Source organism: Bradysia coprophila, chromosome III (assembly GCF_014529535.1).
Source record: "Bradysia coprophila strain Holo2 chromosome III, BU_Bcop_v1, whole genome shotgun sequence".
NCBI lineage: Eukaryota > Metazoa > Arthropoda > Insecta > Diptera > Sciaridae > Bradysia > Bradysia coprophila.
Genome location: NC_050736.1, coordinates 2,417,785 through 2,535,314, shown reverse-complemented (window position 1 = coordinate 2,535,314; position 117,530 = coordinate 2,417,785). Strand labels below are relative to the sequence as shown.

Below are 117,530 nucleotides of genomic sequence, written 5' to 3'. Positions count from 1 at the left end.
ATTAGACGAAATGCAGAGATCATATAAATAATGGTTTTAGCGGAAAAACAAGTCTGAGTCAAATGATATATTGTCTGAGAAGTATTTATGGATTATTTTATATGGTATCCGAGTATAACACAAAATTTTGCGGAAATGTTAAATTATTCTCTCTCATTTCAAACTGTTTTGTTTCGTTTTATTGGTCTAGTAGTTGGGCGTTTCGTAAGGAAAACACAAAATGCTATGAAAACTAATTCTATTTTTGAATAATAAATTTTCTGCTGAATTGAAATTGGATGATAAATTGTTGGAAAAGTTTAGCGAGGATATCACTGTATAATGTATGGTCCTAGAAGCGATTTTAAATGGTATACGAATGAAATTTTGTTTCAAATAACGGTACAGTACATACTCAAACTTCTACCTCTACCCGAATCTCTCACAACTACGTGGAATTTGCAGTTTTTTCGTCCGGAACAAACAAAAATTGTCAGGTCCTTTGCTGAGCTTTGATATTTTATTTAATCTGAAATCAGCAGATTAGTTTTGTGGCGACGCGATATAACAGTATACAAAAACACAACGACATTACGTGATTATTTGCGTTGAAAAAAATTTATTAAATAAATAAATTTCCTTGCTAATAAGCCTTCGACACAAAGCTCCATATTAAAAGCATTTTAATGTTTTTTGCATAACAAAATTTATTTTTATCCCCATATTCACATTTCAGTCTGATCCATTCCATATCCTCTTCTCTCGAACAAAAATTTTATTTAATATAAAATAAACCAATTTTATGTTAGCTTTTACATTTTCATAAATTGGTTTACTGAAAAGCTTTTACCCTAAATATTCTCCTCAAAGAGTTTTTGTAATTTATTTGCGTGAAAAAAAAGAAATGGAAAACGATTTTCATTTTTTTTTCTGTTGTGTAACGAAGCCTTCTCATTTACACAAAAAGATAAATTTTGTTCGTTCCATTTTTGTTGTTGTTGTTTTCGCCATTATAATGAACTTCTGTACTTCCGGAAAAAAAAGAACATGATAGTAATCCTTGGAATACCTTAGTTATTCTCTTGAAACAAAAAAGAACCGTATAAATGTGATATGAATGAGGGTATTATCCATTATGATAAATATAAGTGAACATAAATCTTGTTTGCGTTTTTTGGTAAGTATAAATTGCGAAATATTGTTTTGTTGATGACTTAAGATATGACCTGCGATCCTGAGCAACAAGGGAAAGTTGTGCTTCAGTGTACATTCTGATTTGAGTTCTAAAGTCAAAGAATTTTTAGTCATTTTCTATCAAGATCATAGTCTTAAAGTCATACAGTTAGAGGCAGTGAAATCTCGGCATGAATCAGCTTCAGCTTATCCATGAAATCAATCAAAACTGTTTATTCATTTTTATACAGTTTTACCACTACTTCGCATATGCGTGTAGCAGCTTGTACTTGCTTTGATTGTATGTGTGGATCTGGGTCAGCGAAAAATCAGCTGAAGCAAATTCATGCTGAAATTGCACTTCCTCTGACTGTAGGGTCGCAGTTTAAAAATATTTTTATTTCTCTGGAAAAAAAAAACATTTCGGCTCCACTTTTATCCGCTCAGACACGACAAGAATGATCGTGATTTTTACTCGGTCATTGCTCAGCAGGTTTAATTTTTAGACTTTGTACTCGCCCAGTAATAGTTTCTGGTTGTAGATTCATCAAAATTGTGATATGAGCGACTTCAAAAATAAGTGATTTGAATTTAAGAGTTTTGACGAGGTTCGCATTTATAAGGTTCAGAAATAAAAAAAAAAATAACATTATGACCCGGGCGGTCGTAACAACTGCTCATAGGTTTGAAAAAACACGAAATTAAACTGGTTCGAATATTTGAAACATTTTATCGGCTAACGACGGACGTTTTTCTCAACATTTACCTTTCCTTTTCCTAACGACCACAAGCTGTATATGGAATAAGCTGAACTGAAAAACTCAACGATTCTTAGAACATTATAAATCTAAATTACAACATCAATTCCCACAAATCTTTATAAAATTTAAGTGAATGTTCGCATAAAAAACGGAAAATAATCTAAACGCTTTTTTCCTGCAAAAGGTTCATTTTTAATTCAACGTGCAATAAAGGCAGTTACAGGCTAGTTAAAAATTCACATTATTTTCTGAAACTCAAAAATCAACAGAACATAAAATGGTAAATTGTGCAAATAGAGTATACATCTATCTGTAAACCGTTTAATTAATCTTACATCAACATAAACCGCGTATCTGATGAAGGAAAATCCATTTTTAATGGAAAATGTTTGAATATCCGCATATAATATTTCTTTCACAGGCTCCCCTCGGTATTTTTTTGTAATAAACTCTACCTCACGTACAAAGGTAATTATTGTTATTTGATGTTGTCCTTGGAGAATAAAACGCATATTAAAATATGCTTTATAGTAATGTTGATCATTTTCTTCTGGGTAATATTTTCACAAAGGTAAAATTAACTATAACAGTCAATGGGGAAACAGAGAATCTGTAGTATTTTCATTAAATATTTTTTTCTACTAGAATTGTACGTTTGCAGTAAAAATAAGTAATTGACGAGCCGACACATTTTTTTAAAGTAAATAGCTAAACGAAGTTCCTCATATTGTACGCATCTGCAGATGAAGGTTATATTTTCTCGTTTTACTGTCTCATTAAGAAGCAAGGGCCCTATCAATAGAACAAACTGACATATTAAAACGAAAAATCATAGATTTAAATATGTGTGTGACAGCCCCGTGTGCACACAGTAAAAAGGGACTCTGTCAAAAAAGTAAAGGGACTCATAACGTCAAAAGCAAAGCAAAGTTGACGTTTTCGAGTTAGTGTTGCGATATAATTTTTCAATAATTTCGGGTCCTAATTCCTCTAGGTAGTCTACCTCTATGTTAAGAAGAGCGTTATTCTACTTTACCATGGTTAAATTAGAGTGATTTCGATACAAAACGCTTTGAAAAATCTGTGTGACGAGAGGTTAAACTAATGATGAGGTAAATTTATCACGGTATTATCAAAAAATCTGTTGTTTAAAGAATTTTCTATTTAACAGGGCCTATTTTTAGAAATTAAATTCTTAATCGAGTCAGAGGCAGTGAAATTTCAGCATGAATTTGCTTCTGCTGTTTTTCAGCTGATCCAAACATACAATCAAATTTGTTTATAGTTATTTATACGCTTGAAGCTGCTACACGCACGCTCGTGGTAGTGGTAATTTCATGCAGAAATTTCACTGCATCTGACTGTATTCCTAAAAAATTTCTTCGGACGTTCATAGGGTCGCGAAATTTTACAGAATCTGAGGAAAGCCAGTCTAAGGTTCTAATAGTAAATTATGTACTTTTTGGAAACTGATTTGTTTTAGTTTTTAGGCCGAACCGAAGTTTGGGCAAGAGACTTTCAAATTATGTTTTCATTATACGCTAAAGCGTTAATGACGCTATAGGACAATGATGTTTATAAACTAAGGAGTTTATCCTAATCTATTGTTTTTAGTACATTCTGACGATGGCATTGTAGCAGCCAAGTTATGATGAAGGATACGTCAGGTATCTTATGAACTCTATAACCTGTCATCTGTTATCGTTATCGACGACAAAAATAATGACAAGCTCTGGGTAATATAGTCTTAAAATTCATGTTAAAAAAAATTGAAGTACAAGATTTGAAATCAACAGATGAAGAATACTTTGATAAATGGGAATACGGGTATATTATAACAGGGTCGGATTAAGATTTCAAGCGCCTTGGTCTAAATCTGATTCAGCGCTCTTTAAAACTATTTTTTATTTGCTTTAACAGAAAGGTAAAGTTGAAGCCATAAATTTCCACAACACTAATTTTATCATAACAATTTTGACTACTTTTGTAAAGGTTCAATGTACGAGCATTTATGCGGCCCTAGAAATTTTCCGTAGTGATTATGACCTAATCTTATTTTTGTTATTAATGATTTCTCGTCAGCATCGAATCGAATATTATATAATAACTCTTTACATGCTACTTGCGTCGAAAACCGTACTTTTCATGTTTCAAGCACTTCTTTGGACGCCCTTAGCATGTAAAATCCATTAAATAACTCGGGATAAAAAGAGAAAAGTCTCGTTTTAGTGTGTTTATTGACCTCGGCTTCGCCTCGGATCAACAAAATTCACACGAAAACTTTACTTTTCATCTGTTTATCCCTAGTCATGTAATGGTTATTTTTACACTTTTAAAATGTAAATGTAGATTGCGCCGCCATTTTTGGTGTTGAAACTTATCGTGAAACTAAAAATTTTGTATTTTCAACTCAATTTTCCTTCCACCATCCCTGCCCGATAATAATACTGGCCATATGCTTGCCATCTGTAAGAGGTTAATGAAAGAAGTGATTCGACTGAAGAGACTGATTCCTTTTATTTGCTACAGTGGAGGTGTGCTGAGGCCGTAACCTATGATGCAGACTTTGATTGCACAGAAGAGAAAGCTAAATGATTCACGTTATAATTATTGATGTTTATTGCTTGGATGTTGTAATTGGAGTGGCTCGATACAATTCGAATATTCATATCTCAACCTCAAGTTGAAATCATTCATATAAGTTGCAGCCATTTCATCAAACGGAAATATTTCGTAATATCTTTATGCATTATGATCAGTGGGCTTAACATAAATTTTGACCAATGGATACGGTGTTTCGTTCATTGTTGCTACAACAACATAAGTTCCGATGTGGACTGTTATTCCCTTGCTGGTTTGATACTAAAAGAAATAAAATTTAGATTGATGTACAGAACATTGTCTTATCGATAATATTGGAGTGTTAAAGTGTATGTGCATTACCCACTATTACTCTACCCCTACCGTTGTACCTTAAGTAGAGTAGAGTGAGCCATCTGTCATTTTAACTAAATAGCCTCAATACGAACAATACACACACTACGGATAATAGTGGCCGAGTCAAAATGACCCAAAATTATATCGGCTGAATTTGAAGTTTTTGGACAAAATGATGTATAGACTTGTTCATTATCAAAAATAAGGGGCACCTTCCATATATCACTTTTCGATTGGACCACGGGAACCACCCGGAACCACTTGCCAAAATCAAGCGAAATTTCGACTCTGCCGCTATTATCCGTAGAGTGTGTGTTGTTCGTATTGAGGCTATTTATTATTAGTGATTTACCATTGCTTTTTGTCTTGTTCGCCGGCCCGTGTAATCTGGGCTATTCCGCATTTTGTCTAATAAAAGAGAATCCACGGCTTCATCTTCAAGAACTGCAAGTGCTAATACGTTTCTACGACCATCTTCAGTGACCTCGACAGTCACTGCAAATCTGCCACCGGTCGATTTAATTTTGTATCCAAATGCAAGTTGATATACACTTTTGATATAAAAATGATATAAAAACAAAATTGGTAATAGCCAACCCATTTTCTGTAAACGATCCTTTACTTACATTTCAAATCCGGCAGCTTCGCGTGTCATTGGCTTTATAATTGGTGGCAAGAGATATCTATGAGAATTACAAGTAATGCCACATAGTTCCAGCTCCGATTCTAATCCATTTACTAATCAGAGTCTGAACATTAGATTGGAGATATTCAGAAATGTTAGGCATTTCAACTTACATATTTCAACCGCAAAGCTGTAAAAACCACGAAGTGAAGTGCGTATTTTTTCAACTGTTTTCCATTTTAATGTTTCACCAGCTTTGTAATCCTCAATCTTGGTTTTTATGTCGGTTTTCACATTTCCATCGCCGTTCATAAATTCAAATGTTACATACAATGTAAAGTCACCAAAGACTTCAAGCGAATATTTTAAAGCTTCCACTTGCTTTTCCGATAATGCGAAATGAACTCCATTAGAAATTTGTTGTGGTAGTGTTCGTATATTTGAAACTGGAATCACTGCTCCGTATATAAGAGTTGTGGGTTTCTGCCGAAAGAAAAGCATTTGAATTGCAGATCGATTTTGACTCGTTTCTACGAAAATGACATCATTTCCCAGAAAGATGAGTCACTCACGCGACCGGGATAAAGTTTTCAGGCTTCATTTTGGATTATTTTATTTTGGTTTACCTTCCGATAATTTTCATCTGGTGATACGGTGACTTTTACCATATATTTGTTGATATCACAAGCTTCAGAGTCTAAACTAATATAGGTGCAAGCAAAGTAAATGGCCGGTCCATTTTTGAATATGAGGCAATGGAAGTAATCGTTATCAAAGAATGTTAGATTTGAACAGTAAACTTCCAAGTCTAAAATAGTCACACAAAAAAAAGAATTGAGCTCCATCTGCAAAGCATGTAAGCATACAAACATGTGTTAGTTTACACTTTACACACATTTAAGACGGACTTAAGCCGAGAATATGATTTAATTCAAAAAATCCATTTCTATTAACCTTTGACTTCACCAAACCGTTGTTCGGAACTCTTCAGGTCGAGCGACCGTCGAACGAACTTTGTTTTCCAACAACTTTGAAAAAGGCCGTTTGATGTGCCATGAATATCTTGTAAATGTAGAACATAAGTTACACTGCTAAGTTTACCACGTTTCTCGTCATGGTCTTGTTGGCACAAGTGACACACAATAGGTCTGTATGTTCGAATAAAATCATAACCATTATTAAACATGTTAGGTTTCGTCTTATTTCAATTTGAAACCTTCTGACCTAAAACGACAACCTGCATTTTCATGTTTCTTTATATCGTCATATAACGCGGTTTCGTTGCATCCTAATTCACTGTTAGGACATTTAAATTTCACAACACCGACAAGAGTTTCTAATCCGTAGTTTCTTGCATTGGTGAACACTCCACGACAAAGGCCACAATGTGTTAACTTGAAACGACATTCTTTACAAATGCTATGTCCACTTGAACATTGGTGAATCGGCGGTGTCATAATTTCCTCACAAATTGGACAAGAGAGTACTCCTGAAATTTCGTCCATAGACAACCCATCCTTTGAAGCCAATTCCATTGAAAATTATTGTTGTTGAAAAGTTTCCGGAAAGGTGATACTGCTGAACTCACAGTTTTTTACTCCATAATGATAGTAGGAACGTTGTGAGTAATGGTTCATATCATACACACATGATAAGAAATTAAAATTTCCTAGGTGGTGATAAGACCAGGTCCAGTCTCGAACTCGCTGCAGATAGTATTCTGGTAAGGAACTCCAAAAAGCGTCAGTTAGTAAAAATTTTAACATTTTTTGTGTTATTTATAAGCAAAGTATAATCACCCTTTTGGAATCAAGAATTAGCAGAAAGATATTTCGATGTCAGTTCGGGCCTGAACTTATCATTTGAAATTCCAAAATTTTTCGATAAGAATTATCTTTCGTGTTTGATAATGTGAAACCATTGCATGTTAACTTTACATCAATACTACTCCTCCTAATTCGGATCAGATCGTAAATTAACAAAAAAAAAATCATTTAGGCTGGATAAAGACAGAAGTATAAAAACAGCCATTGTATTAACGAGCTAATTTTGAAATCTGTGGATTCAAGGGATGAAGGTTTGCTCTAATTGAAAATTGCTGTTGATCATGTTGAAGACACACTATCAGAGAATAAATGATTGTCGATCTGATCAATCAAAAATGTGATATGAGTTTTCATTTTTGACATCATGCGATCAATTATAAAATTCTGATGATTGCTATGGGTCAATTAATACTTTCTATTTCTATTGAAAGAATACTTTTTATAAAAACGGTCAAATCAACATTTTTCCCAACGTTTTTCACAACACAGGCGAGAAAGTAGTTGGAAGCTTTTGCTGTAAAAAACGTTATGTTTAACTTGAGCAAAAAGTTAGAAAATACCAACTTTCCTTCCCTCGTTGACCAAATAACTATTTTACTACCAAAGGCTTCCCAAGTTTCAGCGGACGCTTTTAACACCTGGGTCAAAAACGTACCTTTATGTTACTAGTAACATAATATACTATTTTATCTGTCTAGAACGATAATCTCGAGCTTATCCCTCTAGGGAGTTTTTGTTTATCTCGATATATCTGTTCTCGACAGATAAAATATGATATGCACCTATTGCCAGACTGTTATTTTGACGTGTAGGCATCATGGCCCACGCCTTCGGCTAGGGCAATAATGTCCTACACGTCAAAATACCAATCTTGGCAACAGATGCATAATATATATTATTGAAAGTGGTCGTTATTGCGTTCGTACGTTTTTCAAAAAGTATTCTGGTGAAACGATATCATCGAAGATTAAATACGAAACACACAAAAATGGAGGCTTCAATTTTAGGTATAAGCATCCATGCCTCGTAAAGAAAAGTCAATTTATTATCTTTGAATGAATGCAAATCATGAAATTATACGAAATTGTACGCAGACAAAATCTACATTAGTATTTAATGTCGAGTCGAATCGTCGAATGCTTATCGCCAAAAAGAGGTGTATTAATAATTAATAATGTATTCTCTACCGCAACATCTTTCATCTCATTTACTTGCAAAATTGTTTCATTTCCATCCACTTTTCTTTTCAATAAAGTTTTTCCCCAAGCATACAAAATTACTTATTTAAAAATGATTTGCCTCCGGGAAAACATAAATTACTTTGAGGTTATTATGATAAAAACGAAGTTTTTTTTTCTTCTTTCCTTCAACAAAAGATGAAAGAATGCTTTTCGCAAAGAGAAAGTGACTCAATAAACGCTTGTTTTTCACGCTTTGGCTTCAATTTTTTTATCTTTCATCTTTTTCACACAAAATATTATTTTTATATGAAACATAAATATTATTATACTTTGAATATAAAATACGAAAATATTGAAATAAATCTCCTTTTTTCCTTGAGCTTGTGTAGACTACAACAGGGAAGAGTTTGTATGAATTGAGAATAAAAGCATTGAAGTTAATAAAATTGAAGTCGCATAAACATAAGTGAATTATGGCTAATTTTGGCAATACATTGAGAATGAATACAGTTTTGATATTTTTATTGAATAGCTGAATAGGATTTAGAATATAGGACATAAAATAGAGTGCTTGGTGCAGGTAAGTAATCTAAATCTCCTTTAAAAAAGAAAATTGTATTGCCTCAATCGACTGCACATGCACAATCCTTAAATTGACGCAAACCCATTGACAAAATTCTATTTCGAATCCCGAAATGTAAAGTACCTGCGATTATTGCAAGACTGACAAAGTGGATATTACTTCCTCAAAAAGTGAAGTCATAACACAGTGCTGTGTATTTACAAAAAAAGAAAACGGAAGGATATATTTCTGTATTTATTATCAGTATCAAGCACATACATAGGGACGAATGTTATATTTTTGTTTAAGTTGAAAATATTGACACAACCTATATTTTGAAACGGATACGAAAACTTTTCTTGAAATACATAATACGGCGTTTTTTGTTGACGATATAGAAATGTATGGGGAAGTAAATATTGAAAATATGAATCTCAATCTTTATTTGAACAGTTGAGTAAATGAAGTTTGAAATGATTTCTTTTTTAGCAACAATGTAATCGTGATTGCAAATTCGTTTTCCATATATATACACGAAAGTATGTAGAGGACTGATTGGGATAAAGTAAAAAATAGAAATGCGCACAGAAAATGTTGTATCAATTTTATAAATATTAGCAACTTATATGTGTTTGCATAAATTGTTTATTCAGACATGTACGCTGATCGACGATTCAAAATCGCTCTTGCAACATCTACCTACATACATACTTCACCGCACCGAAAATCTTTTTTAAAATATTTTCTAACACATTTGGTATGTGAGGATTTTTTAGGCTTTTACGACTCCTGAACTTTCTTCTTCAACTCTTTGATTAGGAGGACGAAGAGAGTGAAAAGCTTGTAGGGAGTAAAGACCATTTTCGTAAGTTAGCATTTTACCAGAATACTTTTTCAAAAGTGTACGACCGCAATAACAACTATAGACTATGTTCGCTTTCAATAAAAAAATACATTTTTCGCAATACATGCAGCAAAATAGTAATTTTCTTCCTGTAGTACCAAAACCGTCACATTCACTCACCAAATTTAGTACCGAAAGAGCAACATTCTCCCCTACTATTTTCTCTCAATTTTCATTCCCGCTTATGTCATTTTCTATCCTATCTTTATTCTTTCCCAAATGTGTCAAGTTGTTGTATGTACGCGAATGTAATGTTTTTAGTGTTTTGTGACAATGCATTCATAAGGATTGCTTTCAGCATTCATACGGACTGCTTTCGGCATTCATTCGGATGTCTTTCGGCATTCCTACAGATTGCTTATTTTTCGACATTTGTGAGAATACATGCACACGGAACGGACTTCTTTAGGCATTCATACGGATTACTTTCGGCATTAATATGGAATGCTTTTGCACCGGTATGTTGTTCAGTTTTGTTGTTATGTTTTGTTCGGAATGTGACTTTGGTACTCCAGGAAGAAAAATAGTATACAAACCACGGATCAAAAAGGTGTGTTTTAGACCACCTGGGTCTAAAACACACCTTTTTGATCCTTGGTATGTAACATACTATTTCTTCCCTCCGATGAAACTTCGCAAGCCTTTTGTTGTAAAATAGTTATTCGTTAATCAAGGGGATAAAACAGGAAACTTTGCGGCCAGTGAAAAGCAGGGCTGCGCTGAAGGTGGAATTTCCTATTTTTCCCCGAGGTGAACACAGCATTTTTCATGCTAACGTTTTTCCGCATTTTTGTCCACTTTGAAGAAAATAAATTAAATAGCGTGTTTTGGTAGTCAGCCATTTTAGGTAAGAAAATAATCATTTTCTCACCCAATATGGCTGGACACGCCATTTTATGGGAGGAAATGATTATTTTTTTAAAATTACATTTGAGGTTATTTTTTAATCCTAAAAATGGAGAAAAGGGTATTGGCCTTACTTGTGTCCTCGGGGAAAATTTGGTGAAACTTGTTGGCTTGAGAAAAGTCACCTTTTAAAATGCCATTAAAACCCTCACTACACTAAACAATTAGAATCACCATCACTAGTCCGTGTAAGTTTCATTTGTCTACGTTCTTGTAAATACTAGACGCAACTTGAAGCGAACCTTAAAACCTTCGGTTATTTTTTGCAAAGTCACTAGCTCGAATCACAATAGTATAATTTACACAAATTTACTGCTCGGAATATATTACGGTAATTAACGTCGCATTTTGCAAGGTGAATGAAATTCAAATATATTCGGGTGTAACTGATATTCATTCTGAATGCATTTTATTGTAAATTTGTGCATTTAATAAGCTCAAACAAACAAATAGAGTTGGCTTTAATTCCTCTATTCAACGATTCTGTTGTTTAAATAAACTAAAGTCTATTTAAATATAATTTAAAAGCTTTTAAATATGCAAAATGCAGCGCATACGGAGCATGGCAAAATCAACAAATATATGAAATAAACTTTGGCAGACTTTTTTTTCCCTTCCTAAATGCTTTGGATAAAGTTTGCGTTGCTTGCTGCTGCCAAATTACCCAAACTCGAAAGTTGGATACAACCATCAGCGACAACAACAAACAACCTTCAAAAAGATTTTTCTTTTCGTGCCATTAAATACGAATTTATTTTTAATACGTTGGATTATTAGCATAAAAATTCACTTCTCATGGATAATGTGCAATCGTTGGAAATTATGAGCACAACATTGCTCCGGAGTGCAATAATAAAATAATTTGTTTTTATAATAATAAAGAAAGCGTAAAAACAAGGGAAAACTATGCATAGAAGATATAGAATGTGTACAGAATTTAATAGAACTGACTCCTGTAACTATTTCGCATCGTCATATTACACTTTTGTCGTCTCTTGATAATGGGACATAAAAGAAAGGAATGGACTGAAACTAGTATGATGTAGGGTGGGTAGATTTTTCCATCTTCAAAATCAACATCCAGCGGCATGTGTAGCTGGAAGAAACTAAGCTTGTGGCATCATTACTTTTACTTTCCCGTACACTTTTGAGCATCCCGCTTGTATTGGAAAATCTGATTTTTTATATGGAAAATGGATTTTTCATACAAACTTGAGTCATCCGTGGGATACTCAAAAGTGTCGAGCTACATACGTTACTGGATGTTGATTTTAAAGTTGGTAAAATCGACCTACCCTAATGATCAGAGGAAATAAATTAAAGAAACTTATACGAGTTTTCTCGCAATATCCAACTGTTTTTGTAAAAAAATACTTATCTCCATCGACGTCAACCGATACATCGAACACAGATAAATAAATCTCCATCAGGCCTTTTTTTAATGAAATTTTGTCTGTTTCGGTTTGCGTAACACATTGTCAATTCTTTGTGTGCACAATATTTAATTCAAATTTAATATAAAATCGATAATATCATCAGGCGAGCATTTTAATTGGTATTAATTAAAAATGAAATTTATTTCAATTAAAATGGACAGAATTCGTACAAATTGATTATTTTTAATTGACAAAGTATGACTAAACGGGTGGCAATATCAATCACAATTTATTTGTCATCGTAATTTCGTTTTCATTACTTCTGCAATATAAATGTGTATACGCTGCCAACAATGTTTTTTTATTATATGATTCGACCCCACAATCGACGCAACAGACCCAATGCACCAACACAATTTAATTTTATCGTTTAATTAGATAATAAAAAGTCTTTATATCTCCCGGTTAGTAAATAAAGTTTATTTAATTTTGAAGAAACAGGATCGGAAAGAATATAACAGATGTATACGTAACGTATAATATGGGACTCAATAATTCCTCAAATGGTTGTCAGAATCCGTAAATTTTTCAATTATTAACTAACATTTCATTTATAGCCATATTAACTTTGAAAGGATTTGACTAAAAAGTGAAAATAATTTTAAAATGTTCAATTATGCACACAGGCCCGATAATGTTTATATGCCGGATGACTAAAAATATAAAATGTAAAAAGCAATGAATTTGTTGAATAATACGTGTTAGTGGATTATGGTTTGATCTATCAGACTGGAATTACACTATTAGAAACGGTTTTTAGTGTCTAAGATTTTTATTGCCGAAAACCAAAAGCCTTGTAAGATACAGAACATGTTGACTGGGAAAGCTTCTCTAATTATTTTTTTTCAAAATCGTCCATGCTTTTTTAACTAAAAATTTGATAACTTCTCCCAACAGGCATCACCAAACTCGGGCCGGTTTCATTTGCCAGTGCTAAATGAGCACTATAATTATAGGCATACGCTCCAATTTGTTACCTACTCATTCTGAGCCAAATGTTAAAATTGACACATGTCAATATTTCGTTTTTCAATATACGTTTTTCTCTGTACCCTGAACAACACCAAACTCGAGTGAGGGCTCATTCGGCAGCACTAAACGAACACTAAATTATATGCCTAATTCTAAAACAGCACTAAATCGAGCGGGTGGCAAAAGGGTAAGGGATGTACCGCATATTCTTACAGTTATACATCTGTTAGCTACATGGATGACAACCATAACTGAGGATCTATGGCCTTTGTTCTTTTATTTTACAAAATATATGTTACCGACAAACGAAGTAAAAGATTTTGAACCGAACATAAGGCGATACTTCAAACAAATGAAGTAGCAGATTTTATTCTGGAAAGTACATGTTTAAAATTGAAATACATCGTTAGCTGTATATTCTACATCATTCCATCTCCAACCCTCTATATAGTTATCGATCATTCGGTCGTAGAGTTTATTTTTATGTTAGCTCAGTAAATATTACTGTAGCCACATCCGAACATTGTTAATCACTATAAATGCACGAGTCATATATACCAATTTATTTTATAACTCTAACACTTTGAAGAAGATAAATGAAAGACGAACTGCAATTCTCTACTTCATTAATATTAACATCGGAGTCACTATCTCCTTAAAAGCATTTCGTCTTATGACGAAAAACTATATACAAGTATAATATAAGTTAAACATTTTAATCTTATGAGTACGTACTCATCTTAAATTCCAATCCTCTTCAATTAGTTTATTTTGTGTAAGCACTTTTTATGCATAGATCTGTTGTATATCTCGTTTTATTTTCAAAATGAATAAACGCATTTTTCTTTTAGTTTAAGTGATGTTTAAAGAGGATGATTAAACATTTGGGTTGCCGTTTTTCCTTTTAATCAATTATTAATTCGAGAGAAAAAATAAATAAAAATAAAATGTTTTCGGTATGTATAGTATAGTCTGCAACAGAGTCTACAGAAATCTGTATATATGTTCGCAGTCATGGTAGACATTCATTTATATGCGTAAAATGGTTTGAATCAGGGTTGAATACATTTGCATTTTATATGAAATGGGAAGTATACACTGCCTGGTTGATGGTTGGGAAAAAAAGACAATTCATTAGAAATTCTAATCGGGAAAATTCGAAAAAAAATCGAGGTAACTAAAGAATTTAAATTGTTAAAATGGAAGAAAATTTGTTCGCTTTTTCTGTAAAACAGTTAGCTATTAACTCTATTATACGTATGATTATGCTGTTGCATTGGTTTTGATTTGATTAGTTGTCTTGTTCACTCTGGATGACATTTTTCTTGAAACATGGTAAGATCATTTCAACCATTTAATTTGCAATTTTGTAAATGCTCCAAAATACCTATTTTTGAAATTTTCGTTTTGGTTCTGAACGAATGCGCAATAACCAAAGCGAAATTATTTTTTTTAATACAGGCTATTCACAAGGGACGCGTACTTGTATAATGACGAATTTCTCGCCCTTCCCCGCGCGATTCTTAAATTGACTATTTCTAAAATGTATAAAACGTACACATTTCCCATACAACCCCTTCCCTAAACACATACGTAATTTGTGAATAGCCCCATATTCAGCGTCTAGTACGAAAGACTACCATGAAAAGACATTCATTTAACCTGAAACAATGTTCCGACGGTGCGATCGTGTTTATTTTCATGTTTTTATGTTTTAATTTACCGACGGTATTTTAATTTCTTAAATCCTATTCGTTGAACGTATAATTTAATAAGCTTCCGCACTAATTATTCCATGTGAATATTACCAAATGACAGATGTTTTGAATTAAAAAAAATGTTTCACAGAGAGGGGAAGCAAAATGTATACACCGTCATCGACATATTCAAAATCCGATTTATAGGGAAATAAATCGAACGTTTCTTTTGAAGTGCATAGATGAGGAATACGCTTTTGAATAGACTTAGGAAAGAATTACTTGTAGCATAAAGAAAAGCCTCCAATAAGCAGAAGATGCACAGCGAGAAGACGAGAGCTTTTGTTTAACATTCTACTTACAGAAAATTAATATCGACAAAAAGTAAACAAAAGTTTTCGCTTGGAAATTTAAACTTTTTCATAATTTTAATGATCTCAAATCTTAATCAAATTAAAAAAGTTTAAAAGTTGGATTGACAGAAATTCGCATAAAGAATTAACTTCCTTTTTCTCAACCGTACATCTATTCCACACTGTCCCCCCTCTTTTGTTTCTAATTGCCGAACGGTTCATTCCCGCAGGTACTATATATATCAAATGCAAAATTCATTCATTTTCGCATCCAAGAAGTTTCGTTGTCCTCTTTTTCATTTTTTTTTTTCGTAAAAGAGTCCTTTTTTCATCTCATCCAAAATGTATCTCATTAAGGTCAGAAAGCTGCGGAACTTTCGCAATTAAAATTTTCACAAGTTAAGCATATTCAGCTGAGCGTAAAAGCATTATTATATCAAAACAATAACTCCTTCAGGCGAATAATTTTATTGTATGTATATTTGTGTGTCTGTATGCTGATGCCTTATCCGATTTCATGGCGACATTTTACACATTTTGTGATAAAACGTGTACATGAAATAAACATCATAGGGATTTTAAGTTTCGGAAAATTTGAAAATGTGTATTTTATGTAAAAGACGAACGACGGTAATTGTTTCTGGGTGTAAGAGTGTTAAATTGTGTACAAAATCTACAATTAAGCAAGACAATGAAGTCTGAAATGTTTTAATTATAACCAACAGCTTCACAACGCTTTTTTCTATGAAACATACAGTGTTATGGAGTTAAATCAATTAAAATCTAGGCTATTGAATTACAAATTTCCATCTCATTTTCTATACCAATGATAAGTTTGAATATAAAGGTTATACTCCTACACGGATTATAGATCTGTGTGCATGTTAATCCAATGGAAGAGAAAATTTTCCGATAGCAAAAGGCCTGAGGGTGCGTTTCTTATTTAATTTTTTAAGAAGTTCAACGTTTGAGAAATTTTTAATTGAATGAAAATCAGTTTTTATACAATTTTTATATTCGAGTCTTATCTTATTACATTTAAAAGAGTGCAGTCAAAAGAAAAAAAGGAATCAGAAAAAATCGATTTCACGTTGTTCTACCACTTTAACCTTTGATGAAAGCAACGGTATTCATAAATTAAACTAAAAAAATCTATAAAACTCACTGCAGGACTCACAGTCGTTCTCATTAAAATAATATTCTAGGTAATTTGTAATCATTAAGTTGCGCTCGCAGCTGCTTCTTCTTTAATGGCATTACACAATCAACTATCAGCCATAACGTAAATTAGATCGCCGATTAATGTCAGTTAACATGCTTCACAACCCTTTGTGTTACAGAATGGAACTACTTAATTTTTTTACTAATTAGGCAAAGACAAGAACCTTAACGGTTTCTGAGGTCAATCAATCTATTCGCAATAATATTAAAGAGTCATATCTCAAAAGCGGGACCTTAATGAGCTTTTCTGAATTTCTTTGTACCATATCCATTGGGTATTACCCAGACTAATCTGAATATGAACTTATTTTAGTGATTAAACTCAACTGTTCAGTGTCCGCACATGCTGTTCGTACCTAAAATTGAGTATGAATAGTCCTATTGTGATGATTGATCACATTTTATATTGGAAGAGACTATTGCCAATAGGTCCCCTTATTATACTGTGTCCATCGATATAATATACTGTAGATAATGAGACACGAAGAACGAAATTTCGGAAATATAGCACACATACAAGTGCAAAAAATACGAATCACAACACAAAACGAAGAGAAAAAGGAAATTGAGAAATGCAGAGTTTCAATTATTTTCAAATATTTTTATGACATTATTTCGCGCGCTTTCTCAAAACGTTACACATACAAAAATTACGTTACACATACGTCCATGTGATCTTTCCGCATAAAGTTGCTTTGACATTACTTATCTACCATATGTTATATCGATGACTGTGTCTAATGGCACCGGGTGTCAATAGTCTCTTTATAATACTACAGTATTATACCACAGTATTATAAAGACACTATTGGCATCGCAAGAAATATAGAAATTGTGAAACAGGTACCAAAATGAGAAATAAACACTTAGAATAGAGCTATTAATAAATCTCCTTTCGAAACCTCCGAAACGTTTTTCGAAATCTCCGAAATTTTACCTTAAAACGTCGAAATTTTCGAATTTCGGAGATTTGAGAGGCTTAAAAAAAAACCGATGGTTTGGGGTGAATCCATCCTATTAATATTAGCCTTGCTAAAGAATCACTAGATATTGATGGATTTTGGATTAATCTAGCTTTGCTAAAGAATAACTAGAAATAGACGGATTTCAAAAATTCGTCTATTTTGGATTAATCTTAGTATTGCAGCGCTAAAGAATCACAATGAATAGGTCGAAAAGGACGATCTTAGACGAGAGAAAGGACGAAAGGATTAACTTTTTTCAACGATCATCGAAAGCTGACGACGATCCGTTTGTGTCGTACAAATCAGAGCCTAAAGTAAGGATTTTCGACTGGGGTGCACTTTTCGCTAAAAGGCTCATTTTCTAAACGGAAAAGGCGCATACATTTAACGGAAATGGAGTATATGTTTAAAAAAAGAATATTTTCCCATACACTGAGGTTTCGGTTCTGAAATAGAAAAGTCACATTTCTTTCAGAGTGTATGCCTTCCATTTACCATAGCACCACGACTTTAATGCCCTGTAAACGTCGGTCGAGCGACTCAAATTCCTGTTTGCCTCACAGTCATAAAACACTGACAATAACACTAAGAAAAGTGAAGCTAGAGACCGGGACTAACATAAGGAATCTTGTGGAGGTTGGAAATCAAAAAATATCATTTATTTAAGATCAGAAAAGAAAGAACTGCGAGGGGAGCGAGCGAAAATTTTGCACCACTATTAAATTTCGGTAATGAAAATAATGAAGAATAATAGATGGTGGTATGGTATCGTATGGATCATGGTGTTATAAAGCTAATGGAAACAACAATTTTACGAAATGAAGTGTCAGTCGGATACTCAGAATTTCGTGTATTTACTACTGTAAGAATGTATAGTAGGTTTTCAAAAATCTACGACAAATGTAGAATATATTTAAACTTATTTCTACACGGTAACATGAATAAATCTAAACTGATCTTCTATTACCGAGCTCCTGAAGTAGAAGTGCAAGAATTATCTAGCAGAATTATTTTCCTGTAGATCTCTACTTTCCAAAAAAATTTACAGGATAAGTTCGTGAATGGATCCATTATTTTCAAAAGAACTTGTATCTCGTTGACACCATAACTCGAGTAATTTTCAACCGAAGAAATTTTTGTTTCAACTCGCATTGAGAGTTTTAGTTTTAGAGAGATATATCCACTACCGTCAGATATTGCAAGTTTCGAGTGTGAAAATGTAAGGGTGAGCGCAGTTTTGATATAAAAGCGAGGTAGAAACCCCAATCATTAATTTTCCGTGTTATCTACAATCGGTGTTATCTAAAATGAAAGCAAAATAAAATGATCGAGTCTGGTTTTTGACAATTGAAATTCAATTGTCAAAAACCAGACTCGATCATTTTATTTTGCTTTTACCTTAATATGCATTGTCTGTGGTCTTTTTCATTTGAATCGTAGTTTGTATTTTTCTCACACTTTGCACTGAATATTTCTGATTGTCAATTGTCCAGGTAGTGCAACAATTTAAAAGCAATTGATTTGAAATAAGCAATCGCTATTCAAAGAGGAAATGCGGCATGCATTCTAGGAACATTAGGGAGAAGTAGAGTAGATGATTTTTATTTATTGTAATATTTATTTGTTGATGAAAAGATCGTTTTTTTACTGACTGCGCCTTTGTGAGCAGTCTTTTTTTTCGCTTGTTTAAATAAATAAATTTTTTATCATAATGGTTTTCATTTTTTTCTGGTCTCACAAATATTTCTTTTGAATTATTTTTCTAAATATTTTTTTGACAGAAAATAAGAGGCGTCCTCCGCCGGAGGACAGGAAAAGGCGTTGGAGCACCTCAGAGGGCGTCTGGTGCACTTTTCCCCCAACGATGTATGTTATTTTAGGCTCTGGTACAAATAATTTATTGTCAGTGTTACTTCACAATCCCTTCTGCGTGGGCTGCAAACTTCACACGAGCTTCGTACACTGTTTTTATTGTTACGGATTTGCATATTTAATCTGAAAAAAGAAACTCCTGAATGCTAATTTTACAATGAGACAAAAGTTATTTTTAACGTTGCATTTTAACAGGAAGACAATGTAAAATCCTTTATATTAGTAATATATTTTCCACTATGTTCAGCGGATGAAGACAGACATTGCATGTTTTCCTTTTGCTTGGATGAAACTATGAAACAAATTGCTATTATATGTAGAATTTCGCATGCAAAAAAAAGTAATTTTAGCTAATTAGATTTTATATTTAAAAAAAGTGATGAAGAAAAATAAGCCACTTTGCATTATCATACCGGCGAAGATTAAAATTATTTGAGAATTTGGTTCCTGAGTTACGACTTCATGCTTTTGAAAATAAAATTTTTAACATTTACATTGTGACAGTTGTGACATTATCCGACGCGAGTATAAATAGTCACAAGTTTTCACCATTCCTGACGACTTGCGTACAGTCCGACTAACGACAACATTTAGGTTCAGAATGTGAAAATTCAGGTCAGGTCAAAATTAATTTGTGTTTCAGGTCAACGCGACCCAACTTGTTGTAAGCTTTAGTTCTAAATAAAACGACGTTAGTTTTATGTCGCATCATTTAATTTTGTCGTCGTTTTCAATAACAAATGATATAGCCCCTTAAATGGCTAAATGAAAAGAAAAATGTAACAAAATTGCAAATAAAATGGAAAACAGCATAAAAAGGTGTTTGTGCAACTCGTTTAAATTCAATTACTTCATCTTGTTACGCAATTCTTATCTGTTGTATATATACACAGCTCCAAGTATTCTATCGATTGAAATCGCTCAAGTTTCTACACGTTACTCAAAGAACAAATTCAAACAGACGTAATGTTGTCAATTTCCAGCATTTTTCCCGTCGCATAATTGATGAAAAGTGGAAAACTTTAAAACTTTGTTTAATTTAAATTATGTTACCATTGGCAACCATTTGCTACTGTATACGAGTATACGAGGTCTCCCCCAACAGAACATTGTCGATAGAAAAATATTCGCTTTCGATTTTCGACTCTTAAATTGATTTTCATTTACGTTTATCCAGTTAATTTTAATGGATTACACAGTGAAATTTCATCATCAAATAAATAAATATTTGATTTTAATCATCTGCAGAATGTTGAATTGTGGAAGATCATACACACAAACTGACAACAATTTTCTGTGTAAAATATATCCGATTTGCCGACAAACACAGAACTAATTATAAAAACCATTCTGCTAAACACTTTGCATACAACACAATGCTTATTGTTGCGATATATACACACTTGGTTATTTGTGGCATGAGGATCCGTTTTTGGATATTGAAATGTTCAAAAACTTTTGACGAACATTTCAGCTAAGAAATACATCTTCTATGCAAATACAAATTTAGTTTTAAAACGTCATTTATATCCATTTGCTTACATATGTTGATGGAAAATTTAAAATTCAAATTTACACTCCTCCAATATTATTATTATATATATAATACAAAGATGGAAAATCGGAAAATATTTTGTATACACATACGTTTGTATACACATAAGGTGAGTGTGTATGATTTATATGGGAAAATTCTTGTAAGGCAAATATTACACTTTAGTTTATATCACAAAAGTTAAGTGTCAGAAACAGATGCTGTGGATCAGTTGGTGTAAAAAAGAATTTATGTTTTATTGGAATAAATTTTGCACAAATTTAGATGTTTATGTTGAATAATATATATAACATCGACAACGACATACACCACAATGTACATGCACAGCAATTGTTATTGTATGGTTTATTACTGATTGACAGGCAATATAAATTTTCATATAATTAACATGACTGAAATGGAAATTGTCGGAATGTAAATAGAAAGTCCCTCGCAAGTTTATCTCTATACATACAGCTATACACACACAGCTCACGAAATATCTATGCAGAAGCACAGAAGATGTGGATAATACAAAATTTTGCCTGCAGGTCACCCCTTGTCTAAACAGAGTGTCTTGTTTATTTGTGAATTTTTATTTTTTGTACATATCTCTCGATTAAAATTTAAGTATTCACTGGAGCAAAGATTATAATACCAAAACAAAATACAGTTTAAGATGAATAACTCCGGATGTTAAAGTCTGCCAAAGGGAAACTATATTGCAAGTTTCGTTGCAAATGGTAACAGGAACCGGATGTTAGCTAGCAAACTTGTTGTTTATAAATAGTAAATCAATTTTAAAACATACTTTCATGGGCATAGCGGTTGGATAGGTTAATGTTGGTATTTTTCATCCTTAATTTTCGAATTTAAACATTGTTCAAGAACCGTTCCCGAAAGTTCGGAAAGTCAATTAAAGTTTTCATATTCTATCATCGTCATTTAAAATTAACTATAGTCTCTTCGATGTTGTGACGGCAGGAGGGAGAGCTCAAGAAATATGAATTTGATAAAAAAAGAAAATTGAAAGTTTTGAAACGATGCAACAGTATACCTGGAGGGCGATCGTTTTGATGTCCATCTCGAAAAATAGGAGCTTATACACGTTGACCCCCTTGCTGCCAGAGCAGCAACAACATCAGTAAAACGGATCAACGCGTTCTTTTCATTTTCAGAGCTAAGGACATTTCTCTATCATCGCAACTAGCTTTTGCCCTTTTCGTTGAATAATGTTGCTGTATGTTGTACAATATCTTATTCAACGTTCATGCTAGTTAAAAAAAATTAAATTCATTAAATCACTAGGGAGCAGCAAGACAGAATTTGCCACGCTTCAGAAATAAGAATTAAGTTTAAAAAGCATATGTGAATTTTCGAGCGAATTTTTTCCATTCAATTCCGTTTTTTTTTTGTAATCGTCGCTGCTGAATATGTATCCCTTGATGTCATTCAAACATTTCCAGATTCCAATGTTGACATGACAAAAAGAATCGAATTTAAAAACAGAATTTTTTTTTCTGCCATTGCTTGACATTCATGTATACATTGAAAAGCCAAACTCAATTTTATTGCAATATCCTTGGCAAACCTTCGGGAATATACATAGCTAATTTACCACCCTTTGATTTTGGCTGTACAGACTTTGACGCACTTCCGTCGTATGGTAAAGTCTGTACGTAGTATAGTAGTTATGTCGCAGTACTCTCCCTTATCAAAAATACCTCATACCCATTTTCCAGTGCCATTTGTGTACATGTATCTTGAAAACATAAAAGCAAAATAGCTTCTATCTATATCCATAGGGTGGCGAAGCTTTTGTATGTATTTAAACATGGGGCTTTTATCGGATATATTAGTGCGTTCATATTCATAATAGACATGGTATTGCTTTGCATTAACATCGTCTGTTAACTGAGCAACAAATTTACAATATTTTTATGTATGTAGTCAGTCACTTATCTTTTCCTCCGGTCCTTATTGGTAAATTGCGAATCAACAACCTAATATTTTCATTTATTGGGGAGACGAGTATCGAAGGATGAATTAATTTTGAAATGCTTCATTGCGTTTTATTCACCGAGGTTTATATATTTCAATACACACGAAAAATGTGTAAAAATAAATTTCGAACTTCTCTTTCTACTCCATTCACATTCAAGAATGTATACTAATTCTTTTTGAAATGTATTTTCTACAGAAATCGGAAACGCTGCCATTTAGTGAGTTATGTGAAAAGGGATGAAATTAGTTTTTGAATATTTTTTTTTACTTTTTAATTAGATATTCGAAATCAATTGAATTTGACACGGACCCTTCTGTCCTGTATATAAAAGGAAAGAACGGCTAATGTATGCTAAATGAATTTGGGTTACTTTTTTCATCAATTGTTTTATGCAAAAGTTTCAATAATGTAAATTTTACATCAGCTCAGAGTTTACTTTCGTATTTTAGTTTCAGAATTGCACAAAGCAATAGTGCGCTGAAATAAAGCCTAATCAATAAATGATGACGAAAAAATGAAAATTTCTTTTTCTTCCACCAAATAAATCACTTTTAGTTTGAAGTAAGAAACTCACTTCCGAGAAAAGCGAACATTTTGTGCTGATTTTTGTAAATGGCTCTTAAAACTAACATACTTGCAAAGTTAATTTGACAAGCGTATCGTCATAAAATCAATGAATCTGCTACTTCTTTTGTTAAAACTTTTACCTAGAATTTGGTGCAAAATCTTGTACTTCATTCGTTCTAACATTCAACTGTTTGCAGCTACTTTTAGTTTGGCTACAGCCCTAAGTATGAAACTTATAGCCATTTGTGTCTAATGTGGAACACTCGCGATTGTTTTGTAGAAGTCGAAGGCCAAACACATTTTTTTAAGTTTTCGCTTTGAGAAATTGTGTAACGAATTAGGCGGAGAGCGATGGGCATGAAGATAACCTTCAAAATATCTTCAGTTTAACTTGACTAAAAAATTTGCAACCAATTATTGCAAAAGTAATTTTTACCTAACTTTAACGTTATTTTTAATTTTAATGAAGCCTCCGAGTTTTCTCAATAATTCATCTAGTTATACTACGACAGGCTTAAGTTTTCTAGAGCAAATATGCTAAGCCGAAACCGCCTCTGTCCCGGAAATTGCGCGCCTGACAATTTTCCGCTATTTTATTGCTATCCAAAATCGCGAAGTAAAACATAATGAAGTAAAAGATTTGCAATGAATCTCTTGAAGATATTATACCAAATAACTAATAGATAAGATAGTAAAACTGCTGAGAATGAGTGTCGTCTGTGAATAGTTGTATTATTTTCATATCTTAAAAACCATAAAAGCTCCGTGATTTTTAATCAAAAAAAAACTATGACTAAAATCGTCACGTGATCACTGTTCCGTTAAACCATTGGCAATAAACAAAAAAAACGTTTTCATGTTTCAGAAGCTAGGACCTAAAATTAACATGAAACTACCATCGTAAATATGTCCTGAAACAAAACGAGAACAATCGAAACATTTGTTACTTTCACTTCCGTTGCCGCATCGAAATTTCAATCGCCCCATAAAATGCCTTTCGCTCCGATCTAATCACACCATCCACATTTACAATTAAATCTACACACAAATCGAAATTATCAGTCTTCAAATGCAATTACAGATAACCAATATTCATACAATCAGGAATCTGAATCTGAACAGACAATAATGGCAAAATCAATTAATCTGAGAAGGTGGTATAATCCAATATTCCACCAGCAATCGTATAACGAAGTTCATAATGATAGTACATACTAGCCGGCAACTATGTGATCCACCACTCAATGCATACATAAAATAAAACCAACAAAGCAAAATACATTTTCGATTTTACCACCGTATACCAATATTCATTTTGAACTGTATTCCATTTAAATAAATTAAATAATTATAGAGCAAAGACCCATATTTCCGTTTTAGCTGCTTGCTGCCTCTGCAGTCGTAGTATCCATCTGAACGCTGAACTGAACGCCAATTCGTTTCGGAATTAAACCTAAATATTTTATTATTTGCTATATATTCCAACGATCTTTACAGTATGGTACTGGACTGTTAGTGTGTGTGTGGCAGGATAATAATTAATTGCTTTCCTGTAAATTTATTTCTTCTCACCAAATGGAGTGAGTTTTAAAGAAAGGTTTTCAATGAACCGAGCTACCATTAAAGTCGAATCGAACAAATTGCTACCAATTAAAGGCCCGTACAAAATAAATTCCAAAAGATATGTTTGTTCGATTTAAAATACCGATAAAATATGTACCATCACTCCAGTTCGACATAGTCAACGTATATAAATAGTCCTTCCTTATTTATTATGCATGTAAGTAACATATTTATAACATAGATAGACATACGATATCCCATACATTGGGTGTAACAAAATTGATCATTTCATTCGGAGAATTATGTATTTTTCTTATAAAGCAAATAAAATTTGATAGTCGGAACCCTTGGCGCCGCCAAATGAGTTTTTCCACTTATTCGACAAGTACATTCAATTTTTATTCGTCATATCACTTTTATATACTCGAACTTTGCATTTAACAAAATCATGTATATGATGTTGTTTGTGTACACATTGGCTGTATGCGTATACGTACCCAGTATATTACCGCCATTTGTACATGCAGCGTAGAAGATTATAGGGTTATAAAACAAATTAGGTTGATTGTAGTTGAAAATTAGGAACACTGTTTAACTGTTGTTTTCCAATTATGTCGAATCGATTAGTGGCCATAACGCGGGCTAGATATTCCGGTCATCCGTTTATGCATAGCCATAAGACATAAAATTATTTTACTTGCGTTAATGGGGAAATTATGAAATTGTCTTTTAGGCTATTGTCTTTTCAGCTGATTAATTATTGAAAATGTTCACGTTTTCCTTGGTATGAGGTTAATTAGTCTGATAATAACTGAAAATTTGATTTAACTCTTTTTATCGTTACCGTGACGCACTTATTATTATGAGTTCAGATGGATTAGTTTTACTTATTAATGTTGACAGACATTTGAATTTATGATTCGTAATCATCCTACAACAGAATTACAACTTTAATGGTTGCATGGAACCACGATAGTAAATGGTTTTGGGACAGTGAGGGAAAACCAGAAAACTTTTTTATGAAAATTTGAGAAAACATTTTACAACTGCACTGGTGTAAACATAAAAAAAAGTAATTTTGAAATGGTTGACTATGATTTTCTTGTGTTTCACAAAAAATTTGCCTACCACAAAACAGATGGCCCACGTTTCTGAGCAATTTTGCGACAGATGGCGTTTGTATCGATCGGCTGCTAGAAATTTCGTGCCGCGCCATTCACAATAATTGACAAAATGACACATGTCACTTTGTGCGGCGCGAGATTCCTCAACACCAAACAATGGGTCTGCATTGAATAATATTGTGAAACGAAAAAAAAAATGCAGTGCCCCATGTGGGACTCGAACCCACAATCCTCGCCTTAGGAGGGCGATGCTTTATCCATTAGGCCACTGGGGCTGTCACTTGTGGTTCGCTAAATTCGTATAAGTGCAATAACAGGAAGCAGCGACTTTACAAGCATATAACATTTCATTTGTCTTATAATTTGGCAGAGCAGTTATTTACATGCGACGGGGACGAAAATGAGTTCGACGCTAATGACAGCTTCTTTTGAAATGATTGACTATGATTTACTTGTGCTTCACAAAATATTTTGCCTATCACAAAACAGATGGCCCAGGTTTCTAAGCAATTCTGCCTTTTTAAAGAAAGCGAGAGATGGCGTTGTATCGAACTTTCGTGCCACCGCACATCGGATTCGGTTTATATGGCATTACTATACCTCCGCCCATGTATCTACCTTGTTCATATCATCGTGTCAGTTGCTAACATCAACTGCCGAATAGCAGTCTTCCACCAGCAAATAGTATTTCCTACGGATGTTGTGCTTCAAGTCTGCAGTAACATTTTCACCAAACTGATAATGGTAGACAAACTAGTATAGCTGCAAATTTTACGAGCAACATTTTTCATTTATTAATCACCTTGATCGGCCTCATCAGATCGTAGATATGAATTCTTGATGTGGCTGCCCTCTACGTAATGCCCAATTTCGAATCAAGCCAGCGACAGATTATTTGTTTATAGTTATTTATCTACCAAGGTCGCCTCGGGTCGACAATCGACATCTAGTGCGAAAAAATACCTTCATACCTACCGTGGTAGATACAACGTTTTTCGCAATTTCGGGCCATAATCACCTTTCCAATGCAAAACATGTCCTACATTTTGTTCCAAAATTCTTGTGTATACAGAAATTCATTTGAACGATCAAGAAGCCTGCATTATAATACACATTGCAATGTGATGTAAAGAGACGCGTAGAATGAAATCGAGTAGTCAATGCTTAGTATATACGCTTCAACAATACGTTCGGTATAATTGTGTGACTCTATAGCCGAATGGCTATAGTCGCTGCTTTGTGTTCAAAAACCTTTTGGTGTCGGGGGTTCAATTTCTGGTTAATGCAAGATTTTTATTTATAAAAATTTGGCCTTCGTTGAAGGTAATAGGTTCTTTAGCGTGCGAAAAAAAGTTGATATCGCACTGCGTGCGAAAAAAAGGTAATATCGCACTGTGTCCAGGAATACAGTGAAATAATTACCTTCAAAACGACATTAAATGGATGCATGGAAAGGTGATGATTATGGACCGGAATTGCGAATTTTTTTTTTTTTTTTTTACAGTCGAGGAAATTTAGTTTTCGGGTTTTCCAAAGGTATTAATCTTATTTAACCCACACTTTATCCCACAACAATGGAATCCACAAATTTAAATTTAGTTAACTCAGCGGTCGCAATGACGGCGCTGCAGTCACGATTTCAAAATGTGATATAGGGTGGATAAACTAAATTTTGGTTTTGGTTACATTTTCTCTTGGTTTTTAATTATTACATCAGGCTTCTAAATTAAGAGTAAATTTATGCAATATAAACCGTTTGAGTTTGAAAAAAGATGTTTTGTATCAGTGAACGATATAGGAAAGCGTTCAGTACGTCTCAACATACAGAAGAACGTAAAATATAATTGTACATTTAGCCACCCTACGTCCGTCATCGCTTCTATTGTCTTCAAAAACATATTGTGTGCTTGTCATGATATGTATCAGACGTTTGTTTATTTATGTGTCTCATCTAAAATGCTGGCCAGCAAAATTTTGATCATTAAATTCAACGGCCAAATTGATCTAAATGTTAAAATAATTGTGAATAATAGTGAAGTTAATGTGGTTTTGTTTTCTCTTCATAAAGGAATTTGCATCAGTTCGATGTAAAGTGCGGAGCACCATTAGAAAAAAAACTTGTCGCTGAAGAATGATCAAAAAGTTGCTGGACGCAATAGCTTCAACTAATGCTTTGCAGGATATAGAATCAAAATTAGAGAAACACCAAGAGCCGTCCATTTGAAATCTTCACAATCATCATTTCAACTAAAGGCTTTTTTTAACGAAACGGAAGTTCGCTCGCAGATTCGGATCGGAACATCTCATTCGTTTTCGCTAAAGCTCGTAGCCGTCATTAATCATGATTCCCATGAAGAATCGCCAAAAATAAAAAATTGGCAAGGGATGAAGAAACGCCGGCAAAAACAAAGAATGATAAATTTGTCTTTGTTGCGTTTCTTCACACTTTGGCGATTCTTCGTGGTGATTAAACAAATCCTTGGAAATTTATCCTTTTACGAAATTTATCTAAAAGGCGTTATTTGTTCGAAGCTAGTGAATCTATCTATCCTTTTATAAAAGTTACGAAATGCTGCCTGGTTCGATCCTAAGGAAACTCTTATTTTACGTCAGGTAACGGCATCTTGTTCGATCCTAGGGAATTCATACTTTAACGAAAGATCCCGAGGACACTATCATTTTACGAAAGATAATGTAGAGACATTTCAAAAACGTATTTTTACACCTTGGCGTTTCCTCACACTCTGGCGATTTTTCTCTTCTTCTCTTCACACTCTATCGATTTTTCTTGGCAATTCATCATTATGGTTGATTTGTTAAATCAACAAGAAAAATCGCCATAATGTGAAGAAAAACCAAGAAATATCGCCAAAGAGTAAAGAAACTCCAAGGATCATAGAGAATTGAAAATTTGTCTTTATGGCGTTTCTTCACACTTCTGAGACTTTTCTTGATGATTTAACAAATCAACTAAATATGATGAATTGTCAAGAAAAATCGCCAAAGTGTGAAGAAACTCCAAAATATGACAAATCGCCAAATAATACAATATTGTCGATTTGACTATAACTTTTATATAGAAAAAGATTGTACGGGACAGTATGCACTGCATATCATATAATTCCTCTCTCTTGTGTTTATCTGTGTTCTACGAAGCCAAAATATAATTTCGGACTACAAGTAAACCGTCTCGACTGCCCAGTAGTTATTTTCCTAAGTTCGTAATGAGTGCAAAAAGGCTATTTCAACATTAGTTAGGAAAGCATAATTTTTATGTGAATGTTTCTGAGGTTTTCCATCTTAATATTTTCATGAAGTTACAAATAATCCACAGAAAATTTTATTACCCTAGAACGAGGTCGGAAATACATCAAATAAATCAAATAGAAAACAGACTTGGAAATTGTTATTTTGTCTAAAAGTTGATATTAAAATTCTTTGGAAATCGTAAATCGCATAATTGCATGAGCAGGCATCTCAGGATTATAAATCAGGAACTTTGAAGTTCGTCATATATTCATATTCTTATCTTATTCCTGACCAGATTCTGTTTTCATGATTGAGCTCATTCATGAGCTTCACTTATACAAAGAGTTGAATTTATTTCCTATGCCAAATTGTAATTTGGCGAAAAAGAATGTTCCGAATCTGCGTTTCGTTTAAAAAAAAACCTTTAGTTGAAATGATGATTGTGAAGATTTCAAATGGACGGCTCTTGGTGTTTCTCTAATTTTTATTCTATATCCTGCAAAGCATTAATTGTAGCTGCTGCGTCCAGCAACTTTTTGATCATTCTTCAGCGACAAGTTTTTTTTTCTAATGGTGCTCCGCACTTTACATCGAATTGATGCAAATTCCTTTATGAAGAGAAAACAAAACCACATTAACTTCACTATTATTCACAATTATTTTAACATTTAGATCAATTTGGCCGTTGAATTTAATGATCAAAATTTTGCTGGCCAGCATTTTAGATGAGACACATAAATAAACAAACGTCTGATACATATCATGACAAGCACACAATATGTTTTTGAAGACAATAGAAGCGATGACGGACGTAGGGTGGCTAAATGTACAATTATATTTTACGTTCTTCTGTATGTTGAGACGTACTGAACGCTTTCCTATATCGTTCACTGATACAAAACATCTTTTTTCAAACTCAAACGGTTTATATTGCATAAATTTACTCTTAATTTAGAAGCCTGATGTATAATTAAAAACCAAGAGAAAATGTAACCAAAACCAAAATTTAGTTTATCCACCCTATATCACATTTTGAAATCGTGACTGCAGCGCCGTCATTGCGACCGCTGAGTTAACTAAATTTAAATTTGTGGATTCCATTGTTGTGGGATAAAGTGTGGGTTAAATAAGATTAATACCTTTGGAAAACCCGAAAACTAAATTTCCTCGACTGTAATAGGCATGAGTTGTCAAAACTATTTTATTCGGATTATTCAGGTCCTAAACCCCATGAATATAATACAATACAAATTTTGTTCGCTCAATTAAGTTAATTAGTATTTTAAAGCAGAAGTTCAAATTTTTTGTAATTGTCGACGTCATAATTTTCATTTACTTGTAGTTGTTTACATGAGAATATGTATTGTTAATATTTTCGTTTTTTTATGTTGGTACGTAAATAATTCCTAACTTTCCTCTTAAAATAATTTTCTTAATTAATTTAAAAAAAAAACCGAAGTGATATTTTGATAATGTGTAATGTTGTTCATTTTTACATCAAATTTCATTCAAAAATGGTTTAAAGTGATTTTATGATAAAAAATTTTATCTAAAAAAATAATTGAAAAAAAGATATTTGAGCGGAGCGAGGTGAAATTGGGTGAAATATATAAATCACAATTGCAACTGTGACAGTTGAACTGTCACATGATAAGTACGGATTGTAAAACAATGTACGAATAAAGCGTACATAACGTACGGATAAAACTCCCAAAAACTAGATAAGACCAATGGTTTCTCATCCGTAAATTGTAAATACAAAACGTACTTTCTACGGGTTACTCGTAGAAATTTTAATATTTTCATGTACATCCAAAATTTCATTTTTTTTTGTGAAACCTTGAAGAACCAATTGCTGGAAACATGCAGCATTTTCTTCAATTTTATATTTTCAAAGTTTTTTTTAACCCAAATTGACGATTACTATTTCAGCTGAGAAAGTGAAAGAAGTTTTTTGTAAAAATAAAGCTGAAACCCCGAATCACTCCAAGTCATATAATGTCTAACAAACAATCAAATTTATAGTCTATGTTCTGTTAAAGAAAATGTATGGCTTTGGGCTTTTTTTCTAACTTCGTCACTAAATTTGTTTATTTTCGAGAGAAAAGGTTCTGCAAACAAATTCCGAGAATTTGCTTGCGTTAAAATGGAAAATATGAAAATGAAAATAAATATTACGCTTTTTCTTTCCCAAAAATTATAAGAACATGTGGCGGCATATGTTCGCAATCATCATGTATGTAAAATGCCAGAAATCATCCGTAGACTATGTATAATGTATACATTGTATACGTTTTCCCATCGAACAAATTTAACATGGAGCATATGTGTGGAAGCATGCACAAGTCAAACTGTTTTAGAACATGAAAGTTTTGAAAAAGTTTAAACTTTACACAGCACAAAAGCTATTCGTTCAGTGGTCGTATCGAAAATAAAATAATTAGTTGGTGATATATGAAATTCTTTCCAATTTGTTTTTTCAATTGCACATATTTTCCAAAACACATGAAAACAATTCGTCTGAAACTATATGCCACACTGTTTGATAGAGTTTTCGATGGAAATCACTCTGAAACAGCGTCAGATGGCTCACGTCACACGCATATTGTATTTTTTACCACCAGAAAAAGGGTAAAAACGATGAAAATTTAGATTCCCAAGAGTGATTTTGTGAATACTTCGGGATCGGCAATAGGGTTGCATTACATTTTTTTTTCTCGCTCGCTTCCTACATTATACATTATTTATTGGGATGATATTTTCAAATTTTGAGGGTAAACTGTTAAACAGTTCCTTTATATGGTAATTAGACCATTACCCGCATATCATCTGAAAAATGAAATATTTACATTCAGAATTTATTAGCTAATGCTGAGCTCATACTTGTAGGTTTACGTTAGGTCTGTTTGTCGAACAAACTGCATGATTTATATGTTCATATTTTAGATGTTACATAACGTTTGAAATACATAAGATTCTTGAATTAAGTTAATGAAAGTCTTGTCTATATTTTATCAGACGTATATCCTTCCCATTTCCTCATGTGAGACTTTTTATTTCTTGGTCCTGCGCCTGCCTCACTCCGTTGCTCAGGATCTCAAATTTTGGCAGCTTGACTGTCCTCGTATTATCAGATTCGTTTATAAATAGTCCCGTATACTAATACTTCGAGTAAAAGTGGGTTGCATTGTGAGTGAGCCAAATGAACTCTTGGCGGTCTATGATACTTGCTTGGCGATTTACTTGGATAGTGAACTTAAGAATTAATGCTGGTGAGAAGTCAAACTGATTAAAAACTTGTTAAATACAATATCACACAGGCCCCTTTCTTAAGACTTCAAGTAAAATAGTTAATTGTTTACCAAGAGGAGAAATTCTATCAAGAGCGAGTTACAATTTCCTATTTCTAATCGAGGTGAACAAATAATATATACATGTGCCGGAAACCGCACTTTTCACGTTTCAAGCACTTCTTTTGTCGTCTTCAACATGTAAAATCCATTAATTACATAACTCGGGATAAAAGTGAAAAATTTCATTTTCGGGTCGAAATTCACATGAAAATTCTACTTTTCATCCGTGCGTCCTATGGAACAAACTGGAGTTGTGAAAATGGAAATTTTCTCACTTGCACTATCATCAGAGAGAGCGTCAACAAAACGCCATCTTCTCAACGCATTTGAGTGGAGAAAATAGGGTTATTCAACGCCGCACGGATGAAAAATCCCATTATGACTTATGATTTGAAAACTGCTATGCACAGATGTGATTGTAATTTATGGATGTAGATAAGAGGTGATGAAAATCAAGAATCTTTAATTGCGGTTCGAGTAGCACTCTTTCCGATCTATTCAAGGATAATATTTTTGGTGTTCATATAATGAATTACAGGATTTTGGAGATGTCAAAGCGATCATTCAATTCTTTTCACACATAAGGATCAAGGGATGCATTTCTAAAAAATATACGATCGTTGAACACGTTTGATCCTGTGAGCTCGTCACATTTTGATAAGAAGACGAAGAAGAGCGAAATATAATTTTTCGCAATTCCCGTCCATAATCATCACCTTTCCATGCATCTATTTAATGTCGTTTTGAAGGTATTTATTTCACAGTGCGTTTTTGATTATTTTTTCGCACTTGGGCTTTTTCACATTTTTTTCGCACGCTACATAGCTCAGTACCTTTAAGAAAGACTAAATTTTATAAATAAAAACTTTGCACAGACCAGGATTTGAACATCCAACACCAAAATTCTTCCAAACACCAAGCAACGACCATAGCCATTCGGCTACAGAGTCACACAATTATACAGAACGTATTGTTGAAGCGTACATACTAAGCATTGACTACTTGATTTTATTTAGCGCGTCTCTATACATCACATTGCAATGTGTATATAGAACAGGTTGCTTGATCGTTTGCATGTGAATGTTTGGTAGAAATTTTGGCAATATTTTGCAGTGGAAAGGTGATTATGGCCCGAAATTGCGAAAAACGTTGTATCTGCCACGGTAGGTATGCCGGTATTTTTTCGCACACGACGTCTTGTCGACCTCGGCTTCGCTTCGGGTCGACAATCGACATCTAGTGCGAAAAAATACCTTCCTACCTACCTTGGTAGATAAATAACTATTATGCAACTCAGCATCATAATGTTCGAAAACTGCAAACTGCGCATTATATCATTTTTCTGGAAAAGCTATGTGAATGTTTTGGTTTTCCCACCACCACCGACCACAGTGAATGTGGTATCTATAGCAGATGGAATTATTTACTGCATAGACAGAACAATGCAGCCGTACAGCAGAAAATCGGTCTATTCGGAAGTTTTTTCTTCTTCAGGATATCAGAAAAATGGTAAATTTTGATTGAAATTATAAATTACCTTGAAGCCGAATCAGCGACTGTCATTGGCCTCAAGCAACCATTATTGTGATATATGCTTACACTAGCTGTAGCTCTAAGACAAAGCCATTGTCATAAAAAATAAAATAATTTTCTTATTTAAGCCAAAAGTTCATATACAACAATTACATGCGTAACGCAGCGTGTGTCGCTTTGACTTCAAGATAATACAATGACAACGGCTCTCTGTACTTGCCTCGACTCTGACTTTAAATTTAGAATTGTGTCCGCCCACTTTCTCTATATTGTGACTATAATGCAACCCAGTGATTCGTACTTTGTGTTAACTGTTATTACTTTTCTGGCTACCTCATTAGAAAAACTAGTGTTCACCAGCACTATAGTCGTAAAGTAAAAGACGTTTATTGTATTTACAGCGTTCCATGTTTAACTACTCAATCCGCGAGCTATTGTCAAGTTAATTCCAACAAAAATCTGAGCTTCTTCAAATTTGGAAATTTTTCGAAGAGTAAAATTTGCAAAATCTCGACGTTTTCAAATTCGGGCAGATTAACTCTGATCGAACGAACGCTGCTTCCCCAAGTTTTTATAAATTGTCTCAAGTCTTCAAGTCCAAAAGATTTTGTAGACATACCATCGAATCGAAAGCTTGTGAACGGGAACAGTGTTGACTCTTCTAAGCAAACCACAAGATCAGCCAAACTCCTCGGACCCAATGTGTAGTTCGCTGTGCTGGTGTGTCGGTGCTGCATGATATGGACATATTTTCCGCCAACGAGTGCCAGATGTACGCTGATGTCGTCGCGTCCACGAATGATACGGCACGAGATTGCGTTCCAATGCCAACTCACTAATCGGCAGTTTAGTAGATTAGATGTGCTGACGTTGCAGAGTATCATTTCAACAATCTGAAAAAATATTTAAATTAGTATGGTCCAGCTGACTACTTGCTGGTGTCAGTTAAAAATTGACAAATTATGCATCTGTTGGCTACAAAGGAAATTCTAACGGAAACAAATCGCAACATCAGCTCCTGTTCACACGCCCCTCCTCAACAAAAAAAAGTTTTTTCGAAATGCACCCAAAAACTAAGAACGCACATCGATTCAGGGACCTATTGGGAGCTCAATACATCATTCAGTAAAATCGGACCAGTTCCTTCCCCATACAAAATTTTTCATTTCTTGAAATTTCATACCGTTTTAGCGACTTCACGACAATTTTCAAGTCAACAAAGTGATTTTTCTCACATTAAATACATTGAGAGGGGTATCGTTAGAAAGGTATGACCTCTGACTATAAGATAAAAATTAGTTTCGATCAAAATATGTCCACTCACTGAACTGTGACAAAACGGTTTCAGCGAGGTGTATGAAATTTCATGAAATGAATAATTTTGTATGGGGAAGGAACTGGTCCGATTTTACTGAATGCTGTTTTGAGCTCCCAATAGGTCTCTGAATCGATGTGCGTTCTTAGTTTTTGGGTGCATTTCGGAAAAACTTCCTTTTTGTTGAGTAGGGGTGTGTTCAAGGATATATGGTGTCGGGGAATCTCGCACACGCGATCATAGTATGCGTCCTTTTACGACATGTAACGAAAAGTCATGACTGTGCGAGATTCACCACTTAGAGGTGAATCTCGCACACCATGAATTTGTGTGGTGTGCGAGATTACCCTACCCCGGATATATTTAAAATCATAGATTAGAGCAAGTGCGATTTAACGGACGTAACATTGTTTTAATGACTGGTATTATACGTACTTCAGTAGGCAAATAAGGTAGTGATGTCACTTTATGAGTGCTTCTTAGAACAATGGAGCTTCTAGCGATTGACTTTCTGCATCTCAATTTCTTAGGCACGGGCTCCTGGAAAAAATCCACAATGTTGATTAATGAGAAAAAATGTTGCTGCTAAATTGAAAAGACCTGTCGAAACCGCATCAGTGACAGAAAAGTGAACATGACTTTTAAGGACTCACATGTATTCGCTTTTCTTGTCCTGTGGCGCTGGGACCTAATGACAGAAAAAGACAAGGTTGTATATGGTTGGGGAAGTAGCGCGCCGTTCAAATAAACGGCTGACACACCACTTTTCATACACAAAATTTCACCAAGTCGTCGTCATGCAGATTTGGCTGTGCTGAATTTGTTTGTGTGGTAAAGGTGTAATACAATTTATCTGAAAGAATGGCGATCGGCGCTACTTCCCCAACAGTGTGTAGCTTAAGAAAAAGCATCGAAAATCATGACGAAGCGAAGACTTCTCGGGAATACATTAGGAATTCAATAATGTTCACAAGCCTAACAAAGAATCAACTAATGAAATGGTTCAACAGGAGATCCCATTCACTTCTCACGTAAATTAAATACGAAAATAGGTTGTCTTTACCTCAGCCAAATGATGATTATCTGTATTTTTGCTTATTGAGTTGTGCGACTCGGCGCTTGAATTAACAATTTGCCCCGTGCGTGCTGGCACAGATTCAATCGAAATATTCTCCATTGTTAACTGTTAACTGCACAAACATTAGCTAATAATCCAAAAAAAATACACTCTGTTTTGGAGGACAAGACATTAACCTCTCGTAGAAACTGTGAATCTAACATAAAGAGGCTTTTATTTAAGGCGTCAATACAGGTTATCAATGTCTTCTGTCAAACTCATGGCACTTTCATTTGAATCGTAAACAAAGAAAATTCACGACATTATTGCCAAGGTTCTGAAAGAACAGGTTAAGACACCCACGAAGGCGGGTGACACTGAAATCGATAAACGCACTCAGTTCAGATTGTGTGTGAAATCACCTTGAAGAAAATGGTTTTTAGGAAAATTCGGAATTTTGTTTTTGTTACGTTGCCTTTTTCATATAAACTTTGTAGCCGCAGAACTCAATTTGTATGTCACCGCCTTCGTGATCAACTCAGAGGTGTCTTAACCTGGTTCTTTCAGAACTTCGATTATTGTCAAGGTTCGAAAGGTTCCACGAAGGCGGGTGACACCAACTTTGTTAAACGCACTCATTACAAATTTTGTGCCTTCACTGTTCTTGGAACCTTGGAAAACAGCAAAAAGCAAATGACAAATCATTGAAGAAATAGTTATTTATGACATCGAGAGCAAAGTACTCTATAGGCTCGAGATGTGTAATTATGACACAGTTTTTCAGTTTTTCTGCTCGAGCCGTGCATAGGTTGCACATAAGCTCTCGTCTCTTTCTTTTCCCTTTCCTTCTTCTTTTTGAGTCTGTGGCAGTGTGTTTGTTTAATAAAAGTTTTCGTGTTTGCTTTTGTTTTTACTAACAATAAATGGTAGGCAGCCAGACTTGTTGCAAAAGGTATGCTGAAGGTAGAGTAATGTTTTGCATTTCGAAAGTTCACTTTTCGCGCTTGTTGCAGAAAACGTTGCGAAAAGTGTGTCGTCACACAATGTGGTTATCAAACGAGGCGAAGCTGTTTGCATTAGGTGAAGCTCACATCTAGTGACGAAAACAACCACTTTTCGCAACTTGTTGCGCAAATACCTATTTTCATTTTTCTACTACTCTCTATTCCTTCACATTTGTGTTCATCTAAATCACTGTTGAACATGAGCAGATCAGCTATATACAGTTATTATCACATTAATATCATACCGAGCCATATCGCATTATAACTACATGTTCCATAATAGCAGTGAATGTACCGTACATACCATGTATCATTTGACTAATCAGAATGCAAAGAAAACTTAATCCTTCCATTAAAATCTGATTGAGAGCATACACATGCAGGTTCCAAGTTTAACACGAACATCAGCAATGGTGTGATTAAAGTCTTTATTTTAAACTCGTTAAACACAAGAACGACAAATGAACAACGTTGTCATATATCACATAATATTGACGTGTAACTAAGCAAATTTATGCATTCATTATTGAAGCCATGGATTTATGGGCGATAAGTTTGAAATCTTTATTTTCAGGAACATGATTAAGTCATTTTATACACTTGTCGCGACAATAATAATTACAGAGTTACTACAGCGAAACTTGTGTATGGTTTTACGTTGGGATTATGAAAGTTGGTTGCTATACCTAGCGTGTTAATTTTAATTGAGTTTTTTTTGTTAATTTCTAAATTAATTCTAAACATGAAAGGCAGTGTAGTGAGTTGTATTAAGCGCACACCCATAATGAAGTGCTATACGAACAATTTTAAATTTCATGCTAGCTATTTGAATTTATCGCCTTAATTGGAGATGAAGTTATGTAAAGACTACATTATTAGAGTGCACATTTTCGTATATTTTGTTTGTGTTTTAGCGCAATAATAAAATCGAAATATTCAGGTGTATGCCGTCAGGTCCCCTACTTCATGTTATATGTAAATAATATGAGCTTGAATATTATTTTCTGGTTGGCATAGCTTAGTCGTTCAATCAACGCTGTTCAATCGAATTGGTCGTAGAATTTTGAATGAACAGAATTTTATATTGGAAATCATATCAGAATGTAAACTCTGATCTGAAGACATGGGTTCAATCAGTGGGTTTATCACAAATGGATATACATGTTGAAATTTGCACTTTTAGACGATTTTGATTGATTGTTTTGAATTGTCAGTCAAAGAAATTGCATCCCACTGCTCATAACGAACTATACCTTATAATGTTCACTGTTTCCATTTGAGCTTCGTACATCCTTGTGCTCTTGCGATTGGAATTAATAGATAATTCTGTCGTATTTTCTTTTCCTATAAATCTGCAGATTTTAATAGTCAGTCTTGTTCGTGTTAAGGAATAAGAAGATGAAAAGTATAGTTTTCGTGCCCATTTTATTGATTTGTGGTGTAACCGAGGTCATAAGCACATGCGAACGAGACGATTCATTTTTATTCCAAATTTTGTAATTCAGGCGCACCAAAAACATGACATTCTCTCACCAGGAGGCCCCAGAAGCCAAAACCACTTTCAAAAAAATTCTTCGAAGCTTGTGTGGCTTGTGTGAGGTGATCAAAAACCGAAAACTTGCACTTTTCTTACAAAAATTTCTCCAGTTACACGAGCCGTACAGGGTCGTGTGGGGTGTCATTAGAAAGGTAATTGCATGTACTTCCGAGGCAAATAGGGTCTTGTTGGGTTTAAAATTCATCCACACTGAGATATGTACAGTTGAAGTTTTCAACCGAAAAAAGACTGAAAACTTACACTTTTCTTACGGGAATTTCTCGAAGTACACGAAACGTACATGGTGTCATTAGAAAGGTAATTGGTAATTTTCAGGGAAAGTAGAGCTTACTTAAGTTTGGTCGCATGTGCGATTCAATATAAGCACCTAAACATTTCAACTTCTCATAAATCGTCGTAGATACTTCGCACATATACAAAATTCAAAAAGAAAATGCGTCCGATTTCGGTCTTCTGTTTTTCAGAAGAATCCCTCCAGATAGAGAGCCCAAACAAAAACCTTTTGTCCCAATTTTTCTCGTCCCATTTATGTCTTATGACTTTTTGGTGCGCCTGAATGGTATTATGTATAGGGACCAAAAAGGTGTAATTTTTGACGACGGTGGTTGCATTTCTGATTTCTGTTGCATGCTGAGGGCATCAAAAGCAGTGCGTGAAATACTCAAAGTAAGGTTTTCGATGCATGTATCATATAAATAATTTTGTGAAACATCTATTTTACAGTTAACGATTATAGCATAAAGACAGCAAACCTAGTCGTGTGTAGTGTTGTCCGCTTTATTTGAATTTTGTGTATTAAAATACGGTCACAACACCAAATTTACAGCTAAAGCTAATTAAATTCACGACTTAATGCCTTCGGCACCATGCTGCATCATCAAAATAGATGCCATTGATAATAATTTACTTCACTCGAATCTACTACCATCACTATCAGATTCTGCATTTTCAATTTTCCATCTCTTTTGTTGTTTTATGCTATCAAACCGATGTAGTTGAATCAGTTTTTTACGGTCGACCGGTCTTTTTTTTTAATTTGCCAATCTGAAAAATGTTTGCTTTCCAGTTGATATGCAATTATAAAACATTTTCCTTTGCACGCGGACACATATAATGTGTAATTTGTGAAAACAAAGCTGTAGAAATATTGACTTTTCATGTTATTACCGTAAAAATGTCTCGTCGAAAACATGAATTCATGGAATATATTATGTCATGCAAGTTTAATTTCATTCCGTTAAGTAAATGTTGCGATGATAAAAACGAAACTTTTGATATTTGTACTCACAACGGATAATTAATGTTGAAACTTTATGTAGGTACAACTTTCGTATAGTACTTTCACCCAATTCTATAATACCGAAATAACAACTTAATTCCTTCACATATGTACCCGAAACAAATCTGTTAACACAAAGACCTACAACACATATACTTTCCCTGTCAATTATTTAAACTTTTTTAATTTAAATTTGCCAGAAATGTAATCACAATCCCATTAACTTCTATTGTAAAACAAACAGCGGGTGGTTAATAGAAAACCCAGAACCATTCCATTCAATATCAACGCTATAGCATCACATCTCTACACGAATAAATAGGATAAATCCTTGTAACGACGAATATACTTTACGGGTTTGGTATGAACTCAGACATTGAGAGTATGAAGACCACCCTCACGTCACTTTCTAAAATGTCAACACCAACCTTTTATAACTACGCTTAAACTACCTGAAAATGTACCCTTGTCAGAGGGAAATTAGTAGATTGAATTTGATAAAGTTTCCTCTTTCTGCAGTGCATATATCTACCTATACACATCTATCCAAACAAAAAATGTCCGTGTATACTGCAAAAGATTTTCATTTAAATTTCTGTTTATAAAAAAGGATTTCATTTGAGATTTTTTTTAAATTAAATTTTTCTAGTGTCTGCTGGAATGCGTTTAATGTGTTGCTGATCTTCATTTGACAAACACTTTTTTTTTGTTTTGAAAAAGGACAACCCTCTAAACTTTCAGCTCATCTTTTTTTTAGGTCATGTAACATAAGCGAGCATTAAAGTCGACTCTGTTAATTTTAATTCTAAAACATTTTGTTCGTAATTTAACGTAATCAATCGAATTGTATCTGTTTGCCAATTAAATGTTAAAATTTCTTATTAGAATTTAACATAAAATATCGTTTGAAGCACCGAAATTCGTCTATATGCAGTTCACCCTGTTTGATGGCAATATTAGCGTCGTCCCCTAATAAACATGGTGATAGTTAGAGGATGTAGAAATGGAAAATACAAACCGAAATCACCCTCGTACACAATATTTATAGTCAAATGAAAAATCAAATACGAATATTGCTATATATATTGCCTATCTGAAGCGATTTGCATTGATAAAAGGAAACCAAACTTCTTTTATGTTTGTTTAATGCTAAGAAATTTGAAATGAAGAATATAAGGAAAAAAAATATAAAATAAAAAATATTGCCAATAGCGAAATTACTAAGAAGTTATACAGAAAAAAACACATTTTCAAACACAAATCGTCTTGTTATTTTGGTTATGTTGTTTTTTCGGGGGGAAACAGCTTTTTACGTTGATTTGAATTTCTGTTTTTTATATATACAAAAAATCATATTTTCATCAAACACACAAAAATATGTAGACTAACACACATTTTTATATTTAAAAAAAAAAATTAAATTTGAATAGCAAAATACACGTTTGGAAATTACATTGCTTACAGTACGACACATTATATGTCTGGTTTCCGATTTTAATGTTTATTTACTATGTAAAATAGCTCAGTTTTCAAATTAAGTTTTCCCGTATATGCATATATATATAACAACATATAACTTTCGTTCGTTCCCACATGAATGAAAATGAAAATAAAAATAAAATTGAAAATCAAAATGAAAATATCATCAACATCATGATATAATTGAGAGATTACAAAAAAAAAATGTTTCGTTCAATTCTGTTCATACTATTATTGTATATTGTATGCATAACGTAGGATATTTTGCAATGAACTAACGTTGTCCATACAGAGAAATTAAATGAAAATTGCATATTTACGCTACTTGGGAAAAAAAATGTTTTCGGTATGCAATCAATCAACGCATTCTAATTTAAACATTCATCTGTTTACAAAAATATGTGGTCTTTATCAAGGTCACGTTGTAGTAAATCCGTACTTCGAATAACGTGATCTCGTACTTGTATGTCACATTTTACTTTCGGCCCTCATTTGAATTGTGAAAACTTTCGTTCAAAACAGATACGCAAATAACTATTTCGTGCTGAACGTGTCCAAAATACTGGATCAATATTTTTAGAGATATGAAAATAGCTATTTTCCCATCTGATGGATGAAATAGTTATTTGATTACCGCGAGGAAAAATAGAAAATTCCAAGAAGAGCGAGTTTATATTTTAGATTTCTCCCATCAGAGGTGAACACAACGTTTTTCATATGTGTGAGTTGTGATTTACCGTTTTTGACCACTTTTGAAAACATAATTTACAGTTTGTAAACTAAAGGCTTATGCAGAAACAGCAACAGCTGAACATCTTCAGCTGGTCGACAAAGTCAATACCTTTGTATCGAAAACCATTCAAAGGCAAGCTACATGCAGTGCATACATACGTTAGGGTTAACTATGTGCGCACGTGACACGTATGACTGTAGTGTGTTTTTTGCAATCATAATTCCTCTAGGTAGTCTAAACCTATGTATTTTGACAGCTGTTGCTGATTCTGCATTAACCTTTGGTTTACAAACTGTAAGCGACGATTCAAGTGAAAAGAGTTCTATTTGCTCCTCAAAAGTGTTGCACCTTTCTCTCACTAGAAATGTGTTTCGTCCAATTGTCCACAAAACTTGGTCGTTTTTTGTAAACGGCAAGTGCATTGATTAAATCTGTTACTTCTTTTGTTTGAAGTAAAGTCCAGCAAAATCTGAATTGCGATCAACACAAGCATATTGTCAATTGCGATTAAGCATGTTAAACAGAATGGGCCTTTTTCACGAGAAACTAAATTGATTGACAGGGACAATTAAGGCAGCTCTAATAACGTACAACATTTCTAAGTTTTCGGAATTGTTCCGAGAATTGTTCTCTAAGCAATTCGACCCGTGCCACATTAATTCATCATTTGAATTCAGAATTAATTAATATTGATCTTAAATAATTCTAATTTCTACATTTATATTCAGATACGTCATGATTGTGCGAGAGCATCTTTTACATGTTGATACACAAAGTGGGTATAGCAATAGGCTTTGCAATTCTATCTCATCCTATCGTTTGGCTGAATGAATGAATGAAATATGAAATATTCCTATTTACTTTTGGTGTATACATTACATAACCTACATAACAATAATGTAAATTTATTGCTCCATAAATTCCAATTACCGGTGTTGTGGAAAATGGCTTCTTCTTCTCGAAAAATATAAATTGTACGAAAACCTAAAAGAAGAAAATGTAAGGTGTATTTCTGTGAAGTTCTTTAATTTACTGGTTTTGTTAGCAGAAAAATCGATTAATTCCAAATAAAGCTTTGATAAATGTTTGGATATTAATCAATTTAAATATCACGTAAATATGGTATTTTACGCAAGTCATTTATTTTCGGAGACACATTACGTTGATGTAAGACATCTCCATTATCAGATTAGATTTTTTTTCGCATAAAAGTGCTAGGTGTACGAGTTTGATAAGCTTTTAAAACCGAACAGTACAAGGTGCTGTGATATAAGTATTTAGCGGTTTCCGCATCATTAATAAACAATCGATCGTTTAGCATCGGAACTAAGCCAAAATCATTGAATAAGTTACAAGTAGCGTAAAACAGAAAATGGTGCATATAATGAATGCACTTAAGAATGCATACGACTGTTGAATAAGCATGTAAACTACGCAGTACGCACAAAAAAAAAACATTTACCAGTGAATTGATACGATTCGGAGACCGATATTATGAGCGGAGCGTCGTGTTCTTAAAAATTTGAAGATTGAGACCATTATTGATAACAAATCAATTATTCGTAAAATCAGAAGAATCCTTATTATAGTAATGAAAGCTCCGGAAGCTCGCTGAATTATAAAAATAAATTTTGGCCAATCCACGCCATTAGTCGTATAAGTTTATACGTCAGACGTCAGAGAGAGCTTTTTTCTCCTTTGTTACGATCTATCAGTTTTTCTATTTTGCGATTTACTATGGAAATGAAAACTAAAATTGAGATATCTTTGCTGTTTTAAGTGGTTTTTCATATTTTTTTGGACCAAAATGTTTTAAAGTGTGTTTGGAATCGATTGACATTAACAAAGTAATAAAATAGAAAAAAATATTTTCACACAATCTGTTAATGCCAATCGATTCCAAACACATTTTAAAACATTTTGGTCCAAAAAAAATATGAAAAACCACTTAAAACAGCAAAGATATCTCAATTTTAGTTTTCAATTCCATACTAAATCACCAAATGAAAAAACTGACAGATCGTAACAAAGGAGAAAAAAGCTCTCTCTGACGTATAAATTTATACGACTAATGGCGTGGATTAATAACAAATACTTTCAAAAAATAAAAAAAAATCAACCTTGCCAACTTCAACACGAAAATTTTTGTAAATAACTCGTTAAAATTTTGTTTCTGCGATTATGCATGCGTCACTTGCCCCCGGCTTACTCGCCAAAAAAACATCGCTTTTCTTTTTTATGTAAATAACTAAGTATAACTTGCTGGGTTGGATCACGGCTCAAAGGTCCGACTTGGCATTTAAGAAAAATTGACACTGGCTCAAGTTTGTGCTTCGTGTGTTTTGTTTTTGATATGCTAAAGAAACCTAAGACTCACTGATGACTGTTTAGAAGCAGAGACACTATAAATTGACTTTTCACCGTGAAGCCGTGAATGAAGCAGCAACTACTTAACAGATTGTGAATAATTTCATTTATGAGCCACGATGCCGGAGATTTTCGTCCTAAAAGCAATTTCCATTCTACAGTGGTTTTTAGATTTGTCAGAGTCTTATAAAAGTCGTCGATGTTCCCAGTCAATTAAAGGCTTCCAGGTTATGATATTTTGGCGCAAAATTTAAAAACGCATTAGCGAATTAAAATTTTGCGCCAAAATATCATACACTGGGGATTACTTAATTGACTGGGATTTAATCTAAATCAAAATTTTTGCATTTAAATACAATACAGTCAAAGGCAGTCAATTTTCAGCATGAATTTGCTTCAGCTGTTTTTCAGCTGATCCACACAAACAATCACAACCGTTTATAAGTCTATACGGTTTTAACACTACCACGCGCGTGCGTGTAGTAGCTTCAACCGTATAAACAAGGAAAACCAGTTTTGATTGTATGTGTGGATCAGCTGGAAAACAGCTGAAGCAAATTTATGCTGAAAATTGACTGCCTTTGACTGTACGATTTCGACAAATAACTTTTACTACAGAATTGTAAATACGAATTAAAAGTACAACCCGTCTAATATTGTTTATTGATCAGGATTTGTGTAAGCTCATCCATCACAGTAAGTGCAGATCAATTCCCTAAATAAAATGTGAAGTACCAGACACTTTATGCTACAAATTCAGTTTCTACAATTGTCGTTTTATTTGAAACGTTGAGCCGTTGAGCGACTGAACAACCTAATAGTATACTTACGAATTTCATTATTATGAGACGCAACAGAAAGTTTCTTCATGAAAAAAATGAAAAAATATTTTTTTTTTGCTCGGAATCATTTTTTCTTTTTAATTTATGACTTTTTTACAACTTTCTTATGCCAATATTGAATTATTGCTGGAGTTATTTTACATTGTCAAACACATAATTAAGAACAATGAACAAGAGGAAAAGTTTGAAATCGTACAAACAACAACAATAAAAAAGATGTAAAAATAAACTTTAAATTTTTTGGAAATAAAAAACAAATCGAAAAGGGAGTACAAAAAAATGCAGGGAATAATCACATAAATAAAGCCATTAAATTTGCTTTGCTTTTCGTTTTGTTTTTTGCACAGAGAGAGCATTAAAGTTTTAACTGAATGGGAAGCAAGTGTCTTCTCTGAAATATATTTTTTTTAGTTTTATATTATACACGACCAATGTCGAGTGGGCATATTCATTTATACTTACATCGATTCACACAGTACATCGAGCTTTTTATGCCACCCAACCGAAGAGATGTATTCTGAATTTTCATTAAGTGGTTGGCAGCCAATATATAGTTCATATATATGTGTGTGTATGGAGTTGTAAGCGGTATTGGCGACCGCGGAATAATAAAATGGTAAATTTTTGATTTATCGACGAATTTTATTGCCCGAATAGTAAAATCGAAAGAGGACTTTATTTTATAGACATTGCATGGTTTTCGGTATAACCCTTAAATTGGCTTTGGTTTGCCAATGTATAATAAAACTGGGAATTATAAAATACATAAGCTTCAATCGTATGAATTATTGTATGATCAGGAAATACACAGCTACACGGGTAAACCGTTGCTCGTATTGATTTTACAGCATGCACTACACCAACATCGTTTCGTTAATTTATTCAAATTTAAAATTGTTCGTTCCATGTTTTCATAAATCTCCAATACCATCAATCATTACGATGTCAATTTATTCAAGATTTTTTTTTCATTATCTCTATACTTCCTTTATTACCTTCAATAAATCAAACGGAAAGGAAATAAAGAGAGAAATAAATTGTTAAACTTTCCTAAACGCTAAGCCCGAATATTCCACCATTTCTTTCAGCAAGATAAAAAAAATTCTTGTGTTTTAATATAAACATTCAATATCAATTAAGAAACAATTTTCCACATTACGCTTGAGTCTTACTTGTGTTTCACCGTACTCATTCATTTCGGGAATGTTACACAACTATGCAGGAAAATTATTTTTTTTCTTTTCTCGGCACCACTCCTTCAATATTGTCCCCAGCCCAGAAATTCGTAGAGCAAGTCTAATTTACGAGTATATCGGTGAAACAGATCTGTTGGAACAAATGTGCTCTTAATTATTTTGCTTGACTAAACTTTATCAAGAAAACAATCATGATGATGTTTGAAAGGAAATGATGGAATGGGGGAAAAGTGTGTAGTATCTGGCGTAGTCTGTTGCTGTTATACGATGCGGTTCAGTGTTTATAGGGGTAAAATGTAGATGTATGTTTTGCGGAAGGATGGAATTTTATTAAAATAGGCTGTGATAATGAATTTTTTTCTTGTAGAGGAATTGCGTTTTGTGTTCAACTGAATAAATTTAAAATTATTGTTAATTTGACTGCCACTAGTAGAAGACGTTTTCGTAACTCCGTGCTGGCGAAGTTACTAAAAATACCTTCTATTGTAAATTTATTATCAACTATTTTGGCAACTACTTTTGGCGGTTACTGTTGTTAAAGTTAACTTTAGTAAAACTTTTTCAAAAAAGCTAATTGTGGTTTTTGTCGAGTTTTAACTTGCATTCTTTGTGCGTGATCTGTGCTCTCAAAAGCCCATGTCTGCTCTGCCCAATTCAAAAACGAAACCTCTTGCTGTTCTTTTATTTCTTATGGAAATTTCAACATTGTGTTGATCGAAACTCTTTTTAATTTTGTCTGTGCAAGGCACCTAGCATAGTAGTAGGATATTGCTTATGTCAAATATAGTAATAAATTACGAAAGCATAGTACACAGAGTGTACATACCCTCAATTTTTACACTGTTTCAAGGTTATGTAAATATTCCTCTATTTAACATCCCACCAAAACCTCTAAAGGGGAATAGACGACGCAGTTCCGATCTTTTCCCACTTCCAAAACATCTGATATCATCTGGTCAATTAGGAAAAGTTGAAATGTTGTTCTTGTTACTGGCGCTGGTCGCTTCTTTCTTTTTAGGAAGTAGTAACTGCGTCAAGAACTCCGCTATCGCTATGTTCATGACAAGCAATTTCTACTACTACTTTGGTTCGGAGTGATTCTGGAGAACTTGATTTTGTAGGAAAATATTTATATTTGAAAGATTTACTTGTTTGACGTTCCTGAAGACGGCACAGATGGAACTTAACACTAAAATGCAGCGATTAATTTTGAAAATCCTTTTTCCTGTATTTTCTTGAGTTTTCCCACATTTTCCTTAATTTTCACAAAAAACATTGTTGGAAAAATTTTGAAAAATGGAGGAAGAAAAATAAAATTCCGACATTATATCTTCAACACAATCCAATAGAAAAGCGACATTATAATTAATTTATTTATCAACATATTTATTGTAAACCTCTGGCCGTCTGGATTGATACAAAAGAAAATCTTTGCGAGCTTTCTGAATGACCTTGAGATCTGAAAGAGGAATGAGATTACTCATTTGATTACCAATTCACTTGGCTAATTCACCAATTTCTTGGAAAACTATTTCTTCCCATGCGTCAGCTCGAACGAGAGTAAAACCATCTGGGCCAACGATCATGGAGTGACCGTAAACAACATATGCTGCATGTTCATTCCGGGCTGGTGAGATAGCAGCCACGTAGAATTGGTTGTCAAGCGCTCGAGCCCGGTTTGTTAAATCCCAATACTGGTCCCCAGAGGTAACATGCACAGCTGATGGAAAGAACATTAAGTCACAGCCTGCAATTCAAAGGGTAGAGTATGGATCATCAAATAATTATTGTGAATTAACTCTCAAGTTTCAACCCTTTCAAAGTTACCATTTTTCCCATATATTTTGATAAACTCATCGAATACGGTATCCTTACAAATTGCAATACCACATTTAAAATCATCCACTTGAAACGTGGTGATTTCATTGCCGGGTACTAATTTGTCAACTTCGCATACATCCAAGCCCGTGATTGTGCGAAAGTTACATAAGTGAACCTGAAGCCAGAAATAATTTTTAATTTGAATACTTCCCGATAAGAGTGAGTAAAAATTGAGAGTTTTCCCAAGATGACTTTCCTTACGATGACGTGCAACTACATCTCCATTCGGGTCCCAAACTGCAGATGTATTGTAGAAATTATTGCGATCACGTTCAATGAGACTACCTACGATAAATACGCCGTACTGTTTTGATAGCTTTGACAAAGTACCACCAGTTACACCGTCATTTATTGACTCAGCTGCAGCTTTAATAATGGCGCTGTCAGCACAATAGTTGAAATTGAAGCATTCCGGTAATGCAATTATTCGTGGCTGGTACTGGTTGACTGCTTTCGATACTAACTGCTCAAGATGGGTTAGTGTTTGAGTTAGATTTTGCTGTGCAGCAAATTGCAAGAGGCAAATTCGAAGGCCTTAAAATTTTTGCAAATATTTCTTTTTAGATTGGAAACTGCTCAGTAGTGTAAAAATAATTTCGAACCCACTTGTGTTACCATTTGCCATTTGCCTAGCGAAAAATGCAGTCCAATCGACACTAAGTTTACGATAAACGACTTTGATTTATTCAAGTCAATAAAACATCAGTCCACTAAACGACTGCTTTATAAGACACTTTCCAAGATAAAAGCTCACTGCACTTCTAAATTTGGAAACAGAAAGATTTCAATGTTTTTTATCTTCTATGATTAAAATGTTTACTTTAAAAACCTAAATATCATGACAGGTTTGGGCCTGCTTTGGACACTGAATCCTCGAAATCATTAACGTCTGGACCAAATTTCTTTAAATGCTACTTGGTGCAAGCAAATCGGTAAGTCTATAATGAAAAGCACGGTTAATCGAATTGCATAAAGAATTCTAATGCAGCCCGAGCAGTAGTAATTAGAAAGTTAACTGCAAATGGTTTTCATTTTTCACATTGCAATCGGTTATCTAATCTACTACCGTATCTCTTCGTCGTAATTTAAAATGATAACGTTTATGAATTAGAGGTGAGCGGGCCGTCTCGTTTCAAAAAATCCGGAGACAAGGACTTGTGCACTTTGAGCAGAGTCAGGGTTTTCACCGACGTAGATAATATGCAGCTAAGTATGCTACGCGAATTGTAATATTGCATCTCGGGTCAAAGTAGGACATAGAAAGTCAGGCGGGCCAGACAAAAAACTGGGCGGCCCGCTCACCTCTATTCAAGAATTCAAAACACTCATTTAATCACAAACGAAAGCTATCTTCATAGTGTCAAGGTCAACAAAAAAAAGTGATATCAGGTAAAAACAATGTGTTTCATCATTGCATTTTATGGCTTCTTCGAAGACACAAAAGTTTTAGTAAAAAATCCAAACATTGTGCTTTTTATCATAGCACTCTAGCTACAAGCAAGTATGTCGGATGTCAAAATTGTGTCTTGTCGTGACACACAAAGGAAACATGTTTATTGTTTAAGAAAAGAACGCATTGAATTCACACTTGAAGAGATTTTTCAACGTTATGTAGGTATTCAAACCCACTGACGCTGACGAAAAACTGAAAATATCGTCTACCTCGAAATATAACGAATATTAGCGAGACAGGGTAAAATAGAGATTTTTACACGTCAAATAGAGCAGTATTTTGATACCAATAATACCATTAGCAGTCACCATTAAAGCTGTTAATGGTATTTTTGGTATCAAAATACTATTCTATTTGACGTGTAAAAACCTCTATTACCCTGCTAGGTGCTTTGACTAAACTTTTTTGTACAGTCAATGGCAGTGAAATTTCAACATGAATTTGCCTCAGCTGTTTTTCAGCTGATCCACACAAACAATCAAAACTGATTAAATGTTTTTATATGGTTTTACCACTACCACTCATGTGCGTGTTGTAGCTTAAACCGTACAAACAAGTATAAATAGTTGAAAAACAACTGAAGCGAATTCATGCTGTAATTTCACTGCCTCTGATTTTATGTTATTGCTTGAAGCTTGAAGTGCTATGCTTTTATTCTTAGCTAACAGGGAATATATACCAATGAAAGAATCGACCAGAGCATTCATCGCTTCTTTTTGTCGTCGTTGTCGATGACGCATAACTAGCTCTTTATAGCTAAATTTGATTAGCAGATTGAGGTTGAGCTTTTTTTGGTAGCTTATATTTCGCTACTAATGCCCACCAAAATAAGATTCCTATTAATACTTGAACCAGCCAACAACTTTTATACTTCAACAACTCCACCTCGATAAAGCAATAAAAAAGAAATTATCTTAAAGCAATTGTTTTCAGGTAAACTTATAACGGAAACAAAATTGTATAACTTCCTGATAAGTTATTGTTCTGGTTAAAGTACGTAAATTGTACAAGAGCCAAATGCATGCATTAATGTGCATATTACCGATAATGTTAGTAATTAGGAAAGTTTTGAATTTTCTTTATTAATTATGCATGTACATTGTGTTGTGGGTATAGAGCTGCACAAAAATAATTGCATAGCTTACACACGCATGCTTATAATAACAATATCTACTTCCCCTGTTATTCCATTCATTGACTATGCGCAAATGGGCATCCCTTGATTTCAATATAGAATGTTTTTTTGTTGACACTCAACATTCAACCCCTGAACGAAAGTAGTCTGAACTTGACTCATCAAAAGTTCAGTTCGGTTTTGTACTTTCTACAGTACGGTACGGTGACAAATCGAATAGCGATCACTTATCATACGTGTTTTTACATATTATCGGAAAATGTTAATTTTGAGACAATAACGCGACTTTTCAAAAAAAAAGAAGAAAAATATTAAAAATCGTTCAGCCGTTTATGTATAGTGGACAAGGTATAGCTGTTGTGTTTATGTGATGATCAAAATGATGGATTATCGCTCGATATTAAATATTAATTAAATTGAAGTGTAATTTATTACAAGAATAGCAAGTGGTTTATCGAGGTATAAACAGACTGAGGGTGAAGGATATTTAATATATTTCGTGGAACATTTTTTTAGGCTTTGAATTAGCTTTACTGGTAAAGAAAAAACCGAATATTTTAATGTTGTCTGCAAGTAGACGATAAAGTTCAAAAATATGAGGTTCTCTATCACGGTTCCAGCGAAATGTTAGAAACTGATACTCAACACACAAAACACTGACACTCAAATTTTTAGGACTACACCATAGTCCTTCGCTAAAATTTACTTTTACTCAAAGAAAATTTCCAGTGCGTCTTAATTCTTAAATAAAATATAATGCAACCGGCATTAATCATTCTCAAGTGTCGGACCGAATTCCTTTCTTGATATATGGGATAGATTTATGATCACGAAAATTTTATGAAAATTGTATAATTTATATAAAACTGAATATTTGGTCTCATTTAAAATTCAAATTGTTCCTCGTCGGCTCTCATCCAGTGTGGAAATGATGTATGTACGTAATGTGTATGTTAAGAAAAACGGAGAAGAATAAAAATATTGTCTGGGAAAAGTTTAAATTGGGTGAAGTAAGTTTATTAAGTGTATAGTGTGAGAAGTGCATATATAACTTCCGCATCACGATGAAGAATGTGTATTATTCGAACCAGTTTGTTATATTTTACAGATAGTAGCATATCAAACTGCTTGACTATATAAATTACGATGAGATAAAATAGTGCATAAGGTGTAAGGTTTTGCCTTAAGGGAGTGAAATAGGTACATCTCGTATTTCATTACGTTGATGCTGTTCGTTCAAAGTTAGAATCATTTGAGCAAGATAGGAATTGAGTTATTTAAATGTAGATGGTTGCATTGCTTTCATTGCTTATTTTAAGTGTTTCTTGTACGAAAATATGTCCACGATTTTACAGTTATGTTATTCGAATTGATAAGTTTCGATAGTAATACCTAAATCGTCGATTTCTTACTAAACATAATGTACACGTACACGATTCTCGGAACAATTTCAAAAATGTGAACATTTATCTGTAGAGTAGATCCGTTGACTATTAGAGCTGTGTCTTCTTTCTCTTGTCAGCTGTAATTGAAACCTTAAATCTCTATGTCGTCTGCCATCGGCAACGATGACAAAAGTCATAAAAACGTACATTTAAACTAATAGATTTAGTGTTAATACTTCAGCATATGAAAGTTTTATAAATCAATTTAAATATGATACAAAAGGATAAGTTGGTAGAAACATCGATAATTACCTGCACCTCGGCCATCATTGTCTATTCATTGTCTACCTACAGAGAACAGAGCTTAGGGGCCATTCACAGGTTTTTTCATGTGTCGGGCCGAAAATGAGAAATTTTTAAGATTTTTGTCGCTTTTTCGGTACCTTACATGAAATTTGTTTTGACTATCTGTTTTGGACGATTGATTTTAGGCACTTTCACAGATAAATCGTCCAAAACAGATATATGAATAAGTACTTTTTGGAAGATAGATGTAAACTATTTTGATCTGCAATTGGTACCAATTTGAAAAGAATATTTTCAAAATGATTAAAAATAACGAGGGTCCCGTCAAAATAATTGATCGTTAATTACATCATGAAAATTCATGTCAACTACCGAAGAAGGAATCTAGATGTGCCCTCAAAAACGTTGATAATGGCAACAAAGGATCGGATTTGCAAATTTCACTTCAGCATTTAATTTGTTATAATTCTTTCGGCATTCAAAATTGTAAATAATCACACACTCAATAAATTTTCGCGTACGCAGGGGAGGGAGTCTGAAAATCAAAATTTTTCGTTTGTGTAATTTGGAAATGGCCCCTCAGTTGTTAGCGTAATTCATCCGCCTAAGATAATTTAGATTCTAAGAAACTTCTGCGTTACCATAGCACTGCTTCTAGCACGACCGCTCATTTGTCAAACGTCAAAAAACCTCCAAATTTTCAAATATGTCTGCGTGTATGATTGCATGTGTTGTGTGTTTTTATTCACACAAAGAAATCACGACTCGTATCTTTACAAGAAAATGGAAGGCCGATTTTGAATAGAAAATACTCTATCATCTGTCATCGAGAGCAAGAACGAATATAAGCGAAATCCTCCAGTTAATATTGTCTTATTAATAAAGCGAAATTTTGTCAAAACGAATGAAGTAAAAGATTTTTATCAAAAATTAAACGATATTTTCAATAAGTGTAGTATCAGATTTCATTACTGTTTCACGATACGACCGCCGTTTCACAAAGATCGTTTAGGTCTGGCGAGATTTGTTGTCTTAAACAAGCAGTTTTAATAAAAATTGATTTGAATTAAAAAAAAATTATTCGATTCATTTGTTTACCCATTTTAAGGACTGTCATTTCTCCCTTTTATCTTTTACATACACACATATATATGTAATAACTAACCTTTTCTAGAGTATATGAAGTCTGAAAAATGGACCCTGATGGAACGAAATAATCACCAACCTCAAGCACTAACCACTTGACTACATAAATGTAATTAGAAAATCGAAATTTTTCAATAATCTTACTTACCAATTAAAATTGCAGGGATTATGTTTCTTTTGCATAAAATTGAAATCAAAACGTAAACTTGAAAGTGTTAAATATGAGTGAAATTAAAAATCAAAATTTAAATACAAATTGTTAACATTTAATCAAAATAAAAAGTTTAATCGATTACTATCAAAATGTGGATATACTCTTGGCTGTCAATCCTATTGCTGGACTGCCATTTCGTACTTGGATACTTAAACATTTACATCAGCCAGAAGGAAGTTATGAAACTCATGGGTAAGCAAGAAAGCACTTAACATTACAATAACAAGACTTTCGACAAAATAAAATAGATTTATTATTCGGCACATTTTATTCACCATTTTTAACACCACTCATCCAGCAAGTAAAAGTAAAAGAAAATTGTTAACGTTTTTCCCAATCTGTTACGCGGTTTATATACATAAAAACATCAAGTCATTTTTTCACCATTCTTGTCTGAATGAGAAAATCATGTTCATAAACACGACATGATGTATTACGAGAATGCTAAGTCATGCGAATTATTACAAAAGATTTTCTTTCTTGGTCGAGCTCCTTTTTTTCCCCGAAACCATTGTTCGGCGATGGGTGTTCGAAAAATCTTGTGTCTTTAGTTGTGGATGATAATTATGTGGAAAAAGAAACGTATGGTGTGGGGAACAGGATGTTAAAATGTCATCAGGATTTTGAAAAATACGCAATTACATAATACTCACGGAAATACTTCTCACCGTTTGCTGTTGCACTACACTGTGCTTGGTGTACAAAATTTACGACTTTTCTTTCTGAAGAAAATGTAATTTATTGTTGAAAGCGAGGTTGAAAGGATATTATTTTTCATGAAATTTTTGTTACCAAGCTTCATACTAATTCGTTATGAAAACCGAACGTTTCTTAAAAAGATTATACTTCAGCTGGTGTATTTATTAAGGTGGGGTGTAACATGAGCAGAATATTTATGAAATCTGATTTCGTGTGGAATTATCTTTATAAATTGAAAGAAATCCAAGAGATTTAGTCAAGACTTTTGCTCGGATTGTACATTGAGCACATCTTTAGATTGAACGTTCAATTACAGTGTTTCTAAGCCATTGCATGTCGTAGAGACCATTTTGAAATTTATGCATTTTTCAAACAAGAATTGGCTTCGAAACTCATATCTGCTGCGTTTGTTGGGTAATTGGGTAATTACATCCAGGAATTTAGAAAATTGTAAGTGTTGTATTGGCATTGTATAAAATTAACAAAAATATGGAATCGAAGCAAAAAAAAAACTTTGATGACAAATGTCTTTTAACTTTGAAGAAACTCATCCGGCTGGGTCTGAACAATTACTGCACAAATGGCCAAAGTTTTTATTTTTCAAGCATGAAACTATTATATTTTCCAGAAAAATTACTGAAAATGTTCTTTTCTTATTGTAAGTCAATGAAGAATATGTGAATTGCACTATTCATCTACCACCCAACTTTATGTGTTTTAATAAAAAATAAAGTTTAGCCAAAGCTTCTTCGAAATACGTGAAAAAGTGGCTGAAAGTAATATAAAAGCTCTTCCTGTTTTCTTTACATTGAAATACGAACACACAGCCATACATACTGAAATTGCTCCTGTAAAAGCAAAGTGCATTAACGACAACAATGTGCAAACCCAAGAACAGCTACAGAATACTAAATCATTGAATTTAAAAAAGTTTTTATGGGTTCCGTATATATATGTGAAAGACAATCATTTTAAACGTTTTCATGTTATAATAGGAGCACCACACATTTTATTATACATATAATCTGTCTGTAGTTCGGTAGAGTACTGAGAGTATACGTTTGGAGAAAAAGTTTTTGAGGAAAACTAACCGACGTTTATTTTATATTTTTTTGTTTTTCATTATACAATTTATAAAAACAACAAATTTTTCCAGTCAACGAACAAGAAAACAGTTACAGCATAGAGAGCTTTTACCATTCTTCCGTTGATTGTGGGAGAATGGTGTGTATCTATTAACTAACGAAAAACTATTACTGTATGGGCTACATGCATGTGGATATTAGATGTGTGTGTATAGAAAAAACATTTGTCTTTACAATGAAGTTGAAAATTGTTTTAATTAACGATGTGATAGAGTATGTGCTGGTAATTTTAATTTTCTGTCTGTTTCTATTTAATTAGTCATGTACATATGTTACACTTCAATATTATTACCACACGTAAAATTAGGATAAAACGGGGTAAAAATTTGTATACAATTACATATAAACGTAAACGGACCAAAATAGAACTAATTGGTTGATTTCTATGTAATTTTCATTTTCTCTTTCTTCTTTTTATTTTAATGATATAGAATCTAGCCTAAAAACAATTGAGTTTTTTAAACTGGCATGTCACGGCATCATATAACAATTAACCTTTCAGAAAAAGCAAGCGTATCGCAAGTGATTAAATCTTGTACTTCATTTATGCAAAATATTGCCTTTTGTTTGATACGAAATCTATCGCTTCAATGTTTTTATTGTACTTTTCTTATTTGGGGACACTAGGCAGGCCACTTGTTTATTATGCCGTCGTTGTCGATAGCAGATGACTAGCAAAGTCCCTGATTATGGTATGTTGCAATGACATAAAAGTGGTATGTTGTTTATAAACGAATTCTCAGATTAGTCATAATTAAGTCTCTAAAACTATCACCTTGTTCTTTTTTCTGGTGAGAAAGCAAAAAAAAAGAAACAATAAAGTACATCGATACGAGAATGAAAGCGCTCTCACTAACGCGATAAATGCGACGGGATATCTTAAATTGATTGAAACAGTGTGTCCTAAATTACTGACCTTCCACTGATTCAAAATGCAGTATCGTGGTACCTATGCTATAAAGGTTTCCATTCGCTAATACGCGCACACGCACATGAACTAACTCTTCGATCAGAAGTATGTTCTTTAAATAAACATGGCTGCATAATATTTAACAAAGCTAAAAGAGATCGAATATTTCTAAAATTCCTGGAAGTCTCAAGGCTTAAATTCACTAAAATACACTAAAAATGGATATAATAACAAAAAAAGGTTTTCACTACCAGTCTGGGGTCCGCCTTCTGATTTTGCTTGATTAACCTTTTAGAAATGGCAAGCGTGTCGTCATAATAGCGGCTAAATCTGGTACTTCTTTTTCAAAGTACTATTTAGTGTTCTAAACAAAATCTTGTACTTTATTGGTTTAAACATGTGTACATTTGCAACTTTAACAGTAGTGTTACTAGTCTTTGGATGTAGGCAAAAAGAAAATATTTTAACTATTTACCAAGAACAAACACTGGTTATTTAAATGAACTAGGCATGGTTCGCTACATTATATCTCTTTATTTATTTTGTCTTAGCGTTGTCTTATTAGCGCCAGGGACCGTGTCATCAACTCACAACCGCTTTTCATATAGAAATGGGTCGACATTCTAAAACCACTATCCAAGAAACATTAGTGGCTCGGTTGAGCTACTCTAACACATTTACATAAAAGATGCATGAACACTTTACGAAACTATTTACTTTAATCTAAAGTTAATACGAATCCATATTACAATGTAAAATACATTCGATCTAAGGGAATAAATAAAATAAATGTACAAAAGAAGCACTTTCCTTTAAGAACTCCTCATCTCATCGACACAAAACAGTTTACGTTCGCATAAGAATCTCGGATCCACTCCAATACGGTTGCTTTATAACACAATTTTCCTGTGTAACGTTATTTCATATCGAAGCACTGAAGGTATGTAACTGTAATAAGGGAATATTTGATTCTGAATCGTTTGAAGTGATGTCAAGCAAGAAATTAATTGATATCGGTTTCTCGTTATTTGTTAGGTTATTTGGAATGGAATTGGAATACGATATCGGTTGTACGCTTTTTTGTATACTCTCGCACTGGTTAACATCAGGGCTGAACGGTAAACCACATCACATCGTAGCGAAGATAATTTGAAATTTTCGTGTAAATTTCCTTAACTTTGCAAAGAAATCCTTTTTTTGTCACCGTTGCAAAGGGGACTTTGACAATACAAGTGGCAAATATAATTAATATATTTTGTGTTGTTGCGCTACTTTTTGGTAGTGCCAAGAATATTTGTGGAACATTTTGCTGTACAAAGAAATAAAAATACTGACCTAAATCGCACACTCCCTTTCTTTGGATTACCTATTTTCAAATCAATACTTTTACTTTATGCCAAAGTAAATATCAATTGTACCTCGTAAGGTTTTGTCGGTCGTCGGTGGGTTGCTACATTGGATTTTCATGAATGAGTTCAATTTAGAAAATTAGGAACTATTTACAATAGATCCGACATTTTCCATTCACTTACTTTTTTACCCATTCAATTTTTTCCTCGATTTACACTTATTGTTGTCGTACCAGAGTGAAATTGCGAAACCCTTTACGAACGGCAATATCATAAATATCTTATGAACAACTACGGCAAAAGTAAACGGTAGGATCTAACTTATGTCGTCGTTTATAGCAACTTACATGTTAAAACAAATGAAGTAAACGATTTGGTTACGTTCTGCTAAAATGACTTTAACCTGTTACAAATTGCAAGCACATGACCAGTATTATTATCAGGTCTGTTATTTTCATCGATCAAAGTATTTTTAATTTGTTGATTACAGATCTTGTACTTCCATTTTTTTTAACCTGTATTTTACTAGATAAAGGACCATATTACCCATAGCTTGTCATTATTTTTGTTGTCGTTATCGATAACAGATGACCGTATGTAACTGGTTTATCCAACGATGTCGAACAAGTTAATAAGAAGTCGCATTCACTTGAACATAGTTCTTAGCAGGTATTGATCGAATTGTTGGTTCCAATCTGGTTTAATTAAAAAATACTTTTTAATGTTACCTGGCGAGACCAACAGCAAGTTTCATGAGTATAAATTTCGTTTGAGTCCGTTACTTATTTTAAAATCTTTCCAAGTAATGTCTAAGATCTTTTACTTCATTAACATATTTCTGTCATCGCTGTCGATTGCAGATGATCTCAGGCGTTTTACATGGATGAATTAGCTCTGTACTTTCATTCCTTTAACATATTTTATATTGTTTCAAAGCCTACATTCCCATTATGAGAGACATTATGACTCATAAATCAAATAAATGAATCATCTCGATTTATTAAGCGACACGGTACAACATTCACTGCTTCATCATCATGGTCGCGCTGACACGTTAATGGTAACCGCGTGAACTCCTTATACATTTTCAGCACGTTCGTTTCAAGACGATGTACTTTATCTGTATCTGAATATTTCGTGAAACTACCGCAAGTTAATACAACGTAGAGGGTCCGTTTGACAGTGAAACGATTTCGTGTTTAAGGCATATTTTAAACGTTTTTGATTTTATGCAAAGACACGACTTGTCTCCGTTTATATTAATGTGTCTTTTCGAAATGTTTTTAAATGGTCGACTGATCCTCTATAACAGCTATTTATATCATGGACCGTAAAGGATATTTTGTGAACCAGCCATAGTAAACGATTGTGAAGCTATTTGCATTTGAAACTTACAAATTATACAACAATTTATACTTCATCAGCTTTATCTCACAATTTGATTTAAAAGTACTGAGACAGACATCACCGCTTATTTTTCTCGTCACTCTTGGCAGCAGAGGATTTTTTTATTTCAAAATCAGAGACAATTTCGATGGAGCAAAAGGTTTCTTTCATCTATGTGACATACTTTCTGAATTTTCTCTTTTCGCAGAGCATAAATCACAGAATTCCTTTACTTATTGCTTTACACATTGTAGAAAATTTATTAGTTTTGACTAAAAGCAATAAGTCCATTTATTACGTCCTTAACATCATTTTTCTGAGTCTAATCTAAATAGAATCTTGTCTAGACTCTACCCACACTATTTTGATGTACAATTTTAGATATCAATTCACTTACACATCCTTTTGATAAAAACGTGTTACCAGTGCCGGTCTGGCCCTATGGGCCAAGTCCCGAATGGGCTTTTTCAGATTTTGTACATCAAAAATGAAGAAGCGACATTTTTAAAATTAATGGAGAAAAAAGTTTAAAACATTTCTTTTGAAAAATTACCCGACTGGACCTAACATTGAAAAGTTTGAAACCTTTCGTTTGAAAAACTATTTGCGCACGGGTAAATACAAGGATGGACTTAACAATCAAAAGCTTTCCATTTATCAGTCAGATTTTTAAGCAGGTGTCAATCGAAAGGTAATTGCAGTAGCTTTCAAATGAGCCCCATTTCCGATCAAAGTCAAAGGTTTAACTGACAAATATTTAGGTTGCAGTGACAAATATGGTCAAAGTTGATGTCATTCGAAAGCTCTTAAAATTACCTTTCTAACAAGTCTAATGTCACAGGGAAGCGGAGCAAGATGGGTTTCACTTGAAAAACTATTACCTGATAGTCTTGAACGTCTGTGTCTGTGTATTATGTATGTGCTCTCCTTCGACGAACCGATTCATCTGGGGGAAGCCTTTTTGAATGCTATAGTTCCCTATTTACTAAAACTGCAGTAAACACTTCTGAGGGCGTAAACATCGTTCATTTCCCAAAAATAGCCGACTTTTGGGGCAACTTTAACTGTCGTTTCTTTATGATAATCGAAAAATCATCACAACGACAGTTTTTTTTTTTATTTCTCCTTACATCGCTCTTTTCTTCCCAGGATTGCTGCATTGTTAACGCCAGCAATACTAAGAACAATCTGGAACCGTTTCTGCGAAAAACTAAAAAAATATGGTTTTTCTCGTACCATTTCCTACTCACTAGAATGTCAACGAATCTGCAACGCGGTGAAACTTTACGTCGATTCTATTATCGTTGGAAAGCTCTTGAAACGTAAAATGAGTTATGACACGACTATTTTGCTTTCCAGTCACAGATTTTAGAAAACCTTTAAATCCAAAAAATTTCTGAAAAAGTCGTGGCACGTTTTGAAATTTTTCATCGGTGAACCGATTTTTTTTAAATTTAAAGTATGCTAAATTGAAGCCACGGTCTCTACGAGTAATTATCATATATACACTTAACAAATTTGTTTCTACGCATAGTCGGCAGAACTAATCTCACTATGGCTTTGTGACCAAAAAGATCGGCTTTCAGAGGTGCGCTTTGAACTTCAATTTTTTCTTTTTGCTATTTTCGTAATCAGGGGACCATTCTGCATCGAACCTACCCGTAGGCCTTAAAAAACAAAATATTTTTGTCAAAACACTACACCCTAGCACATATGTAAAATGTTATGTTCATCTCTGGAAGAAGTCGGAAATTCAAACTCGAGCGTAATTACGGCTCTCCCTTTGCTCTAGCCGCAAACATATGTGTTTCATATGAGAGAAAGTGTAACACTCCATCGTTGAATGGACAATTCATCAGCGAAATTTGAGAGCATGCGATCTTATCTTTAAGTATTAAACAATTGCATTGCGTTGTTGTTATAAAATAATCTTTTACTATTTTCCCATTATTATGATGCGATTAACGATGACACGACTAAATGTGTCCTGTTCTCGTAATCAAAATGGAATATTTTCGATATCATTTTGATTTTAAATCAGCGTAACGTAGACAGACGTGTTCAATTGTTTTGATAAATAGATAAGGCTGGGGGGGAAACGCACATTGGAGCAAGGAATGTAAAAAATGTCACCCCAACAGAGTTGCGTGTGAACGTTTTTTCAGGTCAGATCAAATATCACTATATAATATGAATACGGTATATAGTATCCAAATTAGAGGTCATACCCTGTCCTAAGTAGTATTTAAGTACAACTATTATCCGAAATTTAAGAACATTTCAACTCAAATTTAACTAAAATAAGACAAATCTAGTAAAACTCTCAAGGAACCAGCTGTATTTAGAACTAGGTCCCACCTTTCGGGCGGGTCGGGTCCCTTGACTGATAATTTTTCCAAAATAATTAATCAATTAAAGTGAAAGCAAAACAAAATTATCGAGCCTCATTTTTGTCAACTGAATTTCAATTGTCAAAAACCAGACTAGATCATTTCATTTTGCCTTTACCTTATATTACAGAATATTATAAACAAGGTTCTGAAAGAATTTTGTTTTTGTGTGTCACCGCCTTCGTGATCAACTCAGGGTTGCCTTAACCTGGTTCTTTCAGGTTTGATTATCTTATTTTATTTTAACTGATTTTTTCATCTGGGTGAGAATGGACAATTCCTGAAGTCCAAGCCTTTTTGTCACGGTATGGATGTAATAATCTAACACAATTCTCAATTTGATACATTTACTTCTACAAAAATGAAATGTTGTCACTTTGTATTCGTTTAAATTGTGCAATAATCCAATAAGACCCAAGTTGTTAACTAATGCAGTAAGATACCGCAACTCGTGTCAATTACGGCCTTCGATTCGCTCTAACCGCAAACTTATCGCTCGTCCGAGCTGTCTAATATTGCAATACGATACCGCAACTCGTGTGAATTACGACCCTCGCTTCGCTCGGGCCGCAAACTTCACACTCGTACGAGTTGTCTAATATTAGGTTTGGCCTAGCCGCAAACTTCTCACTCGTTCGAGCTGTCTAAGATTGCAATATGATACCGTAACTCGTGTGAATTACGACCCTCGCTTCGCTCGGGCCGAAAACTTCACACTCGTCGGAGTTGTCTAATGTTAGAATTGCTTGTTTGTAATACTATATGCTCACTGTATATGTAATTTCAGGTACAGTCGCCAACATTTCAAATGTCTTTTTTGTTAGGAATTTGACGTTTTCAATGAATTCCACTCAATCCACACAACTCACACTCTGTCTGTATCAGTATGATCCGCTGTGGTTTCCAAGGTTGTATTATTAGAAGGTTGCGCCAACAGCCTTTTTCGTGGTGGCATTAAATAATAAATAATTGCCGTAGTGCATTGTATTTTAAATTAGGCGAATTCTTCGCTGTGGCATTAATGCGAAAATGAAGTAACCAGAACGAAGATAAATACCTAAATATCAATAATACCACTGTAGTAACCATTTTTTTTCTCCATTTACCATTTACCACAAAAAATGAATTTTTGCTTTCTTTACTTGACAGTTCGCTATCTCAAGGAGTACTTTTTTGTTGAGTGGCAACCATACTTAAGTTAATGCGGTAAATTATTTTGTTTTCTTAAAAGTCATACGACAGTCCTAAAAGTTTGTTCCAATTAACTGTTAATCCGAACTTTGACAACAGGAAACGACTTCATTCAAAACAGACGTATCTTCTTCTCTCAGTGAAGGGAATCATCAATGATCAATTACCAATAATTATCAATTATCAACATAGTAAATGGAATAGCTTCCGACCTTAATCTCGGGAATTCCATTCCTCGTCGATTAAAAGAAATTTTATTAAAATCAGTTAAGAATTATTACTCAAGTTATCGTCATGACAAAAAAAATGGTTACAAACAATTACGTTTTTGATAACATTTCATACAATATCGCCACAACACATTAAATTATCATAAATTATCACAAAATCAATTATCAGCGGTATAATATCATGTATTATCAAGTATCAACAGAGTAAAATCCTGTTTTCTGGAATAGTTTCCAGAACCTTATATCCCGACATAGCCCACCTTCTAAAAAAAATCATCAAAATCGGTTAAGAATTACTCAAGTTATCGTGATGACAAAAAAAAATGGCTACAAACAATTAAGGTTTTGATAATTTTTCATACACTGTACTGTAAACTGTTACCAACATTTTAGGGTATTTTCTGGCGTAAGACCCTTGACTTCAGTCAAGGGAACAATATTATTATCAGATACTTATTTTTCTGAAATAGTTTCCAGAACCTTATACATTGCCCATCCTCGAACTTAACCTCAGAAATCCCATTCTTCTACGTTTTTAAAAACATTTTATATAATATCACCACAACACATTAAATTATCATTAAATTATCATTATCACAATAGCAATTATCAGCACTGTATTATCAATTACAATTATCAATAAAATCATGTTTTTCTGGAATAGTTTCCAGAACCTTATCCCGACATGGCTCATCTTCGAACTTAACCTCAGGAATTTCATTCCTCGTCGATTAAAAAAAATATCATCCAAATCGGTTAAGAATTACTCAAGTTATCGTCGTGACAAAAAAAAATTATTTCAAACAATTAAAGTTTTGATAATTTTTCATACACTGTATGGTTACTAACATTTTAGGGTATTTTCTGGCATAAGACCCTTGACTTTCAGTCAAGGGAATAATTTCAAATAAAATTTGAAAGCAGAAAACTACGTAGTATTTGGTGAATGAATTTGTCAGAAATTGTCCTTAATGTGCATCCTCGAATAGATGGAAGGACCATATCAGTGGTAATAGTTGTAGTAAGATATTTAGTACGCTAACAGTGATCCAAATATTACAGACCACCTAAATTGAATTTCGGTAGAATCTTACGGTAGAACCTTGCAAGCCCCCAACGTGAGCTAACACCCGAGCAATAGTCTACTTTGTGGGCCTATATTTGCGAGAAACAGACATCCCCTGTAAAAAGGCCGCAGTCGTACTTTAGCTATTTTAGCCTTTCATGCGCTTTTGCACGGTAAATCAATTTTATTGTATTCGTTTGTGTTGACGATTGGGAACACATACTTCGCATTCGGCTCTGGATAGCTCTCCTTTCTTCAAAACAACAATTGGGAAGCAGGTACACAATGCATCGTCAATGTCTGTTAATAATCCATGAGCAACGTTTGAGACTTTCTGATTTTCACAATTGAATGCTCCTTATCAGTGAAATGTGGTGGTCTTAGCATAAGAAACGGCACTAGCCTAGTTTCTTATGCTCATGCCATTCCTTTTCCGATTTGGTGCGACGGATTTTACCGTACTTCATTCAGCCGCCGATTACGGGAAAGGAAGTCTTGGAGGGTCCGTTGTGTACATTTCGTTTTCGATATCATTGGGATGAAACCATGTGTGCAGTATTGACGATCAACTTCTGGAGAACAGTTCGGCGGAAGTGGAGAAGGCAAGACTGTTGGCAAACACAGCATAAGCCTCCAGTTCATGGCTAAACGTTCTTTCATGTTCGTCATTGCTCACCTTGCTAGACGCTAAAACATTTCGGATTGCTGCTTGCTTACGTTCTAAATTGCCAGTTTGTCATTCTCATACATGCGTGTGTGGAATGCTGGTGGACAAGATGTGGTCGTCATGGGCTGGCCTGCAAATAGAGCTATGAAAAGGACATTCGTAACCTGTGACTGGCCAGCGCTTCGTGAATGCAGCAGATCGGATGTAGACCAGACCGAAAGTCCTAAAGACTTGAAACTTGGCATACCGACTAGTTGGTCTCAAGGCTGTCGAAAACGAAAGTCATAACAAACGTTGACGATAACATAGACAAAATTGGTCCAATTGTCATTGAACGAGTCGACAGTTATTTTTATACCTACGTCATAAACTGAAATTGGATCTGGACAACCGAACTGCAGAAATTCATAGTCAAACGTAGAATTGATCTTGCATGTTTAGGGTTCGGGAAACTCAAACTAATTTTCAAAAGCAAGTTGAACAATAGTATGAAACGTAGAGTGTTTCACACGCAAGCAAAAGTCGTTGGTGTCATGGAAAGAGTAGCATCTTTAACGTGGAGCTGGGCAGGACATATTGTAAGAAGTACAAATGAACGTTGGAACAAAACCATCTTAAACTGGAGACCATTTACAACGAGACCTAGAGGCAGACCACCAGAACGGTGGACAAATGGAATTAAGAGAATAGCACAAATTGGCAACAAGTGGCAGTGGATCGTTTGGAATGGAAGGAAATCGGGGAGGCATATTTAGTCATAAAATTTAAGTAGACCCGGGTATTGCACTAGTTAACTAAGAAACAACGTATACCGTTTAGTACAATTATATAATCGAAATGTCAATCTCGAAAACAATACAAACGACCTTCCATGCAGAACAATATACAGATTGCATGAGAGATATTTCTTCTATACTTGTTGATTTCCAGGTGGTCCCAGTTAATCAGTTAGTACCCCCTTGTTGTATAGTTAATCTTTCTAATGATAAGTCAATGTTGAAACCTTTTTATCAATAATTTGTTAAGTACTCTCTTATACAACAATTGATTGTAGCTTCCTATATAAGAAAAGAAGATGCCTTTCTGACTGTATTAATTTGCTGAAGTCAGAGAATTAAACAACATGAACAAACTAATTGTTTTAACTGTACTCGTCGCTGGAATTGCTCTCGTTGAGCCTCATGGCCATGTCAGCGTTCCCTTAGCCAGAACAAGTGTTTTCCGTGATCCGAGCTTGGGTGGTCAACAGCCCTTCTGGTGGGATGACAACGGTGTTTGGTGTGGAAATGTCCAACAGAATTTGCAATATTCTACTTGTGGACGTTGCGGAGATGCTCCAGGAAATACCCACGCTAATCAAGGTGGCAGATACGACAAGGGAATAATCACCGGTAATTATATGGCTGGAACTGTAAGTATCTACTATAGATATGTGTATTGAATGAAATGACTACAGCGACACCCAATTGACACTTTATTATCCTTAATCAGGTCATCTGGGCCACCGTTCACATGAATGCCAACCACCGTGGGCACATGGAATTTGACCTTTGTCCACAAGTTACTGAGACGAACACTTGCTTCACACGTCTTAATCTAGCTAGTGGAGACAGAGAAATTCGCAGCGGAAATATGATGTGCTCAGGTGGTGACCACCAAAATGGAGATGTAGGTGTACGTATTCAGCTCCCAGCTAATGTCAGATGTAGCAGATGTACTCTTCGTTGGACGTACAGAACTTCATACCCACCAGGTTAGTGTAGCTTCATAAATGGCTTAGCACAAAACTTACCAACTTTTACTCACCAAAACCATTTCCTTAACTCTTTAATCTAGCTCCTGATGCGTGCTTCAACCCCAACCCTGCTCAAACATTCAGAAACTGCGTTGATATTGCTATCCACTAAGTTTGACTCGGCTAATACATATCTTACGAAAAATAAAACATTTTAATCATTGCAACAAGTTTAGTTGTTATTTCTTCAATAGCTAGTATAGTAGTGTTTCGTCAAACCATATTAGACTGAACAGGAACCGAGCTCTGTCTTTTAGAAATCAGTGAAACAAAATAAAATGGAAACTAAAGTGAAAACTCCGTCGCACAAGAGTATTACGTCGATTAAACAACTCGTCACTGACGTCGAAACGCTTGAGATAGAGACTGTCCTGTCGTCTCGTCTTTTCAAGGAATATCGCCAAACTGGTCTTATATCTAGTGAATTCTCTACTCATGGGTTCCCCCGTTTTTTTTTTTTTTTAAATATTTTGTAAAATATAAAATATTTTATCCAACCCTTTATGATCTTCACCAAAAGTGCCCATAACTCTGGCAGCGTTTCTTTCTTTCTTTCTTTCCCCCGGCCCGTTTCTTTCTTGAAGACGCAAACATCGCTCTTATTGCATTTTCCTATTTTCTTCCTTCGATAAACGAATAACTATTTCGCCCAAGTGACGTCTACAAATTTGAAGGAAATCTGATACGACAACTATCTTCAATCATTCCTTAGTCTGATCTTAATGGTTTGTGACCGAATAAATCTGAAAAAAGAAGATTTTAGAAGAAGATTTATGGAAGAACTGAGTACGAGTTTTCCATTGAACATCGATTGAAATTCCACAAATTAAATTCCCGAATATTAGACTAAGCGAACCGATGGAAAAGAGCTTTCATTGACAAAGCTCTTTCGAAGTGATAGCGACTCCAACCTTCTGAATGTTATTGTTATCGAAAATTTATTATTAAGTCAAAGCAGTTTTACAACGTGCCGATTACACGTCGAAATTTAGTCATTTGTATCTGTACCTGTTTTGGACGATTGATTTTAGGCAATTTCGCGGATTGTAGGCCGAACGAAGTGAGGTCTACAAGCGAAAGTGCCTTAAGTCAACCGTCCCAAACAGGTGCACATGTGAGTTTTCATGCAGAGGGCCGGAAACCCGAGAAAATTCGAAAAATTGCCCTCATTTTCGGCCCCGAAGCATGAAATGGTTATTTGGATCACAAGGGACGAAAGTAAAAAAATTCAACCGTGTGCGAAGTTTGCAGCCCGTGGCCGAAGGCCAGGGCGGCAATCGCACAGGTTTAATTTTTTTACGTCGTGCCATGTGATCCACACAACTTTTCATTACAACAACTACGAAAATTGTAATTTGAGCTTCCTTATAATGTTTCAACTGATGAAATTTATCGAAATAAGCTGAAATATGCGGGGGTAAAAGAAAAATTTATAAATTATTGGCAACGTTCTTTTCTATCACAACAATCACAGTGATCACAACGACACCAGACGGAACACATGTTGTTGCTGTCATTTACTTTCGCATCCTCGTTTGAGGGGCGAAAGTACTTTTTCATGCTTCGGGGCCGAAAATGAGGGCAATTTTTCGAATTTTCTCGGGTTTCCGGCCCTCTGCATGAAAACTCACATGTGCACCTGTTTGGGACGGTTGATTTAAGGCACTTTCGCTTGTAAGCCTCACTTCGTTCGGCCAACAATCCGCGAAATTGCCTTAAATCAATCGTCCAAAACAGGTACACAAATGACTATTGCTCCTCTGTTGAAAGTATTTTCGCACCTCTTGTGATGTCGTGGCTAACTGAGAGTTGAATTTTTATACTTTCGCATCTCATTCGGGAAGCGAAAATTACAACTTTCGTAGTTGGTGTAATGAAAAATAATTTTGAAAATGGTTATTTGTGTACCTGTTTTGGACGATTGATTTTAGGCAATTTCGCGGATTGTAGGCCGAACGAAGTGAGGCTTACAAGCGAAAGTGCCTTAAATCAACCGTCCCAAACAGGTGCACATGTAAGTTTTCATGCAGAGGGTCGGAAACACGAGAAAATTCGAAAAATTGCCCTCATTTTCGGCCCCGAAGCATGAAAATGATACTTTCGCCCCGCATATGAGGGGCGAAAGTAAAAAAATGCATCCCACGGGGAGAAAGTACTTAACGAAGAGCGAACGCAACTGAACGAACAGCGAAAGTGACTGACGTCACAGAAAATGAGAGAAATGAGTCGAGTTGTCAACAAAATCCGCTCATATTATGCAGAATACTTTGATCAAAATTGTAAAACACTGTGCGCCAGTGTTCTTATTGAAATTAGCATACAAAGTTGATACTTTTTGTTACTGAATGATTTGGTATCAAAAAAAATAGTATGAACGACTCGGGGCAAAAGTAAAAAAATTCAACCTGTGCGATTGAGGCCCTTGCCTTCGGCGCGGGCTCCAACTCTCGCACACGGTTGAATTTTTTTACTTTTGCCCCTTGTCATTCAATGTACTATTATTTGGTGAATAATTTGGATGTAACTAAATATTGCAATGGAAAACTTAGAATTTTTCTTTTGTCACACGCACAGCATTCACCTGCCAACAACAGGGAGTGTTCAAAAACACCGCCACCAATGACTGTATGTCATTCGTCATATGTAACTCCGATTTGGTGTCTTTAGTGCTGAATTGTCCTTCTTTGTTACGAGAATTATTTTTTTATTATAAACTCGAGCAGAATTTTAAAATTAGTTAAATTTCATAGTCAATGTTTGATATCAATGTTCATCGTCGGGGACTGTACACATTGTATACAGAGAAATAAGCATGCTATACAACTCTGTCGTAACACAATTTTCGTGATGCTGAAAATGTTGTTGGGTGGCAATCTTCAAATCTGTTGCCATGCAACACTCTTGAGAACCATCCGAGCGTTATTCAAATAGTTAAAAAACATTTTTTATTGGATTTTCGTAGACAAACTCTTGAGCGCACGTTATTTATGTTGAAAATGAAAATTAAATCACATTTTTAAATTTATTGCTAATAAAAAGGTAATTTTTGTTTAGGAAACTTTACATTGGGGAAATTGAAGTTGAAGATTTCTTTTGTAATTACAAGTAGTTGGGAAATCAAATTAAAAATTAATAAATAGTAAAGTGGGTGGAGGGGGTTGATAAGTGATCCACAACAGCGAGCAGCATTTTTGTTCAGAGAAAAATTACTTATTTTTTGAGAGATGTTGAATTGCTTTTACATCGGTAAAGTTTGCGTAGAATATTTTGCAAAGATCAATTAATTGAAAAATTGTTTCTTAATTAAATAAAAGAATCGTCAAACCAAGTGGCGAAGACATTCTTCAAATCAATCATTCTTTTCATATTCGTTTCACCGTGTGGTGATACACTTTTCCAAATGAATAAGAATGTAGGAGATCATGTTGTCTACTTATACAGAAACGATTTCACTCTAAACTCAGAAGTTTTGAAATGGTTATTCGAGGTCGGATTGTCACGCTCAACAACAATTACACGTCTAGTGCTGAAAAAGGGATTCATCACTCGGTTCAGTAGTATAACAGTATCACAATCCTTGTGCGTTTTCTCTAAACACAGCACCAAATCGTACGCAAAAGTTGCTGTCACGGTGCTATTATGGCAAGCTTGAGCAGTTTCGGGAGCGATTAGCGTCTTAATAATTTTAGAGATCTCACCAATCATGTGGACTGTCAATAGAAATATACCCATCATTTGTGTCATATGGAACCAAAAGGCCGTTCGAAAAAAACTGGAAAAGACCTTTTTTCATATAAAAATGCAAAAAAGTCCTTCGGGAATCGCCCGAATTCCCAGTCCAGCACTAGACTCATATTTGTAAAAAAAATCAAAAGTTAAACATTTTTATACAAAAATTCAGAATGCCCATCGTGAATTGCCTGAATTCACAGTATCGCCAGTCCAGGTAGCCAGGTGTGACCGCCTGACAATCTCTTCCATTGATTTATTTTAAAGCACACGAGCAATTTTCCATTGATGGGATCGACAATTATGCTGCGTTTTTCATTGTAATTCGATATTCACCACAGGCTAAGCAATGGAAAACGCAGCATAATTGTCGACCTAGATTCCCTCTTTTGAACGATACCACTCGTTTCTCAAAATTGGTATTTTAGTCACAATACTTTCAAAGTGGTTACATGATTTCCTTAGTTCTTTCAACGTTTTTTTAATTTAAATTATGATTATGATGCAGCACGGAATGAACAACGATTCCTTTCATATTGTTGGGGAGTTAGAAATGTTTAATGAATTTATGATACACTCGGCGAAGTTATTTCGGAATGTCATTCTGTTTATATGTCTTTTGGTTCAAACTTTTCCACAAAATTCAAATAATAACAAACATAAATTTTCATTTCTTCTCGAAATGAGTAATAATATATATCCGGAACGTCCATGTCGTTGACCAAAAATATTCCAATGTATACAGCTAAATATGTTTACAAACAAGATTTATGGTTTAATGTCTTTAACAATTTGCCTTTTCTAAGTAAAAGCTTTCCGTCTATACGTTCTAGTGTATATATTATGGATCTGTATGTGAAAGAAGAAAAAATCGTATAACAGTATATCATCCTTTTTATTCATTTTCTTCGAACCGCACATATAGACACAACACATTGGACAATATTCGACGTCAATATTTATGTGTACCGAGCGAATTTCAGTAAGAGGAAAAAGTGGAAAAGTGTAGATATATGTTGTATCCTCACTATATATATGATATAGAAAAGTTTTTTCTTCCTTTTTTTCTATTTTCTTTCTTCTTGCTGGCTGATAAATAGCTCTATTAAATCAGTAATGTGATGTCGTAAATTTGAAAAACATAATTTTATTACTCATTTTATATGAGGTTTTATTGAAATAATTGGTGGATATCGATGATAATGTTTGCTTTAACAGTACTTTGTAATAATTAGGTGCCGATACACTGTCTCAACGTCGACAGAAGGACATTGTAACAATGGTAACCAATTGTTGTTGGAAACAGTTGATAAATGAAAGCTTAAAGTTGGGTAGTTATTTTTTCATAAAATGCAAGCGGGTCACGATAAAATGATCAAATCTGTGCCTTCGCTCGTTTAAGATATTGCCTGATGTTTGGTACGAAATCTTCAATTTCATTTGTTTCAATTTGGTTTGTTTCCAATTGGGATGCAAAATTGAGTACTATTTTGTATGAAATGGTTTTTTACAGTGTTTTACAGTTATATGACACACTGCACTGTCAGGTTTCAGTACCCTATTTAGAGGACCACTCATGCTTGAAGTGTGTTGGTTGTAGCTCAATTTCAAAACGAATTTTTATACTACATCAGTCAATGGTAACGAATTAAATCACAATAATAACTCACTTTTTTCGTGACCCCTAAAAGAAGGAAATTTGGGTATAGTATGGCCATCAGATTCCTTGCAGCCAAAGACAATACAGACCAAAGCTCATCACTTATTTCTATCGTAGTCGTACAAAACAGGTCGCAGCTTCTGTTAAAAGTCAAATTATGGTCACTGATCAGTCTATTTTTACTCATTGTTCCATCTCAGCTCAACATATGCATGCATTGCAATTCTCATGGGTGCTTACAGTATTAGGAAATTTAAATAATGACCGGGAAAGGAAATAAATGAAATTGAAATTGAAAGGAACAAAGGGTGACTGGATCTGTGTTTCGGGATCATTAATTTGATCACCCTGATAAATCTATAAAAGTATTAGAAATGAATTGTATTCATGGTAGTTTCTAATAATATCTTAGATCATCTTCAATTGGGTCAAAATTTATATATGAAGAAACGCTATCAGGCCAATTAAGGAGGGAATAGTGCATCCTTGAAGAAAGAGGGAAATGATATTTTCGTAAACCGTTCGCAGCAGGGCCTATTTTTCAGATTTTCTAATGAATTTTAAAGAATTTGGATGAATTTGATGAATTTTAATGAATTTTAATGAATTTAATGAATTTTGATGAATTTTAATGAATTTTAATGAATTTTCAAGAATTGTGATCACAGAGCTATATGTGAAAGTACTTCCAGGATTTCTCATTAATTACAAAATAAAATAAATAACTAAATTCTACGTTAGTTACAACTCGTTTACGACCCGTAAATAAAGATTCAATCTGTTTCCGAGCATCATCGGATCTCTAGACGTTCACACATTTGCTTAAATATTTTCTAGCCTTTAAAATCAAATGTAACTTTTCATCACCATGTTACCAAAAGAATTTGTACTTAGAGCTATCTTTGATTGATCTGTTAGTTGAAATCGTGAGTCGTATATTGTGCCGGAATGGCTACCAAAAGGCGCATCGGGCGGATTGGCTGAAAAAGGCTCAGAAAGGCGCATAAATAAACTTTATTGGTCTGAGGAGCGCCAAAAAGCAAAAGGCGCATCGGGTATCGCCCAGTATGGCCAGTCCAGGCCTGGTCGTATAGTTCAGATGAGGCTATTGTATACGTTCTAAGCGGAAACTACTTTATGCGGAAATGGTTGACGTGCTTTATGTCTGTATTCAAAAACCGCGTAAATACAATTTCATTATGTTATATTTTACAGAAATCTCGATTTCCACTGATAATAGACAGTTTGCGCGAATGACGTATAATTTATAAGTCAACTTATAAGTTGGAAATTACAAGTGAACTTCCAGAACTTCTCGTATGAAGATGTGACTTATAATTTCTACCTTATAAGTTGACTTATAAATTATTTGTCATTTGCGCAAACTGTCTAATGGGAGATTAAAGATTTGATAAGTTTTTTTAATTAAATTTGACGTAAAACTCAATTTTGTAATAAAAACTGTTCATTTTAGAGGCGTTCCGTAGAACAATTTTTTGCTTAGAATAATGTTCTGCTTCGAATTTTTCATAATTCCTCATTACACTTTGACGTAAAAAGTAGAAATTATAAGCTATAAATAAGTCATACGATTTTACGTATTCCACGTCGCTTGCGAATAGTATCTTTATCATTGCGGAAAACACCGTTGCTATTCTTAATCATATAAGAAAGACGAACGTGAAAGCCTATATTTTTAGAGTACAGCTCTAACTACTTAAAAAGCTTGAATTTGAAAAAAATTGTTACTGATAAACCTATAAATAATTAAAATCGATACATTGTAAACGAAATACATTCAAAAAAATTAAGTCTAGTGTTTCCAGGCCGAGCAAAGCTCACTTTAGCCCTGCGTGGATAATTTTTTGTTAAACTTTTTATTTTCCAACAAATTTGAAACGGAAACGAATTTTAATGAAGCTTAAAGAAATTTAATGAATTTTAATGAAAATCAATGAATTTAATGAATTTTCATGAATTTTAATGAATTTCATGAATTTTCATGAATTTTCAAGAATTTTAATGAATTTCTTGAATTTTCAAGAATTTGATGAATTTAATGAATTAAAAATAGGCCCTGGTTCGCAGTGTTCTTCAAAGCAAATTGAAGATGAAAAGCCAGTTCTATCAATTCCATCGCGTATCTTTTAATTTCATTTTGATGGGTTCGGGTCATACTACTATTGCAACCATGTCGTTCCATTTTCAATTATTTTTTTAAGAATGTAAAAAAGCACAAATTAGAAGTCAACATCAACGACAGATTCTCCTTTGGCATTTTTAGTGAGACCCCGCATTCATAGAATTTAATTAATTTCACGAAATAGAGGACGAATAGCATTTCCCTATAGCAGACAACGAAAATCAACGAAAAATCTCAAATAAACAATTTTTAAATTTGAAATTGAAATTCAATTATCCTGCCAGCTTTCTGTCTCGATGTATTATACATATTGAGTTTGACTACTAACAGCACATAATAATGTGTGACATACAACGATATGTGTATATTGTATATGTACAGAAAATTAATGCCTTATTTGTTTTAAATTGCTTTTCAATGATGTCACTCTGATATATTATTCAATAAATTGTATGGAAATACGATACGTAGACGATATATTATGAAATAGAATATTAAGTAAAAACATTTCTATATTTCACATCAGTACAAAACCTCTACACTTCGTATGGCATTATAGACACATATACGTATACATGTATGATGCATAAACAGAACAAATTATATATCCCATTACGGGTGTACGATGTCGTCTCGACTGGAAACACAATGAATGGAAATATTGTTACAATATGAAGGTGCTTGTGAAATGTGTATAGTTGCATTTTATTGAATTAAGGAAGGATTTATGGTCGGTAACGTGGAGAGAAATAATAATTTAAAGTTGTTACTGTCCGGATGTTGGTCACAACATTTTTTTGTTTTGTTTCAGTCAAAAGACACTTTGATCTGACCAATTTCCATAACTAACAACGATGTAACTATTTTTTCATCATGCATGCATGGATGGTGGCTGTGTATATTATTGTTGAAGCTGCTAATTCGCCACCGGCGATTTTTCAACAAAAACTTATTTTTTCTAACAAAAGTGATTTTTTTTTAGTACAGTGAACAACATCTCAAATGTCTCACTGTCAAATTTTTCTGCGAATTTTATTGTGTCATTGCAAATTCACAATGACATTCTCTGAAAAAAATGACAGTGAGACATTTGAGATGTCGTTCACTGTATAGAGAACGGAACAAACAACATCTGTTCCACGTAAACAGATAGATTCTTCATTCTACATGACTGAATTTACTTAACTGTATTGCGTCCATATATTTCCAATTGTTTGAATTTACCTAGAAGTCGATTGTCAATTACCCTAATGTAAAATGCCAATTACACTGTCATTTCCCCTAATTTACTTCCTAATTTAACCACTTTGCCGATGATTTGGTCTACTTCATCAAAAATTTGATTTGTTTTACCTACTTTTCGATCCAATTTACTTACCATTTTTGTATCAATTTTTGATTAATCTGAAATCTGTTTGATATAAAGGAAATAAAACCTCACGTTTCCACCTCTTTTTCGTAATATTAACTATTTACCCTGCCCTTAGTGTTGAGCGCGAACATTGCCAGCAATCTAAAAATCATTATAATGCGAATGGAGCATACCCTGCACCCTGGGGTGTCAATCGATAGTAGAATAATCTACGGATCATAAATCACAATTTTCCGGTAAAAAAATCGAATTTTGCAAAAGTTTATCGTGGATTATTTTATTACATCATGCCTACCATTCCCAGGCAATCTCTTTTCAAAGCCTATCACCTCAAATGTTAGTCGCTGTTATCAAGGCAACATTTTTTAAAATTTAAAGCGCCCAAAATATTGCATAAAAAACAATTTTAATTTCGGGCACACATTTCCGATATGCCCGAAAACATTGGATAAAAAAAGATTACGGATTAGGGATTATGGATCTATGTCAAAACCGTGACTGAAAGTTCACTGTGTATAACTCATCCATCGACATATTTCACAGAAATTTTTTTATTAAAATTTTCTACACGTTTACCTATCATCATAACAATTTTGACATAATTTAAATAAATTGTCTAGCTGCTGTTTGTTGTTTACTTCACAAGTCACATCTCACAGATAAGCTGTATATGGTGTCTCGTCGACGAACTAAAAATTCGAATGGAGCTTCCACATTTCCACTTTCGTGTTCATAAAATATCTTTGTTTCTTTTTTTTTCGCCTGTGTATGTTCATAAACCGAGGGAAGCTAGTTTAACATTATGCTGTGTATACCATCTAACAATCACAGCAGAAAAATGTATTGCAAAATGCTCACCATATTTTCAGATGAAAAAATATCTTCCTCCTCTTATCGAGCACATTCCACTTCGTGTGGCTCAACATTTTTTCACATTATACCCAGCGTGTCTTATGTGTGTGTGTGCTTATGTAAAAAATTTCGTGAAACATTTGCCTGTTTTCACACATAATAATAAGTTTAGAAGTTTATGTAAGCTTTTCACTGTGGTAAAAATGGGAATAGAAAATCGACAACTTTGTTGAACAAAAAAAAAACTTTTCTCTTCTTCCAAAGCGAGAACGAGTAGCTGTTTTGATTTGTATGTATCTCTATATCGTGGAGATGATGGTCGCTTCTACTTTGTTTATAAATATTCATATTTTTTTGTTATTCAAAGCAAGTTCAACTCACCCTGAACAAACACATCGAGGGTAGCTGAAAGTTTTATGCTGTATGTAGTTAGAATGACAATTCAAAATATATTTTAAGTTTGCACAATGGTTTGCAAAACGTTTAAAGAAAGTTTATGTTTAATACCGGTGAGAATAAAACAACCCCTTGATTTTTGTACGTTTTTACGAATAGTAGAAGCAAAATAAAACTTCTAACTTATTTTCAACAGTATTAACTGCTAATAGGAATAGCAACAAGTGGTAAATGGAAACTGCTTAGCCTCTTACTCTAACTTTTCTCTCAGTTCTCTTTATACTTATGTCAATATATTATAAATATAAATCTAGATTCTTGAAAATTACATTGGACTTTAGTTTCGTTACACAGATGGAATTATAACTTCATTAGATTACACATACATTACATTGTACAATAAGAAATCGCCAGGTACAACGCTATTTTTATCGTTAATTTTTTGGTATATTGACATAACGTTAAAAGAACGATTATATTGTAACGTTACTAACCAAAAATTTAAAGTAACAGTTTAAAGTGCCTCGTAACGGTACCGAGGTTGTCCATTCTTCATGAAAATTTCGACGACAGCTCGTAACGTTATTTGTACTTGTAACTCCATGTAAAAACTACGGTATCAACATACTGGACATTTTTTAAGGCGAGTACACCGTTCCTGAAAAATCGTTGAAAAATGACTGAAAATGGCATACAGTCCACTGGCTGAAAAATATTTGAAAGATGTGCGCAATATTTGTATACCATTGCCAATGGTCCATTGGAATATAAATTGGTTACTGTGGACGGTAATTCCACATATTTTTCATACATTTTTCAGCCAGTGGACCGTATCCTATTTTTCAGTCATTTTTCAACAATTTTTCAAGACCTGTTTACTAATTTTCAGAAGTAGAGAACGTTGCAGAGATGGTGTAACTAAATAGCCTCAATACGAACAACACACACTCTACGGATAATAGCGGCAGAGTCAAAATGACCCAAAATTATATCGGCTAAATTTAAAGTTTTTGGACAAAATGATCTATGGACGACTTGTACATTATCAAAAATAAGGGGCACCTTCCATACATCACTTTTCGATTGGACCACAGGTACCACCCGGAACCACCTGGAACCACTTGCAAAAATCAAGCAAAATTTCGACTCTGCCGCTATTATCCGTAGAGTGTGTGTTGTCTGTATTGAGGCTATTTAGGTGTAACGTACAAGCATGAATTGTAACGAAAAGTCAAACAAATTTTAACAACTACGTTACAACTTGGAATTTTTTGTACAAAATTAAAACGTTAAGGATCCTTGGTTTCAAACTGCAATAGCCAGAACTCCTCGTTGATTTTTATTGTCACTGTCGACAACAGATGACATAGACGCCAGTAAAATGTCACCAAAAATGCGAAATTTGCATATTTTTTCGTTTTAAATAAATTCTTCCCAAATAGAGGTGTGCGCCGGCTTTGAAAACGTCGGCGGCGGTGCGCCGAGTGTTGAGAAGTCGGCGGCGGTGCGCCGAAAGGAAATTAGAGTCGGCGGCGGCGGCGTTTTCGGCGCGCCGAAATCTTTAATATTTATTCTTAACATTTAAATTTTAGTTTTTTTCTAATCTAATATCAATTCATTAAAAATGTCGGGGAAACTGGAAATACTTTTTAGTTAATTAACTAATGTTTGACGTACAATGGAAACTCGAAACGTTTACAGGATTTTTAATTGACTTTCTTAAAAGGCGCCTAAGACCTGGAAGGGTCAAAGTCTCGATACCGACTAATGAAAGATTTGTACCACAAAGGCTTGCAAAACATTCTTTAAATCGGGTTTTCATTGTGAGGCCATAATAGGACATTTTTGTACAGAAACAGAAAAATATGCTAGACGTCAAGATCTACATTTTTCTCTATTCTCCACGGTGAAAAATCGATTTGAAGAATGGATTGGCCAGAAATATGTCACTAAGTCTTACGAAAATTCAATTCAATTTTTAGTGTTAATCGATTATTGCGCTGTATCAACATTTCTAAAAATTCCTTCGAGTGAGAGTGGTTGATATCTAGTGCGAGATAATTTCATTAAAAACGTTTGTGTTTTTCTCCAATGTGTATACCTTCGAAACGTATTTATCGAGGGGTATATAAATAATGGTGGTACAACTCAAAATTCAAAATTATTTAGTGGAATTTACAAAATGTTTGGTAGAGATTATGTCTAGTTCAATGACATAAAATTATTAAATCATTGATCTAGTTGTTATTTTATCACGTTATTTTGAAGCTTCAGATTTGAACTAGAACCTAGAAATTTCATTGTTTAATAACCAAATAGAGTTTCTGACATGGCCTGAAAACCTATCTGAAATCTTAAATTTTTGAAAGGACAACTAATCGACAAATCTTTAAACAGAAAGAGGAATTTTATGTCTTCAAGACATTGCCTAGTGTCGTTTGTACGGAGCATATAAAAGGAATATTTTTGTAAAAAATTGATTAATATGTAATATTTCGGCGCGTCGAAAAAGGAATCGGCGGCGGCGGCGGCGGCGGCGTTGGTCGATTTTTCTCGGCGGCGGCGTTTGTCGGCGTGAGCCAAAAATCGGCGGCGCGCCGGCGTAAAATCGGCGGTGCACACCTCTATTCCCAAACTGGATATCACAATTCACTTAAAACGTGAAACAAAATGGGAAAGGAAAGACCAAAAACCTCTGTTAGATACTTGATGACTACTCTTTTCACATATTAGGATGCAAGGATGCACCACCCCTGGTTTGATGATTACGAACAGTTCAAGCAAAAAAAATGGAACTTTATTTGACTGATTAAGATAATGTCTTTTCGTACTTCAAGAATACGACCTCTAGACTCAAAAATGGTGTATACATTAGTGTGCACGATACACACCACTTTTGAAACTCCAAATACACAAGGAGTCTAAAATACACTTTCAAAATAGGCGCTGGAATATGAGGCAATTGTAGAGATTTTAATTTAATATCAAGTGATGGTTACATGTTTGCCGAGAGTACAATGACTCTTCTTCCAACATAGTTTGACATGTCCCTCTAATCAAGTTAAAATCATGAAATCCAAGTTTCCAATTCTGAAAGACCTATATTGACCTACAAAATTGTGACTTATTGGACGTATTATGCATCATTTTGAACATGTTTTAACTAATCAGTCAATTAGTTTTAAGAAGATTATGTAATAGTTTTAGGATCACTGAAAGTACTCTAGGCAAGCTATAATACTTATAAATAAATCACAATCTCCAGTTGCTATATATGTTTCGCCCAAAAAGTTTTTGGGAGTCAAAGTTTAACATATTTAATGTAATATGCCACTATGAGTCTCAGGCTGACAAGAAAACTTTCCAAAAATTATTTCGTTTCTTTTCCTGCCATATAATCTTTTATGAGTTGTGATGTATAGCTTTTACCGGCTTTTACTTGTTAGAGTCAATCAATTTTGTTTCCTGTTTTCGCCATGAAAAAAGGTAAAACTTCGGGACAGAAAACATACTTTTCTCAACTTTTTTGAGGTTTTCTTTGTATTCCATATTTTTTTCCTTGCATATTATTAAATAATTTTTCACGAATAGCCCGACCCTTCATATTTCTTCTGACAATTTTAATGCCGGAACCAGAACATTTGCAGGCAAATTTTATATACTTATACCCCAACAATTTATCGTGTGTGTTCAAAGCGACATTCGATATTGATAGTAAATTGCTTTTTCATTGATTACCCACCACTCCCCATTTTTTTTCTTCTTCTTCACTGTACTTTTTGTTCATATCATACCGTGTGTCCCTTCAGCAACATAAATGCTCGATATATAGCTATAAAATACATTTTATTGGTTATTTCACCACCACACTCCATTTATTTTCATTTAATAACGAACATGTATACCAGGGATATTATTTTTTTCCTCTCTCAAAGGCAGACTCAGTATTATTATTATTAGAAATTTATATTTAGAGACGGAGATGGACACGGACACAAAAGGTAACAGATGAATGGAATGACATGGATTATTGACAGTGAAATCCCATTTTAATGCGATTTTATTTTCAATCAGTTCTTATTCAAGCTCAAGTTCATTAAACTGATTCATTTCTTTTTACTAATGTGTGTGGAATACTGTTCCATTATAGTCATGAGGCTTAGCATATATATTTTTATAAGGAATAATTCTAGCGCTTCGTTTAAGTCCGTTTAATAAAATCATTCGTGTAAGGAAGCTTTGGATTATCCCTATGATTGATTTATATTACCGACGATATTTTTAAGATTTTTCAAATATCAGATTCAGACACTTTGGATTCTTAATTTGTATTTGTGGTTAATAGGCAATTATATATGTGTATAGACGATAGATTTTTGGGATCATTGATAAATTACGTACAGTCAGAGGCAGTGAAATTTCAGCATTAATTTGATTCAGCTGTTTTTCAGCAGGAGTCATTAAGTCGATGACATGGCTAAAAAGCATTTGTTACCCGTTTTTCACTTGCTGTTTCGCTGCATGCAAAATTGACTAGATTCGATCATCAAAAACAAATATGCACTTTACATGCAAGAGGACCTAAATACGATTTTTATTTAACCTGTCACAAACGGTAAGCGTATTAACACTTTTACTATTCAAACTATTACTTCGTTTGATGGAAGATTTTCAGAGATTGTTTTCAGAAATCCTTTACTTCATTTGTTTTGAACACGCTTTTTGCTATATAAGACTTCATTAGTCAGACCTTGTCGTTTACTATTGCTGTCGTTGTCGATAACCGGTTAAATTACCATTTTTTTTTGTTCTTGTCGCATGTAATGCAATATCAATATGTATACGTCCATCGGGGACGGAAAGTTAACATTTTCATAATTTTTATTTTAGTCTGTGTAAAAGTTCTTTAACTACCTCGTTGGGACGGTTGATTTGAAATGAATCGTACAAACAACTATTATAAACACTCACACTTAAAGGTTTCCACAAATAAATTTTTACAATGCAGGCGAGAAAATAGTCATTTTCTCATCTGCACTGGCACTTCGTTATGAAAAACGTTGTGTGTACCAATGTACCTCGGGAACAAAGTTGGGATTGGAATTTTCTCGGGCGACTTGTAGTCCTTAAAATGCAATTTCTATCTTTTTCTTCCTCGTTGACCAAATAACTGTTTTACTCTTTTATTCATTTTGGTCTATTCCATTCGTTCCACGTGAATTTCATAGAAACATGGTATTGACTGTCTTTACTTCAACTCTAAATGTATGTTTCCCGTTACGTACCTTTTGGTAACAACACGTGGAACTAAAAAAACTGTAGGATGCTAAACACATGAATAGACTAATTGGAATGACTTAAGTAAAAAATTATTCCTTCAGCGTAGGTATCAAGGAAAAGTGGGTTTCCTTACCCACTGGCATCATATCCTATGGTTGATAAAATTCGTAACCTTTCAGATATGGCCGGTCACCTATTAGCGACAAAAATGGCGATAATAAGGTATTGACACTAGTAACTGTATGAACAAAGTGTAATACTAATGAAGTCTTTCCTCTCAACAATTGAAGTAACAGATTTAAAGATTGCAAAGATTGCAAAGTGCAACATTAAAAGATTCTCATACTTCAAAAGCACGTCTAAGTTGACTCAGATATACAAGACCACCATCATCACACCTGCTCCAACAAGGACCTTTTTCAGTAATGTTATATTTCGAACATCATTCAGAGCTTTTCCAAATCCAAATATTATATCAAAAGTGACTACACCTGTCCCATGAACTGTAACCTATAACCGCAAACAATCCGATAACAGTCCGCAAAGTTTGCGTACGCATTTAAAAAGGAATCATGTCATATATATTAAATTAACCTCATTTACCTTCAGGCCCTGTATAAACATAAAGCCAAAGCAAATACAACCGGAACACACACAATTAATGACACCAAACGTTTCACTTTTGTTTGCTCCGAATGAATAAATTTTATAAAGTAGAACGAAAAGAGTTCGTGATTATCTGTAATTCAATATGCAATAACAATAAATATTCAATGCGAGTGCAATCTAAAAATGCTTAATTTTGCACAAATCGTAACGTGCCATCCTTGTATACCAACTGCATTGCAGACTGGAATTTTATTTAAATAATTTATCATACAACAAACAAACCAACATTATGAAATGGACTTGCACACAGCCTAATATTCTGACACCCATTTAATTCATACCGCATTGAATTACATCATTTTTATCTCTCTCCTCTCTCCATTTTTTTTCTGCTGAAAAATGTTTTAATCTAGAATTGCATCTAATCCACCAATTCATAGATTTAATGTATTCACATCCTCTTTTCATAATTTAGCCAGCAAAATGTATTACAACTATCCGCAGAATGAATAAATCAGAAATAGGGAGGGTAAAGTGGAATTAAAGGACGTGAATCATTTTGTATATGAACAGAACATACACCCATTTGTGTAACACCGCATTAATGTAGTTCTAAATGACGAATGCTAATTCTTATTTGGAGGGTTGTTTTCAAATTCATTCATAGAGTGGCAAATAATTTGTGGGTTGGGAATGGTTGACGGTCGGGTCCAAAATTTAAATGGAAATTTTATTGTGTATAATAAACATAAAATCTGTCACTTTCAAGGTTCATTTATTTATTGAAATATGTATCTTATGGTTGTGTTGTGCATTCATACTATTGTTTGCATCGAAATTTGTGGAATGCTCGAATATTTTGCTACGGAATGTGGAACGGCATTAGAAATATTTTTGCGATTTCGAATTCATTCAATGACTACACAATGTCGAAACGGACAAATGATGTTGCTAAGCAGCTCGCCTGAATAGAACATATAAAGTAAGTCTTAAAATAGGAATGGGACATAGGTAAAGTCAGTTTGTGAGTTTCGAAGAATGTGAAATGATTTTCGCTTCAAGAAAACATTGGGGGTAAATCAATTACGACTGAGTATTGCTCAAAAATCGTTTTTCTAAGATCTGATTACAAGTTACTAAACAACTCAATACAATAGTTTGTACAGTCTAGACCACCGGCTTCACGCCTCGAAGTATGCAAAGAGAGAATCTATGATGAAAATTAGGTCTTTGGCTTGACATATGAACACAAATTCATTGTCTTTGGGTTACGTCATACGACTCATTCAGTCAGAGAAATGATAACAGATGGCGTTGCTACCGCCTCACCGAAAAGAAGCGCCATCTGTTGTCATTTCTATGCATTCAGTGTGTCTATAGTTACAGCCACCAAACACACTATAACCTACCAAATTATGGAGCTTGAGTTAACTTTAAACTAGAAAAATTCCATGTGAAATTATCTGACACCAGAATAAACCCGGATCATTTTGGTGGAACGTTAGTACATGGCCACTGAGCTATGCCGTCCGATCAGGTCAAGGAATAGATTCGACAACAGTCCTAACACTTATCGTCTGCGGAAGGTTAACCTTATTTTTGTGTTTAAAATTCGTTATTATCGATATTCGAATATAAAGTTTTTGGTCGACGGGTGGCTTTTGTTTAAATAATTTCGTCGGAATTGCTATCGACAGAAAATGTTCGAAAATAATTCGGTTACACCGCAAGTAATATAGGAATTTTTCCCACTCAACTTAATTTTGAAATATTTCGGTTAATATTGAATGTGTATTTCAAAAGATACTCACTCGAGTTTACATTGTTTGGGATAAACAAACTGATTTTGTCGGAAAATGTTTGGAAAACCACACATTATATGGAGTTTAACAAAAAAGAACTTTTTCAATTATGACATCCTTCCACTGTCATTCCCGAGAAAATACCAAACATCAATTCCCAGAGAATAAAAATAAACTTTTGTGTAAATAAATTGGAAAACTTTGTCTTTGAGTGTAACCGTATATACATAGAATATCTATCGCATTTGGTAGATATTGTTCTGATTACTCTTGTGTGTACGATTCTCCCAAGCTCCATCAAAAAGTGATTCGAATTTTCCGTAAATGTATAATAAGCGATGACTGAACGATGATGTTGACCCGAAACCTAACTCGATTTCACTTCTTTCCCTTTTTTTTATCTCCACAATATGGAATATGCTTTTGTATTAATATATTAAAACCAATTTATGTAAAAGGCTGGTGCCGTCACATGACAAATCCTAAGTAATGATTCACCACCGCAATGAAAAGTTTTTTTTTTTATTTTATTTCGGTAAAAGGTGTAGATATTTGTATGGATAAAAAAAAAATGCTTGTCTGTGGAAAATAGGCAGAGTGTTCAATTTCAGAAAAATATACCTTTACCTTCACATGAAGGTGAGTTAGGCATACGTATAAAACATGTATGAGATACGTCAATAGTATAAATTATATGAAATAATACCAATTGTTCTATGTTATTGTGGTGTGCATATTCATATGTGGCAGGATATATGGTGTCGATAATCACCCCTCCACCGATCGAAAAGCGCACCTTATCTCAAACCACAAATTTTCTTTTCGTATCGATAACAACATTCCCTTCTGCAATCCGGATAGCAGAAAAAAGAATCCGATATCACATACTTGTCGTGGTGTATTGTGTATGGTGTTGTGTTGGAGCTGCACAGTACCATGGATATTGACTTGCCGTACATAGCTTCTACACGTGTTTGCAAAGAAGTTATACTGTAAGAAGGAGAAATATATGGGGACGGAATAAGAGGAAAAACAAGTCGAAAAGCAATCTGAATTTTGATATGAGAAAGATATTGACATTGTAATCTGATATTTTTTTATTTTATTTTTTTTTTCAAAGCGTACAAAGTTGTTCGTTTTAGCACTTGATCAGACATTTTGTAGCAGAGGAGAGCGAGAGGACATAACTGACAATATTGACAATATATAGGGTCACGTGCCCATATACATATTATTTCGAGGATTTCTGTCATTTGATAATGATGTGTGTTTGTTTATGTTTAAAGCGAAATGACATGTGTAAAGTATTTGTGCGGGTTGATGGGGTGGTGTAAATTGATACAACGTACTCAAATATGAAGGGAAATATTGGTAATATCGCAAAGAATGGAAGAACTATTAGTATAATTTTGAAATAATCATGCCGACACTGTTGGCGCAGTGTAGGAGGAATGAGCCCCTAATTGGATTTTTCACTGTATTTTGTTCAATTTCTAAAAAGTTATGAAGTAGTCATACGTTTCGTTAACAGTGCCATTATATTATACACATCCCACCGTTTATGGTGAATTCAAAATAATAATTTTTGCCTGTTTAGCGTTTAAATAGAGTTCCTTTTTACATGGGTGATAAAATATTTTGTCTACTTTTGTATAATGAACATTCACACATTATAAAGCAGTGGAAAGAGATCTTTTACTTTGATAGGCCTGTTGTTTTCCCTACTCATTTCATTTTCTGCTTGTAATGAAGTGGTAAATAATAACTGTTCATTTTACGAACTTTTGAGCGAACCTTTTTTAAGTACCAGGGAGGGACGTGATAGTATTATCAAGTCTACGAATCTGTTGACAACACTCAGTATAACTTTGAATTGTATTTTAGGGGCCATTCACAAATTACGCACGCACCAAATTCGAAATTTCAGACCACCCCTCCCCCCTTGCACGCGAAAATGTATGGAGAAAATTTCAAAAATGTATGAAGCGTACGCTTTTGTCAAACACCCCCTCCCCCCCTTAAGAGCGTGCGTAATTTGTGAATGGCCCCTTACGAGCTTATATCGGTGTGTATGTATATGTTATTTACATGTTACGGAAATAGTGCTTCGTTACTATCAAATATGTCTAATCACGTAAAGCATAGTACGTACGTGGTTCCAAATCTTTATTTTGACGAGTTGGAGTACCGCTATTCACTTCAAGCCGAACTAAAACGTCCCCACTCGTCAAAATAAGAATTTGAAGCGACGGACGTTATGTACTATTCGACAAAGCTACTTTCAGAAAAGTAACAACGTAATAGACTTCGTAGCTTTTGCATTTAATACGAGTTTTAATACCTGATCGATGCCAATTCTACAAGATTGAACACTAGAATATGTAACTAAATTCAATCACTATTCATCGCTGCATTACATTTGACATTCAAGTTCAAAGTCTATTAAATCCATCGCATTTTCCATTATTAAAATTGCAATGTCATAAAACTAACTAATGTAAAATTGCTTTATTTCAGGTCTGGATGCTGAATTGTTTTACGTTCGTGATGGCATCGTTAACAATTACGCTATGATGTTCGTCGTACCAGTGAACGCCAGTATAAACGATTTGGAATTCTCCTGGCAAAGCTTGACGTCGTATTCGGTAATTTAAAGAGTTTAAATGTTCTCTTGAACACTTTAAGTCTAGCTTGCATTTACATTGAAATTAAAATTGAAGAGAAACGACACAAAAGGAAACAATTAAATGGAATGCCATTGAATAGTCATCTGATACCCGCTTAATGTCGTTTGATTTCATTCAGTGTTGTAGTATTAACGGAACACTTAATTCCGGACACCCAAGCTACCGATATAAATCTTAATTAATGTCTTCCTCTTTTATAAAGTAAAAATTAATTGTAAATAACGTCAACATAAAATTGCTCTTTGCTTTGGATCGCTGTTCATTGTAAGTCTCAACGTGTTATTAAATCCGAAATGAAGAACAGCCGCTTAATTGTGCTCTCTCCCAGATCCTTTATATTGCCACAAAGCTCATTAATTAATTGAACACCATTTCAGGTGGCGCAAATATGGTTTTTATTGAAACCATTCTGCGACCGATGTCAACAAAAATCTCCCATGAACATACGTCACGACATTCTATTCATTTTCAGAATGAAATCAAATGAACATAACATAACATACACCACATCCTGTACCACATATTCCACCGTACGTTTGTTATGGTTTCCACCTGAAATACCATAAAATAGAATTAACGGCATAGACCACAGATTTTCTCAAGAAAATTTATAGAATTCAATATCCATATTACATTGGTGTACCATTACACGGAAGAACAAAAACATAGAATGACGGAAAATGTTTGGTATTTTATCACAAACCATATCGTATTTTTGGGCAGATTACGTTTTCTTTTCTTTCGGCAGAGGCGTAGATTCGTAGGGGTTGTTGGGACCGAGTCCCCCAACGAGTCGAAGATTATTTGCCGTGATGGCATTTCTGGTTCTCTAGCAATCCATTATTCTTAAAACAACTACTCCCAATATTCCTAAAATAAGGTTGAAGTTGAAAATCATAAGACTTTCGCCTGTAGAAATTTTTATGATACATTTTAGCGAAGTAAAGGTAGACGCGGCAACTGAAGTTCGCTTTAATTCACCGCTAAACAGAAGAACTCGTACTGTTCATATATTGCAGGATATAAAATGAATCATAAAGACAGGTTTGTTGACTTCCCACCACTCAAAGATATTCTTTCGTATGCAAGAAAAGCTGTAGATGAAAACTTCTCCAATAAAGTGTTTAAGTTCAGATCACACTGACTTTGGAAGCTGTTGCATACACAAATGTTTGTTGCGTTCTTTTTCTGAAAATTTTTGTTTACAACAGCCGTCAACGTCTCACTGTATATTTGCTGGACGTTAACAGGAAATTGGTTTAAAAATTCACTCCCTGCTACTTGTAGTACTGTTGCGACGGATTACTTTGTTCAACAATAATCAATCAATATTAAGTGTTAGCCCCCCATGGCTAAAACTCTAGTCGACGCCCTTGCCCCATTGCAGAATATGAATGGTGAATATACGAACACGAAATGGAAAAGATAGGAAATTGAAAGTTGAATTTCTTTGTGGATATGTTTCATATGTCACGTTAATTTTGAACATAAATACATTTCTGAAATTGAAATTACTTTCCTAGCAGTATTTCAACGGAAAAATGCTGGTGTCAATGCAACTTTCTACGGATGCATTCGAAGCATTGACATCGATTACGGACTTTATGAAAAATAAATCTTTTCAAGTATTTTCTGAGTTTTGAGTTCGAGAATGTTTCCATTTCTGAAGACATGTAATTCCAATTACCTTTACATTGACTTTATCATAAAATCCATTTAAGCTTTTAATGAAATACCGCGTCTATCAGCACCATAATCACACCCATAAGAGTGGGAAACATTTCCATACAACACGCTAATTTCATTTAATGGAATATTCTTTAAACGTAAAAATTAAAATTTGCCCATCATCCCTTATGATTGTCATTAAAACTTATTCAATTCAATAAAATTCTGGCCGGTTATTCCATACCATTTAATTTAATCGGTGAATTTATATATATATACATATCGCATGCAAATTGGTTGTATATATACCGAATATTATGCTCATGGAATAAGGTGGCTTTTATGTTTCTTTCACAAGGAAAGATAGAATTTCAAGTTGTTTTTCTCGCATAGAAATGTATACTTATAGGGCTTATGGGTAGGGTGTATAAAATCGAACATAAGTTCGGAAAAATAATTTTCCACAAGTTTTATATTAACATGAAAAATTGAACCAAAGGCATGGAGAAAAGTAAATGGTGAAAAGTTTGTGTAAAAAGTTTTCGGGCGTAAGTAAATTTACCACACCTTGTTTCTCTTCACGAAAAAAAAAAAAAATTCACCCATATTTTGTGTGCAAATTGAACTTTAAATACAATTTGTGTTATTTTCGCTCCTTTCGAAAATAGTGATAGAGTGGAGGTAACAAAACCGTCAGATCGTTATTTTCGTACAAATTGTATTAAATTATGCAAGTCAGATTAATCAAAACGTTTTTTGAAACCAAAATTTTAATAAATATTTTTTTCACACCTGTCACAGCTATCGTACGTACTGTCTATCGAATATGATACACATCAGGGTGCACTGTTACCGCCGCAATTAAATATTCCTGCCAAAGGGCTTGTACCCGACAAAGTGGAAACATTTACAGTTCATTTACCATGTACGGGAAACATTTCTGTGGAAGTACCAATTGCAATTAATTTATACGTAAAGGTAAGGATATTGTTCAAAAAAAAGAGAGAGAACGAGAGTCATTGCCAGACCAAAAAATTAACCATTTCATTTCATATGATATTTAACTCGTGATTATACACTACAATTTGTGTGACCGGGATAATTGTATAATTTGACGGTTTTAACATCATTAGCTGTGTGTATGTGTTTAGTAATTAATTTTTAAACTGTACCAGTGGTAAAAGAGTTGTTTTTTAAGCGAATTCGATTGCAGAAGTCACCTCTGTTCATTCGCTAACAAAAGGCTGTGCTAGAATTTGTTAGAAAATATTAGGAATAAAGTGAACTTAACTTAGGCCCGTCATTGTGAAGTGACAGGACAGTTTCCCGAAAATGTATACCAAAATTTATCACAAAAATTCACCGAAAAAATTCAAAGAAGCTCACCTCTGATACTTTCCATTGTATTCGGGCATAGTCTCTTTAGGTCGCCAAGGCATATTTGAACACTAAACACTTTTTACTCGATGCAAAAACAAAAAGTTTCTTTTTGTTTTGCCGCAACAAAAACACAGAAAATATTTCGACACAACTGTGACACTCCGCTACTATAAGTACTGGAATGAATGTTTGCTTTGTTCACTTCGGCGGTAAAATATCTTCATTCAAAAAAGTGTCGGACATATTATAAAAATCATGAAACAGTTGACAAAGGGTAGCGTATACAGTTAATAATGCTCATCGACCATTTTTTAAAGCTTTACGAGAGCTCAGCGGACATTCTTTCAACGATGGGAGAGCATTTATTAAAAATTTAGCCTCTCGTAAGACTGCGCTGAGCGTCTCTGAGTGTTTGCTACTCTTTAGTAAGCTAAGAAGAATTCGCGAAGTCTAATTATGCCACCAATTTGAATAAAAATATCGGCTGAGGTCGAATAATTCTCCGCTGAGCTCTAATAATTCTTCGCTGAGCTATAACAAACCTCCGCTGAGCTCTAATAATTCTCCGCTAGGCTTCAGGAAGTGTCCACTGTCCGTTAGGCCTAAGGAAGTTTCAGGAAGGCTTAATGGAGCTAATCGGACACTCAGCGGAGATCTGCCAAAGCTAAGTGGAGTCTTATTAAATCATAGCAACTATTAGAGCTCATTAGAGGTTTGTCAAAGCTCAGCGGAGAATTATTAGAGCTCAGCGGAGGTTTGTTAAAGCTCAGCGGACAATTATTCGACCTCAGCCGATATTTTTATTCAAAGAGTTGGCATAATTAGACTCAGCGAAGTATTGTTAGCTTACTAAAGAAGTGGGAGATGTTACAATTTTAACAAATGTCTACCATCGTTGAAGGGTCGGGAACTTTTTTTAATGAAAATATTTTACCGCCGAAGTGAACACAGCAAACATTCATTCTAGTACTTATAATAGCGGAGTGTCACAATTGTGTCGAAATATTTTCTGCGTTTTTGTCGCGACAAAACAAAAAAAACTTTTTGTTTTTTGATCGAGTAAAAAGTGTTTTAGTGTTCCAATATGCCTTGGCGACCTAAAGAGACTATGCCCGAATACAATGGAAAGCATAAGAGGTGAGTTTCTTTGAATTTTTTCGGTGAATTTTTGTGATAAAATTTTCCATACATTTTCAGGAAACTGTCCTGTCATTTCCCAATGACGGGCCTTAAGAGCAGAGTCTATTTTTACGAATTTAATTCTTATAAATTTCATAAAATTCCTACAAATTTCTTCATTCAATATAAACAATTTCAGAAAAATTTAGGAATTTTAAAGCATTTTTTGATAATTTTTTGGAATTTTTAACAATTAAATTCCTGAAAATAGGCTCTGATTTAGAGCTAAAGTTTTCTTCCACCATTTCCATATAAATAAATCTGACCATTCAATAACGGTTCGTCACCTGTTATCTCGGCAACAATGACAAAAATAAGCAATAAGCTATGGCTTACAGGCGCAGACTTCGTGACCGTCCATACTACCGTACCTCTCTAAGGGTTTTATGCGGTGTACGGTAGCATAGTGGTCATACATATATCACGTCACGCAAAAACATGAGACAAAAGAAGCTTTTTTTTATGAAATGTTAGTGTTTTGTCTAATGTTTTTGCGTGACGTAATATATGTATGACTCCCAAGTCAAAAGTTTACATTTTTTGACTTTCATACACTTAAAAATACACTTTTTCAAAAACTGCTCGGGTTAAAACATTTTTAAATTTCAATCGCCAGGTCAGAAATTTTCTCGATGTGCTCCTGGTGCTTGTATTGTCTTTTATAGTAGTTAATAAAGCTGCCTTATACCGATATACAATATGCAAGTCAAATCAAATGAAGGAAAAGATTTTCTAGCGAAAAATACGCGATACTTTAAGAGGCATCGGCACTTTTTCCTACCACAAAACCCGAAAAAACGACCCGAAAACTGTCGATGTATCTCTTAGGAAGTCATATAAAATGATTCGAATATGCTTCAGAAAGGTAATATGGACTTTCGCCGTTGGAATTGCGGTCTTACATTTTCCAGAAATTAATAAAATTTTGATAAAATAATGAAATTAAAGTATCTCTGTTTTGAGCTAAAATTTTCACAAAACTGCTCACTTTCCTGACAACACCAAAAATATCACAACACAAGAGCGTATTATATGAAAAGCTGCCACTGATTCGGTTAGAATTGCGGTCACAAATTTTTAAAATCAATCTTTAAATTTCACAAATGTTAAAAAACAAACTGCAATAGGTTTAAGCATTATCAAAATATAATAAAATGGCGTCACACTAAATCGAATCATTTCCGAAAAATGATTTTAAAAATGATGTCATTTCGATTAAAATGCTACTTTCAGTAAAGGGAACATATGGGCAGCCAAATTTTTGATCTAAATAATAAAATAAATTTTTGATAATTTAAACGATTTCAGCCTTTATTATACGCTGATTACCAGTGCATACATTGTAGAAGTTGACTTCACTAAATAAGTAACAGAAAATCTACATATTTTAGTCAAAATTTTGTGTGTTCAAATTTAAATTATTGCGCTTTTCCGAATTTCCTAGTTGTTTTGAGTTGTGATCGTTGGATGGAGCAAGTATCAACTGTTAAGAAGAATCATGTTGGAGTGTGTCTGAGGAGGAACAATTATGCCTCTTAAGCAAACGAAGGAACAGATTAAAAAAATATGTAGAGATCGGCCTACCTATATTAAACCACTGAGACCAATTACTCTGTTTAAAAGGTTTACACTGAGGTCATTTACTCTATAGAACATACCAAATAAGAATCATTTTGTCTTATACGAGCTAATTGTTTTCGAGGTTAAAAGACAATACAACAGCAAACTGAGGTTTACGGTATGCTTTCCGGATATCTTGCTGTTTTGGCTATTGATTGGATTGTCTTAAATAAGATGTGATAACGATCTGCTACAACCACCGGAGAACATAACATCTTTATTAGGTAAAACAACACCAGTTTCATTTCCACCTATTTGTATCGTTCATGACCGACACCGACATTGCTGGACGTCTAAGTTTCAGTAACCCTTCATAGCGTGATAGAGCGGAATGAACGTATTGATTTTCTACTTTGCTACTCTTTATTTGGAAAACGTTGAAGTAATCACCGTAAACAGAACGTGAAATGGTTAAATTTCTACGTTTATTTAATTATGCATTTGTTCAATCAATTACTTTAATTCCACTTGTATAAATAACAAAAAGCTGTATTAAATCGTGCCTTTCACATGCAGGGACCACCTCGCCGCAATGACACCAGACTCAATTTCAAGCGAAATAAAATCTGCCTAAGAGGTAAATGAAACGATAGAGTACATGCATCACATCACATCCACTATACACTCGAAATTAGAAATGAAATTTCTTGACAACAAAAAATCATAACGGAAAAATTAAAACTTTTATTTAGGAGTCTCTCAACCACGAAATCAATCATTGGCACCAGCTCGGGCCCCATCTCAAGGGCCAGCATTATTGTCTGCTGCAGCATGTGCACTTGGCCTTGTTCTGGTCGTGGGTCTCATAGCCAGTGCGATGTATGTTCGTGCGAGAAAGCAAATTCGACAGGATTCATTACAGTAAGTGGTAACATCTGGGAATACATGTTTATATTCGGTCTAATTCTATTTTCGCTGTGGAAAGTATGTACTCACAATTCGTATAATATTGTATTATATATATGGAACGAAGGATGCATAAGAGCCAGCAACCCTTATTGTATACGTTTGTGTATAAACGTTTTCATTTGAACGTATAAATATCGGTTCTTTATATGCCTACAACCTACATATGTCTCCCAATGTTTGCTCATATAGCGGTATAGTCACATAAACTTTAGATGTGTTCAAAGTGGTGTTGCATGTCAGCACAGATAATGTTTTATTAAATGGCGGTTTAACTAAATTGTTGTTGGGGAATATGTTTACGATATAAACTTTTGTTTTGGGAATATTGTTATTGCAATGTAATATCATGTTAACCATGGTGCAGCAGTGTTACTGTGCATATTATTATATACGTTACAACCAGCGGCTTGTATTTTATTTTAATTGCAACATTATAAATTTTGATTTCGTTTATGTATCTACGTTATAATGGTGTGGCTATTTTATCGTTGTGGCCTGAAACTCACCGATTTTATCTCAACCAATGTTATGTATGTTTTGAACACATTTTGAATCACAAATTTCAACGAGATGACTCTTCCATTTAGAGTTTAAATTTAAATTATCACGAAATAATCATCTTCAACGCAGCATGTGTATCAGAGTGTGTCGAGTATCTGCTGTAATTTTCGTTGCATAATTAAAATAGTCGGGCGAAAAAGCCATGAAATTTACATATTATTCTATTTTGTTCGGTTTGTGTTTGAAACTCTCGAAATATTATTGTTTTGTTTTTTAGTTAACATGTTATTCTATTCGTTTTTCATCATATTAATAATTAAACGGGACAAAAAAAAAGAAACCAACGTAAATACAACCCACTCTCATCCTGCGCCATTTCCTAATTATAAATGTAATAAAATCCTTCCATCACTCAATCCGTTAATATTACATTAATATCCATTACGTTCCCGACTAACCGCAGCCACAACGAAACTTTTCCCATTTAATTCAATTTTTAAAATATAATTTTTCAGTACCAGTTTTACGGCTGCTGCGTATGGAAGTCATCAGAATGTATTTATACGAATGGATCCACTGGGTCGACCGCCAAGTGCTAATAGTGGTTCTTATGCAACGATTGCAAGCCTTAACAAATTTCCATTGAGCGAAAGTAAAAAGTCTTGTAAGCTCCGCACACTATACCCTCCGTTAAGTTTTAATTTGATGATTGATGATCACGTTTTCAATTTAATTAGGGTTTCGACGAACACCATCCCCATCCCTGTATGCAACTGCTTTGCTGCCACTGTCACATCCGACATGTGAATCCGTTTATGCAAAACCAGAATCGGTTTGTCCGTCGAGAATATCGTATTATGCATCGTCACAGCTTACACAGGTAATTTTTTGTTAATTCCACAGAGAATAGTTTATGAGAAAATTGTGAATGTATGTTGGTTCTGCTGTTGCTTCTTTTAAGTTATAATTAATGTTGGATAATACAACGAGTTAGTATTCTCCATTTCGTTTGTTCAAATCGAATTCGTAACATCTCGTGTGGCACCAATTAACGAAATGCGATTTCGAATATCCAAAACAGAAACATCAAGCCAAAATGCATAAAGCGTAAACGGTTTTGACTCCGATTCACGTGGCTTGAATATTATTTATTTTCATGCGATAATACGGTAACATTCCGCCAATGATTGGTTGCGAAAATTTCATTCAAAATTAATGGTTATGGGGCTATTAAAGAGTAAACTGGGGAGCAACACTTTAATGGTGTTTCGTGGTTGGCAAATAATTGAACTATTGCATTTTTAATTTATGTTCTTGTATGAAGGTCGAAATTGATAGAAAATTTATTATTACCATTAGGTGCATGTATGGTTGTTCAGTTCATAATTACTGGGATGGAACATTGCCGTTCTGCACGAACGTTAAAGATTTAGTGCTTTTTCACTAGACGTAGATGTTGTCTATCTTTAAAAAAAAAAAATGAAAATTAATTTCTCACAATTGCGTCACCTTGAAAAATCCCTGTTCTAATTCTACTTTAACATGCCCCGTCACCTTCGCATTTTTCAATTTACTTTCTCTCTAACAATACAGTCCTTAAGGGATCATAAATTACGTTAAACAAAGACGTTAGACAGAAAAATGTTCTTCTTGGTGTTTTGTGTCGAAACTTGACTGAAAATTTAGCACAGGCCTCTAACATAAATACTTGTTCACTAAACTAATCAGAGCTAGTCAGCGTCTCAATAGGATTTCCCAGTTTAAGTTCTAACGTTTACAAATGATAATAAATTCGTTCAGTTATTTTCTAGTCTTGAGCTGACACATAAAGTCGTAGACAAATGTTGTTTTAAAAATCTGTTTTATTTAGTTGGGTTGAATGAGATATACATTACTATCAAATTGTATGAGAGCGTTCCATTAATGTGATACACTCCGTAAATGTAGTTTAGAATGAAATAATTGCAAATACATGATAAACAGAAATGTGGCGACACTTACATGCACTAGATTTAGCATTTAGAACAACGCGCACATGGATGAATCTAGTACTTCAAGACCAGCACAAATTAAGTGGATATATGTAGCGCAAAAGAAACAGACGAAAGAATTGAATAAGAAAACGTTTCTGAGATAAGATCATATGCATCACTTCGTTTGATCCAGTGGATTGCATCTGCATTGTAAAATTCGAATGAAATTACATAAACTACGTAATATTTAACCTATTACAGACGGCAAGCATATGACCAGTATTATTATCGCGTCTATTACTTCCATCGATCAAAGTATTTTTACTCTATTGATTTCAAATCTTGTACTTCATTTTTTTAACATGAATTTTACAATATAAATGACCATTTTACCCAGAGCCGTTTATGACAGGTTGATTAGTGTATGAGTTAGGACTGGATGTTGGCATTTTTCGTCATATATAGCCCTAGTTTTGAGACCCCACTTACAGTCTTTTACGGTTAAACAAGTGCGTGCAGTCTGGACCACTGGCTTAACATGGCTTCCAAACCACGCCTCAAAGTATGCAAATATTTACGGAGTAAAGTTATCTGATTAATTGATATTTCGCCTAAAGGTAGGCTAGACGTACAAATACGCGTCATTCAGTATGTACATCATTCCATGTAGAGTTCTCTGACACGAGAATTGAACCCGCATAATTTTTGGTGGAATGTTCGACTGAGCCATCCCATCCGTGTTAGGTGAAACAGATGAATTGACAGAGATGTTGATGTTTTCTAAAAAGAAATATGAAACATTCCCGCAACTCGCTGATGACAAAATTTGCTCTTTTCGCAGTGACACTAACATAGTTTTGTGTTCACTTCACATTCTATCTACTGTTTTTTCACGTAGAAAATATTTCAATTGTGAGCAATATGAACAAAAAAATATTTCAATCCATTCGCATTTAAGGGTTTGAGTCATTTTATTGCAACACATCCCATTTCGAAATCGATTCTACATGACAAGACTTTAGATGATCGACACTGAATTTTCTCGACTTTAGTTCCATTAAACAAAATTCGAGTGCACAACAAAATTACAACTCGTCATCCCAATGGTAAATCAATCACTTAATCGCTTTGTACGTATTTTATGTTCATGGATGCATAATAAACTAGAAAACGAAGCTTTTTTATGTTTAAACAAACTTTTCGATTCGTTTACAATTTTATCTATTCGCTATTATCGGGTGTTGAAGCAATGAGCTTTAAAAAAATAATTGTTATCCTCCGATGAATTAAATGAATGGGAACCAATATACCAGTTAACAATCCCATATTCCACAGTGAATCCACTGAGCTTTATCAATAATTGGTTCGATCGGGTTTTGTTCGAATTTAAATTTACTGGTTGTGCATGTGTGTGGATATGTTCTTCCGTTATTTTTAATTGAAATTTATGCACTTGAGTAGTTGCTATTCAGTTTATTCATTTGAACAATTTTTTTTTTGTATTTTTACTTCGACATGCTTCGTTCTCTGTTATGTGCTATATTCGTATAAACTCTTGGTCTGGTGTGTTGGTTGGTACATGTACGTACTGTACGTACTATGTTCTCTAGTACTAACTTGCATCGACATTATATTCAACCATGTACAAAGGATTTATCCTCTGATTTATCAGCATCCGTAGTAAAATAATGCGCAAAAGTATATCTATAGTTTGACTACAAAATATGAAGAATTACTTTTTTTACACAATATATTTGTTCCTGCTGTATCATGCACCTGAATAAGCTGCGTTCTTTTTATAAAACAACAAAACTTTGTTCCATTTTTATTTATTGATTCAGTCGTTAGGGAAAAGCTTCTAGAGAAACAGTTTCTAGATTTGAATTTTCGGTTAGCATTTATTTATCGTTTTATCGGCAGTCACTAAAAGGACAAGGCGTTATGTCCAGTTGATACAACGAACTTTCTATTGTTATTTCATTAATATACTCATATTTACAATGTCTGACCAACTATGTTCTGAAATCATAATGAATGTTTGTCTACACTCTGTCGTGTAAATATAGATTTATCGTTAAGAACCATATATCAGTATTGACACATCGTCGAAAACATTAATGCGTATAACGGATAATGAAATAGACAACATCAGATCGGTAATGTGTGAGTAGAGTAGAGGCTTTCAATCGAAATTCAAATTATGATGATATGACTTTAGTGGGTGCTATTGAATTCCGAAACATAAGAACTTACTTTGCAAGGAAAGTTATCAGTGAAGTTAGGGGTTGTCATTTTGAGAGGCTACAGTAATTACAAATTTATTGTCAGCTGTAACATTTAGTATTTAAGCACATAAGCAATTGGCAAAAACCTCATATTGATTTGGAATGAAGCCTTTAGAAAACGAATAAAAGAAGTGATGAGCACTGAAGTTTGCTATCTTTTATAAAAAATTATTTGTTACAAAATTTGAAGTACTAGATTTTGAATTAAAAGTCATAGTAAGTAACAGAAGTATGAAATTATAGCTACTGTTACATTTACTCTTGCTGTTATATGGAAAATTTGGATATAAGTTACCTGCATCCACAATTCTTATTTTCTCGTGTGGAACGTTGCTTTTCACGATTACGACAAATGTAAAGTAATTGTGTCATTAACGTAGAACCATTTTTTTGTCTAATGAATATAGTTGTTTTTACAGTAAAACGAAACGCATGACAGTATTCATTTTCGGACTGAGCTTGGGCTACAAAATTTCATATAATCCAAAAAAAGCGAAATTTGTTTTTCCAGCTACGAAAATATGTGGTACAAAAAAAATCACGGATCGTATCATGTTTTCTAACCTTTTTCTGATCCACAACATTTTTCAAATTTAATTGACACAACCAAGGGATAATGACATAACGATAAGGTATTATGCATGAACCCGTTGGAAAATGTAATTAATTTTAATTAGCAAAGGACATTTAATATTTTACCCTCGAAAAACTGATAATTTGAAAGATGAAATTCTGTTTGTGCCATTATATCATCAACCATCGTGTGGAAATATTTTCCTTATATGTTTTCACTGATCCATTTATAATAGAAACGGAGATGATAATATAAACCTCTCATTATGACAAGGTGTTTGGAAACACCGCAAAAGAAAATTTATTTACAATGTGTGTGTTATACCCTTTTTCTATATCGTCTCATATTTACATTATATTAAAATCCGTCTATTATGAGATGAGGTGCCCATTCATACATTATATTATGCATACATATAAAACGTACAGTACACGCTTTCTGTATAAATAAAATTTTTGTTATATTATGTGAATGTTGAATAGGGTGTGAAACTAAACACACTTCGGCTTCTAAATAGTAGTACAATATTTAGGGTGTTCGAAATTCGTTGAGTGGAATGGTGATGAAGAGAGCTGTAGAAGAAGTGTGAACACACAGCATTTTTGGCAAAATGTACAGGTTGGGGTGGGGGGGTTTCTCGTAACGAGATTATGTAAGTGAATTTAGTACAAAATTTATTATTATTATGTACACATTAGCTGTATTGTTTATACGTACGTGTTCATAGTGGTACACAATATGATTTACGTGTTAAATTTCTATTTAATCTTATAATTTATGTTCGCCGGGTTACGCAAACATAGAAGTAAAATTTCAATTAAAATTTTATGTATTTTCTCCAGAAGATTTTCGAAGATTTGTTTGATTGCTTTTAGATTTACTCGAACACATTTTCAATATTTACACCGAAAATGTGTCTCGTCTCCGATCATTTTCACTGAATGTACTATTTGTGTTTAGGGGACCCAAGTTTTTTTCTTTTTTAAATTGAATGTGATGTGTCAACAAATGCTTCGATTTCGCACGTTCTAAAATTTTTTTGTCTGCATTCTATATGACGATGGGGAAAAAATATCCTGATAATTAAATGAAAACCATTAGGAGTTTCAACCGTTGCGTTGGTTGATGTGATGCCGTACACAATAACATGTTGGTGATTTGATGATGATATAGATGCATTTGTACACATAAGATAGTGGCTGCACCTCCACTGTGAAGCTAAATTTATATACTTCGCTTCAAAGCAGGGCCTATTTTTAGAAATTTGATTCGTAAAAAATTACGAAAAATTACTTATTGCCGCGATGTCAACGTAAAGCACCTCAAACTGGTCTTAATTTGTAAATTCAATTTTTGAGGAATATTAAGGATTTGCATCAGCTACCACCCTTATGCATGTATTGTTAAATCCGTATAAACACTCAAACCAGTTTTGTTTGTGTTAGTGAACCAGCTGAATATCAGCTGAAACAAACTTAAGCCGAAATTCGACTGCCCTTTACTGTAAATTTTTCAGATAATATTGAAGAAAAAAAATTCTAAAAATTGGCCCTGCTTCTAAGAGGCGACTGCCGAATAGGTTACAATAAATGATATACGTCCCATATCTATTACAACTTCTTTAATATTGTTTTCCAATAAATAGTCTGAAACTTAGTTTTCCAAGCAATTAATAAATGAAAACATTTTTCTGTCGATGTCGATTATTACACCATAAACAGAGGATAAAGTACAAAATAAACGACAACCTTAAAAGTTGCAACGTGTTTTCCTAAAAATAAAATCCTCTTTGAAATTTTCCTATTTTCCTCTCGTTGCTGTAATGGGCTAAAAATATAAAGCTGCTCTTTTTCTACACTCTCGTAAAAAATCCCGCCATGCCTTCTTGTAGCATTAAACGTTATCTCTATATGGTCAATAAAGACAATAATTTTTTATTTTTATTTCTTTTGGCATAGGTGTACAGTTTATCGACACCACGAAGCTATCGCAACAACCCCACCGATCCGAAAGAGAAATTTGGCCCGGTGACTGTATCAGCGGGTACAATACGTAGTCAACACTTGCTGCAAGAAGGCACTTATGGTAGAGTATAAAAATATTGTGGCAATTCGTTATACAATATACCGGTTCAGGGTGGTAAATAATTTTTTTTTATTTCGTTGGTTACAGGCAGAGTATACAGCGGTACATTGCATCTTTCCAGTGGCGAAACACGAGACACTCTCATAAAAACGGTTGTCGGTAAGTTAAGCTCTGTGTTGCGGTGTTGTGGAACATTCTCGCAGCATTTACACATAACATTTAACATTAATATCATCAACATCATTACATTTCATATTAAAGTAAAATATTGTCACATAAGCAAAATTTATTGTCAACATGGTTGTTATAATAGACATTGGAATGGGTGATGGCAAAATATGCGGCTAGACGGGTTAAAATGGAATGCTGTTTTGCCATCTTCATTTTAATGCGGTCGTGCTCGTTGACATAATAAATATGTTTCAATTGCATTTCAGATGGAGCATCGCTTACACAAGTTGCCTTTTTACTGTCAGAAGCATCTCTGTTATGTGGTGTTGTTCACATTAATATACATTCACCGATCGGCGCTAATACGGAATTAGCTGGACCACCACAAATTGCATATCCCTATCCATCGAAGGGTAATTTGAAAAGGTACGGTTGCGATGCATCAAAGCCATTTTTACAGAACTAAATATTTATTTCTTGTTGTTTAATCACGTCCTCTTGGAATGTTAAAAAAAAAGATTTCTCCAAAATTGTCGAGAATCCGGTACATCCCTTAAAACTCGTCAACTAGTCGAATTCGGCCTTCACGTAACAAGAGGATTATCGTATTTGCATTCATTGCAAATTCTTCATCGTGACTTCGCCACTAGAAATTGTGTGTAAGTATTCAAAATTCGTACGACAAATAAATCAAAAAAAAAAATCAAATGTGGTTTCGTGCAGATGATGATTCTACACATGCTAAATGTATGTGGTGTGTTCCATGCGAAATTTGAAATTTTATTAAGCCTACAGCTGGGCTCACCTTGGATGTTTTATAGTTTTCTATTAATTCGGGTACCGAACGATGCACAGTTTAACATGATGATTTCCAATTTTCGTTGTTTTCCTTGCCATAAATCTCGTCTTAAATTTTTAGGCTTTTCGGTTACCTCCTGTTTTCATACAAAAACAGTAGATTACGTCCTTGTTTGGAACTTTTTATTTTGCCAAGTGTGGCGTTTGCAGTTTTCGAGCCGAAGGCGAGGAATACAACAAAATAAGGAAAAATACAAAGTTTCAATAAATAATGCTCATGTCATTGAAGTAATGACTCATTTCCCGGGGACTGCTCCGAAATTGATCTCTTATTTATGAATGTTAATGTTTGGAATGTTATAAAAAAAAAACCGTGAGCAGCTCTACATTTGCAGAATGATATTAGTCATTTGTGTGCCGAGGGGTGAAAAAATTGTAAATTGCAACAAGAACGAAATTTGCGAAGTTAGAAAATTTACGACTTTTCTTCGCGGTGAACACTACGTGTTTTATGTGTGCTCGATGTGAATACCTGTTTTTTTCAATTCGCTATAAAGAATTTCAGATGAGAGAATTTCTATTTTGTGGACATTGTTTCACCAGAGACATCAGAGAAAACGTCAGCCAAATTTCATTTTTCCAAAGCATTTTGAGTGGAGAAAGTAAGATTATTTTCACCGCACAAATGAAATAGAAGATTACGTCCTTGTTTGGAAATTTTTATTTTGTCAAGTATGAGGGTCCCAGATACAAGTCAATTCAGGTTTCGTAATAATCTTTACATAGATTGATAGTTATTTGCTTACCAAGGGAGGAAAAAGGTAAATTCCAGCAAGAGCCAAGTTTTGTCGGAGCTAGGGCTGATCGAGTCAGAATTTCCTATTTTCTTCGAATGTGCGAGATCAGAGATGTGATCAACCGTAAAGAACTACGAAACAAAGACATCATTTTGTTACTCAATTTTGCAAAACAAAAACAAAGTTGACAGTTCGTGGGATAAAGTGTTGATTTTCTCCACTGTCAAAGGATGAGGACTGTCATCAAAAGCGGCAACAAAACGTCATTTTATCATAGCCTTTTTAGTGGAGAAAATAAGCTTAATCAAACTCCACCCATGCCAAATATCTACTTCCGATTTCACATGGATACCACCATATACATTCCGAAAAGCGTATAGAGACGAATAATCGTTAAATAAGATCGAAAACTAGGTTCGTGATAAAATATTTAAACGAGAAATGTTCCTTTTCCATGTACTCTCTCCGCTATCTACGTACAACCCGCACGTATAGTTTGGATACCGATTTAACAGTTCGCATCTGTGACAGCGCACTATCTCGTGATTTATTTCCTGATGACTATCACTGCTTAGGGGACAATGAAAATCGTCCGCTCAAATGGATGGCATTAGAAATTTTACAGAAAAAACCGTACTCCACGGCAAGTGATGTGTGGAGTCTGGGTGTTTTCCTATGGTAAGAATATATAGACTACAAAAAAAAAGTAGATTCATGACAAAACGCTTTTTGAATGAATTCAAACAAAACTATAGTTTGATGTGAATGCTGATGTTTATTTCGCTGGCTTTTTTTTAGGGAACTAGCAACATTGGCAATGATGCCATTCGAAGAGGTGGATATATTCGAATTGGAACCGTATTTGAGAGACGGATACCGTTTGGGACAGCCCGTTAATTGTCCCGATGAATTGTAAGTTGAAAATGGAATTAATTACTTCTGGTGCACTGTAGCCATTCTCAAACCGTTAAAAATGAAAAAAACATTAAATTTATTAACCCATCAGTTATACGGTGATGTCATGCTGTTGGCTTGCTGATCACAAGCAGCGTCCACTGTTACCTCAGCTCATAGCTTATTTACATGATTTTCACGAAGACTTAGGAAAATACATTTAATCGTGAAGCTTTTCGACTGCCAACAATATAATAACTACCACACACAGACAGACATTTGAATAGGATAGAGTTAAATAATTGATTATATTGCATTGTTAATATTTTATATTTATTGAATGGTGAACTAAATAAGTAATATAAACAAAAATAAGAATAAAAAAATCGGATATTTGTGTAAGACTGTTTACTAAACAATTATTGAACAAAAAAAAAAGTAGATGAAAGAGAGAAAAAAACGTTTAATGTTTTATATTTTTGTTATAACAAGAAGAATGGATACTATTTATTAAAAAAAAATGAACGTAAACATACAACAAATTATAGGTTAGGTATTTTGATTGCAATAAAACCATTAACTATAGTTAATTAACTATACCAATTCTATTGAAAACATGAAGACGGACAAGCGTGCATTGTAAGAGAACACCATGACGTGTGTATAATATAATAAAGAAAATCAAAATAAAATCAAAATTAAACATACAAATTGTTGAAGATTAATGGTTCAAAAATTTTCCAAAAAAAAAATTCTAATTTTCCAAATTGAGTAAATTATACGAAATGCTGACTAAACGATTAACCACAACCACATAGACGTTTGTGGCGAAATTTTATTGATTCGACACTTTACACAGTCCTGGTTCAGTCTGACGCTCGGAGGGAGTGAAGAGAAGAGATTTTTATTTTTTGAAAAAATGGATGGCAAAAAAATCTCAAAAAACTCCCCAAGGGCTTTTTCTACCCTGGGAAGACTTGCTTTAGTTCAGGCTTATCCGAATCTGTTGTGATCTGAAACTAACTTAGTATATTGGAAATCCGACTGGCATGGCCCCTGAATTTCGTCTGAACTCATTTTTCAGGTTCAGATCAAACTCAGACCTATTTTTAAGAATTTTCATTCTGAAAGTTACGAAAAAATCTTACAAAATTCCCAAACATTTTTTAGAGTTTTTCGGAATTTTCAAAATTTTCAAAATTTACCTTCCTTATTGGCTCCCAACTAGAGTTCGTTAATTCAAGCTCAACAAAACTAGGTAAAGAAGTAGGAGGAAATGCTGACACTTGTAGCTCATTTCTTTTGCGACCATCGTAAAAGCCTAACAATCTAATATTTAGTTCAAGCAAAGCACTGTTGAGAATAGTTGGGAATTGTTAAGAAATGCTGAGACAATTCGGCATGAGCTCCTAACATGTCAAAAAATGTCCCTAGTCTCGGTTCTGCAAGTAGCTATTGAAGCGTTTAGCTTTGATTGTACAATTTTCGTACATTTCATGAATTTTTACTAATTTCGCAAAGATTTTCACGATTCGTGAATGAAGTAGGGTGAAATTTCAGCATGAATTTGCTTCAGCTGTTATTCAGCTGATTCACACATACAAAACTGTTTATACTTCTTTATTCGGTTGAACCTGTTAAACCCACGCGGGCCTTAGTGGTAAAACCGTAAAAAACATTTTTGATTGTTTGTGTGGATCAGCTCAAAACCGCTGAAGTAAATTAATACGTAAATTTCATTGCGCCTCTAAGTGTACTTTATTATAATTCGCAAAAGAAATAAATAAAATTAGATGCACCAGCAGTAAAATGTCGATAAAAATTACGATTTCGCCACGTTATAGAAATCCTCTTCAGCTTGAAAGCTTCTATGTCGTATACAATTGTTTGCATGTCCCAAAACAAGTCGACTGTCATTTGCTGTTTCAGCAACCAAATGAAATGTGTTGACGTGTTACACCTAAAAATGCTTTTAGAGCTTCAAAATATCTTTTTTAAATAAATTAAATGGAACTATAACAGGGTTAAAAAATATGATTTGCAAATGTAATTAATTAAATTTTAAAATTTCTAATTGTGATTGAGTTGCGATGTGATGTTAATTTATTTATTAAAATTGTAATTTTACTGTCCTTGCTGGTAACCGAAATATCAAATACTCTGGATGATAATAAAAACCTATGCACGCCGTTGTTTTTTTATTGCCTGTATAAATCTTAGACGAGACAGAGCATATACATTTCTAAGCAATTTTCTTACCACTTTTAAATCTTTCTCTTTGCAATGATCCTATTAAACTGTACTACAACTGTCCTACTTAGCTATTTGTGTAAAATATTTTATATTACTAAAGGAGTAGAATATCTACCTCAAATTTTAAAGTTTGAGGCCCTTGTGATATAAAATATCGAATATTATATAGACCACAATAATCGGATCTGTCGTATCGCTGAAGCTGATGCATTCGAGGCTCTACGACAGGTTAAGTTATGGTCCTTGTGACTTAATATGTACACTATTAACGAAACAATAGTTGATCTCCATAACTGAGGTCTACTTAGCAGAGTATCAAGAATTCAGAAAAACGTTCGTTGCGACTATTAAAACATTTGAGACATTTAAAGTCTTGATATTTTCTAAATTGCGGCTAGAAATTGACTTCTTGCTTCTGGAAGTACACATGTTGCATGTGGGAGTCAAGTCAAATAAAATAGCATTGCTTGATTAATATTTTAAGATCTTTCAGAATTTTTTGACAATTTCAAGGCATTTTCAAAAGATTTAAGGAATTTTGAATATTTATTTTTGAAAACTCCTTAAATTATGCATTTCTAAGAATTTTGAAGAGTTGTCAAGAACTTTTTGGTATTTTAAGAATTTTGAAGAACATTTAATAATTTTATGGAATTTAATTACTGAAACGTTTAATGAATTCTTTGAATCGAACTGTGAATAAATTCACTAATGGAGACCTGAATATTACATTAATTGCCGCAATTCACTCTGTGCTATATTTAAGTAAAGAAGAAAAAACCAGATGAAGACTAAAATGTGATTTAAATTAATTCCTAATTTTAAACTGTATAAAATCTCGTATTTCTATCTAAAACTCTACGTATATATCGAAAGAAACTAAAAAAAAAAAAAATCTTAACTAAAAACTTAATTGTCTTGTAACTCACTATGTCTAACTATATATTTCTGTAAAGATAAATATAAAATGTTCCAAAAATCAAGAAAATTCTTTTATTGAAATTTTTATTTTACCGAGAAAAACCAATCACTGCTGTGAGGATTTTGTGATAAGTAATTGGTCCATACTACAATCATTTTCTGCATCGGACTCTACGTTCCAAATTTACATCTTAACACTCAGAATTTCGCACATTTGAAGACTTTCCTCATATCTACTGTAATAGTCCGTTGCTAAAGCGTAACGATAAAAATACCGAAAATTCTAATTATACATGTATATCAATACAGCTAGAACGCGCTCGGTATTAATGTATCATTTCCACGCACCACGTTAATGCCAAGTCCAACTTTTAAGACTTTGTTAGGAAAAGTTTCCAAAATTTGTTGCAGGAAAAGACAATAAACTATGTGAATCAGCTGAAGCAAATTTTGACCGCAATTTGATTTCCCTTTCCTGTAAGATTTTTCCAACATTTTCTACAAATTTTACCTTAACTTTTACTCTGCCGAATCCTGACACTTTTCGAAATACCAAACGTCAGCCCTTCTTAGTGCTTTATTTTTGAACAAATTTTAGCAAATACGTTTTCCGAAAGTAAGCACTGGCCACGGTGTGGTTGAATTCATTTTAACTGAGCATTTCGATGCACTTTTGATGTTTTTGGATATTATTAGTCATCTCGGAGCCCTGAACAAGGTTCCACAAAAATTTTTGGATTTTCATCCGTACCTTCGGTGACATTGGTGCATAGCCCATCCTGTCTACAAAAAGAGTGGAGGATAGCTGGTTGTGGTTTCAATCGATAGTGCCTGAAATTCTAATAACAATTGTACAAAAATTAGGTACCCTAAGTGCAAGTGAAGCCGGCAGAGACCTGCTAAAGTTGAAAAAACGTGATTTTCAAACAGTCATAGAGACGTGGATACTTTAAGGATGAAGCTAATAAATAGTTTTAGCAGTAGAGCAACATATCCTCTACCAATGACCAAAAAATTAATTTTGGAGACCAACTACATAGAGGCCGACAGTAGCTCAAAGTTTTTCCCTCATCTTTGGTAAAATTTGCAGGTTTCAGAGGCGTCTGAGACGCACTTATTAAATGTTTTTGTAAAATGGTTAATTCTGAAATGCTGGAAGTCTCAGCTGTCCATCGACACCACACATGCAATGACCCATGTCAACAGTGCCAATGTGTTAGATGAATAATTGAAATGTGTCCTCCTCCAGCGAAGTTTTGTGCATGATTTGAAAAATCTTTGAAAACACCGCTATGATGATTTGTTTGATTAAAAAAGTTATAGAGACAACGAAAATAGCAAAATAACATCGATATTTTGCTCTTTATATGGATATTTAAAATCATGCACAACATTTCGCTGTAGAAGGACACATTTCATACACTGTACACATAATGTGTTATCCAGAGTACCGCGAAATGTTTTTGCCGAAAAACCGGATTCCGGAATTCTTACCCGGCCCAGCGGGATAAAATAATGAAAAAGAGAAAAGAAAAGGGAAAATGACAAGAAACCGGGATCGACTTCCAAGCGATTTCAGTTTTAATCGATTTTCTTCTTTTCGGAAACGTTGAAACAGTGTAGCTTTAGTCAATGTAGTTTTGAATGTACTCGAGTCAAAGGAACAGAATTCAAACGTCTGGGCAGTTACTGGTCTATTTGTTTTGTTTTTTTAACTTTCGGTCCGCTTGCGCTGCTTTTCTTACTATGAAGAAAACATGATTTGTCGGCATTATTAAAAATTATGAAATAATCAGGAACCTTTAACAGGATTTGGTTGTCTGCGGCCAGAAAACTACTTATTACTGTGTAAACAAAAACCAGTTTTTCTCATTTTCTGGCCACAAGAAAACAAAGTACCGTACTGTCTTACTTAAAAACACAACTCTCCCACACGCCTCAACAAAAAATTTCAACATTTTTACCTGGAAATCGCAATATTATTATCTGGAAATTTGGTCGAATTTGGACAGAACTAACTCCAGGTAACTCTGACTGGTAATGCAAATTTTGTATGATAAATCACATTACCTGGAGATAGAGATTATCTGTCAAAGGTAATATTTTGAAATATTTTTTTTTACCGGGAAGAAAACATTATTTGCACACACGCCACTGTACGAGTACGACTGCTGGCAATTTACAAGCCCTTGTGATATTCCATTACAAAGCATTTTTACAAATATTCCTCAAACTTTCCATTCTATCATTTCTATAAAGATTCCATGCATGCCGTTACTTATTTTCCCTAACGACAGTGACATCTCTTTAGTAACGACAGAAATAATAAAGATAAAACACCTAGTGCCATCTAATGTTCGGCAACAATACCTTCAAACATTATAAATTATAGCATTGAATGGAACATGCGCAATGACAAATCCATTCATACAACAACAGCAGGTATAGCAACACACATACACACATTTCGAAAGTATATAAGTCCGGTGAGGATAGAAAGGGGTTGAGAATATAGTATAAATGACAGAATATAATGTTTGTATACATAAATGAGGGTGTGAGTTGAGGGTGAGGTATATTCTAAATAAAATCAATATTTTTTCGAAATATTTTATGAGATCATTTATTATGAGATAGTGGCTTTGTTATCTTTTATGTACACATTGGAAAGGAAAAAAAGGTTAAGGACTTAACGATTTTATGGTGGTATCTATGGTATTAGAGAGTGAAAACATTTTAAATTGAAGGATTGTCACTCTTCCGAGAATGTTTTATTAGCACCAACAGACTGATAATTATTTGTTATTGTTGGCATCACTCACTCACTCCATCATACCTATATAAATTGCAATAAAATTTGTTAAAAATGTTTTAGAATCTAATTTGTGACGAGTCACAAATATAGCAAATGAATCATGAATCAGTCGTGATTGATCATATCGAATACCTATTCAAAAGAAATAACATAACTCCGAATTCCATTCCATTCAATGCAACAAAAACAAATGAAACAAACCCAAGCCCAAGCCAACTCGTAACATTGTTGTATGCATACAAACAAAATGAACCAGCACCATTTTATACACTGCTAAAACGACGATGAACGAATGAACAATTTCGAACAATCGGATTAATCGTTTGAGTGTATGTGTGTAAAACCGAATGCATTTTGCAGAAGAAACGACGTCTGTGATTGGTCGACAACGAATCAACACGATGGCGGTAGCCAATGAAACGAAATGAATGACAACAAGTACTGAGAACTGTTGTAAGTTCGGAAAAGTAAAACGGAAAGGAAGGGAGATTGTTCGATTGAAAGTTACTTCATTGAGAAATTTATTGCCAGAATTTTCACTGAGCGGAAACTCAGATAAAATGTCCTTCTTATAATAGTAAATGAAGAATTCGTTGTAATTTTTACTACTAGATTCGTTAGAATTAGATTCGCGGCTTTGTAGTTTGAAATATTACTTACTGGCTCGCATAACTGAGATTTGTTTTAATGAATTTACCTCAGTGATGCCAACCAAGTCCCTTTCGACTAATCTCTGCACTGATAGGATCATATTCCCCGAAGCTAAGAGTAATTATACATAGAAAGGAAATTTCGAACAAAATTACGTGAAATATGTGGTCCCAACATTAAATACGAATTATTTATTGGTATGTGTTTGCCCTCTTAATTGGTAAATTGTACTATCGAAAGCGTCACCGTGTAAAATTATACGAAATGTGTATCTCATACAAACTTATGTTGGGACCACATTTCGTTGTACAAATTTCCTGTCTAGGTATAATTACTCCAAGCCCCGAAAAAAAAACTAAGCCCCAAAGGCAACCCTTCCCATCGTGCGTAGCTAAATTTTTCCGCAGATGCGGTGTACGTTATCTTACAATACCCTATCTGCCGCGATGGCAATTTTCGCACAACAGAAAATTTCTTTTTTTTTAGTCTAATAGAAAAACTATAAATAAGAGATAATCTCTAGCTAAAATGCATGAAAATGTATGTTAAAATTTATGAAGTAAAAGATTTCGTACCAATCTATTAAAGATAAATAGTTCGAAAGACGTATAACAGAATAATTGTAATGGTGTCATACTCTCGCCGTATAAACAGGAATATTTGTGTGAAAGTACGGAAAAGTATCCACCGTGGACTTCATGAGCGAATTGTTAATGAAAATTTCAATGTCTATAAAAAACAATATATCAACTTTGACTCATACTTGAAGGTGGTTTGAAAAAGCGACTAATTTTGTTTCAAAAATGTCCTCAAAATTGTAAAATTTCACAATTTTTGTCTCAAGTACGGAAAAGTAAAGTGAAACCTTTTGGTTATGAAAATAATATTTTCTTGAAAATCCAAGAAAATCTTGCCCTAATCTCATAATCAATACGGTTAAACAGTAGCCTACCAAATCGGTATATTATTATTGATTTGTTTCAATAGAAATTGAACGAAATAACGCAAGAAAATGTAAGAAAAATGCTGAAAATTTCCTTTGTGTTTTGACGCTTCATCAAAATCAATATGGCGCAGTTGAAATCTGTGACTGTAATTTGGCAACGTTGCATGAATAGTCGATCGATGCCGAGTGGACACGATTTGTTGAAAATATTTTTAATTAGATTAGATGGTTTAATTTATGCAGCTGACGTCATAATTATGTAAAAAAAATGTAATTTTTAAATTGCGCTCCGGCACTAATTTTATAATCGTTACAAATATGAGAATGAAGCCGAAGCAACTCATGAATCTGGGCTGTTCAAGGTATTTGTCAGCTTAAAATTGAGTTTTTCGGAATAATCTAATTATTTGTTAAGCAATTGTCAGACCAGAATTTCTGTTTACTTCTGAAATGTGATTTTTATTTAAAAATTAATTAGGAAACGCGTTAAGATTTAAAAAATCCAACCAATTTTCACATTAATTACGTAGAAAAACTTTCACAAAATTTTCAATTTTACTTCTCCGGTCTTGCATAAAGACTTTGTAAAATAAAAGACTGATTTCGTTCAAAAATCATAAAACTACCAACTAAATTTGAATGAAAGCTTACTACCAAACAGTAGTTGGCTGGAATAGCGACCTTCCTGGCTATTTTGATAAAGTGTTTTTGAAAACAGTTTGAATGCCGATACTTCTCCGAACTTATACATATTCATTTCTCTACATCTAACACGAATTAGCTTTCAAATATGATTCGCATGATGAATATAATAATTCACAAGCGGGAATTTTTTATTACAATTTCAGCCAGTGTTAATAATAGAGTTGGATAATTAACGCAGGTTCTGCAACGTACTTTCGAAATTTTTTACAAATAGAATAAGAGAAACCGACCCGACGGAGCGAATGTCTTGAGAAAATGCTTCAGAAACTACTTTCTAGTTACAGAGAAAAAAGCTGTTTACTGCATATAGATGTAGATTAAAGGGTGTAATTACTTGGTCCAAAGTTTTTTTTTTACCAATTGCCGCGTCATTTGCAAGCTAAGGCTATAGTATCTAGTTTTTTCAGTGAAATATCTCGATTACTGTAAATTATTATTTCCTTCCATTTGAATTCATTCATTTCATCTTAATTAAAAATACTATTCACCATGATCAACGTAACGCTGGCTTGCCTTTAACAATTCAAAAGAGCAACTATTGTCGAACAGATTTTACATATGATGAAATTCCACGCGAGTTTGTTCCAGCTTGTGACATACTCAAGAAAGAACAAAGGAACTCCAAGGATAAAAAGCCAATTTAGTGAATTGTTTGGTTTTCATTTGTTATCGACAGCTACAATAATAATCAGTGCGCTCAGCGCTCTAGTGATCTTATATATTGCAAAATGTTTGCTTAAGCTAACGAAGTACAAGATTTTGTGTTTAAAGGCTAAGCAATACATTAAACACATGAAGTAATAGATTTGATGGTTACAGCGTGATACACTTACGTTTTGCTGGAGATTAATAGTTGCTTATTTAAAAGGAACGCAAACCCATATAAACGGACACATTTACATTGGTTTTATCAATTATTTGCTATAGATTTTCAAATCGTTGATATTGTTCTCATCCGATCAAGTGTGAAAAAAAGTGTGATGATCATTAGTTTGCAGGAAACTGAAATATGTTTGCTATACAACTGGGTTTCCCATTCTTTGGCATGACATTTTCTAATAATTTTCCTTTGAATATTTTAACTTAAAACCTTTAAGCATTAGCTCCTGCTCCTTTGAATTGTTTGTAAGCGAAGGAGAGTTCTGTTGTGTTGATATTTTTGTAACGCTGATATGTGAATGAATACAATGAAATGAAAAAAAATGTTTTGCTGAATTCGGTGATTCTTTCTCTGAAATAAAGAAAATAAAGTCAGAAAATGGTATATGATTATCCGAAAACAATCGAAATTCAGTCGCTTAAATTTTTATTTTAAATGCGACAAAAAAGACTGCTCACAATTATGGCGCAGCCAAACAAAGTTGTTCAGCCGCACCATGCAGCCGATAAACAATCAGTCTTTTCAAAAAATTCAAAAATTAAAAACTACAGTAAATGAACATCATCAATCTTCTTCTTTCCGAATGTTTCCAAAATCCAAGCAGCGTGGTAACGTTGAATTGCGATCGAGATTCTTAAATATTTCTTTTAGAAAAAATGTATAAATCGCGGGTGATCGTTTTTTTTGCAGCTTAGGAAGTTACTTCTGTAGTTACTTTAAAAAATTGCTTCTTTTAAAATCCAGTCGCTTTAACATTTATTTCAGCAATCTTCCTACAGTCGGAGGCAGTGAGATTTCAGCATGAATTTGTTTCAGCTGTTTTTCAGCTGATCCACACATACAATCAAAACTGTTTATACTTGTTTATTCGGATGAAGCTGCTAACGCACGCACGTGGAACTGGTAAAACCGTATAAAGACGTGTAAACAGTTTTGATTTGTTTGTGTAGATTATCTGAAAAACAGCTGAAGCAAATTAATGCTGAAATTTCACTGCCTCCAACTGTATTAACGAAAATAAAGACATTTTTATTATCCTAAAATCTTTTAAGGTTGGTGTTAGATGCTGCTAGAAAAACTGCGATTACGAGTTATTCTTATAGAAAGTCAGGAAAGTCAGGATGTCAGGAATTTCCAAGAGGTCTTTTTCAGTCATTAAGAAATGTTTAGCTCTACCTGTTTTAAAAAAGCATACCAGTACTAACCAACATTTTCAGCGTGAAATTATATTTTGTTTGCGCGCTCAAGGGCTTTACGCCAGAAAAGTTCTTATACTCCTGTAAAAGGTTCTTAAAAGGTAATTAATATGATAAAATATCCTAAAATGGAAATTTATGTATAAATCTTTACTTGCAACAGAAAATAAAAGTAACACCTCTGACACCGATAATTTTCATTTTCGCAGGGCGTCGCAAGTAAATTAACTTACGTAATTGTTTGGAGATGTTATTTTGCCACGACAAACCTCCGTCTCTAAAAATAGAAATGTTCAAACAAGGACGCAATGTACTAATATTGATTAGTGCTAGTAGTTATCTAGCGCCAACAATCTAGTTTTCTTTCTGTAATAAATAACAGTGAATTCCGTCATGTTTTCGATTTGGAAATTGTTGTACAAATCCAGGCAAATGTTTCAATATCAAACGAAGACCTTCACATTTCCTAGAATTTTGCTGGATGCGCACATGCGTCTCGATGTAAAATGTTACAACACAAGAATATAACTTTTTATTTGAGAATTTGTCTTTGTATATTTATAAAGAGATGTTAATGGCTGCAAATAAGGATATGTATGCGATATTACTGTTTTGGGATTTGTTGTTTTTCCACCTAGTTCTTGATGTAAAATGTGCACAATTGAACATCAACGACATAAAAACTATTACTTTTGTATGGTAAACTCATTCAGCATTCCATTGTAGTCAAAGTAATACCCAATCAACTTGTGAATGACTTCGATTTTCAGCGTTATTTACAGGTTGATGTAAAGTGCAGCCTAATTATCTATGTAGCAAAATATCATATGTCGGTGACAGAAACCCTTACAACGTTCGCAATGCAAATGATATCAGACCAATCAATGACGCAAGGAACCAACGCACTTCAAGCATGAGTGGTACTCTAAATTGGGTACTGAAACTGGACAGTGTGTCATACAACTGTAAAACACTGTAAAAAACAGTTTCAAACAAAAAAGTACTCTATTTGGCACCTGTCGACAATGATCACTTTTGCTTGAAGTGCGTTGAAGAAACACAATTTTCTGTGATGGAGTGTTAATGTTCAATGGAATGCCAAAGGAAATAAAAGGTGAAAATGATTTTAAAATATTTAAAAGACTGTTACGTGGTGAAATAAAAAATAAATTTGTGATTTAATGAACCTGTAAAATGAGTAAATAAATGCTTAAACGACAAAATTAGATAAGAATAAAAATGATTAAAATACAAAATTAAATGATGAGTGAATTAAAATAAAATTAAGAATTATAATAATTGTAAACTAAAAGAAAAATAAAGAAAAAACTGTAAAAAGGAAAATAGCAAGGCTATATAATAATAAACATACATACATACATACATCTCTACTAAAACTATGCAAGACATAATTTGCCATATTTCGATCGTTTTATTTGAAAGAGATTTTTTTTAATGAAACTTTGAACACTTAAGAAGAGTAAAGTGAAATTCGGCGTGTTTTCTAATTAACTCCCAAATCATAGTTTTTAATTGATTCTACAAGAATTTCGTTGAACAAATGAAAATTAAATTTTTGTTTTCTGAATTTTGTTGAAGAGACATCGGTGCTTTGCTGAAAAGCATACATTTTTTAAAATACTGAATTTAGTTTACTTTTTATGATATCTTTCCACCAGAATTCATTTTCAAAAATGTAGGACCGCAATAACGACCACGAATGTGTTAGCTTTCAAAAGAAAAAATATATGGTTGTAGGAGTTCGACCAGCTCTTAGAAAACTAAGCAGTTTATGAAAATTTCTCAGAGTCGGTCGACTACAACCAAAACTAATTTTTATTTTAAGCTAACAGATTCGTGGTCGTTATTGCGGTCGTACATTTTTCGAAAAGGATTCTAATGAAATACGAGACACGTTAATGTAGGCTACAATTTTAGCTAAGCACCGATGTCTCTTAAAGCAAGCGCTCACAACAAGAATGAAATACTTAAACTAAAGACATATATGACCAGTATTATTATCGCGTCTATTACTTCCATTGATGATAGTACATTACTCCCCTTCGGGTCGGGCTGTAACACCCCACTTATCAAATACACAACTTGGAACCTCGTAAGTACAATGCTTTACGCGATTAGGCAATGTAAATGAAAATGAGACATGCCGTAACACGTAAAAGTATTTTTAATCGGTTTATTTCAAATCTTGTACTTCAATTTTTTTAACATGAGTAATACTAAATAAAGGACAATATATTACCCATAGCTGGTCATTATTTTTGTCGTCGTTATCGATAACAGATGAATAGCCGTATGTGAAATA

The 117,530-nt window shown here is 33.9% G+C and overlaps 5 protein-coding genes and 1 non-coding gene across 7 annotated transcripts; 2 read left to right on the top strand and 4 right to left on the bottom strand.

Annotated features, from left to right (window-relative positions):
* Positions 1-4,515: 4,515 nt before the first annotated feature.
* Positions 4,516-7,079, bottom strand: LOC119076660. Its single transcript, XM_037183549.1, has 7 exons — positions 6,700-7,079; positions 6,430-6,623; positions 6,102-6,283; positions 5,649-5,958; positions 5,477-5,588; positions 5,203-5,401; positions 4,516-4,775 (listed from the first exon to the last, which is right to left on the bottom strand). The coding sequence occupies exons 1-7, from the start codon at positions 7,008-7,010 to the stop codon at positions 4,656-4,658; spliced, it is 1,428 nt and encodes a 475-aa protein (XP_037039444.1). The 5' UTR covers positions 7,011-7,079; the 3' UTR covers positions 4,516-4,655.
* A 19,286-nt stretch (positions 7,080-26,365) lies between these two features.
* Positions 26,366-26,438, bottom strand: Trnar-ccu. The gene has a single exon. It is a non-coding gene; the product is annotated as a tRNA-Arg (tRNA).
* Positions 26,439-34,671: 8,233 nt separating this feature from the next.
* On the bottom strand, positions 34,672-36,929 carry LOC119077759. The gene is made up of 3 exons (XM_037185073.1): positions 36,677-36,929; positions 36,049-36,153; positions 34,672-35,191 (listed from the first exon to the last, which is right to left on the bottom strand). Exons 1-3 carry the CDS (start codon positions 36,788-36,790, stop codon positions 34,736-34,738), a joined length of 675 nt encoding a protein of 224 aa, XP_037040968.1. The 5' UTR covers positions 36,791-36,929; the 3' UTR covers positions 34,672-34,735.
* An 11,520-nt stretch (positions 36,930-48,449) lies between these two features.
* Positions 48,450-50,032, bottom strand: LOC119077485 (omega-amidase NIT2-like). 2 transcript variants are annotated; one of them, XM_037184712.1, is made up of 6 exons: positions 49,830-50,032; positions 49,616-49,770; positions 49,206-49,543; positions 48,956-49,124; positions 48,642-48,875; positions 48,450-48,587 (listed from the first exon to the last, which is right to left on the bottom strand). In XM_037184712.1, the coding sequence occupies exons 2-6, from the start codon at positions 49,632-49,634 to the stop codon at positions 48,499-48,501; spliced, it is 849 nt and encodes a 282-aa protein (XP_037040607.1). In that variant the 5' UTR covers positions 49,635-49,770; positions 49,830-50,032; the 3' UTR covers positions 48,450-48,498. The 2 variants fall into 2 exon arrangements, with proteins under 2 accessions (XP_037040607.1, XP_037040597.1); XM_037184702.1 differs by having other exon boundaries at positions 49,839-50,032.
* A 4,575-nt stretch (positions 50,033-54,607) lies between these two features.
* On the top strand, positions 54,608-106,957 carry LOC119076354 (tyrosine-protein kinase Dnt). The gene is made up of 14 exons (XM_037183054.1): positions 54,608-54,840; positions 87,837-87,964; positions 90,476-90,652; positions 94,370-94,430; positions 94,546-94,714; positions 95,779-95,927; positions 96,001-96,143; positions 102,054-102,180; positions 102,268-102,339; positions 102,618-102,777; positions 102,870-103,010; positions 104,442-104,624; positions 104,745-104,858; positions 104,953-106,957. Exons 1-14 carry the CDS (start codon positions 54,738-54,740, stop codon positions 105,062-105,064), a joined length of 1,839 nt encoding a protein of 612 aa, XP_037038949.1. The 5' UTR covers positions 54,608-54,737; the 3' UTR covers positions 105,065-106,957.
* LOC119077845 lies at positions 66,764-67,646 on the top strand. Its single transcript, XM_037185169.1, has 3 exons — positions 66,764-67,092; positions 67,173-67,434; positions 67,518-67,646. Exons 1-3 carry the CDS (start codon positions 66,805-66,807, stop codon positions 67,586-67,588), a joined length of 621 nt encoding a protein of 206 aa, XP_037041064.1. The 5' UTR covers positions 66,764-66,804; the 3' UTR covers positions 67,589-67,646.
* Positions 106,958-117,530: the final 10,573 nt, after the last annotated feature.

Bases quoted from the DNA above. Each gene is read 5' to 3' on its own strand.
- LOC119077759 (XM_037185073.1), bottom strand. From the start codon at position 36,790: ATGGAGAATATTTCGATTGAATCTGTGCCAGCACGCACGGGGCAAATT. The intron at 36,154-36,676 runs GTAAAGACAACC...GATTTTTTCCAG, and splicing joins ATAATCATCATTTGGCTGAG to GAGCCCGTGCCTAAGAAATT. The intron at 35,192-36,048 runs GTACGTATAATA...ATATTTTTTCAG, and splicing joins TACCTTATTTGCCTACTGAA to ATTGTTGAAATGATACTCTG.
- LOC119077485 (XM_037184712.1), bottom strand. The intron at 49,125-49,205 runs GAAAGTCATCTT...TTCTGGCTTCAG, and splicing joins TAGTTGCACGTCATCGTAAG to GTTCACTTATGTAACTTTCG. The intron at 48,876-48,955 runs GTAACTTTGAAA...TTTGAATTGCAG, and splicing joins CAAAATATATGGGAAAAATG to GCTGTGACTTAATGTTCTTT.
- LOC119076660 (XM_037183549.1), bottom strand. From the start codon at position 7,010: ATGGAATTGGCTTCAAAGGATGGGTTGTCTATGGACGAAATTTCAGGA. The intron at 6,624-6,699 runs GTCAGAAGGTTT...TCGAACATACAG, and splicing joins AATGCAGGTTGTCGTTTTAG to ACCTATTGTGTGTCACTTGT. The intron at 6,284-6,429 runs GTTAATAGAAAT...TGACTATTTTAG, and splicing joins ACGGTTTGGTGAAGTCAAAG to ACTTGGAAGTTTACTGTTCA.
- LOC119076354 (XM_037183054.1), top strand. From the start codon at position 54,738: ATGTGGATATACTCTTGGCTGTCAATCCTATTGCTGGACTGCCATTTC. The intron at 87,965-90,475 runs GTAATTTAAAGA...CACCTGTCACAG, and splicing joins AAAGCTTGACGTCGTATTCG to CTATCGTACGTACTGTCTAT. The intron at 94,431-94,545 runs GTAAATGAAACG...ACTTTTATTTAG, and splicing joins AAATAAAATCTGCCTAAGAG to GAGTCTCTCAACCACGAAAT.
- LOC119077845 (XM_037185169.1), top strand. From the start codon at position 66,805: ATGAACAAACTAATTGTTTTAACTGTACTCGTCGCTGGAATTGCTCTC. The intron at 67,093-67,172 runs GTAAGTATCTAC...ATCCTTAATCAG, and splicing joins GTAATTATATGGCTGGAACT to GTCATCTGGGCCACCGTTCA. The intron at 67,435-67,517 runs GTTAGTGTAGCT...TCTTTAATCTAG, and splicing joins CAGAACTTCATACCCACCAG to CTCCTGATGCGTGCTTCAAC.